Raw genomic sequence first — 138,540 nt, forward strand, 5'->3', positions numbered from 1 at the left:
ATTAAAAATATCTACTTAATAATGTTAAGCGAAATCTTACTGATTGATAATATTGTAATGGTAATTAAGCTAATGATAAAGTAGGAAAATTACCTTTAATATCTCTATCTTTTCCATTATTGACAACTTATAGCAAATTCATGAAGTTGACGGACTTATATGCAGCGAATATCGTAATCTATAATTCACAACTTACTCGTAAACTTAATTTCTATTTATAAAATTAATACTTTTTTACAGGGCACTTGCACGCGATATCATTGGGTTTCAGTTCGAGGAATTTTTTGTCGTTTTCGGTTCACACCAAAAATAGCCAACGAAATATCATTTTACGCCCAGTTTTGAGCAACATCTGTTCCAATGTGCGTCCAGAGGCACACTAGTTGGCCTGTCCATCAACGGTCGAGTCATATCACGATGGTGCCTCCACCTTCCGTTTCCCCTCTCCCCTCTGCCGTCTCCCCTCTCCCGGCTCCATTTCCCTTCTCCAGTTCCATTTCCAATGCCAGCTCCAGCTAATCAGTCAGCGAGGCACTCAGCGAAGCGTGAAACGCAATTGTCGATATCAACACACATTCAATTAATAAAATCAACAGCAACAACTGTTCCCTGGTCACTGCCGATCAGGACATGGCACAATTTATTGAGGGGTCAGTCAATGCCTGGCCATGTCCAAGTTCGAGTTTAATCCCGCTGTTGGACGCATGGAATTCTGGTCGCGTCGTCTGCTGAGGTCGCTTTACCAGGCAGCTCGTTGGCTATCGTTGCTCTCGTGCAGATTGGATGTGGAACGGGGACAGATTCAGTTGAAGGCGCAGCGGCAGAGGTGCAACCGTCTGCTCACCGTTATGTGGCGCAGTCTTTTGGTCAACATCTACTGGGCCGTCATTCCAGATATTTTTCTGAAAGCCAAAAAAACCGAAAGCTATGCGGATTTCTTTGTCATGCTGCAGTCTGGGTCGGTGATCCTCTTTGCCGTCGCCTCCTTCACTGTCCAGGTGTGTTCAGAGTCCAGATCTATAGCCATTTTGAATCGTTATATCGCTCTCTATGGACGCATCTGTACATTGACCCACACCCAAGAGCTCTTTCCGCTGAAGTTTGTCGTGTTCTATGCCTTGAAGCTGGTGCTAACGGTTTGTGGCTGCCTCTATGAGTTGCCACAGCTGCTGCCGATGCAGCACATCCGGAATGGGAATATCGGTCGCATTATCAGCGGACTCATTGGCATTTACATGTGGATGGGCACACTCTATGTGCTGGATGCATGCTTTCTCGGATTCCTGGTATCCGGCGTACTCTACGAACAAATGGGTGCTCACATTGCAACAATGTTGGAGCAAATGCGTTCCATTGACATTGATTGTCAGGATTCGGATAAGGAATCGGAAGAGATGGCAGCTCCTCAACGTTTAAGTGATTACAAGCGCATGTGTTTGCTTTGCGATAGAGCCGATGAGCTGGAGGAATGTGGCCTCATCTACAGTGAACTGTACCAAGTCACGCTCTCCTTTCGCAGCATTTTCCAATTTCAAATATTCTTCTACATTTACTACAATTTTATTGTCCTGCTGCTTATGCTGTACGAGTATATCTGGAATTATTTGGAAGCTGCCCAGGGAGATCTAGTGCCTCTGATAATGGTCGGCATTAAAATGGGCAACATTGTGCTCCTGATCATGTGTGCCGATTATACGATCAGAAAATCACAACTACCACAGATTCTGCCATTAGACATTGTCTGCACCGACATTGATCAGCGTTGGGACAAAAGCGTAAGTTTATCACTTTATCACCTTATCAAATTGTCAAATCCCTTGTGAAGCGTTACTTCAACAGGTGGAGACATTTCTCAGTCAGTTGCAAGCACAGCAACTGGAGATCAAAGTGATGGGCATCCTGCAACTTAACAATGAATTCATACCAACCATTTTATCGGCTATTATAACATATCTCTTCATACTGATTCAGTTCAGTTTCACTGGTGGATTCGATGTTGTCGAAGAAATTGCCAAAAGGAACTTCACGGCGGTACACTAGAAATGTATCTGAGAATTAAGAATATTATTATAAAGTAGACCCTACTCTACACTGATAAACAAATTTTCTACAATCAAGACTTTGGTCGAGAGCATAAAATTATAAAAGTATAAAAGAAGACACATTTCAAATAAGAACAAGTTCTAAATACAAGACTAAATGTTCTTTAAGCTGTAGTCAATAAATAAAATCAATAAAAAAAATTTAAAATTTATAATTATCTTTTTGCTGTCTTACTTTGATATATGTTAATTTTTTTTATCTTAGTAAATTAATAAATATTACTTAACTGCTGTGTTATCCTTGTAAGAGATGAAACTCGAACCAAATTGAGTTTCATTAATTTTACTATTCATCTATAATATTCTGTGGTAAATTGTAGATATCTTCAGGGCCAGAAAAGTAGCAAACAATTTGCTTTCCATTTAATAAATCGTATGTATATTTATGATATATTATTAACAACAAGTTTGTCAGCAAATAAAAGTGTCTTAGAATTACTTAAAGTGATGCAACTCATATATAAAATCAATTAAATATACAGGGGTGCCACAGAAAGCAAAGCCCACCGAAAATCTCCCAATACTCCATACATTTTAGGGAGATTCTCTGTTGGTTTCGATTTCTGTGACACCCCTGATATTCGTGTATTTATCTATTTCAACAATTTGAATTTTATGTAAATAATAGACTATTATTTATAGACTCTAGAATCGACTACGTAACAAAATTCTTAATAAACAGCTGTGGCATGCAGTAACTCAAAAGTAATTTCCACCCCAGAGCTTTGCGTGTTCTGAAAGTTAATAAAAAATAAATAAGATACAAAAAATTTGGGTTAAGGTTACGATTTTATAATGGCGTGCTGCTACAAACACTTAAACATATGTCAAGATATTATAACACTTAGATTGAGGTTGAAGTAGTAATAAGGCATTTTATATACACTTCTCATTCAATTCAGGCCAATAGGTCATTAAAATAGATTTAAGAAGAAAAAATAAAATGCTCTGTAAAACGTTTTAAAAGGTCAGTGCTCTACATGTTCCGAACCATCTAATTAACAAAGGAAGTGGAAATGGTTGAAGACCAAAGAGAATATCAAATTTGGGCCGCCAATACATAGACGTAGAGATAAGAACGCTTTAGCTTCTAGGTACAATTTTATGGGGTATGACTAACAGGATGGAAGAAACGCTTTCTCAGCCCACGCAATCATTTGTAAATCTCAGAAATTTCTTGGACTTCTTTCACTTAAATTTGAAATCTGAAATTTGGAATTCATGGTGCCCATATTATCGTTCATTATATTGTGCCCCATTATACGTACTGATACAATTCGGAGAGATAGGTGGTGCTGAGAAGTCGGAGCTCGTTAAGCAGCTGACCAGAATTCGGAGCTAACACGGTGTAATTATCATAGCTTCGTTTGGCTTGTCAGTTCCTACTCCGCCCACTCCCCTGCCGCCCGCCCCCTCGCCCCACCCCCACATTATCTCAACATCGTCATCTACAAAAGCGTCTTTGTCTTTGATTATTTTTGGGCGCCAGCGGAGCGTAACGCGCTTGTCACGCCTATTATACTTACCTACATACAATGTACACTGTACATACTTGTACAATGTACATATGTTCAACGTCGAGGTTAGTCGGCAGTGTCGTCAGCTGAACCTGAACTCAGCACCGTTGCTGACCCCCGTCTGTCTGTCTGTCTGTCATTCTGTCTTTCTGTCTGACTGTCTGTATTCTGTCTGTGATCCGCTTGGCAAAATACTCGTGCACTGAACAAAAGCAAACAAAACGGCAAAAAAAAAGCACTAAACAAAATTAAAACAAGCAAATCGCGATTGCCGGTAGATTACCGCAGATTTAATGCCCTTTAATATTTAAAATCATAAATAAAACATTTATCTATTTATTTGTTTGTTTTTGAATTCTTTTAATTTGTTTATAAAAAAGTATATTTTTCTCTGCACGCACAACCCAAAGCCTATTTCTGCTATATCAGGAATTTTAACAAGTTTGGTAAATATCAGATTTATTTTTTACTTTGCAGGATTGAAAATAGAAATTGAAAATTCTATTCAAGTGTCAGGCCGTCGACTCTAACAATGGAGCCATGGAACTTTACATTTATTTGCAGTCAACACAAAGTATACATTTTATATTTTCCCTATTTTATTAAAAAACCATCAATAAAACATTTATTTGTTTTCCTTCAATTATTTTAATTTGTTTATTAAAAAGTATATTTTTGCTGCACGCACAACCCAAAGCATATTTGTGTCATCATATCTAAACTTTAAACAAGTCAGGTAAATATAACAAAGTAATTTTTGACCGTGCAGGATTCGAACCCAGCTATTCTTCAAACTGAATTTCCTTTTTTGTGACAGCTCGTCGACTCTAACAATGGAGCCATGGAACCCCACATTTTATTTAAGTCAAGAAGTAAATATATTTTATTTTTTTTGGGCTTAATAAAAATAATTAATATTTCTACTAAAATTTAAACCGATTAGAACATAAGTTTTTTTTGTTCAACCAAATCTCAGATAGATATTCATTTTTTTACTACTACTACTTTTGGATAGTCTAAAATAGTTCCCTTCCTTAAGCCTTGTCTTATTAATTTTCTTCCTATTGCTAATTGTGTTTATTGCAAATCTCCATGTCATGATTTAACCGTAATACCCTGCGAAAGAGTAATGGCAACAAAAATTCGAAACCTCACCTACGTTGCAACAGAATTAATTTTTGTTTTTGGTCGGCTGCACACACTGTTGGCTGGCCTGGGCTAAGTTGGGCTATGATGATGGCACCGTAGCTCCCAATTCTTCCTGACAGGGCGCATTCAAATTTGTGTTGTTTTTTTTTGTTTGTTTGTGTTTTTTTTTTTGCTCATTTGGAGCTGTTGGCCAAATGCTGCTGCTGACTGGACAAGCCATGCATATTTCCGGCCATTCTCAGTTCCAGGCCCTGCTGCCATTAGCCAGTTTCGATTTCCTGCCGCGTCCAGGCCATTTCAAGTATTTGCAATCTACTTAATTAGCCAAGTTCCCCACCAGCCGATGAATTTGAAAATTCTTGGTACAATGTGTGCTTAAGGGCTTGTAGCAGTAGCAAATAGAAGGGAGAGGATCGAGGAACGGAACAGCTTCAAACGCGCACTTACAGCATTGTTGTCCGCATGCCGCCGCTGCAGTTGAAAGATGCCGCACACGTCAAGCCCCCATACTGTATTAAGGGCCCAGTGCTCCCAGTTTCATATGTAACCATTACTGTGGTTGCTGTGGTTGCGGCAAGTACAAGTAGAAGTACGGGTTTGCGTAAGAGTCATATGTGTGTAACTAGCGGCACATTCAGAGCTAATTAAATACACATTCTACACAATTGGAGGCCTCACACTTGCTTATCACAGACTAAAGCGAGGAGCGCTTTGACCTTTGCTTCGACGGCAAGACGAGACTGCACCGCAAAGTTGAAAAGAAAGCCAACAAAAAAGAGAGAATTGTAAAAAAGAAAATACTTAAAGAAAACAGAATGCCTTCTCACCATCTTGCAACATCACATTGATGGGAAAGAACATTAACTTCGTCGTTTAATTAACTAATTAATTATTTCTAGAAAATAGAAACTGTAAAAGAAAAGTTAATTTTACACCTCATTTCACTACAGTCTGTGTACATCAGACCTACCTCAGACAGATTTATTGGCCATATTCTTAAAATTTAAAAGATACGGAAAAGTTTCAAGTATATTCTTTGATTTATTAGAATCATAAAGAGAATTTTGGTTTCTCATTCCAGAATTTGTAATGTAATTTGTAGTCCAGTGTCGATTGAATATCTAATAAACAATAATAAAAAGCAGCATCATATGATACTTTCACTTGCGAAAGGCCAGAAACAAAATAGAAAACAGAATCAGTCTGTAGCAAGTGCTGCCGTCTTTGACTCAAACTGGAACTTGGCCTGAAACTGGGACTGCTAGCGTGTGCTCGTAAACGTGACACAAACAAATAACATTGTTTGTCATCATCTCATATGTGTTTGCTCATACTACTCATACCCCCAGATTCAGGGAACGTGACTGCGGGGGCAGGAATGGAAGCACTCGATAAACAAGCGTGCCCAAATATAGTTTGAGCTCAATTTAGTAAATAAAAACTCGACATTACACCTAGACAAGCAAATGGAGACATATAGAAATAAATGGAAGTATGCATAACATTCTTACAAAAAAAACAAATATAATATGAAAAAGATACCTACAGTTAATTAAGAAAGTGCTTTAGCAAAATACAAATTCACATATTTGATTCTTTGAAAAATTTATACATTTTTTTTCTACTTTTTAACTAACTCCTTAAAAAACATATATTAAGCAAGAGATTTTTGATTTTGTTAAAACACTTTCTTGACTAACTGTATGTACTATACATATGAATGTGCAAAATGCATAGAATAACAAGTGGACAAAGAATACAAAAAAAAACAAGTCGAGTACGAAAACATTATAAGAGTACAGAGTATATTGAAAATGAGACACTCCCCTCCCTCGACTTCTTACACTTGAACAACAACAAGCAAGAACAGCAAATGCCAATACTCGTTTTGGCCTAAATACACAAGGCGTCAACAAGTGGCCATGCAAGCGTTCCGGTCTTTAACGAATCTTCGATGGCCTACATAAGAAATAGGTCGAAATAAAGAATTCAACTGTAAACACATTAACACTAGTTTAATACCAATTCTCAACTGGAAAATTAGTTACGATTGTGATTTAGATAAAAATTATTTGTAAACTAAAAAGTAAGCATGAAAAATGTGTCAAATTTAGTGAAAATTTGTTTAAATTAATCAAAGATTTGACGATTCTTTTGAAAATTAAAATAAAACCTTGTGAGAAAATAGTTTTGAACAATAAATCCCAAATATGTCAAAGAAGTTCTTTCGCAAAAAAAAGATAGATTATCGGTTTGTTGTTTTCAGTGAATAATCAAAATGAATAAATCAATAAAGGAATGTGTTTTATTATTTTGCACACTTTGTTGCAGTTGCATGAATCACTCGCATGCCGCGCACACAATTCGCAGCGCATTGAAAGGTACGCGACCCCAAACACAATCCAATGCGTCATTTTGTTTTGGGGGGAAGGTTGCCGCTGCCGATGGTGATGTCGATGCCTCTGTCTCTGCTTCTGTCTCTGCCACTGCCTCTGCTTCTGCCTCTGTCTAAGGCCGCCGATGCGCAGATGTGAGGCCTAATCGGGGACGGGCCGAGTCGAGCACGCACACTCAGCGTCGCGACGCTTTGTTATGTGTGTGTTCGATGAACCGAAATTGGTTCTGACCCACTTTCCATCAAATTAACGCACTTTATGGCAAATGGAATCCACAAAAACACACAGCGCACAACAATAATAGAAAGAGCGTAAGCCAAGAGAGCGAGAGCAAGCGCACGAGAGAGCAGCAAAGCAAACGCATGAGTGTGGGAGAGCGAGCACCAATTGGGGACGACGTCGCTGTCGACGCCAACGTCAACTTCAGCGTCAACGTTCACGACGATCGTAAAGCAAAATAATATCAATTTGTTGTAGTTGGTTTTTGTTTTTTTTTTTTTTTACAATACATGTACTACCATACGTATGTATATCTTTATGTGTATGTTTGTTGCTTGTAATTTACGCAACGCTCGCTCGTTTGTCGTTGTCTGTTTGGCTACTTGTCTTGTTGTTGCCCGGGCAGCGGCCGCAGCACGAGATCAACAACCAGCCATCTGCAGGCAGCCGCTGCCGCTGCCGCAGCGACTCTTCAGCTCAGCACAGTTGTTGAACTTTTTGCACAACAGCTCCAAAATCCGAAATCAAAACCTGTTCCAAACATGAAGCTTGCCACACGTCTCAGCCAAATCAAAAAAAAAGCTGGCTCAAAGCTTGACGTCAACGACGACGCGACGCTGCTGCTGCCTCTACCTCTGCTGCCTCTGCTGTCCCCGCTGTCTCTGCTGCTCTCCGGTCTTGGTGCTGCTGTTGTTGTTAATCTTTGTGACTGTACCTTTTTTGTTGTTTGAAACGCAAACTTGTTTGTTGTTGTCGCCCAGAGCAGTGAGTCGAAGCTTTGGCTGTGCTTTCGTGGGGTGTTGATTGAAATCGATCTGTGCAGATCTGAACTAAAGCAGCGTCCCCAAGGCGGCGAATTAGTTACTGCGCAGCTGCTGTTTTATTCTATATAATGACCTTGTGGCCCCAATCTCAGCAGATACAAATTTTCAGTGTATTGCATATGTAATTTAAGGGGACTTTAAGTGAGGCCTGTCCATGTAATTAATAGTGCAGCTGCCTGCGGGCAGCAGTCAGTGCCAAGTCCTTATACTCATACTCATACTGATTCTCATTCTCAGCCTGTACCACGCCTAGTACTTGTCGGTTTTGGAACGAGCGCATAAATGACGCTTTCCTGTGTACCTAAGGTGTCTAAACTTGACTACCGTGCAGAGTGCTGGACTCAACTCGACTCGACGCGACGCTACTCGATTCGATGCTGCTGCGTCCGTAACCTTGCCCAAGACACAACCCAACCGACCGACCGACCAACCGACCGACTGCTGCTGTCGATGGCCATTATTTTAGCCAGCACTCAGGCCCACAATGTGACTGGGCTCTAAAAACTTTGGCTAAGGTGGGGAGGACTCGACGATTGTTGGTCCGACCGGTGGCAGCTACTGTTGGGCTTTTTGTTTTTGCTGTACCCGCCAGACACAGACGCAGATGCAGCCACACTTTCAGTCCCAGACTCAGACTCTTAGGACTTGCGCACACTATAGCTGACAGCGCAGCATAGAGCGGAGCTTAAAACTGAGCTATCATCATTCCAAAATTCAAAGGACCTGTCGCTTGGAAGATCTTAGGCAACGCGCACACTATAGCTGAATAAATAGGAACTGAACGAAATCAAACATAAAGTATTTGGTAATTAACGTTATCTATTAGTATTAGCTATCCCACTGAATCGCATCAAGATCAGACAAGACGTACGGCAGTTATGGCGAACTAAAGTTTTCAGAGGAAAACAAGCATTTTATTTAGTTATTTTTTTTGTATTGAAGTAAGTAACGGGTATCCTATGATCGCGATCTCGACTATAGCCTTTCCGACCAGTTTTTTTGCTCAGATTAACACTCAGCTTTCAGCTTCGTTTTTAGCGAAAGTGTAAAGTTGCCTTCAAGCATATTTTATTGAAGCTCAGCTCTGCTCGATTGAACATTGTGATGTAAATTTGTGTCGAAACTTCGATGTCGACGTTCATCGATGTTTACAAAACGAATATTCGATGGTGTATAAAACATCGGTCAAAAACTTCGATGCATCGATGCTGTCCGATGTTCCGGTTTTCTTACCAAAATTCCATTAAAAAAAATGAATAAAAATTAAGCCTTGATATCGTATATCTATGTTATTGTTTGAATTTAATAAAATAATAAAAATTTGGTTTTCATACCATTAACAGTTTTTTATTGACAATGCTTAAAATAAATATTATCACAATAAATTCCTTTGATTCAATTCCGTTGATCCATATTTTTGATTAACAAGGTTTTATAATTATAACAATCAGTGCTTCCGTAGCAGTCATATTTATTGTATTTTATGCTTTCATAGCAGTCTTTATCGTTACGACCAATGTTCTTGTCAAACTTTGATGCATCGATGAACATTGGTATCTGCAAAAAACATCGCGAAACATCGTTAAATAAAATTCCATGTGCGATGCATCGATGTTTTTTTCCATCACTAACATGTTTGAATCGATCAGCAGCTGAGAGCGAATATTCAATATTGAGTCAGTGAGGGAACAGATCAACTTTCAGCTGAAATTTCAGTTGCTCTATCAGCTCCGCTTTCAGCTTTAGTGTGCGCGTAGCTCAAAAGGAGTCGCGGATAAAGCAAACGCAACGCGGAGCATGACAAACAGTTGCAGGCAAAGCAAATAATTAGTATACATCGATTATCTTGCGCCCAGGTTCAAACGTATGTCTCCTACATATCTACATGTGTATGCGTATGCGTATAAGTGTGTATTTGTGTTTGTGTATGTTTGTCTGTGTGTACCTGGCCCACTGGCTACTGTGCATTCGCTGACGCTGACGTTAACTTCAAACTGGTCCAGCTCCAGATGTTGGCACTCCGCACACGCGCTGCTGATGCCGATGTTGATGCTGATGTTGTTGCCGTCGCTGCTGCTGCTGATGTTGCAGCGCCTACGCGCGCGCGCGCCCATGCAACCCACAAAACAAGTTCCCCCGAAGCCAGTCGAGCATTCGCCATATGTGCAGTCATAAAATGCCGCGCCAGAACTGTACGTTGCGACAGACTCAGTCCAAGTCACAGCCATGTCCATGGAGCACAGGCAACAACAACAACAACGTCGACAGCGACAGCGACGTGTGCGCAGCTCGTGCCAATTCTTTGACTTTGAGTTTGAGGTTTCAACTTTAGCAGTTGCATGCGAGACGACAAAACGTTCGATGCTTGTGCATATAAATGGTTATGAAAGACAGACATACTTGCATATATAGACAGACAAACATACATACGTATATACATGTATATATGTTTATAAATACATTTGCAGTTGCACAAACACCTTAGAAGGTCAACTGCCTAGAGAAGGCGAAATCCATTTGCATTTAATCAAAGTGGTTTTTAATTAGTTCCATAAATACAAACCAAAAAGGTTTTGAGAGCCAAGAGAGTATATTTATATGTGTGTATTTTTGACAGCAAGTAGTTCTCTCTGTGAATCACTTTACCACAAAACAAAAGATTGGCAAACAGCTAATGAATAAATTAAATAAATTTGTTTGTTTGCACAAAATCGAATTCTAGTTAAACAAATAAATTACACATAAGCTTTGACTCCAAAAGTTGACGATTGTAAATTAATTATTTTATTCTTTTCTTTCTTGGATACATTTTTAAAAACAATTTTTTCCGTATTATTTTTAAAATTTTTTAATAAAATAAATAATTTTAGAATATACCATATGGTACATTTTTAGTAACAGGAATATTTTTTATAAATAAGAGTCTTAAATTTGCGCAGAAAATTAAATCTTGTGTGTATAAAGTTCTATATTATTAGGTCTGCTATGAAAATTACATATTTTAGTATAGATTTTGTTACTTATAAAAATAAAAAAGCACTTACTTTATAAAGCGAATTCAAAATTATCTTAAACCTGTTCACAACTCATTATAAAATGTCGAATTTGTAATCTGTTAATTTATTTTGGACAAATAAGACATTAAACAGTGTAATGATTAATGTTTTACATGAGTAAGTACAATGATGGAACATTTGATAGCAACTCATTTAGTTTAATGTGCTAAAATTACATTCGAGTAATTTTAACAATAGATTTGCGTGTGCATAAATAAAAAAAATTGGTTGAAGAACCTTCCGTTTTAGGCTTTGGGCTAATGAGTTATCATCGGATGTTGTTGGCCTCAAGGCTTGCAGCTTCAACAACCAATCTGTTTACTCTCATCATGGATTCCCTGGACTGCTACCGGCTAACAGCTACCAGCTACTGGTAACTGGCAACTGGCTATCGTACAAACATAATCTTGATTGACTTACGGCATTTAGCTGATAATGATGATATTTTCATCATCCGTTTGTTTTATCGGAATATTCTTGGCGCTGCTGTTGCTGCTGTCGGTTCAAGTAGCTGTACATTTGCCCAGATACGAGTACTGGGTAAACTTATGAAGAGTTAGAAAGAGCTACCTGCACTTGAGGCACAACTTCAACATGAGCCGTGTGCTTTTGTGTCTAGTGAAATGTTGAAAGCATCATTAATTTTTTTTTTTTATTTTTTTATATCTTTCGCCTTTAAGCCCAAACTTTAATATGCTAACACACACTTATGTGTGCACTGTATGTGTATATGATAATTGCAGACGGAAAGAAAAGAGAGAGCACAAGATACTACAACATACTCGTATAAATTCGTAAGTAGCAGAGCTGGGTGACCCATAATTACCGCTCAGCGGTCGTGGCCAACAGAACAATCATGGGAAAAATGAGTGTAACTCGACTGCGTTCTGTTCCTGCTGTCTTTTATAAACTACAATAATTTGAGCAATGCCATTGCTACGTTTTATGATTATCTTGCCGTTTACACGACACGCACAAAAAAATACCTAAATTTTGAATACCGAATAAATAATGCACTCTCTTAATATTCCTAAGACATATTTAGAGATAGGAAGATATACTATATAATATTATTGGTGTAGAGATTAATTATAATTATTATTATAATAATAATAAATTAATTGTTATAAATATAAATACAATAATAAATTTAAATATATAGTATGAATTTATAGTAATCGATAAAAATATATACATTAAGAACATATCAAATAAGAACAAGTTCTTATATCTTAAAATTTAAATCAAAAAATAAAAATTATTTTGTATATATATAATTTTTTTTTTAATTTTTATTTGTATAAATTTTATTCTGTCTTAGTAATTTTATAAATGTTAATTTAATTTGTTTCGAGTGGGATTCGATCCGCCGCCTACAGCTTTACAACTGAAGCGGTTTCTCTAACCAGAGCGCCATAGGTCCACCAATTGCTTGATACGAAATAGTACATATTTATACTTTCCTAACAATTTAAGACTTTTATTCTTGCATTAAGATTTTAAGATTTTTTAGATTAATAATCTTAGTTTTAGTAATTTGGTCTTAAAAAAATCTTATTTTAAGAACAAAATATTTAAGATGAATGTTCTTGACCTTAGAAGTTGGTCTTTTTTTGAGTTTATAGATACAAAAACATGTATTATATCATTGCGTTACATCTTGTATGAAACAAAAATAATACCCTCGGCAAGGGTATAAGAAGCACACAGTTGGAGCAGCACCTGGTCGCATCGGGCCCCCAATAGCAATCTCAGTTGCAGTATCCAGAGTCCAGCCCTACTCTCAATCCCTGGCCCCTATTATTCTCAGTCTCAGTCACAGTTCTCTTTCTGTCAATGCCGAGATAATGCTCTTCGTCACCTGACAATTTGTTTTTAGTTTTTGTTTTCCTCCTTTTTTTTATCATCTTTAGAGCTGACGCAGCCTTTTTGAACCCTGGAACAAGTGCAGGGAGCAAGTGCAGCCTTATCTTGGGTCTTACCTTTACCTTGACGTTTACTTCTACGTTTACCTTTACCTTTAGCTCTACCTATGCTAATTAGAGCGACGTCCTCGGCCTTGTTTTTATGCGCTTTTAGCGTGAACTGTCCAACTCCGTCGCTTGGTAAGTTCAGTTGCATAAATTTTCTGCTCTGTGGCAAAGTAATTTATGCGGCAACTTTCATGGGAAAAGTGAGACAGAAAAACGTTAAGCGGAAATTAAAGTTGGTCCTGACAACGGATTTTACATGCAACCGCAGGACAGGTGTGTGTTAAGCGTACTCGTACCTTACCCTAACTTAAACAGGGGGTTGATCATAAGAACCCACAGCGTGACGGGGATTCAAAATTGGTTCGACTGCATTCCATACTGTATGATATAGGTGAGATAGGTGACCAGGGCGGAGAGAAATACCAATATCAGCTCATTTGACACATCGAATAGGCCCAAAGGCCTTACACGAAACTCGCGATAGTTCAAACGACTGAAGAACATCTCCAACTGAAATCAGTGAAAGAATGAAGAAATAAAATAATATTAATTATTATTTAGTTTACCTTGGTGTGCCAATCGCTGCGCTCAGTAACGTAATAGTTCTCCAGACTGAGTCTGCGAACGACCCTCGAACTGTTGCTCGCTCCTTGAATTGACAAAGTGAGCAGCATCACATCTGTTAGCAACTTGACCTCGAAGAGCCACATGCCAATATTTCGATATAGGTGCAACAGAATGTAGAAGGCGACCATCGCCATGGTGACGAATCCGAAGATAAGAACAAAACAAAGTGGAACATCAAATAGACGTTGGAACTCGCTGCTGACCCGCTGAATCTCGTCGTATATGGCCAAACACTCGTCCAGCCGGTGTCCAGCTGCCTTCAGCTGCCTTCGACTTGCCGTGGGCTTGAGATCCGTTAGCTGCTTGCGTAATTCGTCTCGTACATATTGGTTGACCTGGTCATAAAGGGCGCCCACGCTGAGGTAGGCCACGAAACAAACGTGGCATATCATGCCAGCACAGACACTACTATATGTCTCGCAGAAAAAGGAGACTCTCAAGTTGGTGTCAGAAGCTTTAAAAACGGCTGGGATCAGATAACAACATTGGTAAGCCTGGCAGAGGACTCCGAAGAACAGCAGGATTAGCTCGCGCTGGCCTCCATAGCACATATTATGACATCCTGGTAGCGAATTAACCCTCCGAAATAGCCTCAGAAAACTATTGACCACTAAAATCACTTGGTCCCCATACCAAAGTTGCATCACCAGAATGACGACGACGCATGTAAAGTTGCAGAACATCCATACGTAAACCAGTGTCTTCAAATGTGAAATGTTCAAGAGTTCGAGAAATTCAGAATGTGTTTGCCAGTATAAGTAGAATATTATAATCCGAAACACTATAGAGATCCATTTAAACAAATTACATTTCTGGGCCACAAGACGCCCATCATATCGATTACACTTGACGCGAAAGGTGACGACCCCCAGAATCGTGGCAAAGTTGCAAGCATAGCGTAGGATCCTTGCCGCAAGCGAGGAGGCACTTAGCTGGACACGAACTCCAAGCATGACTAACCCAGCGATTATGGGGAGCACCAATGCTAACCTATACTGATAAGCATATTAAAAGTATTAATTGATTATCCCTTTAGATACTTACCTGAAGGATTCATTAGGCTAATTGAAAAGTTGCTAAAATTTATACTATTTAGACCCGGTACTTAAAAAGTACAGGGGTCTATTGGGTTTGTTTTAACGAATATGTGCGTAACAGGCAGAAGGAGGCGTGGCAGACCCTATAAAGTATCAATAGCCGAGTCGATATAACAATGTCCGTCTGTCTGTCTGTCCGTCCGTCTGTATGAAAACCTAGATCTCAGAGACTATAAGGTCTAGACATACCAAACTTGGTATGTAGGTTCCTCTATATTGCAAGCAGATCAAGTTTGTTTCAGAATTTGGCCACGCCCCCTTTACCGCCTAAAAATCGACATAGAAAATTTCATATCCAAATTATAGGAACAATTTAAAAGCTAGTGACACCCAGTTTGGTATGTAGATTCCTCTATATTGCAGACAGATCAAGCTTGTTTCTTTTTTCGATCGGACCACTATATCGTATAGCGCCCATAGAAACAATTGGTCGAAAATCAAGTATTAGTATGAAAAACTTTTTTGTTTTACGAGATATCATAACCAAACTTATTGAATATGCATAAAACTTGGCTTTATATAGCCTGTTCAAAGCTGGTTCAAATCGGACAACTATAAAATATAGCTGTCATAGGACCGATCGGGCGATAATTAAGTATTAGTATGAAAAACTTTTTTGTTTAATGAGTTATCGTTATCAAACTGATTAAATATGCATAAAACTTGATTTTATATACCCTGTCCAAAGATGGTTCAAATCGGTAAGCTATATCATATAGCTGTCATAGGACTGATCGAGCGAAAATCAAGTCTTAGTATGAAAAACTTTTTATTACGAGATATCGTAACCAAACTTATAGAATATACATAAAACTTAGCTTAATATTTCCTTTCCATAGTTGGTTCAAATCGGAGCACTATATCATATAGCTGTCATAGGACTGATCGGGCGAAAATTAAGTCTTAGTATGAAAAACTTTTTTGTTTAATGAGCTATCGTTACCAAACTGATTAAATATGCATAAAACTTGGTTTTATATAGCCTGTCCAAGGTTGGTTCAAATCGGATCACTATATCATATAGCTGTCATAGGACCGATCGGGCGAAGATCAAGTCTTAGTATGAAAATCTTTTTTCCATTATTATTATTTTTTTGTACGGGGTCTCCGACATTCGAGAATGCTCGACTGTAGCACCGGCCCACTAGAGCGCCTTAATCTCAGAGACTGTAAAAGATAGAGATACCAAATTTGACACACAGAGGTCTATAGACCCCACGCAGATCAAGTCTGTTTCAAATTTAAGCCACGCCCCTTTCCGCCCCAACAAATCGCGAAAAACCACCACACCTACAGTTTTTAAGATAATAAAGCTTTTATGGTAAATAACTTTATCTATTTATATTATCTATAATGTCACTCAACCGCAGCAAGATCGGACATGTACAGCGGGAGTAATAGCTAACCAAAGTTATTAATAAAGTTATTATTTCAATACAATCACCTAAAAGTATGCAGTAGTTTTTGAAATAGTTTTTTTTTGTCGCACATATCGATTAACCTGGGCATAGAGAGCTCCCACGAATTGCCATAATATTGTGATAAGCGATGTTTGCTCTCTTCTTCTTTCTCTTGTTTTTTTTTTGTTATTGCTGTTGGTATTTTTGTTTGCAGTTCCTAAAAGGTTCTTAAAAGCCATGTCTTAAGTCGATTGATTTTTTTTTCAATGACATTTTTTTCTTGACATTTCGAGCCGGCTAAATAAGTTCCAGTACAAGAATGACACAAAATTGGTTTGGGTAACAATTTACTGATTCTATAAATATACTTCTCTTAAAATGTAACTCTTATAGGTTACATATAAGAGCTAAAGAGACCCAATTAAGTACACATGACACATAGTATCTTGTATCTTTTTAATTTTTACATGTCATGATACGATAACATTTTAAATGTTATTCCCCTATTTTAAATTTTAAATTTCAAGACGATCGAAATCTGTGGCAAAGTAATTAATGCGGCAACTTTCATGTGAAAAGTGAGACAGAAAAACGTTAAGCGGAAATTAAAGTTGGTCCTGACAACGGATTTACATGCAACCGCACGACAGGTGTGTGCTAAGCGTACTCGTACCTTACTCTAACTTAAATAGGGGGTTGATCATAAGAACCCACAGCGTGACGGGGATTCAAAATTGGTTCGACTGCATTCCATACTGTATGATATAGGTGAGATAGGTGACCAAGGCGGAGAGAAATACCAATATCAACTCATTTGACACATCGAATAGGCCCAAAGGCCGTACGCGAAACTCGCGATAGTTCAAACGACTGAAGAACATCTCCAACTGAAATCAGTGAAAGAATGAAGAAATAAATTAATATTAATTTTTATTTAGTTTACCTTGGTGTGCCAATCGCTGCGCTCAGTAACGTAATAGTTCTCCAGACTGAGTCTGCGAACGACCCTCGAACTGTTGCTCGCTCCTTGAATTGACACTGTGAGCAGCATCAGATCTGTTAGCAACTTGACCTCGAAGAGCCACATGCCAAGACTCCGATATAGGTGCAACAGAATGTAGAAGGCGACCAGCGCCATTGTGACGAAGCCGAAGATAAGAACAAAACAAAGTGGAACATCAAATAGACGTTGGAATTCGCTGCTGACCCGCTGAATCTCGTCGTATATGGCCAAACACTCGTCCAGCCGGTGTCCAGCTGCCTTCAGCTGCCTTCGACTTGCCGTGGGCTTGAGATCCGTTAGCTGCTTGCGTAATTCGTCTCGGACATATTGGTTGACCTGGTCATAAAGGGCGCCCACGCTGAGGTAGGCCACGAAACAAACGTGACATATCATGGCAGCACAGACACTACTATATGTCTCGCAGAAGAGGGTGACACTTAAGCTGATATCAGAAGCTTCAAAAACGGCTGGGATCAGATAACAACATTGGTAAGCCTGGCAGAGGACTCCAAAGAACAGCAGGATAAGCTCGCGCTTGCCTCCATAGCACATATTATGACATCCTGGTAGCGAATTAACCCTCCGAAATAGCCTCAGAAAACTATTGACCACTAAAATGACTTGGTCCCCATACCAAAGTTGCATCACCAGAATGACGACGACGCATATAAAGCTGCACAGCATCCTTACGCAAGCAAGTATCTTCAAATGGGAAATGTTCAAGACTTCGATAAATTGTGCAAGTGTTTGCCAATAGAAGTAGAATATTAGTATCCGAAACACTATAGAGATCCATTTAAACAAATTGCATTTCTGGGCCACAAGACGCCCATCATATCGATTACACTTGACGCGAAAGGTGACGACCCCCAGAATCGTGGCAAAGTTGCAAGCATAGCGTAGGATCCTTGCCGCAAGCGAGGAGGCACTTAGCTGGACACGAACTCCAAACATGACTAACCTAGCGATTATGGGGAGCACCAATGCTAACCTATACTCTTAAGCATATTAAAAGTATTAATTGATTATCCCTTTAGATACTTACCTGAAGGATTCATTAGGCTAATTGAAAAGTTGCTAAAATTTATACTATTTTTCACATCAATATGTTTGCTTTATTTATCGAGATTATAATTAAAATAGTAAAAATAACAAGATAGAAAACAAAGAATACTGTTCGTTGAGAATGGTGTACAAGTAATTAGATACAGAAAAACCATTCAGGATAGGTCCTTAGAAGTAATAATTTCTCTCGTAATATCATCTTCAAATTTGGTTCGACTGTATGCCGTATTGTAGTATGTAGGTAAGATATGTGACCAGGCCTGAGAGAAATACCAATATCAGCTCATTGGATATTTCGAAAAGTCCCAAAGGATTAACTCGAAACTCGTAGAAATTCAAGCGATTCAAAAAGATTTCCAGCTGCGAAACAGAAAATTAGATATAGTTAATTTACAAAATTTAAGGGTCATTACAAAAAATGGAAAATCATTCTAAAGTTCAAGTTATAAATTCCTGATTTTTATACCTGTTACTTAAAAAATAAATAAAAGGGTATATTGTGTCCGCTGGAATGTATGTAACAGGGCGAAGGAGGCATCTCCGACCCAATAAAGTATATATATTCTTGTTCAACATCAACAGCCGAGTCGATATAGCCATGTTTGTCTGTCCGTCCATGTGAGCGCCTAGATCTCAGAGACTATAAGAGATAGAGATACCAAATTTGACATACAGAGGTCTATAGACCCCACGCAGATCAAGTTTGTTTCAAATTTAAGCCACGCTCCTTTCCGCCCCAACAAATCGCGAAAAGCCACCACACCTACAGTTTTTAAGATAATAAAGTTTTTATGGTAAATAACGTTATCTATTAATATTATCTATAATGTCACTTAACCGCAGCAAGATCGGACAAGTAGAACGGGAGTTATAGCTAACCAAAGTTATTAATAAAGTTATTATTTCAATACAATCACCTAAAAGTATGCAGTAGTTTTTGAAATACTAAATAAGTAAAGGATATCCTATGGTCGGGATCTCGACTATAGCCTTTCCCGCTTGTTTATGCATATATTTGAGATTAGCCTGAATGATTAAGACTTTCAGCGATTCATTTACCTTTTCAATTGGAAGACTATAGATCAAAGATCATTATTAACTCACCCTCATGTGCCAATCGTTGCGTTCGGTAACATAACAATTCTCCAGACTAAGTCTTCGGATGACTCTCGAGCTGCTGCCCGCTCCATGGATGGCCAATGTGAGTAGGACGACGTCCATGAACAATTTAATCGCAAGTAGCCACATGCTCAGATCACGAAATCCATTGAGCATGACAAAGTAGGAGACCATAGTCATGTTCAGAAAGATGAACAGTAGAATAAGGGAAAGGGGTAGCTCGATGAGTTGCTGAAAGGCGCTGCTGACTCGCTGGATCTCATCGTAGATGGCCAGACACTCGTTCAGACGGTAGCCGGCGGCTTTCAGCTCCCGTCGACTAGCTTGAGCTCCATTGGGTTGCTCCAGGCCACGCAGCTGGCGGCGTAACTCGTGTCGCACATATCGATTAACCTGGGCATAGAGAGCTCCCACGCTCAGGTATCCAACGAAGCAAGCGTGACAGATCATGAATCCATTAATGGTTATGTACATATCACAAAGGATGTATGCGTTGTAAGCGATATCAAATTTAGAAAATAATACCGGTATCTCGCAATTGAACTCGTATATCAAGCAGAACATTTTAAAGATGAGAAGTCCAAGCTCCCGTCTACCACCAAATTGCATGACTGAACAACCTGGTAAAGCCTTCACTCTTCGGAATAGTCGTAGAAAACTGTTGACCACACGCAGTACACGTTTTCCATACCAAAACTGGATCACAAAAATAACAAAGGAGCAGATGAGACAAGAGACGAGACGAATCCACGATTGAATTATCAAATGCGAATTGCCCAACTCATTGATAAATCCTATGCCCATATAGCCATAATAGCTAGCCAACAATATACGAGATAACTGACAGAAGCACTTGTACCAGTAGCGATTCTGTGCCACCAGGGAGCCATCGTTATGATTGCCCTTAATGTCAAACCAGATGAATCCCAGAAATGTGGCATAGCTGCAAGCGTGACGCAACAAGCACGCAGACACCGAGGTTGCACTCAGCTGGCGACGACTTCCGAACATGACTAAGCGCGGGATCTTATGGAATGTTGTGACTTGGTAATATTTATAAGCAAATGTCATATAAACATATGAATACGAGTATACACGTACTCACCTGTATTAGCTGATTGCTTGATTGCTTGGTCAAGGTCAGCGCTGCAGAGCCTCACTGATGCTTATCTGGAAGGTTCATTAAGCTAATGACGAGTTGCCATAATATTGTGATAAGCGCTGTTTGCTCTCTTTTTCTTTCTCTTGTTATTTTTTTTTTTGTTATTGCTGTTGTCATTTTTGTTTGCAGTTCCTAAAAGGTTCTTAAAGGCCATGTCTTAAGTCGATTGATATTTTTTATCAATATTTTTCTTGACATTTCGAGTCGGCTTAATAAGTTCCAGTACAAGAATGCCACAAAATTGATTTGGGTAACTATTTACTGATTCTATAAATATACTTCTCTTAAAATGTAACTCTTATAGGTTACATATAAGAGCTAAAGAGACCCAATGAAGTACATATGACACATAGTATCTTGTATCATTTTTTAATTTTTAAATTTCATGACACGATAACATTTTAAACAAGGCTGCAAACCGGCTCTGAACCCAACCTCGTAGAACCGATTCGGTTCGGGTTCTTAAACAGCCTGAACCGGATCATGAACCGAACCCTTGAAATAATTTGCTTTGCGAACCCGAACCTAAACCGAACCGCTTTCTAAAATAAAAGGTTCGGCTCGAAAAAAATTATTATATAAATTTTATGGTTCTTTAATATAATGCAATTATTTGAGACTTCGGATTACAAAAAGTCATATTTATATCTTCAAATAAATTTAAATTATAATCAAAAATTGATTTCTTTATTAAAAAAAATTTAATTTATTTAAAATGTAGAAATGTATAACAATACAAACATTTATTTGAATAAAATTGAACCAAGGTTCGAGCCCAAACCTTGGGTTCAGGGGGTATATAAACCAAATCGCAAGCCAAACCGATGTCTTTCTCTATGGTTCGAACCGCCGAACCGAACCTTTATCAAAATTTTAGGGATTTGCAACCTTGACTTTTAATGTTATTTTCTTATTTTAGAAATTTTAAGACGATCGAAATTTCAAGACGAACTGATCTCTTACAGGATAGCTTAAGAGTAATAGATCCTCTCGTTAAGTGCATCTTTATTAACCGGTCTCAATCCCAGTGCATGCCTGCTCATCCATTAGGGTCTTTTGATTCACACGCTCACGATCCTGAGCGATGTTATTGTTGTTGTTATTGTTGTTTTGATCCGTTGTTGGCCTCACGCTCTAAGCTCCCCCATGTAAATGACGCCCCCATTTCAAGCGGTACGTGTACGTGATCTTCTGGCATATCTCTTATGCTACATCTCCTCAACTTCTACTCCTACTACTACTACTATTCCTACTCCTACTGCTGCTTCGACTCTGTCTCTGACTCCTCCTAAATATGTGTGTCTGTGCACGATTACAGCGAGATCTGAGAGATCTTTCAAGTCTGTCAGTTACGTACTTTATCCAATGCCTACCTCTGCTTTTGTGTGCCATTTGAAAAGAATTTTCACGTTGTAGTTTTTTTTTTCACATATTTTTCTGTTGTTTTTTTTATATTTTTTTTTTTAGGTAATTACAGTAACAACAACAATAATAATAACAAAAGTACAATGCGAGGCCAGGGGACAACGAACGAGCACGTACATTTTCCAGCATTGTACGAAAATTGTGGGAACAATCAACGAAATGAGAACTGAAAACGAAAAGTGCTTTGCATGCCCCATGCTACGACTTGATGTGGATGTGGATGTTGATGTTGATTTGCCGCAAATTGGCATGACTCGACTTGGATGGGCTCTGAAATTGCGAAACGAAGGCCCAGAGAGTTGGCCAAGCCAAGTAAAGCCAACTAAAGGAAATCATGCGAAGCGGCTGGCCACAACTTGGTCAGCAGATTAGAGCAAATCGGGGAACTTTGGCTTCCAGTTTCTCAGCGTGACCTCACGTACATACATTTGTATGTATGTACCTACTTTACCAGGCAGACACGCAGCCTCAAGAAGTTCCACTAAGACAGAAAGAATTCCCTGAATACTTATGGTTAGCTAAGGGTGATGGTGAAGGGGTAGCTGAAGTGCAAGGGCTAAACTTGCTGTAGGGTTGATTGATTCCAATTGCATTAAGCCTGTGGCCTTGGCTTGCTTTTCACGCTTTTCCAGCCGATGCACTCTCTGAACGATCTTCTGACATTAATGATGATTAATGTAAAAACGCAACGCTATTTTTAATAGCCTTCTTTACTCTGCCATTATTTATTGCGATTTCTTTTTCGCAGATTCCGTTTTCATTCCACAGTTGCAAAAAAAAATGTGAAAGCCAAAGAAATAGAAAAACGACAACAAAGCGTACAAAAGTCTCTCTCTCTCTCTATCTGTCTCCCTCTATCATTCGCTGCACAATTTTTTATGGCACCAGAGCTTGACTTTACCGTTACAGCAAGAAGTAGAAAAAAAAATGGCAACAAATCAACGAAGTCAACGCCATAAATTGTTGTTGTTACTGTTGCTAGGGGCTTTGAATTTATTGCGGTTCCAATGAAGGAAAAAAAATGAAAAACAAAATAAATTTCAAAACGCAGGCGAAAATGCGGCCAATGCGACTGAGTGTAATGCAAATACCCCTCTCTCACTCTCTCACACGCAATCTCGAACGCTATGGATGTTTGCATGAGTGCGTGTGTGTGTGTTAGTGTGCGTGTGTGTGACTGCATTACGAGTGCCGACATTAAAAATCTTCAAATTGCATGCTAATAACCATACCAGGCCAGGCCTATTAAGTGGGCAAATATGTTGGACATGCTTGTTACAAAATGCATAGCATGTAATTTATTTTACTTTTGCGAAATGCCATTATTGCACACACACATACTCACAATCACATCTTTGTGTGTGTGTATCTCAATAGATACGTACATTAGGGTGCATCGATTTGTATGGGACCAAAAATAAATCAAAAATGTTAATCCAATTCTAGTGATGTAAAAATATATCGAAATATCGACAACTCGATTTGCGCGAAAGCGATTATCGAGTACTACAATTCGATAATTTTTGACGGTCTATCGAGTTAATTTCATCGATTTACATGAAAAATCGAAAACTCACTGAGGCTTGTTCATCGTAGTTAATTTGCAGAAGTAAGTTTATTCGTTCAATTTTTGATAAGCGTCCGTAGTAAATAACCTAAGAAATGTCAAAGTTTGAAAACGATGCAAGAAAAATAAGATTTCTAATAAAACTACACGTGTATTTTATGATTTCAATTGCTTTTTTTTGAAGAAACTCGATATTTGCAACTCGATCTACTTTTTTTTTCGATATATCGACAACTCGATACTTATTTTTGGCGATTTTCTACTTCGATATAAAACTCGATCTAAAGTTTGGATCTACATCACTAGTCGATTCTATGAAATCATAGTTAAAAATTTGAAAAATGTATTTTTTTTTAATTTTTATCCTGACAAGATTGGTATCAAGACTGTGGTTAGGACCAGGACAAAAAATTTCAATGAATAATCTTAGATCTTAGACCGTAGTTTACGAATTTGGGTTAGAATTTATTGTGAAAAATATCGATGCACCCTAACATGCATACAGTTAGTCAAGAAAGTTGTTGACAGAATACAAATTCGAATATTTCTTTTTCTTAATTAAAAAATAATAATGAAGTTCGATGGTTAATTATTTGCCAGAGAAATTTTGGTTATTTTTTATTTTGTCAAAACACTTTCCTAACTCACTGTATATAAGTCCAAGTTTATAGATATATTTTATACTATTAGCTAATACTTTGTGGTCGTTCAACAAAAGACGAAAGCAAATAAAGCAATTTTATATGTGAAAGTCTCACACTTACAGCAATTCAATGCAAGAAAAAAAGAATACCTAATACGGTTTAAAAACCGCATACTAGACTAATAAGATAAGAAATAAAAAATAAATCTATAAAAAATTTATATTTTTTGTCAAAGCACTTTCCCGACTAACTGTAAATATTATATATGCACAATTTCGTTCAGAACTTTGTGCTAAAATTACGTGTACTCGCATTTGAATAAAACTATTTAAAATTGATTTTCCATTCAATATATTTTATTTTTAATTGATCATACAAAGTATAATAAATATTTCAATTGAATGAACGCTTAAAATTACCATTCCAGTCAAAGTACAATTTGAATCGTATTTTTTTATGAGTTTACTTACATACACATGTTGATGCATGATATGTAGATACAAATATGTATCTAGGAATAGGGTGCATGTGTGGCAGTGGCTGCCAGCTGAGTGGCTTCGACGGAGGCAGCATCAATCATCATCAAGCCGACGCCAAAGCCGACGACGACGCCAACGCCGATGCCGACATCGTCGTTTGCCTAAGGCCTGCCGGAAGTGACAGCCAATCTAATGTTAAGTGCCCACTCCACAAGCTACACATTACAACTGGAAAGCATTTTCTCAAATGTCTGCGGGCAACAATGTGTGGCAACAGTTTTTGTTTGTTTGTGTAACTACAGTAAAGCTTCAGTAATGAAAACTCAGCTAGTTGAGTTATGTTATATTTAACGAATTCGATCGATAAAACACAGAAGCAATTTAAAATCCACCAAACTGATTATAGCATCTATTTCTATTTGCAATTATTTCTATTTGTAATTAGATAAACAACATCCGAATATAAAAAAAATTATAGTATTTAAGTAGTCTTGATCTTTAGATGTTAACAAATAAAATTTTTGGTAAATCTCTCTAAGAGACTGAGCTATTTCTGGGTTACATTCCAAACCTTGCTTTTCTTCGATTAAACTAGAAAAAGATTTTTTCTAATGCCGATTGAAGAAATATCGAAGAATATCTTAACAGGATTTGTAGTAATTATCCAGTTAAATACCTAAATTAATCAGCTGTTGCTGCTAGTGGTATTTTACTGTATCGCATTGTTTGCCCTTGTCTAGGATTGCTTCATTTGTAGTTTCGATTTCGATTTCCGCTGACTCATTGCTTTTCCTTCTCCGGCGCCTCGAGTTTTCTTTACGCTTCAAGCAAATCACGCCATCAAGTGCCCCTCCCACTCACTTCCCGCCCTCTTGGGCAAATAAAAAGCTTTTAAATTTTAACTTTGCATTTGTATTTTTGTTTCTTTTTTTTTTAATTTTATCATTTTTGCTAAAAATTACAGTAAAAAGTTTTTTTGTTTTTGTTTTCATAATTTCATTTTGTATTGTGTAAGCTTTACAATTTATAGTTTCATTTAAGGAAATATGCACAGTTTGTGTTTTTGTTTATCTACTTCTTCCAACATACACATTTGAAGAATAGTTGAAGATTTTGTTTAAAGTAATTCGAATTTTTACAATATAGAATGGAAAAATTTACAATAAATACAAGATCAAAATCGTTGTACTGTTAAACTGTGTGTGTGTGTGTGTATATATGATTTTGAGTGAGTGTGTGTGTGTGTGTTTGTGTAAGAGAGTGTGTAGAATTTAAAATACAATAATTTCAATTAAATTACATTTAGGCAAAATAATAATTTAATAAATTGTTGTTTTAATTGAGATCATGTCAAATTGTAAATACTTTCGGCACACGCGTGCATCAAAAGCCAGAAACACGCTGAGAACGCTTTGAAATTGGTATTGGGGGTGGGGCTATCATGAGTATCTATGTATCTAATAGATGCACAGTTTGTCGAGCTAATTAATAATTCTTAATTTATATTTACTAATTACAACTGTGGCTAAATGTCAAAGTAATTATAGTATTAAGTAATGTCATTACATTTTACGTATTGCCAATATAACTAATAATAATACAAATAAAAATAATCAAAAATTACGTTTGGCTCTGCACGCGTGGCACATTTTTTTTGTTTTTTGTTTTTTTTGTTTTGTGTGCGTGTGTATTTGTATGTGTGTGTGTGTGTGTGTGCTTTGCAACAAAAGCTTAAGCAATAATTTGGACTGTTAAGTCTTGGTTTTGTTTAAACAAAAATATACACATATAAAAAAAACATAAATTATTTAAATAATAAAAGTTTGTATAATAAATATTAATTATTGCCGTTATTTTTCGTCTTCTTCTTCTTCGTCTTCGTCTTTGCGTTGTTGTTGTTTTTGTTGTTCCTTTTGCTGCTGCACATACTTCTCCTTTTGCCCATTTGTCCCCATTTCGCTACTTATATTATCACGTATACGTTTTGGCACATTCGAAATTGCAGTGTTGGCTTTGCGTACCTGGTAAGTACCTGCAAATGGCAGAAAAGAAAGAGGGAAAAAAGCAATTAGAAACAATTGTGAAAAGTAAATACAGCAAAAGTGCAAACGTCGTTTGACCTTCAAAAAGAGATGTGCTAAAGGGAAAGGGAAAGCGACGACAAAACGCAACTGCAAACGCAGCAAACAAAGCTGCATTCAATGTGTGTGTGTGTGTGTTTCTAAGTATCGATATAATGCAAACACACACACACACACAAACACACACAAGTAGAGAGCTTCTCTTATCATCTTATTGTAAATATATTGAATATGCATGCAAACGAACACAGATATGAATGCATATTTGTATGTAAACATACATATGTATACATATATATGCACCTGGTCTGTGATAAGTGCCATAAGAGTGGACAGCAAAAACAACAACAACAACTGTTAACTGCACTCGAATATTTGTTATCTTTTCAGCGCTTTTCTTTAATTCATAACACATCAAATGAGCACAGCAAAAATAAAATTGCTATTGCTGTTTTACTTATTGTTGTAGATACTCTTAGCCTCAATCGGTTAGTCATTGCTTCAGCTGACATCTCAGAAGAAGATGTCAACACAAATAAAAGCTTCAACACATTGACCCAAAAGCTGTAAGCGAGCGATAGAGATGGACAATGGTCGTGACTGTTCTCACTCTTTCATCTTTAATATGCATACAGCTGAATCTGAATCTAAGCTGAATCTAGTCGAATACTATCGATATATAAAGATGAAGTCACTACAGAGACTGTATATAATAATTTTGATTTTTTTGTAATCGTGAAAGTTATTTATGGAAATCGTGGTGAAAATCTGTAGGTAAACCCCTTTTAAAGTTACGATATGCATTTTTATTAATTTATAAAAAAAAAGATAAATTTTGGGTTATACTTTAAAACTTAAGCAATATTTTTGACCAAATGAATACAACACAAATAATAATTCGATTATTTCTTAAGTTTAATTTTTCCTCATCAAATATTGATTATTTTTTAAATTTAATTTTTACTTCAGAAAACTCAAATTGCAAATTTCAATTTAATGATTACAATTTGATTTGTAAAGTATAACTCAAAATGAATCATTATATTCGTGTGTGTCACAGCAACATCACTTTCAAACCTCTAGTTAAATATGCCGGCACAAAGAAAAAGTACGGAATTAATATTTCAGTTAAATAACTAGGAAAGAGCAAAGGAGTGTGTAGTTTTTTAACCAAATTCGATAATGTGAGAACTGAAATTAATTTAGTTTTGATTGTAAGAGATTTCTGTGACACCCCCGATTGTAAATAAATCAATATAAATAACAGAAAATCATTATATTTTCATTTTCATAAAAAAACACATAATGATTACAGTGACAGTTAAATTAAATGTTACAGAAACTGAATTTGCTCATCTCTAAAAAGTGATGCATGGGCAGAAAAAGAAGAAGACAATAGTCGCTAACGCCGTTGTAAGGCATTTTACAGTTATGGGAAATTATAAACCAGCGACAACAAAACTTCAAAGCGGTCACAAGAACGCGGTGGCATGTACAATGTACATTTTGTGGCTAACTGTGCTTGTTGTTGTTTCACTGAGCGGGTGGCAACTGTAATGGGCGGTGTTGGGAGCGGGGGGGTGAGGTGTTCCACTGTCATTCCGAGCATTGTAATTTACAGTTATGAGCACGCAGCTGTGTCGCTGGCTGCCAAAGCTTTCCAATTCATTATGCGCTTACACCGCTTTCTACAACAATACAAACGAAACACACAACAACCACAACAACAACAACAGCAACAAACAGAAGAAGGAAAGAAAGCAAGAGAGAACTTATGAAATCCGCGTCAGATAGGACGGTGAGACGACAACAAAACGCGTTTTGTTTACGAAATGTGTGTGTAGCGTGGCGACGATGAAAACAGGAATGACGACAACGACAATGAGAACGACGACGCCAACAAAGCACATAACATAAATATATTTATGCACATACACACGCACATATATATGTATGTATACATTTATGTGTGTGTGAGTGTATCCATGAGTATTTATGAGGCCGTGAGAGTTGCTGCATACATAATTATAAGCTTTAGCTGCCACTGCCAATAATTCAGGCCGGGGGCGTGGCACAAAACTCCAAAGCAAAACAAAAAGCGCAAGCAACAACAAAAAAAGCAAAACAAATGCCTCTCTAACTGTTAAGTACAGTGGTGGTCAAAACATGCCAAATGTCTTTCACAATGTGTGCGACCGCGAAAACTATAAACTATAACGATAAGAAAACTTTCCAAATGTACATGAGATACACACACACGCACACACATACACACACACAGAAAATAAATAGAGCAAAACTTTTAACAGATATGTAGTTGTAATTATAATTGTAATTGTAATTGTATAAAGTTACTTAATCAAGTTCTAATTTCTGGGAAAGTAATTACATACAATGTATCTATAAACATATGAATAGAATCTTCCAGCAAATAAGAAGGTAAAGATACATTTATGCATACAGATAAAATGGATTTTTGATACTATTAACGGTGAACATATATTTAATCTTGATACATTGTGGTATCCATGATAAACTTTTTTAATTTACAAAACAATTAAATGCTCTGAATATATATTTAAATATAAATAAGTTGTATGTTTGTAATTGTAAATATGCAAATTATTGAGGCTAGAGCAATGCAACTGTACATAAATAAACAAATTTATCAATGATCATGTTTAAATAAATCATTTCTAAACGTCAGAACCTTATTCGATAAAAAAAAGTGAAAAAATCTTCTAAAATTGTTATTATAATTAATAGAACATTACAATATTATAAATGTTCGAATCCCCAAATTTTCACGCATCAAAAACTGACGCAACAATTTGTTGGACCTGCCACAAGTCGCAGACACAGACACAGATACAAACACCGCCACCGACACCGACGCTGCTGTACTTACGCGTAACGAGTGCGTGACCTTCACGACGAGTTTTGAAAAACAACATTATACGCAGCCCACATACACACATACGCACCACACACAGATGCCCAAATACACACGCATACATACATATAAACATGCTTATCAGTGGAGACAAACTAAAAATAAAAATCACAAATTCGCGCCAAAACTCAAAGAAAACAACATTCTATAAACCCGCGTGTGCCAATGGAAATGGAAACAAACAACAGCAGCAAAGAACAACGTTTACGTTCTCTCATTCTCTTGCTCTCTCTGCAGCTCGCTCTCTTTGCAAAGCAAATTACGATCAGACTATGGCCTGCCCGATTGTCTGCCACTGTAGCTGTGCGAATATGTTATGTGTGTGTTTGCGTGCATGTGAGAGCGTGTGAGTGGGCTGACAAGGCGTGTATAAGAGAGTCGACGTCGATGTTTTTGATTGTCGTCGTCGTTGTCGTTGTGGGTGCGGCTGCCAAGCAGCAGCAACAACAAGAACAACAACATCAACGTACAGTCGCTCGCAGGCGTGTGCCAAGTTTTAATTTTCTCTTTGATTCGGATTTTTTGTTTTCATGCACATGTATACGTACATGTGTATCTGGATTTATATGTATATGTTGTTATGCATATTCATGCAACAACAACACAAAGCGTTGACAGTGATTTCCATTTTAATTGAGGCCTCTCGATTAATTGCCTGCCAACTGCAGCTGCAGCTGCGTTTCACTGACGCAATCAGTTGTACATTTCTTTCATTTCAGTGTTATTTTTATGCACAAACTAAATCATTAGATATTTTCGCATCTACAAGATATTTTTTTTGGCGGGAAAAATATATTCTGTCAATTGAGCTACGCAGCCAGCGCCAACGTCGACGTCAACGTCGCGACGTCAAAGTTGTTATTCAATCGTTTTTCTGTTTTTGTGATTTTTTTATGTTTATGCTCAGTACTTTGTTGTTGGATTTCTTATATCTGGTTTTTTGGAGACAAACAACAAATACATTAACTGCAAATACTTTGCATTATTTCAGATACTACGAAAAGTAGTGCGAAGCAGAGAGAACGAAATCGAAGTCGTTGATCAATTAAACTTTGAGTGAATAAATAAAAGAGAGACAAGCAGAGAGAGAGAGAGAGTGTGTGTGTTTGCACGTATCACAAAAATGGTTAAGAAACGACGCAAAAAAAAACAAACGACTATCAAAACAAAACTACAAAAACACGAGACTCAAATCAAATTATGATTTTTTGCCGCGCAAATTAACAAAGCCTAACAATAACCACAGCCCAGTGTAAACACAGTGGTGCAAATATTGCAATAGGGTAATAAATATAAAGCGAAAGGTTATTGAATTTTGGATATCTGGCATTTTAAGGGGCACTGCACCTGAGCGATAAGTAAAGAGGAGAATATGAGTAAGCAATGCAAATGCGTAAAATGAGAGAAACGGCAAAACAAAACAAAAACAAAACAAATGTGACGTCAACGGGGGTTGTTTTGCTAAAGATACAAGATACACATTGTTGGCGGATTGACGGGGGTTGGTTAGAACACACAACCCCCGATGGACAGAAATCAGGTGACTACAACTACAACTCCTGATTGGGATATATGATTTTAGTTGTTCATTTACAATTTAAAATTGTGTTCAGAAAACTCAAGAGCTTTTTAAAATAACCATTTGAAATATAGGTTTTCCTTAAATGTCTAAGATTTAAATTTTTCAAAGTCAAAAAAATTGTTTAACTGAATTCAATTTCATTTTTAACAAAATTATTTAATTTAACAAATTTACTAAATATTTATTTTATGCATTTATATTTAATATAGAAAATAGTAAAATTCAATTCAGTAAATATAAAATCTAACACAAATTTTTTAGACATTTGAAAGCTATGGTTGCTTATTTTCAGGGTTGCTTTAGCGCTATTACCGATTTGTAGAACATGCCTATAAATATATTAATTGATAAATGAAATAAACTTACGTTTAATGCCTTGCAGACGCGCATATGGCATTGAAGCTCCAAAATGTTTCTTTGCACTGTCACATTTGTTCACAGCTGAGATCGAGATCTGTTGATTGCAGTTTTCCTCTAAGACTAAATCAATGTTATAACGATTTTTAACATAGTCGATTTGTTTCTCCTGTTGCGAGTTTAACATTGCATCAACTTCACCATCGCCAGGACTGCCAAAGAGATTGCGACGAATGCCTCGGATGGCGGGCGAGGACATTACGGGGCGGACAGGCGGGGGTGGGGGATGCAGCGAGAGTACCGTTGCAACCGGTGCCACCTTTGTGAACCACATACTTTCATGTATCTTTCTTTCACTTGGATTGAGTTGATATCTAGTGCCCATTGTTTTTGTTTTTTTCTCTTCAAGTTATAATTTATTTTCTTTTATTTTTTGGTGTTGAGCTTTCACTTGAACTTTTCTTTGTACAATTTCTTGGTTGCCAAACACAAACAAACACACACACACGAGTGCTCAAAATCAGGTAGCGGCAAAGTCACGTACCTTTTGAGAGAGCATTGCAAATTGCATATGTGTAGCTGCAAATTGCAATCTGTTGCGAGTGAAATGCACTGATTTGTTCAATTTGCTATTAGCACTGTTTTTGTATTCAATTGTATGTATTTTTTATTGCTTCAGGTTGTACGAGCGCAAACGCAAACATACAAAAAAAAACACGACACCCGTGCGGAAAGTCCGTACGATTCAAACGTTCAAACAAGATTAATGTAAACAACAGAATTTACTTTATAGGCAAGCTGCGTCTGTTAACGCACAGAATGTGAAGCGAATAACAGCGAACTCTCTTTAACCGAGCGTAGAGAGCTCTGTAAAGGTAACTCAGAACTAGTGTTACCAGCTGTTAAAAATAAAGCTGACTTCACCACCGTCTGGAAGCTAAATTGTCTAACAAAAAGAAACCAATTTATCAATATAGAAAATCCTCTAGAAGTTTATCTTGATAAAATGGAGTCGAAATAATTTTTATGGAGCCCAGACATTTTATTTTAATAGAAAGGCCAGGCATTAAATTTTCAGAAATTAGGAATAGTGGAAAAAGCAACAGACTTTTTGAAAGAGTCAGAAATACCGCTGCACGCTTTTATTAATTTTGCCTCACAAATTGGTCTTAAAAAAGCCAAATTTGTTTAAAAAGTCGCCGCTTTGTCAACACTGCTGTGAGCATATAACAGACAAAGAGAGCAGCATGCGTGCTCTAAGAGAGTCATGGCTAAATAACATTAATGAAGCGGAGAGTGTAGCCAGAGCTCGCATCAGCTTCTGTAAACGGATTAAATGTATGTTGTACATCTGTTATGTAACAGAACCTTAACATTAAATTTAAAATGAACGTAATGCAAATTGCAAAGTGCAAGAACATTGCAATAAATTAATAATTTGATGCAAATTCAAAATTCGAAATTAGATAAAATAAACGTGAAAATTTCAATGAATTATTTTAGGTTTGTCATCCCTTTGGATCTACAAAACTAACAGAAAATCAAGAAAATTTTAACAAAAGTTCAGAAACAATTTACAAAATGCTATCTTTAAAATAAGGAAATATTAAAAAAAAGGTATAATTTTTTGTTTACCTTTTTTAACTTTTTACCTAATATGCGAATGCTTACCGGATCGGAAGCTTTTCTCTGGGCCGGGTTTGTAATGGGAAAAAAACAATTTTAACAACTTTGATTTCTATGAAAATGCTTGAAAACGTACAAAGTTTCTTTCTAAATTTTGTAAGTATTACATTAGGGTTGTTGGTTGATGTTTTGATGATGTTCAAGCCGTAGTTCAAGGTCAAAACTAGTTTCATGCAGCATTAAACGGACTAATTGTTGAGACGTGTCTACAAAAACATACGACAAAAAAAAACAAAACAAAAACACTTTCGCGCTCTAGGCGCTTATTCAAGCGTTGCCCAAAAACGAAAGTGAAAACAGTTTGAAAGCGACATAGAAAATACGTACGATGAATACGATTGTAAATTTGTATGTATGTATTTTTATATGTATGTGTGTGTATCACATTTGCGATGTTGCTGAGTCAGCTTGAAACAGCTGGTTTTTTGGACCACGGTCAGAGGCAGAGAAAGGCCAGGTTCAGGGCCAGGGATTAGTCACTTAAGTGCCTGAACTCAGACAAAGGCGACGCCTATTGGCAAAAGGATTTCAATTTTTGCCCAACTGGGAAACCTACCTGCAACTGTCACTGCAACTGCAACAATAAGGGTTGAGATTTGGGGTTGGGCACAGGTCGAAATCGGAATCATTATTTCTCTATGCAAAAATCAACCCTCGCGCCAAAAAAAAAATACAAATAGAAAGTATCCCTCTTGAAAATGTGTGAAAATTGGAATGGCAGTCGTAAAACGGATGCGTCATTTTTCATGAAAATGCGTTTCAATTTGTTGTCGAAGTTCGCTGCAACGCAGCGCTAGATTTGTGGACTATGGACAAGCAAGTATCTACGAATATGTATCTTTATCTGCTCAGTTGGCGGTGGTGGCTACGTGATCGGCCTGCTGTTGGGCTACTTTTGTGGCCAACTTCCGCTAAAAACAGCTTGCGTTGCAGCAAATCACATGCTGTGTGTCTCATCGGAACTTGTGTCTAAATAAATGAGTGCATAGATAGGCCACGTACCACATGAGGCAACATTATCGCTGAAATTGTGGCACGCGAGTCGGAGAAAAAAAAAGACAAAGTCAAATGTCAGAGGGTTTGTATTGTTCTCTTGCTGTCCCACTCGATTTATGGCTGTCTCTTTCGCTTGTATCTGTGTCCCGTTGCTGTGCGCTGACGTCATGTTCGCCTAATTAATAAATGAGCTCATTAAATGAACTTAAATGAGTTCGGGTTGCATTACAACATGCACGTGGCAAGCGAGCATACAGAATGTTCATGTGCATAACATGCAGATACATACATAAAATGTATCTAGCAGATACATTAGGGCCGTCGTCAGTCTATTTATAGTGCGTGGGGCGGCATCTGGGCGCTGCAATCGCAATTATGAGGAAAGTGCAGTCAACAGTCCCCTCATCTCCTGTCAGAGACATGCCAAGATCATAAATTTTGCGCACAGCTGAGATATCCAGCTCACATCTCTCTCCTGTTTTTTTTTTTGCATTTTTTTTTTCGAGGCATCTGTATATTTTGCGCCAATTTGTGCGGCTGCTGATCTCCGAGAGAAACACACATGCACACACACTCACAAACAGAATACCTGCTGCAAATGTTGAGCAAATTTTTGCGCCAAAAGCAAAACCTGAATCAGGCACAGCCGGAGCACACTTACCGCTCTCCGCTTCCCTCTTCCCGCTTCCGCACCTTTAACATTTTATTGAGCCGCAGCTCAAGCTGAACAAGTGCTTTGCTTTTTTTTCCTCTTATTTTCCCTTGTTTTTTGCGTGTTTTGTTTTTGTTTTGCTTTGAGCTGCAGCCGGGCTCAAAGAGAACGCAATTCTTGTTTTTAATGGGGGTTTATGGTGGGGTAAGAAGATGCCAAAAAATAACATCTGCTCCCGAAAACCATAGACCGGAATTGTCGATGTCGCCGTCGTTCTTGTTGTGGTTATCGTTGTCTCAACAAAAGGGTAAACTGACTCCACTGGGAAAGAAGTCTGAGCTTTGGGTCTTATCAAATTAACTGGCAGACAGGGAAATAAATATAAAACTGTTTAAAATAAACTAATCTATTTTAAATAACTGCCAATTATACAGTTATTTTATTTAATTTATCGTAATAAAATACACATTTATTATGTTTAAAAAAAAATCAAATTTATTTTTGTCAAATTTCTTAACAATTTTTTATTATTAATTAGCATCATTCGTAATATTTAGATATTTACGACTATGGTATTGTCTTTCAAATTGAAGGTAAACATTATAAGTTTTATTTTAAAAAAATTCATGTAATCATTACTTCATGATTTATCTTCAATGACAATGATTATTTTTGAGTAAAAAAAATAAAAATCACATCAAAATCAATTAATTTAAATCATAGCGAAAATGCAAATATTTTATTTAAACGATCATTATGGAGTTTTTCTTTTTCTTGTATCTTTCTTCCTTGTTGTTAATTTTTTGAATTTAAAAAAAATCGAAAATAATCATTATTTGTGATCTCTGCTTTCAATACATTTTAAATATTTTTTTGTTCGGAAATTTTTATGATAATCACTAAATTACTCATTGCAAATTAAATGTCTCGTAATAAATTAACAATTATTTTATTTAAAAAAAAACCATGAACTTTATTTTTGAGAATTTTTGATTATAAATTAGTACCATTCGTTATATTTAGATATATTTGACAATAGTATTATCTTTCAATACATTTTAAATATTTTATTTCTTGTGATATATTTATGATAATTACTAAATTACTCATTAAATGTCTCGTAATAAAATGCCCATTATTTGTTAAGAAAAAAAACATTAACTTGATTTTTGATAAGGTTCTAAATAATTTTTGATTCATTATAAGTAATGTTTAAAAACATTCCACAACAGTATATTCCTTTAAATACATTTTAAATATTTTATTTTTCTATTTAAAATATATATGGTAAACAAACTTCACTGAATTTCAATCATTTAATTGAAAGCTTACTATTTATTGGTAGACAACAAATATGCCTTTAACTTATTAATAAATTTTATAACGCTATGTTGATCTTCTATATATAAAATAATCTGTTATATAATCTAATCTGTTATATAAATTCAATATATATCTTATTTGTAGGACAAGTATGATAATGTTAGGTCAACTTATGGAGCACCTGAACCGTCTGAGAAACCATACAACACTTTATAAATCCGGGACTGTTCCGGTTCATACAAGATCATCTTCCCTGCTTGTAATTATAGTTTTATTTTTTGTGTCCCGTTTTGTTGCTGTTGTTGCTGTGCTAATTTGCTGCATTTATCTTTATTTTCGAAGAGACACACATACGTAAATGAACATATATATGTATGTATGTGTAAGTCCCCTACGTGACTCTTTTTTTTTTGGTGCACGCTTAATTGCAATAGTTGAGTCTGAGTCTGAGTTCGGATTCGAGTCTGGGGGCTCATAAATCTCACGCGCCTCGGATTGCAGTGGATTCGTCTGAGGAGTGTCCAGTTCTAAGCGCATAGATAACAGAGAGCCAGGAGAGCAGACCAGCAGACCACCGCAATTAAGTAAAAAAAGGTGTTTTGGTTGCTCAGTTGACGTACCAGGAGCGGACCCACCAGCTGGCCCGTTTCAAATGACCAATGTCCAGCTCATAATTCACGGGGAGACGGGAGGAAAAAGGGTTGCGCCAGTCAAGGGAAAGTCTGTTGCTAGCCGAAAAGCGACAACAGCTTGAAGATGATATATGCATGTGAATATTGGAGTACTATATGTATGAGTCTGTCTGGGGCAGTTGCAGTGTGGGCAATGTTGCATAAATCAAAGTTGCGGCTTTACGAGCGCGTTGCATGCTCAGCCAGTTAGTGAGTGGGTCAGTTGCACGATCTCGATCTCAGTCGCTGTCCCTGTCCCCGGCAAGCGGCACGTTTAGCCTCTGAGCATTGCATGTGGCACGGCAAGTTGCCACCTATGCATGTATGTTACTTGCCACTCGTACTTGCGCTACAACTGACCCACTTGTGGAAATCTCAAAGCAGTCCGTTACTTTTCACACCCAAACTGGTTGAGAAAAACGCGAACTCGAATGCGAACTCGAATGCGAACGCGAACGCGAAAACTAGCGACAATTGTCACTCGACGAACGCGAAGGAAAAACCAGCCGAGTGGAAAATGCCAAACAATAGACCTAAAGAGACCTCAAGAGAACCAAAGAAACATTGCTGGAGACCAGCATAATTGATAGACATTTAAATCGTGGCGGCTTTTCCAACTGGTTTTTCATTTTATTTCAACATTTTTTTTGCCTTTTTATTGCCTCACTTTTATTGTCTTAGATTTTTCCTGCTTTTATTGTATTTTCTATTATATTTTTCTTCTTCTCATTTTGAATGCAACGCAAACAAAAGAGTTTATTTTTTGGTAGAGTTTTGAGTTTTGTACAGCGAGTTGCACTCCGCTTGACTTGGGTTCAAATGAGTTATGAGCCAGGGTGTGGTGACCTCTCCACAACTCTGACATCGCTTGGTGGTTGCTCTCCCTCCTCTCCGCTCCTCTCCTGTGGCTCTTTTAATTTAAAACCTTGTGTAAGACAAGCCTTGATCCGAGACACACAAATGGACTCTATTAACGTAATGTGATACGCAGTTCAGGGAAAATCAAATGAGTTGCATGCTTCCCTTCCTGCTTACCTCTCAGATGCTTGATGTTGATGTTGATGTATCTGTGTATCTTTCTCTGACAGCATATGGTTAGTTACGTTGGTCAGGCGATCGCTTGATCGTCTGTTCAATCAACTATATTTTTTTGGCATATTACATTACATTTCAGCTGCCCAAATATTTTGGTGCGTGCTGTCAACATTTTTGTGCAAGTTTTTCAGCTGCCTTTGTCGCTGATAAACTTTGAAGTAGATGGAAACACGCATGCTGCGCCCAGATACCAATTTCCACATCCATATACACATCCACACCCGTATTTACATTCATATGCAATCCCTAGTGTGGTTCTGCCCTTTGTCTGTCATCAGCGTGTGCGCGTTTTGTTTATTTTTAACTTCTGCTATTTTAGTTATGCGCCGCTTCGGTTTTTCATTTTTCATTTAGTTGTTTTTATTGTTTTGTCACACGCCCTGCGCCTGCCTGTTTGCATTTTCCCTGTCCGATCTTCAGGCTTCCACTCGGCTTCCTCTTGCATCTTTCTCTCTCGAGGCGGCTGCGGCTGACTTCCTGTCTAAATAATTGCGCATTTAACGCAAACACATGCAAAGTAAACGCTATTCAACTGAAAAGCCAGAAAGATAACTCCTCCATACTCCACATACCGACTAATATATACACTTGCAGGTTATATCTACGCCAGGCTACATACCAAATTTCAGATAATTTCAGTTTATCATCAAACTAGACATATATAAGATATTTGCTCGGATGTGTATCAAGTTGCTTGCAGTCTTCATATGGAAGTTGCAGTAGGAAAAACTTTATCAACTTACACTTCCTGTGCAGGAAGAAATAGAAGAAGTTAAGATGTAGTATTATATTCTAATAGTGACTGCAAAAATTTTTTTTAAAAATCTCTTTACTTATATTTTTTATGATTTTTTGTATGGGATGATCTCAGAGAACTTTTGTGTTTAAAGGAGGAAAATGTGCAACAAAAGGTAATTTTTAGCAAGTTCCAAAAAATCATAAAAAATACAAACACAGAGATGTTTTTTACATCAAAACATTTTTTGTTTAAGCCCTATGAAAAAAGGGAAAAAAGTAGAATTTTACATAAATTTAAAATTATCAATCGGAACTTAATGGGTTAAGAAATTTTTTTATCATTCAATCGGAATTTAAATGACCTTTCCATTAATGCCAAAATGTACATAAAGTAACTTCAAATTATGAGTAAATTTTTCTCATATATTTGTCAAAATACTTATGCCTACAAGTGTATGGCTTCATATTTGACATTAATTATTCATAAACCTTTTAATAAAAAAACAGATTCCTAAACTTGATACTAGTTCATAAGTAAAATATTTGAGAAAATAAGATTGGAAAAAATATATTAGTATCGAAGAAAATTAATTCTTATATGAAAATGAAAAGAACAAAGACTGACGGGGCTCCAAATGCACACAAGACTATATAGTATAAATATATACATTCGTCAGACAAAGTATTTACTACCTAACGCAGCACGACTGTAAAATACCCTGATTCAGCCGGAAGATACACATAGAGAAAACAAGTTATGCAAGATTTTAAATAAACTTAATTTTCATAAGGTATGTTACACAGGAATGTTAATATCCATTAATAGTATTATTTATTGGGCGGTGTATATTGACAACAGTAATAAATTTGTAATTTACACAAATCTTCATACCCTTTCACTTTTAAGTGCAGGGTATAAAAATTGGCAGCAATACGAAGTTTATTATTTGCACAATTTTGGCGCAACGATTCGCTTGCATTTACTACGTGTACAGATACATACACAGATACAGATACTTATGTATATGTATAAACCTAAATTTAGTATGTACTTATAGATGACTGTGGGCACGGCGAAAGCTTATCGTCAAATGTTTGAAAATTGAATGCAAAAAAATAAATAAATCTACACCCATTATCGTATAATGATCGAAGGTATCTTCTGTAGGAATGCTTCTTTGTTCGATTTTAATAATTGTTTACGCTTTGGCATAGAAATCTGAAAATTAAATTGCCAACGCCAGCAACCGTAGACAGACGTTATATAGATTCATAGATTGTACTGGAAATCTGAAGCTCTATTGCATCTAAAGTGTCAACAAATAGTCATCATACATATCCAATTACAATATTCACATTTTTTAAATTGAAATTATTTGTTATTTTTAAAACATTAATAAAAAGCTATTTTCATATATATAAGTTTAGTCTGGGGTTGCAAGGGACTGTACCAAAAAAAATTTTCTTCTTTAATTATTTGTATTTCTATTTATGCATATTTATTTCGATACATATTTCAATCAACAAAATGATCAGAAAACAACGCGTTGTACAATTCATTCAACTTTGTAGCTGTATCCGAATCTGATTCTGAATTTGTTGCTGTATTTGAATTTGAATTTGTGTCTGACACATTGCTTGCCCTAATTATTACACATACATATATCCACTTGGGTCTCGGCTCGGTCGTTGCTTTGGCCAAGTTAGAAACGTGTGAGTTGCGCAACTACCGGGCATCAAATAATTATGTGTCGAGAAACCAAATGCCTTACTCTGTTCTGGATCTCGTTTAGTGGTCAGTGGTCTGGTCTCTAGCTAATTGACTGATTTCTACCGTTAAGTGGTGTTAAGTGCTACCACAAAAACAAAAAGTACAACAAAAAAAAAACATAGAATATGAAAAACTGATTGGGTAATTAATGAGCTTGGTTGCGCTCTCTCTGCTCATAACTCGTAGCACTCGTACAATCGGTCAAATTCTTGCAGGGACTCACAAAGCGCCCGCTGCATTGACATTTTAATGACGCTTACAATCAACGCATTATAATTTTGCTGGCATCATAAAGAGAACACCGAAAATTACATTAAATATCATCACAACATGAGCAGCTGATGAGTACATTAGAGCATTCACAGATTCGGTCATGCGGGTCTGTAACTTTTCGTCACATTACAAGCTTGAAAACCAAATTTGATTGATCTATGAGGGTGTTTTCAGATAAGCGAGTCCATCGCCGTCTAATTATAAGACAACCCTTATGAAAAACACACATTAAAACCAGATTAAACCTCTTATGAAAAGCCCATAAAATGTAATGATTACAATATTGTCTTTCACTTGAAGACAATATTTATGTATACTCGTATCATAAAATGTTTGACTCATTGAATGAGACATTAACGATTGAAAATAACAAATAAGTATTTTATAGCCATATTGGCCGGTCTATCTGATAAGAACTTTTCATTATAATTCAAGAACTTTCATCGCATTTATTTCCATTGAATTTTCCAAATTATTTTTTGTAAATATTTGTCAGCTAAAGCCTTACGCTCATACCGTGAAATCCAATCAATATCAATTATCAGTGAAGTTGTATATTTTAAAGGCCACAACCAAGTTCTGGTTATTTTCAAAGTCCGGGCGGGAAAAATGTAAACCTAGATATTACCATATCGCTTAACGCATTAGAGTGCTGCCAGACAGTCGTATTACAAAAAGTGGCAGCACATAAAAAAATACCAGACATTTTCGATAGCAGCCCATCGTATTGTGATCGATAACATCAAATTGCTAATCAGCTGTTTTTGTTATCGAACAGTGCTGCATAATGCATTTGTTGTTGTTTTATAATCGCTGATTTTAGTTAAATTATATTTCGAATTGTTTTAAATAAAAATGATACGAAAATTGCACTGCATACTGCGATTGCAAGGCGCCGTTAGCCAAACACTCTACAGGCAAAGAACGCCAACGATCTTCTCGAGAAACTATGCAACGAACGAAGACAATGCCAATTCAGACAGCAAAAGCAGCAGCAGCAATAACAACAATGCGAGACGAGCTGGCGCTGCCGGCAGTTCGAAAAGTCTGCCCGCCATACGTAATCCGTTTGCAGCAGCGCAGGAGAAGACCAAGAACACCTATCTGACAATGGTGGAAATCTTTGAGGAGCGTGATGTGCACCGGCGGAATCATGTGGAGTTCATCTATGCTGCGCTCAAGCATATGCCTGACTTTGGAGTGGAACATGACTTGGAGGTGTACAAGGCGTTGATAAATGTGATGCCAAAGGGCAAGTTCATACCAACCAATGTATTCCAGTCCGAGTTCATGCATTTTCCCAAGCAGCAGCAGTGCATCATTGATTTGCTGGAACAAATGGAGGACTATGGCGTTATGCCCGACTACGAAATGGAGGCCATGCTCCTAAATGTGTTCGGCAAGAAGGGACATCCGCTGCGCAAGTATTGGCGTATGATGTACTGGATGCCCAAGTTCAAGAACCTATCGCCATGGCCACTACCCGACCAGGTGCCCGACGATACGCTGGAAATCGCCAAGCTCGCAGTGGAACGCATGTGCACAGTGGATCTGCGCTCCAAAGTAAATGTGTTCGAGACCAAGGAGTTGAAAGATTCACTGGACGACACGTGGATAGTGAGCGGCATGAGTCCGGAACAGTCAAAGCTACTGAAAGAGCACTCCCCACAGAAAGCACTCTACATTGAGGGTCCATTTCACATATGGATACGAAATCGACGCATCAATTACTTTACGTTGCGTGCCGATGCTGATGCCGAGTTCCTATCACAACTGGACGAGCGTCAGCTGGACGAGGATGATGTGTCCAAGATTGGCGTACCTTTCTTCGGACGTCCACCGCCACGGAGACACAATCAGTTGGGAAAGGTGCGCTCAGTACACCAGCAGGATGACGGCACCATCTTTGCCATTTGTGCTACAGGCACCTCCACCAAAGACTCATTGCTGTCGTGGATACGTCTTTTGGAACTGCACGGATTTGCGACGCTGGGCGAAATACCCGTACTCTTTAGGTTCACATCCACTGTGCCCGCAAAGGCGGAAGAAATCGCAGGTCCATCCAATGTCCCAGCCCGCACCAGTGATACCAATAGCAATAAGGAACACTCAGATATCAATTCTTAGTGAGTTATTACCAATAAATTAATTGTTGAGCAAATTCCATTTGGATTTTATTATGTTTTTATCGTCTAGTTGATTTATTAATAAGTATGCGCGGGCAAAATCAAAATTCATACATGTTATTCAATTTGAAATTGTGTAATCTACAGATTCAGTTTCCTGTAACTGTTATTATATATATATTTATATATATGTATCTTTATATTTATGTAAATATACTGGAGTTGAGCTTAAACGAAAAATCACAGAACTCAAACTAAAAGTAAAGAAGATCTGCTACAAATTCAGCGCATATACTTATTAAGTATATGCTAATTAAAGTCACTAAACTCTAGTTGTAAGTATTATGTACATTGCTATATACTTGGTTGCTATCCAAATTGAGATATATGTGTATTGATAATCTATAATAAGTATTAAGCTGTAACCTTATCAATTGTCCATCGATAATCGCCAATGCAGAAGAACAAGAAATGCTAGGTACTCTAACGGTGATCTTGTTTATGCGTAGCTTCTTTATAAATTCCGATTGGTATCTACTTCGCTCGTGTCTTGTTCACAGGGAATACCTGGGTGACCACGCCTATGCCCTTGCTGGACATGCCCTCGCGGAACAAGATGCGCATTCCGGGCCTCACATATTCCGGGTGTCCAACGAACTCAAACATGACCGAGGCGGAGTCATTGGTGCCCAGCTTTTCGCCACCCATAATTCCACGTATAACTGCCGTCTGCCGTATACTGCCAATATGCACTGTGGTCTGAAAGCCAACATATATGGCTGTGGCATGGAACAGTACAGATACCTTGGCCTAAAATAGAAAATGTGAGCAGTTATATTTGTGTATATTGTAAGCTACCTCATTGGAACTCCACAATTTTTTTAATGAATTACAACAAAAAAAGAAAAAGAAAACAAAGAATAAAATTTTAGGAATTTTAGAAATTAGGAAGAAAAAACTAGAAACATAAATTAGGAATTTAAACTAAGAAAAGCATTCAGAGTCAAAAATTAGAAAAACCGAAAATAGGAAAACAAAAATTAGGAAAATTAATTCGTTCGCCGTGTGCAATCAACCCGTAATATTCGCCCGACTTTTAATAAAATATGTTTATTTTGGCTTTTCCTAGTTTTTGTCATGCCAGATTTTTATACCCGTTACTTAAAAAATAAGTAAAAGGGTATATTGTGTTCGTTGGAATGGATGTAACAGGGAGAAGGCATCTTCGACCCTATAAAGTATATATACTCTTGATCAGCATCAACAGCCGAGTCGATAAAGCCATGAGTGGCTGTCTGTCCGTGTGAGCGCCTAGATCTCAGAGAAAAACCACCACACCCACAGTTTGAAAGATAATAAGTTTTTTTTTGTTAATTAACGTTATCTATTGTTATTATGTATTATCCCACTGAGTCGCATCAAGATCGGACAAATAGAACGGCAGTTATGGCGAATTAAAAATTTCAGAGCAAGCAAGTAATTTCTTTAGAGTACTTTTTTGTATTGAAATAAGTAACGGGTATCCTATGGTCGGGATCTCGACTATAGCCTTTCCCACTTTTTTTTCCTAATTATTTCTTCAGAGTAATATTTATCGACATATGTATAGGGAATCATAATGTACAGGATCTATGAACTCACCTGAAAGAAGTATGTGCCGTAGGGCTCGTCAATGTTACCAGAGTCACTTAATAGCACCATGCCACTTCGCAGCGATGGCAGCTCCTGGGCTGGAGTAAATGATAAGGAGGCGCTTTGGCCAGCTCGCACCACTCGGCACGGAGCCTTATTGCGATGTATGGTGTGCACGGTGACAGCATGGAAGCTGCCATCGGGCAATGGTCCAATTTTCATGGGCATGTTCTCAGTGAGCACACCCTGTACCAATAGGCCGCCCACAACTGGGCCGACATCGGTAACTCGAAAGATTTCATCAATTTGAAATTCGCAAGGCTCCAATTCGAGGCGATCCTTTTCAGCATTGCTTATGCCCGGCGAGAGGACATAAAGAAACTTGGTGACTAGATTCAGACCCGTGCCCGTCACATTTGAGACACAAAATATGGGTACAATGTTCTCCGAGACCTGATTGGAGCCAGCTGAAATGGCCTCATCCGTATTGGTGACCACAAATGGCACCTTGCGGCATCCAATATTTGTGAGCAGTGTGCGCAACTCCTGCACTGTCGCATCCGGCGATGTAATATCGGTTTTGGTTATCAATATAAAGAAGGGCATATCAAGTGCCCGCACAATGGCCAGATGCTCCTCGGTTGTGTCGTTGCAACCGCTGCCAGCAGACACCACAAGCATTGCATAATGCGGCGAGTAACCACTGAGCGCCTGGACTGTGGTCCTCATATAGCGACGATGACCTGCCAAATCCATGAAGGTAACAAGCTTGGTTGATCTATCGCTGATCTCCTCGGCTGTCATCATTTCATTGTATTTGTAGTTGACCACATTGCCCAATGCATCGAATCCTAGAGTTTCATGCGAGATGCAAGAGGTGCGACCTAAATGGGAACGGGATTTAGAGAATGTCACCAAAGTTTAGTTTTTATGTATTTCTTACCCGACTGAATCTCGTGCATGTGCCTAAACATGTTGAGACGCGCCCGTCCGTGTCCATTGTCCAGTTCGTCTTGGGTGAGCACACCCAGCAATGTGGATTTGCCCGCATCGGCACCGCCCAGCACCGCAACGCGCACCTCAATGTTGTGCTGGTCATCTGGGATCTTTCTGACCAGCACTTCGGCCACGGATCGCCGCACGGCAATGGTCTTTCGCCGGAGCACGGAAGTGCTGGCTCCCAAGTGATGTGCCATTTGCTTGAGTGTGGTCAATGAAGCATTCATGTCCTTGTCGCTAAGACCCTGCAGATGACCGGCATCGGAGACACCAATCTCGTAGATAGCTTCACCATGTCCCTCACGCAGTCGCCATTTCATTTGCGTCACCAAATGCTCGAATCGCTGCTTTGAGGGATTCACCAACTTAAGCTTGTACTCCACATTGCCCAGCTGCGGCTCTGGCGGAAGAGCGCCTTGTTCAAAGTCAAAGATTAGATTGTTCTTAGTGTTGTTGTTGTTGTTATTGTTGTTTATGTTGTTGCTGTTATTGCTTCGATTGGCATTGGCATCCACTTCAAACTCGCTGCTGCCGCTGCTGGTGCCATTCAACTCTTGCTCCTCATCGAAGCCATCATCCGGCTGATTCGGATCGAACAAACTTAAGAACGACTCCATATTCACTGCTGAAAGTCCAAAAATCGCAATCAATTTTACTCACAATTTTCAGCAAATGCGCCATTTAAACGTATACGTTATATTTTTGGCTCGGACTCTTTGGCTTGCAACGACCTTGAAACGCTTGTTTATCTTTGCTACGCTTGTTCTTTGTCTTTGCACATAGTTTATATTAATAACAAAGGCGCATAGATTGTATTAAAATAATAATTATCCTTACCTTAGTTACCACAGTTACAAAACGAGCAAAGTAAACCTTATAGTAAATCTCAATATTATCCGTTATCCGTTGAACCGTTGTTGTGCTCTGTGCGCCTATTGTGTCACTGGCACGAACGAAAAAAAAAATCGATTTTGGGGACGCTGGCGCTTTGGCCCAGTCTTCACATACACATGTACATACATACATATGTACTTGTATGTGTAGTTACATACACATGAATGTAGTTTATTTAGCCAACTTGCTTTTGGCCCCACTTCGCATCTTATATGTTACACACATACAAACATTTGCATGCACATACTTTGTTGTGCTTTTGCTTTCAGCTGCCTTTCGAATTTGTTTATAACTTGTTCTGCTTTGTGGCATAATACAGACACAAGCGCGATAGCTCACAAGTATTTTTGAAGAGCTTTCTGTTTCATGTTCTCTACAGTTCGGCATACATTTTAATTTCATCACCTACATAATGTTAAATTTTAAAGTTTTCATCTGTATTGACTTTTTTGCAACTTTATTGCTAGATATGGTACTTTTTTTAAATGCTAGAATTGATAAGCTACAATTCTAACAATTTAAAATAATGATTGCACTACTCACATTTTAATTATAATAAAATTATTGCTAGATATAGAAACTTTATAAATGCAATAGCTGGAAAATTTTATAAGATGCTATGAGAAAATCCATTTCCAATACAGACACCGCTAAATATTGGACAGAGTTCCAGTTCTCAGATATTTCAACCTCATCACCTTAAGCAGAGGTTAAAACCCGTTTTCAGTTAAGACCACCTCGTTAAAACAATATAAGATACAAATAAATTAAAAAACATTTGATAATATTGTAGCCGTTAGATATAATCTTAAAATCCCAATATATGACTTTACAATTTGTAAAAAATAATTAATTGTTTCAATTACACAATTGCGAAAAGAAAATTAATTTAAAAAATGATGGCAGAATCTCAAAAATAAAAAAAATTAATAAAAAAAACCGCTGAAATATCATTGTTGCTGTAATAAAATAGGTTGAAATCACTTTGTTTGAATAACGTAATAAATCCTTAATATGTTCTTTTTTTGGCAAATTCAGCAATTAAGCTAATAATATTCTGGCAACACTTGTTTTCAAATCTTCGTATCGCGCAGCGCATACAAAATTCTTGTTGGCACACTTTGCTCATTATTGACCCATGTTTTCTGTTTGTCTTTCGCATTTTGACGTTGTTGGCACTGTTTCTTCGTTTTCTATACAAAACGTAAGCTAAGCGTGTATGCGTGCTTGTATGTATTTGTTTTGATCAGCTGCGACGCTGATGAATGAAGAATCAGATAATAACTTTGCTCTTTTGGCACATTTATTATCGTTCTTTTTCTTTTCCTTTTGTATACACGGATTAAGCTTTCGATGTGGAGAATTTACGTGTATAAATACGAAGCCCAACTCATGTACGTGTCAATTTCATATTAATAAATTATTGATAATATTACTACTAACACATATATATGTCTGTATGTGCAAACAGATCGCTTATATGTATACACGTACATACATATGTTGCTTCTTCAACTCCCACATAAACATACATATGCAATGAATCCAAGCGTATTTCATCATACTTACATTTCACAACAAATAGAAATCGAGTTGGGCAAAACCCGTTTTAAAGATTGCAATGCGTGCGATTTATATGCAATTTATGTTGAGTAATAATGGCAGCGGATTGCGTGAGACACTTTTCTTTTTGATTCTCCGAAGAGTACTTTAGGACAGCAAGACTTAATTACGCCATTGAACACAATAAACTAATTTTATACTATAATTTAGAAATTAGGCGCCATAATAAGCCCACAAAGAATCGAATTTAGTTACTTTCACATTGTTGTTTGTAAATAAACTGGTGTGTCCGTGTGTGTTTGTGGTTGTACTTATTGTCTTTTGAAACACCTTGCCACCTGACAGAAAAAATTACAGTTCATTTGAACGTCTGGCAACTTGGAAACTGATCTGAATCATTTTTCATTTCAGGGTCTTTTTTAAAATTGATCTTTTTGGTTTTTTTTTTAATTTTGAAGCTAGAATTTTGAAAACTTCTTCGGTTTAAGACGACGTGCGAAATTGCACGCTGGAATCTCACATACTTTGTGCTTGAATTTGTGTAGAATAAAAGCTCTACTTTACTCCATAAAAGTCTTTAAGCTTTAAAGTAATTTTCTTTATTTTTGAATATAATGATATTGGGACTTTAAAATATGAATTACATTTAACAGAATACATTTAGAATGAAATAATACATTAAAATAACATAAAATAATTGAAAATAAAACATGTAAAAAATAAATTAGTTGAGTTACTTTACTGCCCGTCCCTTGCGTTTCTGTTTGCCAGAAGCCAGCGGTGTTGACGAATCGGCTGCCTCCATATCTGTGTATTCAGCAGTTTCGGTTTCATCATTAAATTGATCGATGCTTTTTGCTGCGACCAGCTTTTTAATCGATTTGGCTGCCACCTTCTGCTTGCCTTTAGGCTGTGTCAGCGTGCCAATCGATTTGCGAGCCGGCTTTGCCTTAGAATTGGTTGCCTTTTTTACTGGATCTTTGGTCGGTTTCTTTGGCTTCGCGCTTTGCGGGGACTCTTGAGGCTCATCGAGTGCAGCCTGAGCTTCGGCAGCTGCTGTCGCCTTGGCATTTCCCGCGACTGTAGCCAGCTTTGGATCGCCTTTTGTGGCCTTTTTGCTGGGCTGTAAAGGATTCATGATCAGAATTCGATTGGAAAGAATCGATTAGCTACAAACCTTAGTTTTTCGCTCCGACGGCTTTGTCTTCACAGTCTTCACCTTTGCTGTTGCCTTTGGCTTTATCGCTGCCTTCTTTAGTTTCTCTTTTTCCACTTCTTTTTCACGCTTCTTTTCCATTTTCGCCTTCATTTTTTCTAATGCCTTCGACTTGTTCTTCGCAGCCTCCGAAAGCTTAAAGGAACGCTTCACCTGTGTAAGGTCGCCCTTGATCACAGCCGCCTTGAGAGCTTTAAGCACGAGCTTGGAAAAGCGTCGTTCATCGGTCACTTCGTAATCGGTAGATTTAATGTATTTAACTATAGCTTGTACTGAGGAGCCGGAGCGATCGGACAACGCTTCAATGGCAGACATAGCTATGGAAATTGTGCTCTTCTTTATTGCTTTGACTTGCTCAGTTGCCATCACTTTTTTTGTCGACGCCATTTTTGTTTTTGGTTGTTTTTCCTTCTTCGCCTTTACATTTTCAATGTGGATCTTTTTAACTCCATTTCCCAACGACATATTGGCAATCGCATCTGGTGGCGGTGTCGGATATGGATGTCCAGATCCCGCTGGAATTTCCTCCTCGTCTGCCGTTTCCGAATTGTCGGTGTCCATTTCCACCGGCTCCGCTTTTTCTTCCTCCTCTACCTCCTCCTCCTCTTCCACCTCTTCCTCACCCTCATCGGCAGAATGCTCAGATTCTTCCGAATTCACCGCAGGCTTTGTAGACATTTCTGCATCGCTGCCTTCATCTTCCGAGCTGTATTTATTAAATAATTTCATATTGAATATAATAACACAGTAAATCACGTGCACACAGGGAGACAAGGAAACTTTAACTAAAGAGACTCAAAAGGAGTCAAGACAGAAGCACATGAAGAGAGAATCGAAAACTCAGATTCAACGGTAATCGTTCTATGCGGCTTCCACTTGCATTCCAGGGCTACACAAATTTCAGTTGCTACAAACGTTTGTTTTCTAAAATCAAAATTGGCGCGCATTTTCTTTGGAGCTGCGACAATTTTAAGAAGATTTAACAAGATCTCTAAATGATTTATTATTCATCGTTTTTTAAATACATAGGTGCTGAAAGTGTATTAATTGTGTTGTTGTTGTTATAGTTGAAAATATAAATTAACTTTGCTGACAAAAACATACATATGAAATTAAATTCAATTAAAATTAATTCAACCGCCGACAATCAGTAGTTTGCCATTCACAACGACAGCATTTTTCCAATCACTTGAAATGTTGAAGCTTTCTGTAATCAATTTAAATACTTGTTTAACAAGTGCTTCATCATTTCGTTTTGGATCGTCGTGGGACTGAAAGCACGTTGATAAGCAATCATGCCTACCGTATACCGTGGAACAATTGTGCATACCAAATCTTTCAATGAATTTGAATCCTTTGAGCATGGCTTTGTTGCTGTTCAGGATGGAAAGGTAGGAATCGACACTGATCTTCTCTATGATTGTTAACCAAGTGTTGAATCTATTTTAGATAATTGGCGTGGGCAATGATTATGAGAACTGGTTGTCTACCCAGAGCTTCGATCCCAAGTCATTGAAAGAAGTGCGCCTCTCGGAATTCCAGTTTCTGTGCCCGGGTTTCTGTGATGGACACATTCATGCTCCACAATACGCCCAGATTGGCTTGGGAATGAGTGTTCCACTGCTTGATTGGCTCAATACGTATACATTTCCAACTGAGGCCAAATATGTGGACCAAGAGTTCGCTCTGCGGATCTACAGGGGTGTCGTGGTAAATATACTTGATGAACTAGATTTATTGTTAGTTTACCTTATCAGTTATATGCTATCACATTACTTACACGCACACACACAAACAAATTACCGATAATGTGCTCTCCGATCTACTCAATGCTCTTTAGGAAGCAACACTTCGATGCGGCACCACTTTGGCCTCCTATTTCGCCACCAATGACTTGGCATCCACACTGATCTTGGCCCGGGAAGCCATGCGTCAAGGTCAGCGCGCTCTGATTGGCAAAGTCTGCTCCAATTGCAACAGTCCCGATTACTATGTGTAAGTGTGGAGCATGAAAAACATTTTATCAATTAAAAAAATCAATTTCTTCACAGTGAAACGACGGAGGAGGCAGTAAAGGGAACCGAGATTTTTGTTGCGGAACTGCAGAAGCTTAAGAGTCCCCTGGTGCTGCCCACAATAACGCCACGATTTGCGCTGAGTTGCAGCAAGGAACTACTGAAGCAGCTGGGGGATATTGCCAAAAAGTATGATCTTCATGTTCAGAGCCACATCAGCGAGAATCTGCAAGAGATTCAGGTGGTGAATGACATATTCAAGACTAGTTATGCCGGGGCCTATGACGAAGCGGGACTACTCACCAAAAAGGTTGGATTCCTTTATTAATTACTCATTCAAAGTCATCAATAAGTCTTATTCCTCTCTTTTTGATAGACTGTTATGGCACATGGCGTACATCTGGAGGATGATGAGATTGCTCTGCTTAGGGAGCGTGGCACATCCATTATTCATTGTCCTGCTTCCAATACAAATCTGAACTCGGGTCTTTGCGATGTCCAGCGTTTAATGAAGGCTGGAGTAAATGTCGGCCTAGGAACAGATGTTGCTGGTGGCAATTCTGTCTCTATATTGCATGCCTTGGCACGCGCCTTAGATGTATCCAAGCATATTGAGGTATTCAATAGTCAGGATATTCGTGGCACGGGACCAGCCAAGAGTCCGCAAGAGAACTATCAGCAGTTGTCCTACAAGCAGGCTTTCTATCTGGCTACTCTGGGTGGTGCCAAGGCATTGTCCCTGGATCACGTTACGGGCAACTTTGCCGTGGGCAAAGAATTTGATGCCCTGCTGGTGGATGTGAGCGTTTTGGAGAAACCTCATCGTTCGCTAACAGTGGATGAGCTTCTAGAGAAATTCATCTACACTGGCGATGATCGCAACATTAAATCCGTTTTTGTGGCTGGCAGAATCGTCAAAGGATCACAATGTCAACCCGAATAAATAAATAATTGATTTACTAACAGTTTCCACTTGGCAGGGAAACGCATAGAGAATTTATTACATTTATCTGAGTATGTGTGGATCGATTTTAAATGCTGAAATTAAAGGAATTTTAAAGTAATAGTAAATGAAGCGTTTTTATGGATTGGTCTACCACACACATCTTGAAACTATACTTCATACATCCTCTTTTACAAATATTTCTAGATTATGTGTACTCATATATATATATATATTTTATTTAGATAAACTTATGAAGTTTCCATTTTATGCATAGGCGTGTATCATAATCACATATTGGGTTGGGACCAGGTCATATTTGTATCTAACGCCGATTTTAATTGATCTGTCTGTTTTCTATTGAATAATAACAAACAGTTTTATAAACAAAGCATAGAGCACACTTGAAATAGATTGAATATGGTTTTCCAAAGAATTTTTAAATATTGTCGACAGTTTTCAGTTTGGATACTCTTAATGAATAGTTTGAATACCCGTTTTATTCACTTCTCTTATTTTCATGCTCCGAAAACAGTGATGTTTTTGTGCATTTATGGGAATGTGGGCGGCTGGGTTTTAATTACAAAAATTAAGTAAATTGTCCATAAATATTTTAGAATTTCAACTCGGGTTCATTTTGCGCTAACTAAAATGTGTACGCCTTATGCGGCATACACAAATACTTTCACTTTACAAATTAAAGCTTACACTCTTATATGGATTTACACTAGTTTCAGCTAATAGAAGGAAAGTTACAATATATATGTATATATATCTCTATATATATAATAGGTATATACATAGTTATAGCTTTAAGCATTGAACATATTTTGCTGCGTGGCATCGTTCTCGAAATCCGTCCACGCGTTATTTAGTTCCATAAATATAAGCTTGGCGATTTCCTCATGTTCTGTTCCATTATGCTGTAAAAGATTGAATCAATTAGAATACGGAAAATCATTTAATTTCAAACACCTTAAAGACAGACCTTATCCGGATGAACGGCCAGGCAGGCACGTCGATAGGCCTTCTTAACCTCAGCCGGGGTAACCATGGTTGACATTTCACATTTCTGCCATTTGGCATTCTCCCAGAGCACCGTATGCATGGAGGAAAGCAGGGCTCGTATGTTGTTCTTCTTGCCATCCGTCTGCCAGATTTAAGAGATGATTGTCATTCGGTAATTAATCAGTTTTGGTTTAGGTTATTAGTTCTTACCCATTCCATAATGAGCAGTTTCTTGGGATCCATGTCCTTGACCAGCTCCTCCTTGCGCATTTCATTGATGGAACGGGGCCCGTGTTGCATTTTACTGCCAAAGGAGTATCCCTGCTGTCCAAGAATATCCGCAAATATATCTGAGCTCTTGGTACCTCCAGCAGCCGACTGCTGTCCTGACTTGGGCGTGTCGAAATGGGTGCGGCTGTAGTCCGGACGTGATTGAGCAGCCTGCGGTTGTGGCTGTGTTGGTGTCTTGGCAAACGACGGCTGTGGCTGTGGCTGCTGCTGTGTTTGCGGTTTGGGCTGTGCCTGTGGTTGGGATGGACTTGGCACTGATTTGTGCGTGGGGCTGGAAAACTGCGTCGGCTGCGGACTGTGCCCTACGGGAGTTGTGCTCGCCGATTTGGCTCCAAGCGTGTTGCGATTGAAGTTAATGTTTAGATCCGAAGCCAGGTTGGCAATGTCAGCAAACGGATCTAATGGCTTTTGTGGTTGAGTTGGCGATGGTTCCTTTCTGGTGGTGTGAGCTGGTGGTGTAACAAAGGTTGGCACAGACCCCATGAAGGGCGGCAGGTTTGTGCTGGTGGTCGGCTTAAGATTTGGAGTGCCGATGCCGCTGTTCTGATCAATTGAGCCAAATATGTCAAAGAGATCGGTATTGATTTTGGGCTGTTGTGCAGCCTGTGGCGGGGGCAACACGTCTGGAATTGGTGCAGATCCAATGCCCGTAGAATCATCATCCCCAAAGGCGCCCAACAGATCAAAGCTGGCGTCCGAACTGGGCATGGCGCTTGCCATAGGATCAGCGGCGGCAGAAGCGGCGCCTGCACTCGGCTGTTGATTTAAATTGAGCAAATCGATGGGTGGCGAAGGCTCGGGCATTGCAACTGGGGCATCATGAGCAATTTCAGTAACATCAGGTAAAACCAGCGGTGAACCAGAACGTTCCGGCTTTCTAACAGACGGCGGCGGTGAGGAACGTGTATTGGGTTTGGTTACTACAAAATCAACATAACAATTGGTATTGTGAACAGTCAACAATGAAATATAATACAAATGTGCTCTTACCGAAATTATCGAGCATCTCCACATACTCCAAATCGGAGCTGAACAAATTTTGAGCAGCGCGCTTTGCCTTGGCAGGTAGCCATGGTGGCTTATGGCTGGGTGGAGTCTCTGTTTCAGTAACGCTCAACGATAACGACACGCAGAAGTTGGGATGAACCTGCTCTGGATCGGGCAGATCATCAAGATCGTGAGCGTTAAAGGTAATTAGTGTTTCAGGTTCTGGCACAAAACCAGTGTTGATTTGGAACTGACAAATCTTGAGGCCCTGTGGACGCACCATGCCTTTCAGTGCATTGCGCGCATGGTACAATACAACAGTCAGATCGCCGCAGACGGTTAAATTAATGGGCAACACGATTTTGCCAGGACCCGCTAAGTGCAGTCTGAAAAAGAGATTTTGAGAATATGAATATTAAGATATAATGAATATCTTGAATATCACAACAACGCACCGCATTTTCTCGTAGTCCTGTAGTGTGCTGAGCATAAGCTTCTCATTGCAGAAGACTTCCATGTAAATGCGACAGCCATCGCGAGCCTTGGTCATGCGAGGCACAGGCTGGCAACTGAGCGAAACCAGATTGAAATTCTTGTAATGCGGCAGCAATGGAATCGGACGCAGAATGTCCCCAAAGTAATAGAGATAACGAAACTCCGAGGGGCGCAGGTTGATTGTGTGACGTTTGACAGCAAACACCTGGACCGCATCTTCCGGCTCATGCAGCAATCCCGAGTACATAAGAAGGGCGCAAATTACAGTGGCTGCTGTGCAACCACCGGAGTCGCCTGTTTGCACAATGACCACGGATTTGGGATCCGCATTAAGGAAGTTGTACATATCCGCTGACACAGTAAAAAGTCCCTGCATTAGGAAATCGGTTATAGGAGATATTAAAGCATTTGTTAACCATCACATTCACCTGCAGATTGGGTGCATGGGCCTGTGGGCAACCGTATACGGAACCCGCTTCCACGGTGCGCACTGGCGGCGGCAGACGTGGCACAGTACGTGCTCCAAAATTATAAATGCTTATCTTTTGCGGTGCAAAGCGACTCTCCAGGGACAGACGCACATCCTCAATATTGTTCGTTTTGTAGGTGGACTCAAAGCCATCCGAGGGACAGGGCATAACCAGAATGCGCGATGTGATGTGACTTATGTCCAAGTCGTTGCGTGCGATTGATTGCTGCATAGTTTGCATTACCTTGGTCGAGGTGTCCTTCAGGTTCTTGAACAGTGTCCCGGCACCGCCACGCAGCGAGGATAACAAGCTGGCATTGCCGTGGCTGGGAGCAGCACTGGCACTGGTTTGAGGCGTACTAGTTGATGGCGTGGGCGTGGCAGCTGCATGCTCGGTATAGAACTCGGATCGGCTCGTTTCTGGCGTACATCTCGATGGGCTCTCAGACGGCGAAGTTCCAATGGGTATGCCGCGCAAATCCAAAGGGCCCTTGAGAGACCAGTTGTGTGTCTCTGCAATCGCTGCCAATCGCTCCAGCACCATGGAGATGTCGAAACGTTCCGCTGGATTCACTTTAAAACAGCCTTTGATAATTTCACGGAAGCAATGATAACGCTGCTCTGGCGGCAGAATATAATTGGCATTGATGATACGCAGCTTGCCGCCATCCTCATAGGGGTGCTTTTGATAGCAAAGGAAATACAAAATGCATCCCAATGCCCAAACATCAGCCTTGGGACCAATCGGATAGTTGGACCAAGTGTCCAGCATTTCAGGAGCGCGATACATGGGCGTGGTCACTGTATTTAGCTGATCCTCGAGCATGTTACGCTGTTGGGCGCTCCACTCAAACGTGGGTGAAAGCAGCTCCTTGCTGGCTGAACCAAAGTCACAGAGTTTGATTTGCTTGTCATTGCCAATGAGAAAGTTTTCAATCTGAGGATGACATGATATTAAATTTATTGCTCCATTTGAACTACCAGTTGATTAACTACCTTGATGTCACGATGTGCTATGGGAGGCGTTTGTGTGTGCATGTGGGCAACGGCGCGTGCCATTTGGTAGAAGATGCGCAGGATGACGGGCGGATCGAGCGGTGAATTGTCCATTCGAAAACAGTCTATCAGCGAGCCGCCTATAAACCAACAAATATGAGATAAGTAGAGTTTAATGTGGAGCAGATAACAGCATTCCATGACTTACCCCTGCACAGTTCCGTCAGCAGCAAAAATTGTGCACCCTGTTGTGCAGTCGGAGCAATGCAGTTGGAGCCAACGAATGTGACAATGTTGCCATGACCCGATAGTTGTCTGTGGACCATAATCTCGTTGTTGATGGCCTGGCAGGCCTGCTGATCGGCACCGATCAAGCGCTTGAGGGCGTATTCTGTGCCAGTTTTTACATCTTGTGCAACGTACACAAACGCATAGCCGCCTGTAAGGCAAGGGTAGAATGAATGATAACAAGCACTGATAAGCGGGGGCGTTCATTTCAGTTTTAGTAATGACTGAAGCTCATTTGTATAATTATGTGTATAGTATATGGAATCAAATATGTATGCATTTATGTAAGACAATATTCAACTTGGAAATTCTGAGTAGTAGTATCTGTATGTGTGTGTGTATCTGTGTTTCAGTGCAAAAGCATGATGACTCATGGGTCAAAGAGAATGGAAAAAGAACGTCTGAACTTTAACACCAATACAAATGCAAAGTGAACATGACTGTTAGCGAGCATCTCTCACACTTATTAACAAAGCAACAAGTTTTCCCCTTTTTCTGCTTCTGCTTCAATGCGAAAATCAGAAAGCGTAAACAAAGAGACCGTAAATGACGGTGAGGTGTCACCGTCACCATCTTCTGCTTTTTAGATGCAACACATATCTCACACTTCTTTTTTTTTGTATTTATGCAATGCACCTGCTATTTGTTGCACAGATGACAGCCATGTTTTTGTCTGCACTTCCTATTGATTTTTATGCACTTGTAAGGATGAGGCAATATTCATGTATTTTGTTTATATTTTATACCTTCTGCTATCACACAGTTTGCTCGCAGCTTTTGTCCACCAATTTCAACGAATTGGCCAACGTAATCATTGTCCAAACTGCCACTATTGACTGTGGAACCACTGACACCTCCTCCTCCGCCACCACCACTCCCGTTAAGAACATCATCACCAACGTTGCTGGATGTGGTGTTGTTAAAATAGTTAAAGTTAAGCGACTTGAAGAAATCGCCCATAATTATTATGACTAACGATGGTGTATGTTGTGTCGAATAATTTTATTTCAAGAATCGCGTACTAATTGTACTGTTTATGTATAATTTAACCGAGCTTAAACATTTTCGCAGTGGGGACACAACAAAATTTGCTGCGTTGGTTCTGTTCTGTGGACCCCTGACCAGTGTTGCCAGTTTCGTAGAGCAAGAAAAAGCTGTTTCTGGCTGTGATAAAAAATAGCTAAAAAAAAAATTACATCTTTTTAAACATCCTTTATTTTTATCAATTAATTTATTCAAAATCAATTATTCTAATTCGATAAAATTCTCATTGACATCGGTATGGTATTTTTGCGTGAAGTTTTAAAAATAGTTTAAAGAATAATATACTAATAATAAATAGCAAACAATATATAGCATCAAATTTTCAAAATTTCTCGTAGCAATCCAACTCTGAAAATAGCCCGAGGTATAAAACAGCTAATTTGGCAGCTGTGTCTCTAACAGAAGCGTTTTGCAACGTACGGCAACCTTGGCCCAAAAATCTGTGTGGCAGCCTTGGTTCCCAAAAAAAATATCTATACCCATTTAAGATCAAATGAATTTCCTTTTTTTTGTCATTTCTCATATTCAAAAGCAAAAAAAGTAAATAATTTTCTCAGATTTCTTATAAGAATTTTGTCGAGCTTCGGATTTTTAAGCTAAAATATATTTAACCAAATTTACCTCCGAAAAGTGACGAACTCCCTACATTCATAAAAACTATCGCCTGCATTTTATCTTATTTCGAATTAAAATTGTGTTATTAATTATAGTCTTTTTTTAAATTTAGCTATTCTTAAAAATATTTAAATCTTTATTTTAATTGCGCGCCAGGACCATTTTTAGCTCCAAAAGGTCGATAAGCAGATGGGACTCAATAAAACAATCGATTGCGCGTCATTTTATAACAGTCAGCTTTGGATAGTGGTCACAAACAAAACGTTATTTTTCGAATTGTCTTTTTTGTCAAAAAATATAAATTAAAAATTAAAATAGAGATAATCAATAATTCAATTCAACAAGAAGTCAGTTTATCTTTAGCACGCCACAGATTTGATACCCTTACAGAGAAGAATTATAAAACTATTACTAAGTTTCTATGAATAGAGTGCATAATTACTGTGGGTTTTCTTATGTGGGAGGTACTTGACCTACGATAGCTATGACCTTCAGTTTGGAGTTGTCCCGCATATTTATTATCAATGCATATAATGTATGTATAAGTAAAATAATAAATTTTCCAACCATAGAGGTTTTGAACTAATACAAGGTCGTCTGTTGCCGAGCTGTTTGTCAATTAAAGATATACAAACATAAGAAACAGCTGAAATAGTTCGATTTCCGCGGGAGCTTACAAAAGTTTTGAAATAAAAATCAACAAATCATTTTGGAAAAATACAGACTCTTTTTTCTATTACACTTGTTATTGTTGCTGCTGTCGAAAGAAAGACCAAATATGGTTTTAAAAGCCTTTTACTGCACAATATTGTCAGTGTCTTTTTGAAAGCATTGTCCGTTACGGATTGCGATGTCCGATGACAATATATTTTTGATGTTTGCTGTGTTGTTGTAGTTGTTTTTGGTGTTATGGTTGGTGTTGTTGTTGTTGTTGTAGTTACTTACCTAGGTAAGTTTGCGCAAATCGCATCGCAAGTAATTTTGACACATTTTAGAGTGTGAAGTGTGCAATTTAGTTACATTTGCATTTCCAGCAGACGTAACGACTGACTGACAATCGTTAAAATGTAAAATAGTCGTCTTATCGGGCCAGAGGTAACAGCTTCGAACTGCTCATTATTTAGACGAGTAAGTAATCATTCACGGGAATCTAGCATTGACATATTTTAAGCCAGTTTTATGTATGGTATGCAAAACAGTCTAAAGCATCACTAATTGAAGTTAATAAACATTTTCCACACCATTTACTAGACGGGCCTGAAGCGTCTAGAACGCAACAAATGTAATGAAATGGGGCCAAATAACGAAATGCACACTCTGTTTGAACAATTGTAGGGGAAAACACGCACTCGCGGACTACGGAAAATCCCACTGCATCGAGTCAGCCTCCAGACGGACAACAGCATACGCCAAGTGGAGCACAGCTTAGTAAATAGTCAACAACATGGATCACCTTGGACCGCTTTGCCTTATGATAATTTTAATGCTGCATTGCGTATACGCAGAGTATTACTCGAGGACAGCTCCGCCGATAGTGCTCTTTAATCCTTTTAATGGCCAGGAAATGGACCCAAGACTCTTTGGAGCTGTACACTTGCGTTCTTCGAGAGAGACAAATTCGCCAAGTGTGAATGACAATATGGTTCAGTTGCCCAGCATGGGATCGCCGTGCTCTTGCGAGGATTATGTTTGCAAGTGCTGTATGGGATTAGGATTGGGTGTTGTAAATCAGACCACATGTGTCAAGATCCAGTACGATTGGAGGGTGTTTGGTGTGACGGTTTTCATCGAGTCTAATGATCATTTGCTGACAAGTTTCGGCCTTTCGGCACGTAATATGCCGGATTTCTGTGCACCACTGCTTTTGCCTATTCCGTTGTTCACCTGCCTGCGTTTCTCAAACATAGAGGTTGTGGATATGGACAACAATATCCACCTATGCACTTCATTAGTGTTCAAAATAATTTTCAGTGAGATCTATGAGTATAAATTCAGTTGCTTTCAATTGGGCCCGAAAGGCGTTTCCATTGTGCAGGATATGAATCCTTCAGAGAAGCAAGCAGATCAACCGTTGTCTCAGCCCGAATAGTCTAATGCATAAGTACTTGTATTAAATGTTATCTAAGTGCTTTGTAATGTACATCCATCCATCCGCCGCTCATTCTATATTATATTAAATCTAACAAAAAAGTGAAATTTTTGTTAATTAAAAAAAAAGCTATTATTCAAAAGCGGCACCAACACATAAACAAAAAAAAGTGCTATGAAAATTGCGAAAATTGCTAATAAAAAGTTAAGCTAAGTGTCTGGCGTGTGTTTATATGTGACGCGACTGCCTTGGATTTGTATCTGTATCTCAGCATCTTAAACAAGGTACACAGCTCATTGGAACACACCTACTTCTGGCCACTTTCGTTAACCACCGCGGCACATGGCAATTATTTTTCTGTGCGCTATCAGTCGGCATGCATCTGAAGCCGACGAACCGTGCCACACTCGGCAATTGGGCGGAAGACGAGAGCTATTCGTAGGCCGGAAGGCGGTTGGGCGGTTAGGAGGTTGGGTTGTCGCGACGCATTGACGACTCTTTAGCATCTATGGCTGTCAAATGATGATTTGTCAAACTCACTAAGCTAATCATCTTCTCATCTTGGCCAAGTTAAGTTACCCAGCTGTTAGCCTATTAGTAAAACCGAAAGGAAACCCGTATTTGCCGCATCGATAGCTATTAATTATGTTGTACAGTTCGATTTAATGGCCAATTCTTATCAAATATTTATCCCTCCAAATACGTAATATCCGAGATAAGCAGTTAAAATTCCCATCATATGAGTTTTTCTATTAAATTAAACATTTTCCCATGTAAAGAAAGTTCATACAACTTATTTGATAACTTTTACAAAATTAACTTAACTCACACTAAACTCAAATATTTTTTTTCTTGTCAAGTTTTTAAAGGTGCTAGCAAAAAATAAAAATTTATGATCTGTTGAACTGTCGGGTGGTATGAAAGCAAAAGTTAATTTCTGTGCTTAGTTTAGTATTTAACTAGAGATTTGTTTGGTTTAGTCGAATGCTTAACGATATTTAATAATATTATTAAATTAAGTCTAAAGTGTATAAGCATGATCTATTCTAGGTTTTAAGCGTATTATTTGAAAGTTATCAATTAAATTCCTTATAACATATTTAATTATAATTTGAATTAGATTAATTTATAATCGTTTTTTTTTAATACTAGTTAAATCAGTTCAATGCATAATCTAAGTGCTTCGAAAGTGATTCTAAAAACTTAAATACTATTTGCGTAAGTAGCTCTACTTTCTAAGAAAAATATATTATTTTTAAAGAAAATTAACTAGCATTTAAAGGAAATAATTTGCTTAACTGCATCAATACATAAATGTTCTTTCTTAATTACTTCCCAAAATTTCTGTCAATTGGCAACAAAAAATACTAAGCTTATAATATGCAATTTATTTACAATATACTTAGTAAATTGGTGATCCGTTGAATGTACACAATATTCTGTATATATAATTATTATAATTAATAAGTAATAGTGCAAATAGTACTTTGATAGAAAATACACTGGGATTGGACAGATATGACTATTAACTCGTCGCGTTTATAAATATGTTAACTATAATTATGACATCTTATTCCCATTTGATAGATATTATAAATGCGTATTAGTCACGATAATAAGTCGCGGATAAAAATCACAGTGAGCAAATCTCCTCAATCTTTTGCATTCGGTGATGCGAGACAAACATCATGGACTGGCGATTGCCAACAACTAAAAGAAATGCTATAAAATCTCGACTCTGAATTTGCTCTTGTTGTTAGCAATCTTATTGTTGTTGTTGTTGCTGTCGCAATTGCGCAATTGTTCGCTCATTTTGGACGCGTATTTTACTTTTGTTTTTTTTTGGCATGCTTTGGCTTGGCGTTTAGTCTCTGCCCCCGCACCGCTTGCACCTCGTCTGTGTTCCACATTTCCATTGCTCTTTTGGCCATTTGTGTGTGTTTTAGCCCGTCCCAAACACAAGCTCCAAGCTCCAACTCGAGTCTCTCAGTCTCTTTGGCCAGCTGTTGCCTCTGCCGACGTCGCTGCCAGCGGTGTCTGTGTGCGTGTTGTTGTTTTGTTACCGTTGAATTTGTTGCTGCTGTCGGCCTCCAAACACACATACTTAGATACAAATGCACACATGTCTGTCTGTGTGTAAGTATGTATGCATAATAATTTTAACTTTTTTTTTTCTGCCGCTGTTTTCCAGCTCGATGCTTTTTTACTTGCTAGCAAAAGTTTTTCATTTGCGTTCAGTTGTATTTCGGTTCGCGTTGCGATCTGTCGCACATTTCGTTTGTTCGGTTGCAGAAACAAGATACAAAAATACAAAATATACGCCGCTTGTTGTTTGTAACGGACCGAAGGAACAGCCAGCTTATAAAATTGGACTAGTTAGCATCAGCAATAGCATTTCGAGCGTCTAAATTCAAATGTGAGTTATTGTTGCTTTTGGTTAAAGCGAATGATATTTTGTCTATCGATTTAATATAATGTGTGATTAGTTAACAACAAGTAAATCTAAAAGTTGGCTAAAAAACTGAGTTTCATGTCAATTGATTTCGTTTGCAACACTTTGAGTGCCCTTTTGGATTTTAAAGTGGCTTACAAATTGCCGCATTTATGCGTGGGCTTAGTATAAAAGTTGTCAGATAGTTTTGGGTGTCAGGCAATATCCATAAAACCCACGAACCTTTGACTTGACGGATATTTAATGTGTCGGAAAGTAAAAAGAGTTTCACTTTCAGTTGCGACACTTGGGCGCAAAAAAACTCATGCCCAAAATTCAAACCCAAACTTAAACTGTAGACGGTGAATGGAAGGTGCTGGACGTTGGACACTGGACAGTAGAGGCTCCTCTTAAGACGAAAAGTGCCAGACAGTGATGAGTAACCAGCATGTGTAATTAAAGATGCTGGCAAAAAAGCAAAACAAAATAATAAAAAACAACAAGTAAGACGGAAAAAAAAAGCATTAAAATTTAAGAAACGAGCAGTCGAAAGAGGGCCTCAGCATCTTTAAACTTTACGATCTTTGAAATTTCACATTTCATTGCAGCGGCAACAACGAAAAGTACAAATATTTATAAGTGAAAAAAATTAAAAAAAATCATGTAAAGTTTCTCACTTTTGGGTGGGAATTGTTAATCATAAAAAGTAAAAGTGAAATTAATACAACCCCGGCAAGCAACAACAGAAAATTACATTAACCGCACATATACATTTGCATTTTGCACATGACAACAACTACAGCAGCAACAACAACAATACCAATAATAACCAACAACACGGACAGCAACCACATTAAAATTACAACAATCGCTGATAACAACAATAAGCTGCGAACAACGACCGTTGAATTGTTGGCCTAAACTGTTGGTTAGACTACCAATGACATTGGACAACAACTTTGATTTAGTTGCATTAAATGCAGCCCACAACACACAATACACAACACACAACGCATAATGCATAAAGAGAATAAGCTAAAGTTGAAGACTGGGGCGTATACGTAATATTAATGCATTCATTGATGCCAGACAAGGGCGTAGGTAGCTTTGGACAAAGGGGGGAGTCAAATTTTTTTTCAGAGTGTTTAACACACACGCCTACACATCTCTTGAGCTTTAATAAAAAATTGCTTTTAAGAACAGCGTTTTGAAATTTTCGTATTTCTTTAAACGTCATAGATTTCATTTTTCGGATCTATGTATTTCTGTCACAAAAGTCAACTGCCATAAAATAATTTCAAATTTCAACAAAATCAAATAAATAATAAATTCATAAAGAAATTATATAAATCAGTTTTTTTTAAATCAACAATCATTACTTTAAAAGTCAAAACTATGAAATAGCATTTAATTTACTTTTAAATAGAATAAAAAGGTTATAACACAAAAAAAAACATTTTTTTTTTACAAAAAATTTATATGATTAAAAACTCTGTTTAAATTTGAAATGAATTTATGCCAAACGATTCCTTGTATCTTTTATAAATAGTACCGCAGCTGGAAATCATTTTGAGCACCGTTCAAGCAATAAAAGGTTCAGAGTTTCAAATTTTGTTTGCTATTTGATGTGATATGATACAACTCTGAGTGGGTTGCTGAAGTTAAAAATGTGTTAGCCATAAGTTTAATTGAGGGGGAGGGGGCAATGCATACCCTTTGCCTGCCATGCCTACGCCCTTGATGCCAGATCAATTGAAAATGCGCACAGCGTTGCCAAACGGAGCTGGAAGTTGACTTTGCTGATTGACACGCTGACAAGGCACCGCTCCCTAGAAGCCATTTATGTCATAAAAGTGAGAGTTTTCTCTATGCCAGTCAGTCAGAAGCTGACACAAATTGAACCGATCTCAAGTAAATTGAACTGAACTGAAGTGAAGTGAACTAAAGTCAATGAACAGGTCAGTGATTGGTATCACAGTTGGCCGCAATTACAATGCTCAATTACTGCAATGCGACTGACTGGCAAATGCTATTAACGTAATACCCAATTAATGGTAACTGACACGCCTTTGATGAGAAAGCCCATCATTATATGTGCGCTGGCTGTCAAGTAAATGCGTCTATGTAAATGCCAGCTCAAATATCATGTTAGTTGGCCAAAAAGATATAACAGTTAAGATTTAAAACAAATTGCACATGCATACATAATAATAATTGCAGTTTGCCTTGCAACATATTTAAGTACTTAACAACAAACAACAATCCAGCAGCGCATTTTGTATCATCTTGGCCAAGACTTTGTGTCTGACTCCGACTTTGACACGGCGCAAATGAATGCTTCACTCGCATTTCCTGTCCCGCTTCACTCCAAACTTGAAATGATGTAATTTTCATTGAACAAAAGTGACCAAAAAAAGCAACAAAAAAAACACACACACACACAAAATGACGCTTTGAAGACGCAACGCTGATGCCTCAAAAACTTAAACACCAGGTGACGAAGACGACGACGGCGACGTTGACTGCGACGTTGACTGCAACTGCGACTGTGCCGTGACATTGAAGTCGCGTGAAACGCTGACTGCGCTGCTGACGCTGCTGCTGCTGCTGTTGATGTTGGTGTTGTTACCGGCCAGCGGCCTAAAAACGCTGGCCAACACGAAAGGCTGAAAAGAAAAAGAGACCAAGCGCTCAATATCAAGCGTTGACTTCTTTTTGTTGTTGTGCAAAAAGTAAAACTTGTTTTTGTTGTTACAGTGCGCGATGATTGCGACGATTTCATAACAACAACAACAACAGCAACAACAATAACAATAACAACTGACAACTGACAGCGGCAGCGAGGCGAGTTCATTTGGGAGCGCAGACGCGCTCAGCCGCGTCGCCGTTGAGCGTTGAGTCGAAAGTGAAAGTCCCCGAAGTTCCCAGTTTCAGTTTGGTGGTTACCCAGATTGCCAGAGTCGTCGAGTCGTCGAGTCTTCGAGTCTTCGAGTCGTCGTGTCGTGGTCGTGCCGTGAACTTTGCCGTGCGCATTTATTGAAATTGCAATTCACAATTTACAATCCACAATTCGCTTAATTGTTTTTCTCATTTTGTTTAGTCAATTTTCACTCATTAGTGGCACGTTGGTAGCGGTACACGGCTTACACGGCGTACACGGCGTACACCGCGGCGTATGCGTAATATCCAAGTTCATTCAGCCCAATTATGCAGCCAATCAATAGGCAAAACTTAAATTGATCGCACACAAATTGCGATAAATGGAACTTCAACTTCAACTCCAATTCGAACCTCAACTTGACCATCAATCGTTGTGCCAACACTTACATCATTACGATTGACAGGTGAGGCTATACGCCCTGTAGGCATCATCATCATTACATCTCAGGTATAGGTTCAGATGCAATAAGCCGGTTGTCAGGTTGAGAGTGTAAAGTGTGAGATAATCTTTCGGTTGATCGATTGAGAGTTGATAATATAACTTTTTAATTTATAGCTTTCAAAAGTGCATACAAATTAATGAAAGCTATCAAACATTTTTATTTATGATCCAATTTGTGATTAGATTACTTCAAAGTATGTCAATGAATGCCTATAAGAAGTTACAGTTTACAATTTTTATAATAATGTGCAGCAGAACTTTTGGTGGAAATAGGTAGGTGGAAATAAATAGGTTTGTTAATTTGGAATATCTTTGAACTTTAATCTGAATTAAATTTCTTAATATATCGCATAATTATAATACATTTATGATTAACATTCTTTCTGGGCATTAAAAAAAATTTTAATTTAACGGGAAATAATATTTATCTGTATAGTATGAATAGTAGGGTGCTTCAATTTTTATGGGCCCAACAAATTGAAAAATGGTAACCCAAACTCATAATTCAAGGTCAGTTTTCAGATTTTTTTTACCAAGAAACTATAGTTTTAAAATCAATTCCTAGTCCCCGCTTTTTGAGTTGAAAAAATATATTTTTTTTTAATTTTTAGCATATTATTATTGGCATATCTTTAGTGTTTTTAGTCTGATGCTGATAAGATTGGTTTCAAATCTTTTGTATGGACCAGAACTTTCAAATATCATAGAGTCAAATAATCAATTGAAAAACTAAAAATGCACAATTATTCAACTCAAAAAGCGGGGACTAGAAATTTATTTTAGAACTTTGGTTTTTTGGTGGAAACATCTTAGAATTGATTGAAGATTACAAATTTGGGTTCCAGTTTTTTGTGAATAAAAGAACGACGCACCCTAATAAATAGAGTTTTTAATACTTGCCTTCAATTCATGCACTCGAGTGCACTCTTAACTTTCTTAGTGTTTTTGTTTATACAAATAATCAACAGTCTCAGACAAGACATTGACTTTGTGGCAGTGTCAACAAAAATGCTTGATAAGTAGTTTTAAGTCGGCACAACGCTTGACAGCCATAAAAAGGGCGTGGCTAATGCAATTTATTGCGGCAACTGTCAGGAATTGTCGCCGTGCTGTGTCGCTGTGACTGGGAAAACGCTGTTTGCCGGCAACCGACAATTTCCTCATGCCACAGCAGCAGCAATATTAACAACAATAACAACAACAACAGCGGCAAACGAAAGTTAAGCATTGCAGTTTTTAATCGCTGTTTCGCTTTCTGAGCCCAGCACATGGACACGGACACGCAGATGCAATAAAATCAACAAAAACCGGCGTCAGCCAAAGATGCAGTCAGTCAGGCGGACGGGTTGCTTGACTGACTGTCAATAATTAAATTAAGACTAGCACAGCCGGCAATGGTGATGAGCAAATATCCAACGAGGTGTTGAATGCCACAAAGCGAATGCGAATCGTCGAGGCTAATTAACCGGCGTGAAAACACTAACAAATCGCAGCTGAAGATTCGCATTCAATTATCTGTATATAAATCTTACGAGCACTTAACATTACTCAAACATTTCACAATTTTATGACTTGTATTTTTAATTTATTACAACAAGTTTTCCTATCTTAGTGAATGTAATTTAAACATTTAACTAAAGTTCAAATGAGTCTAAAATTAGGATGCAGTAATATTATTTATATTTGCAACTTTTATTAGTTTTTTCAATTCATGCAAAAAAAGTTGTAAGCAAATGTATAAGCTTTTCAATTAATTTTCAATTTTACATTTAAAATATATATATTGTAATAAATCATGAAGTCCAGCGACCGTTACTTTTATAAGTTAAAACTTGCACTGTAACTATTGCTTTCAAATTTTTATTTTAAAAGTTACAAAGTAACATATATTTTAAAATTTTTCAATAAAAATATTAGAATGAGAAATAACACTATAATTATTTAATTTTTTTAATAAAAATATTTATTCCCTTCCAAAACTAGCTAATATATAACTAATAATATATGGCTAATATTTATTATTCAAAAGCTGAACTATTTAAAAATACTTCAACTTTCTTATATACTGGAGAGGCAAGTGAGAATGACTTTTTCCACTGAGGTGCTAACAAAACGAGAGCTGGTTTAACCTAGCAAAACTGCAGAAGTTTGTTAACAATGAAATGAAAAATTATAAATACATGCTAAGATTTATGCACAATTAACTCTCACTAATTTGGTACAATTTTACATCAATTTCACAGCGCACGAACTCTAAGAGATGGCAACGACATCAAAAACGACAGCGGCAACAGGGCGTATGAGTGTTTTAGCATTAATTTCATTTGTGCTTCTCTGCCTGGGCGTGGCAGACGCCAGTAATGAGCATGGCAGCGGCAGCATCAGCAGCGTCACTGGAAAGCCTTCACTGCTGCGAACTGAACTGCGTTTTGGACGCAATCTGGATCCGTCCAAGGTGCGTGTGGTGAGTGTCAAGGGCAGCCAAGGCGATGATGTGGAGATTCTGGTGGGCAAAAACAGTCGCAAGGCACGCGCCGAGGAGGCAGCTGGTTCATTCTTTGTGCGCAGCTCGGATGTGAAGCGACCAGTGATCCAGGCCAAGAGCACCGGGCGGCAGCTGAGCTTTGAGCATACGCCGGCGCTGCTGAAGCAAATCGAGCTGGCCCAGCAGCAGCAGGATTATCGCCAACGCAGGGCAGAGGCAGAGCAACGTCAGGCCAAGTTCATACAGCTGCAGTTGGCCAAGGCACAGAGCAAGGTGTTGGAGCAGCAGGCATTGGACATCGGCTCACGACGTGGACGACAGCTGGGGGAAGGAGCTGCCTGGCAGCCAGTCTATTTCCCCGGCCAGTCAACAGCACGGAACAACAACAACAACAACAACAACTTCTCCTTTGCCATGGATCGCCAGTGGCAACCCTACTCCTACGCTAGCTCCGTGGAATCACAGCCTCGTGTACTGCGTCAGGCGCAGACTAATCCAATTGGTTACCCCGGTGACATGCAGTATGCTGCCTCCGAGCCGATGGAGTACTTCAACCGAGATACACGTGCCTATCCGCGCAATGGTGCTGGAAACAGATCCCGTCCGCCCCAGAATCTGATCACCAAACACAACTACAACTCTCTGCCACAGAAGTCGAAATTTGTGACATACATGCCACACTCTGTGGTGGTGACTGCCAGTGCTGGAGTTGTCACACCCTCGGCCACGCCCACACGTCGCCCAGTTCAGGCCAATCCACATCGCAATCCCATTGGCCAGAGCACGCACAGCGTTGTCGACGGTCCAGCGGTGACTCTGATCGAGGGAGTTCGTGTGCCCGACAATGCCGAGGACAAGGTGAAGACCTGGCGCAATGCGAGGGTGCTCAACAATCAGCTGGTGCCATATCCCGACGGTTACACGCCGCCCCGTGTCCAGATGCCCAGCTTCGACAGATAGACGAGATTGAACTCTATCCATTCCACGCATACTTATACTATATCTATATCTACTATATTTATTGTTTTGTTTAATTGTTAAGTTATTTATACCTATGTAAATGTTGCACTAAAACTTTACGTCATGAACTCGTTGACCGTCCAGATATTAAAGTAGGATTTGCGCCAGAGGCGAATACATGAACTGGTCTCCACCACCGCATGGATGACATGTACGGGCGTCGTCTGCATATACCCGTTCTCGGACAGCTTATAGCGATAGGGTAGCTGCAGTTCCACATAGACAAAGACCGCGGGATGTTTTACTTCGATCGTTAAGCTGACGCTATTCCGTGTTCCAATGTTGGTCTGGTGGCAGGTTTTCGACGTAATCTCAAACTATATAGGAAAGAGACTTAAGTTATTGGTTTAAGTATATGAGATTGGGTTAACCCACCTCCAGCTGCGGATCTGTGATGCCCACAGCAGCTGCAATGTTGCTGGGGAAGAAGTAGGTGCGTGAAATTAATTCCTCTTTGCGTCGCAGCTGATACTCCACGTAGGCATTTCGCTCATTGAACTCGCCTTTGAGCAAATCCTTCAATTGAATCACCTTGTCATACTGCACCCCATTGGGTCGCAGGGTAGAAGCCCAGGTGCGAGACTCTCGAGGCAACAATTGCGACCACAGATGAATGTGTTCAACGACATTTAGATCATCAGTGTTGATGTTTGGCTCATCGCAAATCAAGGAAATATTTAGCGATCCCGTGGGCTTATCATAAAGAGCTACAATTACAGTGGGAGCCAGAAAGTCACGTGCCCAGTAATGCAAGAGCTTAAATAGAAAACGAGTTCAATTTTGAGAAAGGATTAAGCAATTGCTGAGCTACCTTCCAGTTGCCATAGACATCAATGCCGGACCAGGAGGGTGCCACCCAAACATCGTTGAGTTGCCAGTAGAGAGCACCCATGGTATTATGATTCGTATCCCGGAGACTGCGATACAGTTCTGTCTCCACCTTGGTGGCCATGGCCTGGGATATCTGACTAAAGTAGATGAGGGCCTCTTCGTAATCCTCGTTCTCGGGCAACGGCAGCGGCAAATGACGATGCACCTGGGTGGTAATGGGTAACATGGCAAGCGGATGATGCTGTCGATGGGAAATTAGTTCTGACAGCTTGTCGTCTTCGTTCAAAACACGATCCCAAGCCTTTGAGCCCGGCAGGGATTGAAAGCCGTACTCGCTGGTAAATCGTGGACGTGGATAAATTCCTGGATCCCAAGCGTCCTTCATGTAATCATAGAAATGTACTAAAAGCAACAAAGAATCTGAGTTCGAAGTATTGTTAAGGGTATTCTTAGTATTACCATCGCCATTGTGATTATCCTGTGGATTCTCTGATATGTAGTTATCCTTCTCGCTAGCCTTGCCATTTGAAGGCGAAGAAACCAACGGTGAAGGTCTCGAACTGTGCGACACAATCTTCAGCTCGTGCAGAATGCTGCCCAGGTAAAGTTCCCGGTACTCTTCCTTGAACCGATCCAGCTGGGTGATTGTCTGATACCAGTCCTGTACCAGCGCAACTTCGTTCTCATTGTTGCCCACAAAAATGGCTACACTTGGATGATGAGACAATCGCTTGGCATTCTGTCGCACTTCCTCGCGGACTGAGGATAGAAAGTCCGGGGTCACTGGGTACATGGCGCAGGCGAACATCATGTCCTGCCAAATGAGTATCCCTAGTCTATCAGCCAGATCGTAAAAGTAATCCGACTCATATACTCCGCCACCCCAAACACGCAGCATATTCATATGCGCTTCCTTAGCTGATTCCAGGAGATAGGCAACTGCAAAAAGATATTCATATAATAGATTAATGGGATGTTCTAACATAATTGGCATAAAATAATTTGCAAAGACTTCTTAAAACAATAGCTTTCTGGTTTTTTTTAAATAATTTAAATTAAATATTTGGGACAACAATAAAATATTGCTATCATATCTAATCATATAATATGATCTAAACTAAATCAATATTCTTGAAACATTTATATTGAACAGAAAATCGAGAAAGTCGAGCAAATCTTTAAAGTGTAACTTTTAAAACGGTTAATTTATGTATTAAATCAGTATTATCGTGTTTTGAGCAATTGGTCACACTTAATAACTACTATGAAAAAAAGGTATTCAGTAGTAGCAAAGATAAGAAATATAAATATTTTGCAAGTGCAGCAAACCGGAAAAACCGGATCATATCTAATATATTGATACAATAAAGGGTAAACAATATGAATTAAAAATTAAATTGAGTGATTGATTGATCTTTATAATTGATTCAATATTAAGAGTTTACTTAACATATGTATATAAAATTTGTAAGTTGTACTTACTTTGATTTGAAGTCTGATTCTCTGGAAGTATATTGGATGGTATATAGTTGCTGCCCTTCATAAATATCTCAATTCCGTTGACTCGAAATAGAAAAGTGTTCCCCTGTCCATCCGGAGCGGGACGCTCAATAAGCTCCAGAGTACGAAAGCCGACGCGTATAGACTTCTGTGATTTGGTTTTGGAACGCACCTTGGGTCCATCGTTGCCCAGCCAGGCGTTTAGTGTAAAATGCAGTGGATAGAGCTTCTGATCGCCATAGCCATTGGGCCACCAGGGTACGACATCCGCCTACGAATCAAGGAGTTGCACTTGACACAGTTGCTGAGCAATGAGCTCAATTGCCACAAGCGGACAATTAGCGGGCGGTACTCACAATTGGCACAGCCTGATCGAACACAATTACCGGCGACAAGTAGCTAATGGGCTGTGTGCTGTATGTGTCTATAACCACCGGCTGCTCCAGTAGCTCGCTGCAGTCAATCAATGATCAAATAGAGCTTAATAAAGTGCAACAAGTCAAGGTCTACTCACACGGCATAGAAGATCAGTTGAGCGTAAAAGCTCTCTTTGCCCGCCACATCCAAGTAGCAAGTGATGTGCATGTTCCAGTGCGTCTCGTTCCGACTAACATCGACATCCACGTCCCGCAGCAAAGCCACCTCGTACATTTCCAGCTGTACGCTCTTCCAGATACCCATCGATGGAGCTGCCGGTCCCCAGTCCCAGGCAAAGCTAGCCTGCATCTTTCGCAACATATTCATATGGCACTCGCCATGATAACGTGCTGGAGGACATGCTGGTGGCACACTGACGCTTTGATTTCTCAAAACCTCAGCCTTGGCCAATGCCGACCACACTGGTGATGTTATCTCCACCTCCAGCAAATTCTCGTCCTGCAGAATTTTGGTCACATCGTACGAGTAGCGCACAAACATATTGTCCGTCCGTCCCAGCAGCTGATGATTCAATCGAATCTCAGCTATTGTGTCGATGCCATGGAAGGTCAGCGTAAAGCTTCGCACTTGCTTAAAATGATCCACATCGACTGCTCCAGAGATGTGTGAGATATTTTTAGACTTACAGATATTTAAAATAAATTCAACTTACACGGAAAACTATTGGTGTATGTCCAATTGTCGTAGGCCAACCAACGGAGATTCACATCATTGTAGGATTCCAGCAGCTGGCCGGGATAGAAGGCACTGTAAATGCCCGAGGGCAGTGTCTGTTTGGCAACGGTCAAGGCTGCAAATTATTTTAGTTTCGGTTAGCAAATATTATCAATTAAAGACAAATTACGACGCGATAAGCGCAATTCGCTTAAGAATCATTAACTACTGATTATGATCAGTAATGGACAATTGAACTCTTTATTTACGATCGATTTTTGTGATGGATTAGACAACTGTTGGCGACAAATCGCCTTCTAATTATTAGTACTTAACACTTACAGCCATTCTGATTAGATATACTCCAGTTGCTGCCCAGTTCGATGACTTCGACGGCGTCACCTTTGACCCCCGACATGACAAATACGCACATCACTATTATAAGTCGAAGGCAGGTGCAGTTGACGCCTCTTACTCCATTAACTTTACGACTCATTATTTTAGCAAACTGTTTTTCAAATGTCATAAATTATTGCAAACTTCTTGAAGCTTGAAGCTGCCGCAGGTATTTGATAAACAATAGCACAAAACACTTATGTATATGTATGTGAATATGATCTATACGCATAAACAGTTCCCGTCGCGTTCATCAACTCGTATAAGAGCGCGGCATTTTATGCCGTTGGCTCCCAAATTGCGAATGAATCTAAATGCGACTGACGCCGGGAATAGCAGCTTGTGTACTGACGACGAGAGCTAAACGTTCGACAATTGTCGGCTATCAACGAGAGTGAAAATACTAAAGAAAGAGAGCTACAGAGTGAGAGAGAGAATGATTGTTATCAGCGAGCGCGCTCTTGAAAACATCAGCTGTTCCACTGAGAATCAACGCTATCTATAGCCAGAGGCGTGCATTGAAAAGTTGAGCAACTTTAATGGGTAAATTAAGAAATCTGATTTCTAATCATATAAATACATATATATGCATATATATGCATGTATATGTATATTTATTAACTTAATGAGGTTAACTTATAAATATACTGTGATCTATTTTCATGCAAATTTATTTAATTATAATGATTAAATTTATAAGTGTTATGACATAAATACTTTTGATTTTATTTAAATATTTAGAAAAGCAATACAACGGTATTTTAAATGGATATACTTGAATAGAGAGAAAAGAAAATTATATTTATTAAGAACTGGCGGATATTTCTGAACATAAAAAGATGGTTCATTTAAATTTTAAAATTGCAATGTGAAGGAAGGTTTGTTAGGAAAATTCAGGAATCAGCATATCCTATCATTCATTATACTAGACATTCTTTATAATACTTATACCATATACTGATTCATGGTCTTCACAACAATATGCTCAGGTTTAAGCTCTATGCATTCTGAATCAGTGTCAATCTCCAAGTGCACATTCTGCCGCGGCATCGTCTGTGTGAATCCATTCATTGAGAATGTGTGCCGAAATTCCGAATAGTTCTGATGAGCCAGCTCCAAGTAAACAAATAAAGCCGGATATTTAACAGTTATACGCAAGCTGAAGCTATTAATATAAGGCTTGGCAGTACCACAATTACTTCTCTGCACCTCAAGCTATGAAGAAAGAGATCAAATTTATTAGCCAGTTAATTTTAAAATTTATTTAAGGAACTTACCTGTAGTTCAGGATTTTTAATGCCAACAATATTCTTAATGGGAACAGGATAAAAATAATTTTGTGCCACAATCCGTTCTTGCTTATCCTTCAGTAGTATTTCCAAGAAGATTTCCGACCTGGTAGCCTTTTCGTACAACACCGATTCCAGAGGTATGTTCAGCTTATCAATTGCATTTGAGCCCTATGAATAATAGTATGTAGTATAAAATATCACAAAAAAACTGTATTTTATATTGAAAGTCTTACCAGGCCTATAGCTCTAGCGATGGCCGTTTTGGGATATATATCATTCCAGAGGAATGTGTTGATGAAAAGATTGTACTGTGTATCACGATCCTCCATATAGTCCTCTCTCGTTATGGTTATATTAATGTGATTACTGATCTCATGATATGTCGCTATGATACTGAGAGATGCTAGAAATTCCTTTGCCCACAAATAGACCAGTTTGTAGTTGCCATAAAAATCAATGCAGGACCATGTTGGCGCTATCCAGACGTCATTCAACTGCCAGATGAGGGCACCCATAGTCGAGTAATTATCACGTCTGCTGCGAAACAATTCAACTGCCTTTTTGGTGGACATGGCTTGGGACACCTGACTGAAGTAGATGAATTCATCAATGTTATCCTCCCAGTTCTGCAGTTTAAACGGCAGATCGTAGGCAATTTGCCGTAACAGGGGAATAAATCCTTTTGGATGATGTTGACGTTGTCGAATAAGAGCTGCCAGGCTTTCCTCACTGGCATTGTGGCCAAGCACTCTCAGCCAGGACGATCGTATGGGCAGACTGATAAATCCAATTTCTGACACAAAACGAGCCTCTGGATATGTAGTCTGTGTGGGGCTGTCATCCTCATAGAAATGGACTAAAAAGAAAAATTATTGTTTATCAATTTTAATTATATCATTTATTTAACTGAGCTTACCATCGCCACAATGCGGACTCTGGGGATCCTTGGCTAGCTCCTTGCCAGACTCTGCAATGCCCATTGAGGGCGTGGAAATCATAGGTCCAGGGCGGGGCTTAAAATCATTTCGCGATATAATGTTCAGTTCCGGAGACAGAATACCCATAAAGAGCAGTTTATATTCATCTTCTAGACGTTTCGCTTCGCTGCCAAAATCCGAACGATTCTTGACCAAATACAATTCAATCTCATTGTTGGTCACAATCATGGCCAAGCTGGCATGATGGGAGATTCGTTGGGCATTCTGTGCCGCCTCTACACGCATGGAGACGATTAGGTCGTCGGTAACGGGATAAGTGGCCTTGGTAAAGGCCATGTCCTGCCAGACCAATAGGCCATAGCTGTCGGCTAGGCTGTAAAAAGTATCCGACTCATAAAGGCCACCGCCCCAGACGCGAATCATGTTCATATTGGCCTCCTGAGCCGACTTCAACAAATGCTGCACTATTCATGAGAAGATTTAATGGTTAAAATTAAATTAAAAAACGATTGGTTAGTTACTAACACGTTTCCGAATCCGCTGACAGCTCTGGTAAGGTGTGAGCCGGCACATAGTTGACACCCTTCATAAATATGGGATGACCGTTGACTCGAAAATAAAAGGTGCGACCACGTTCTGGAATCCAACAAAAGATAAGATATATCATCGACAGTTCATTCATTTCTTACCATCCTCATCCTCGACCAACTCAATGGTGCGAAAGCCAATATTCAAAAGCTTTTGTGAATCTGTGCGTGAACTCAAACTGGGTCCATCTTCGCTGCGATAAGTCTTCAGATTAAAAGACACGGGATATAGCTTCTGTGCTCCATAGCCATTGGGCCACCAGAGTTTGACTTTCTCCTAAACACATTCAATGATCAGCAAAGTATATTAATCGAAATTAAGCTACCTACTTTGGGTATGTGGATTTGGAATTCCAAATTGGACGATGCATAACTCAGCTTTTGTTGCTTCAAGATAAACGGTTCCTCAAATAAGTCGCTAAAAAAATAGTAAGATTTAGTAAGAAAGAGCTGATCAACTAACTTCCCAGCTAACCTGGAATAAACCACAAGCTGTACATAGAAGCTTTCCGAGTCAGGAGTGCTGATGAAGGCACGACAATCCATTGTCCAGTGGGTATCATTTCGCTTAAGAGCCACATCCACTTCCCGCAGAAATGCAACCGTATAATACTCGATAGTGACGGGTTTCCATAAGCCGGAGGAGAGTGCTGCAGGATTCCAATCACCACCAAAGCTCATCTGCATCTTGCGCAACATATTGCCATGACATTCGACATCTCCACGCGATTGGGGACAACTTGGCGGAGCACCATTGCCCTTCTCCTCCAGCTGCTTTGCTCGTGCATTGGCCTCCATCAGCGGGGAGAATATTTCGACCTCTAGTTGATTGTGCTTGGGACTCACCTGCAGCAGATGACCCACAACATAGGAGTAGCGAACGAACATGTTTTCCGTCTCCCCCAGAAGATTTCCATTCAACCAAATCTTGGCTACTGTATCAATGCCATGAAACGTCAGGTTCACCAGACTATCGTGACCCAATTCATCGGCTGAAAAGGATTAACAGGATAAGTAGGAGTTTAAAATGTTGGCTAACATTTGTGCTGACCCATATCGAAGCTTGTGCTATAGATCCAGGTCTTGTTTGCAATCCAGCGAAGGTCGACATCATTGCCCGGACCGAGAAGATCTCCACAGATCTTTTTGGATGCAAGTGCCGTGTATACTCCAGAGGGAATCTTTGCCACGTCAATTGGCTTTTCTGTAATGACTTAGAATCTACTATGTTAACACTTTCAAATCACAGGCGTTGCAGTTAACGGCATTTACAACCAATTAATTGCTACAAATACCGATAACCGTGGATCGAAGTCGACGTCAGTTTTGTTATCTTATCACAAAATACTCTATAAATGTCTGGGGAGGTCGGGGAAACTGTGCAAAACTTGATTATTTGGCAATGAATCAAATTAATCTCATATTATGTGTATTCGTCATGCTCATCAGACTCTGGAATTTACTTACGAGAGTCACTGTCCCGCAAGGACCATTTGGTCAATTCAATCACCTGGACTTTTTTTGCTTGCAAAAGTTGTACAGTGATTAAAAATATAACAGAAAAATTAATAATTTTTAACATTTTTCCCTTTGTTTGCAGCCAATTGACATTTTTATTAGATACGATACGAGTGCGTTTTGTTTTGTTATTGTTAAAATCTTATCATTTGTTTCGTTCCTAACTCGTTTTTATTTTCAGCAATTATTTTCACACACGTTTTGGGTTCGGAACCACATTAATAACTGAACGATTGACGCTTTCTACCAACTGTCCGACCCACTTATGAACTTATCAGCCCCAATTGGCTGTGGTGAAATAATCTCATAGTGAATAACTGTGCTATAACACTATACAACAATTTAACCAAGTCGTTGACTACGGAAATATAAGAAAATGTGGTGAATATTATTCACTCTCAAGATGATCATGTATTTCATCTTATCTTATAAATGAAGAATATGAAAGCAATCATTTTTCTAGTACATATTAATGATAGTTAATCCACAGTCAAATGATTTATCCTTTTTTTAACCTTATCTAAACGAAATTAGAACTCGTTAAGTTTAACCACCTGTTACCTTAACATGAAGATGAGAAAATCAATAAATATAAATTGTTCGTTTAATCACATTTAGAAAATTATACAGCGAATATTTCTTACATAGACGTAGCTCGTATTAATATAAAAAGTTTAACAGATATTTTGTCGCACAGTTATTTGTAAGTTAATTATATGTTTTTTTTTTTTACAATTGAATTACATAAGTATTGGTTTAAGCAGTTTATGAATTAGTCCGGGTCAAACAATTCTGGCACTTAAATAAATTTTAACCGTTAATATTGGCATTTTATTTGTTAGTCCCAGGATCTCTTTTCAATTTGCATTGCTAACTAAAACTACATAATCACACAGGCAATTCCACACCGGTCATACACCCACCCACTCTATCACACACACACATACATAAACACATACAAATACATATACAGACTTAAGTATTTAGATCGATTCTAAAGCTGCCACATGGGATGAATAAATATTGCCAAGATCATTAGACCCAGTGCGAACAGTGGTAAATGGCTGTGGGCGTGGCATCCACCGCCCATTGCTGCACGGTATTCATCCTCTGGCAGATATTCACGAATATGTCGTGTTTTATTCATCATCCAATAGAAGGCCTTCATATTGCCAAGTTTCTTGAGTTCATCACCAACTTCTTTCCGTATCTTGGCATTGTATTTATTAAGCATACGCTTCTCATCGGAACTCAGCATGGAGCCATCGATGAGCTTGGGTTCATAGGGCACCAAGGTGACAGCTTGGAATGCCAGAAAGTGTTCTCCACTCGTTGTTGTTCGACCGCTGTCCAACACTTCCAGCACATTTTTGATGCGCACTCCAAAATCATCTCGTTTATAGAAACCGGATTCTGAAATAAAAATAAATTCATGTATCTAAAAAATAAATCCTATTTTATTCACTCACCGCTAGAAAAGAAGTAGCCTTGTTTAAAGTGATAGGTGCTGTTCTGGCCGTAGGACACTGAGATTGGAGCTGTTAATAGAAACATAAATTATTGTGAATTAAATGAAATGCTTTTTATCACTTTAAGCAAGGCTGCAAACCGGTTCTGAACCGAACCTCGCTGAACCGGTTCGGTTCGGGCTTTTAAGCAATCCGAGCCGGATCATGAGTCGAACATTTGATGTTGCATACTCCGTGAACCCAAACCTGAAACAAACCCATTTCTTAAATAAAAGGTTCGGTTCGAAAAAAAAAAATAATTACATTCGTTTTATTAGTGATGTAAGCATACATCGAAATATCAACAACTCGATTTTCGTGAAAGCGACGATATTTCGAGTTGATTGAATCGATTTCCATGTAAACATCGACAACTCACTGGAGTTTGTTCATTGTAGCTCATTTGCAGAACTAAATGATTTTCATGCGAAACTTTTCTTGGAATTTAGTACTTATCGAGAAGTGAAGTGAATTCAATAGCGCGGAAACAAAACAAGTTCACCTAAATTGTATTATATCATAAAAAATCATAAAAATAATTGGTCATCTTAAGACTAATTTAGACTATTATATTTTATTTTTTTTTAAGTGTACTTCGATATAAAAATCAAGAAAAATTATACAAAACAAATTATTTTTTTTTGCACATAGGTTCGAACCCAAACCTTGGGCTTAGGAGGTATATAAACCGTTTTGTGAACCCAACCTAAGTCTTGCTGAAGGTTTTGAACCATCGAACCGAACCTTAACCAAAATTTTGGTGGTTTGCAGCCTTGATTTTAAGTACTTACGCTCCTCAACAGATCCGTAGGCACCAATGCCATGGCCAGTTTCCTGTGGATAATCGGTCATCTCATGCCAAACTTTGGCCCTCACCACGCTGTCCACACCGGAGGGCTTCACGGATGCGGGAAATATTAGATTGGAAATATGTAGGATACCTGCCAGTACCGCCGTATAAGCCCGCTTCATATCGCGTGTAGGTTCGCCAAAGATATAAGTGCGTGACACATCTGTGGTGCCTTCCAAATACTGTCCACCAGACTCGATGACCAGCAGACTCTGATCGGAGACCTCAATGTTGGTCACATTACTGGATATGTAGTAGGGCAGGGCGGAGTGTTCCCCATAGGCCACAACTGTACGCAGGGACAAGCCCTTGGAGTTGCTCTGCGACAGTCTCATTAGCTCGACCTCGTACTTAATCTTCTCCTCCGTCCATTGCTCAGTAAAGAATCTCGTCTCTAGATTGCACATGGCTTCACAAATAGCAGCTCCATCTCGTACATGTGCCTTTCGCATGCCCTCCTGCTCATAGGAGTTCTTCTGGGCACGCATAAAGATGATGGGCGAGATGTGCTCTACAAGGACATTGGGCGGCACAGCCGTATAAATGGCCTCCGAGGCACCCGGCTCTTGGACACAAGGCGCCGGTACAAGTACACGCTTCCATATTTGCAAATTAGTTCTTATATCACTCCAGATTTCGTGATACTTTCTAATCCTGCAGTGATTAAAGATTGAGATCGTGTGTTAATTAGCCTGCAAATCTTCAAGGAAAAGAAGGTTCTATTCGATCGGCTCGATCAAATAAATACAGTTTATTACAAGCAAAAACTAGACGGAAAGGCAATAGTCGAGATCCCGAATACATACTTTTAGGAGCTTGAATTGCTTTATAAATTTAATCAGCTATTTCTGCCGTTCTGTTTTGCCGATCATGCTGCGATTAACTAGGATGATAGACAATAGTAATAGATAACGATTAACGGGGCCGCAAGTGGGCGTGGCAGAAATTTGAAACCAACTTGATCTGCATGGGGTTCATAAAAGTCTGTGTGCCAAATTTGGTTGCTCTATCTCTTATAGTCTCTGAGATCCCTATGTTCATACAGACGGACAGACGGACAGACAGACGTTGAAAAAGAATATATATATTATTATTTTTTAAGTAACCGGTATAAAAATATTATTATTTAATTGCTTGCCATTTATCTTTGATTAATTTAAGTTGCAAAATGCTTACTTGACACAGTTTTCATGGAAGCAATCCGTGCGCAGATGCATATCAATGTTGGTGGTCATTTTGGCCTCATCCACGTAGAAAGAGACGTTTACGTGGCTGACAATCACAAAGGACTACAAAGTAAACCAAGAAAACAGAGTTATTCATGCTTAATGCAGTTTCCACTTGCACTTACCTTTACTACAGGCGTATAGGGAATGTCTGTGCCGCGAATGTTCAGCAGGTAGGCAATCTCTGTTAGAGAGGTAACCACCATGGCATCGCATCCCAAATGGTTAAGTCGACCACGCAGCTCCCGCACTTTGTCCTCCCATTTTTCGCCAGCAAATTCAGTATGTTGTACTTCAATGACATGATGTTTGGGCGGTTCTGGACGATCTGGATCCCAAATCATATCGACCAGATTGCTATTGACTCTGACCAGCGTTAGAAACTTGGCAGCCAGTTCACGTTCCCAAGTAAGCCAGAGATGATGAGGAACCAGTTGTGGATCTACTCCAACACGTTTTTTCATATGCAGTTGACTTCCCAGCCAGTCTGCAATGCTCACATTGCCATCGGTTAGAAAGATCTCCCAGTCACAGTCCAATTCCCCATCCGCCTGTCGGGCAAATCTATTATCTAGCCAAATGGCGGCGCCCTTCTGTGTGATGGCGGCAAATGCCCGATTGCCCGAATAGCCGCTGAGATAATGCAGACGCTGATCGCGTGCCGCCACCTCCTGATTCAGATGCTCATCGGTGGAGGGCAGTATGTAGCCAAAGATTTGTGGCCCCTCCACTGTGGCGCGAATCAACATCTGTTCACGTATTGCCAGCAAGCGATTTCGATATTCGCTTGTGGGTTGCATCTGCAAAATATAAAATACAAGAATTCATTAAAAAAAAAAAAAAAAGGGAAAAATGAATTCCTTAGATGGAACTCAGTTGGTGGACTATACGCACCGGTTTGCCCTTGCGGTATTGGCAAATCTCGCGATGATAACCACTGGGCGTCTCTGCGGCGACCAAGCACGAAACTACAAAGAAAAAAACACATACAAAATTGTGTTAAATTCATAAAATATGTGTGTTGATAAATAAGTTCATAATTGTTGTCATTTGTTTGAAATTATTTTGCATATATCTTAATGGGCCGACGAGATGAACTATTAATATTTTATATTTAATAATATTAAAAATAGCAACAAGTGCGTCACGATATTCATAAATAGTACAAACATAATTTCCACGATCGCTAAACGGCAGTGTGACTCCTTGTGGAATTATTTTTGGCCAAAAAGAAATGTCAAGCCAGCCGCAGTGCGTTTAATGTGGCATAAAATATCATTTGGGTCCACCTGCTTCACATTTGAATCACATTTGCGGCAGCCACACACTGCGTATGCGTAATGTACACAGTAAGATACACAGTGTGTGGGCTAAAGCAACAGTTGACCAGCCTACAACTGAGACTGAGACTGAGATTTCCGTTGTGACAAGTGAATGACGGCCATTTCATTGCCAAATTGTTGGCCAAATGCTGACGCGCGATTTGTCAAATGAAATAAGAATTCTCAGCGAATTTTGTGTACTTGTATGCAAAGCATACTTATGTGTCGCATCTATAATGGATTGATTTATAGCCATGTAGCGTAGACATGCTGGACCTCATTTGCTATTATTAAACTCGGGCCAGGAGGCATAACAACTTGGCCATAAACTTTGCTATTCGCATTAACACATTGCGGAATACTGTTGAAAACGGTTTACGTGTATTCACTTCCACATTTCTCTTGAATTTTTGCAACTTTGAAATTTGACAAGTGTGTGAATGTCTCGTTGTTAGCCAGAATTTGTTATATTTTGATTTAATTTTCTTGTTAATAGGCACATACTCATATGCTCCAAATTAGTTTGTTGCGATTGAAAAGAAATATGTGAAAAAATATAAATAAAATGATCATGAAACTGTCTTGGTCATGTTCTGCGTTTCGACTTGTATAAATAGAAATTATGCTCAAATCCTCGGCTGTCTATTTTGACTGACGCACTCTTTGTAAAACATGGAATGTTTGGTCAAAATTGAAGGTCGTTGCTGTTGAATGAAGTCGTTACATTCAAGTTTACCGCTGGCCATGTGCAAAAAACTATTTACCTTCAACAAAGGGTCATAGTTCTGAACTAAACGATACCCTGTATATGGCAAATTAGATGTTATTTTGAGCAATACGGTGCTTATAGAAGAGCATGTCAAATGGAGGCGAATTTTGATGATTAATATATTATGCCAGAACTGTGTACCTGGCAAGAGTCTAGTACACAGATTACTGGCATAATATATATTCCATATGATCGAAAACGCCACCATTTGAATTATATATTAACACTGATCGGACTGTCGTAGTGAATTTTCCATTCTTCCTGTATATATTGCTAGTCTCCTTTCGCTCCCTTCATGCTGCGTTCGTCACTAGCGCGGACTTCCGTCCGCAGTTATATGAAAGTATAACAGGAGGACAGGGAAATAAAATATATATATTCTAAAGGCTTGAACATAACTTCGCTCTGAATGAAAACACCTATTTTAGTCACTCTCTTAATTTGTGCAGGGTATTGGAAATGGTCAGCAATAAAATACCGAAAATCGACGCAAAAGGCAATAAAATAAACTTAGTATATCTTTAGATATAGGATGAATACTCACCCAGTAAGATGCTTAGTGCCAGGCGGCAGATCCAAATCCAAATCCATTTGGATGTCGTCATTGTTGTTGTGGTTGTGGTTGTTGTTGTTGCTGTTGCTGTGGTTGTTTGTGCTTGCACTTAAAATTCCCAAATGCGAACACCATAAAACTAGTTGGGCACGTTGGAAAAATGTTTGTTCTGGGCTTTCCTGTGTTGCGAATTTGTTGTCGTAAACAAATCAAATGCAATTGCAATTAATGAACATGAACAAGTATGAGTACAAGTACTGTTAGCAAAATGTGCATGGGATCTTGACTGGATCTTTAATGGCAATTTGTCTATGAGATGCACTTTTTCCGGTTAATGACCGGAAAGTGTTATTGTTTTTGTGTTTTCGCTTTTATTTAAGTGCGAGTACTTAGTTCTTGTTGTAAATATTGTTGTTGTTGCTCTTGTGTTGCACCTAGTTGTGGGCGTGGCTATGTGGCAGACTGGTATACCATTCAATTAGTTGGGTGTTGGCCCTGTCGCTTTCTACTAATTGATATGCCAGTCGTTGAATTACCATAGCTACTTCTATTCCCTGAACGACAGGGCAGCCATAACTCATCCGTATATATGTATATATTGTACATGTGTATCTATATCTGCACAAATAATGCGTATGTCCGTGTGAAGAAATAACTATGATATCAGACAATTTTGGAATTTATAACTTCCGTTGTTTGGCGGTTTGTTCGTCTGCTTGCCATTTTAGAACGTTTCAATTTGTATTTTGGCAAATAGTTTTGGTATTTTTTTTTTGGTAGTTTTACGAAATATTTAATTGTTTTCTTAATTGATCATGCGTAAAGGCAGCCAACGTCCCAAAAAAAAACACGCTATTCATGCTGGAAATGAGCCAAGCTCTATGATTGCATATCAATTCGAATGTAGTGTAGTGTGGGTGTGAGTGTGAGTGTTAGTATGAGTGTATGGGTGTGGGTTTGTCTAGCTATTCATTCATTTGGAACTGAAATGGGCTTGCGTAAGTTCCATTTGCCATATAAAGCAGCTCAAAGGGAAGCGACGCGATCTGCCAATCAGAAATTGGCAAGCAAGTTGATTGATACTGACTGACGCTGATTGATGTTTATCAATTGCCACATCACATACATGTACGAGTACTGATCGTTTTAATGTCCATTGCGTGCTTGGCATTTGGTGATTAAATTGTTATAAATAATTAAAATTCTCAACCAATTTGATAGATTGTTAATTTGACAATTTTATAGGATTTATGGAAAAATTAGAAATAATAATATGTGTGTGTTTGGCATGCAAATTTCAAATGAAATGAAAGCAATTGAAATGAATTGAAAACAAGCAATTAAAATATTTTTAAATAGTTGATCTTATTGTTGTTTTATAATTGACATATCTTATACGCCTCCCAGCAACAACAACATCAATTGCTGTCCATAAAACAACAAATCCAGCAATTGCATTGAAGGCGAAATGCCAATGCTAAAATGCTATTAATTATAAATAAAACAAATGCAATATTTTGTGGGCGCATGCCACATACTCATAAGTATGAGTACTCACACTGACAATGTGAAAGGCAACTTTATAATTTATATATGGAGACGCCTCCGCTTGGCAATTATGAGCTTGACTTTGGCAACAAACCAAGACCTAAACAAGCTATCATGCCAGCACTTAGATGACATATATATATATATATATATATATATGTATACAAACGAGTAAATAGTACAGATATATGTATGTATAATTATGTGGCATGAGTTATTGCTCAAGTAAATGCTAAACAGTTGCCAACAGTTAACAACAATATACAAATTGCTATGATAAATGCGCTCATATTGCAACTCGAAACTCGACTGCCAACTCGGCTGGCCGTCTGCCCTTAAGTACACGAGTACGCTTCAAATATGCATTGCGGTTAGTTGGGTAAATATACAACAAGAATCAAAAGCCAAAACAACAACAATAACAACAACAACGACCGCAACACACCTGCACTACAAATAGGCCAAAAACAAGGGGAACAACAATTTATGGGCGGGCCTTTGTTTATGCAGACCAGGAAGAATCAAGAATTGTGGGGGGAGCAGAAGAAAGGAGGCTGCAAATGCGCTTGCTTGTTTGGCTCATTGTTTATCAAATGCATTTTGTTTCAAATCGTTTCAATTAAATTTCACTGCCGCGGCCGAGACCAAGAACACATACGTGACTCACTTAGTCAACACTGTGCCAAAAATTAAGCATATATCTATATATATATATATTTATTTAATTTTATACATTTCTTTAGCAGCAGGTTTGTAAATATAATTGAGAGTTTATCAACATAAATAAGCTATACCCTGTATATTTTGGGCTTTTATTAAAGATTTAACCTTTATTATTTGATTTTTAAAATTTTAAAACATTATAATATATTATATATTATATATTTTGAGCAGCATCTATTAAATGACTTGACAAAGATTAAATCAAATGATCTGACAAGTTAAATGCCGACAGGGTAATTTCAAGTCGATCACTTGATATATTAGATATTATACAGTTGTTATGCTTTATTTAATGCTTGTTTGTTATGCATAGAAACTGCCAAAATATATATTATATAGTGATCCAGCCATATTATATATCGTAAATAATTCAAGTATTATTATTAATTATTTGATTTATGATTTCTTTTGAAAAAGTCTTAAAATTCAAAAAGCACTGAAACAAATTCGTTTTTGCATTTGCTTCATTTATCTTTTGGCACTTTTTAATATTTTCATTTTCAGCTTTAATATTTATACGAGTTTTTCAATAAATTGTAATTTCTTTTCAAATGCATCTTTAAGCACAAACAGATTTCATGCAAGAACGACAAAATAATTAAAAAAATCTTAATGTCGCGTTGCACATTGCATTAACGAGCGCGACGTTGATGCTTAACTACTCTATATTTTGTGTGGCATATTACGTATACGACGCGTATGTCACACAGCTGTTTAAAATAGCAGCAACAATTCAACAGAATTCCGAATATTCTACCTTTTGTGGCTATTATAGAATATACACTCGCACGGAAGAGAAAGAGAGCTCTTAAGCAAATGCGAACCGTACGCGTGGAAAGCAACAAGCAAACTGAACATGCTTCATGTTCGCTATTTTCTGTGCTTCCAAATGTGAAAGATGAAAAAGCGCGCACACACACATACAGACAGACAGACAGAGACACACACACACATGCACACACACGCACGCATGCTTGCATACACTATTTAATTCGTTTCAAATAGAATTTATTTTGAACGCACTAAGCAGTGGGAGAGTAACAACAACAACAACAACACTGAGCGTGCGGCGCGTGAGCGGGAGCTTTGGCAAGCGGCAGACGCGCGTTAGACGAGCAAATGACAACGCCTCTGGCGTCGACGCTGCCGGGAAATGGGTTAAGAAATGAAATGTGAATGAAAAAGTAAAGGAAAAAAAATATAATACTCTCTTAAATGCAGCACAGTGGTTGCATTTTCCAGCTCAGCCCTTTTGTTGGTGCAACTTAATCTTGTCTATTATTATTATTTATACTTTATAAGTATGTAAGTTTTCTGTATGCGGTTTACATTTCACATTTTGCCCCAGACCACAATGTCGCGTCGTCTTTACTGCGTTACCAACTATTTTTTGAACAATTTTGCAATTGAAATCGACGGACTGAAACTGTGAAAATTATGCTGTCAATTGGTATTTTATTGCTTTTAAATTGATGATGATGTGGCATAGTACAGAAATCGAAAATGGATTTAAAAGCGATTTTATTAAATTTTGCTTTTTCTATTTTATTTGCTATTTCATTAATTTGTCCACTATGCGGGCGATTGCATAAGATCGCATAAACAAAAATCTAACAACAAGAAAAAAGACCAATCGAAAAAAAAATACAAAGCTGTTAATCTCAAAATGAGTTTGTTTATTTCATTTTGGTCACGATGCTGCTTGCCTTTTCATTTTGCTCATTAAGCTCATTTAGAAAAGAAGAACAACGCCAACAACAACAACGCCAACAATATCGACAACATCTTCAACTCAATCAAAGAGCAACATTGCCGCTCCTCTCATTGTGGTCTATACTTATTGAGGGAGGGAAAGTTCAATATGCGCCTATTTATTATGTTGCAAGTTAAGAACATAAAGTTGTTGCTCTTTAGCTTTCTCTCTCGCTCGGCCTCTCTTTTCTCTCTCTCGCTCTCAACGATCGTGCTCCCGTCATAATGAACTAATTTAAATACGCCTTTGATATGCCGCCTCGTCAAGCTTTTAATCCAATGCAATTAGTCGCACTAATGCCACAAGTTGCGTTGGTTGCCTATTGAAAGTGTCGGGAGCATTAAATCACTTCTGGTTGACCTTTGTGAGTTTTCGATTAGGCAGAAGTTGATTTTTTCTATGCACTCGTACAAATGCGACTTACTGCACCAAGTATTTTCAATTAAGTTATCTCTTGATAAATCGTACCACATTAAAAATTATCTTTGCAAACTGACAGGATCTCTTTAAGGATTAACTTAAAAAAGATTAGTTAATTTGAAAGTGACTTATCTATGACGTATGTTCCTGACTTATGACATTCAAATATTAACAACTAAACAACACATATTTATTATATATTGTAGTCCTTAAACCTTGAGCGGATTCAGCTTGTTGATTCAGTAAAATATAGTATTGGCATTGGTATTTGAAGAAGCCCTCCAGTAGGTAATGTCCGGTAAATCCTAAAATTAGTCAAAAAGTTTTTAAAATTACGAATACATATATAGTCTATTTTGATTTACACGGTCTGAATACAACTAAACTACAAAGCAACCAAAAACCAAACAAAATTCCATACGATTTTGGTTGGTTTTCGGTTGATTTACATTTCTGAAACACACCTGAATGATATCAATTTTTAAAAAATTAAATGATAAATGTAGTTCACTGGCAGTATAAGTTTGTGTAAAAGAAATTAAAAGTGTTGCATACTTTTAGGCTGTTGATGAAAATGGCTGCCATCTTGCAATATTTTTAGTTAAGTTTCCTCTATGTGAGGGGTGCTCCTATAACGGAGGGGATTTTGGTTGTCATTTCTGTATAAGTAAAATTTGGCTATATATTCATTACTTCTATATCACTTAATTATTACCGACTTTAATCTATTAGTTGAACTTCCAATATTTTTTGTTCCCCCAAATTTGGTAGTTATTTTCTTTTGTTAAAATAATATATTTTTAATAAAAATAAATGTCAATTAGTTTTTTCAATCGAAAATATTTATTCTGAGTTTTCATCAGATACGCAATAAATGTGTGCTTAAATCTAAATAAAATTCCTAAAGATAAATACATAATTTTTGTGTTTTCTTGAACAAAGATAGAAACTTATAGTATATAGTGCAGCTATAATTGAACAATATGGCAAATGGTTTTTTCTTGTATTTCTCTTTTTGTTTTGTCTTATATTTTCGCAGCTTTTTGTAGCTATGATGGGTCAGTCAGATATTTGGAGCCGGAAAATGTAACAACCAGTTGGAGGAGCTAGCTGAAGTCTTCGTTTGCTGCTTCACTTTAATAAATTCAATCTCAAAGTTAATAAATATTTACAGTGTACCAAAAGCAGTCAGATTGTGCGGTTTAGAGACATTCATCGGTTTCCTCGTTTCCCATGGCGATAATCACGGGTGTCGATAGATCCACGTCAAGCAGCTTCATTTGTGCATCCTCCTCGTCTAAATTATCCTTGCCCAGACGTTGTTCTTGCATTTCAATATCCAGAGTACCGTGCTGGCGTTGGAACGATAATACGAAAATAACCAATGAGGTGACAATGAATATAACCGCAGTTCCGGAGCACAGGGCAATGATCAGCGTGGAGCGGCCAGATGATGCCAATGATAGGTAGGCACTACGCTCGTCGGCCAGGTTACTGTCAAAGGTTTGGCCAGCATTGTGTGGTGGATACGAGACAAGGGGCGTGGCGGTACTATCCTCTGCCTTGGCCTTCGGCTCATCCCCGGTAAGCTCATCCGATTCCTCAGAGGAGTCTTTTTCCACTGACTCACTATCCGGTTGTTTCGTCTGTTGCTCAGATTCGTCGCTGTCCGAATCAGACTTGTCCACAACTTCAGGTTCTGCTGGAGCAGCAGTTGAGCTGGACTCTGAAATGTTTACCTCGCCTTCTACTGCAGTTGATTCCTCACTCACAGGCTTCGATTCAACTTCACCTTCAGCTTCAATTTCAGTTTCAGTTTTTTCTGGATCTGCATTCTGAGCAATGCTGGCTTCTGTGGGCGTCAGAGATTCGACAGGAGTTTCGGACGAGGCGGCAATAACAGGTTCATTCGACTCCACAGCCGCTTCCTCCACTGGGGCAACAACACCTACAGATGCCTCCGTTGGTTCTACATGCTCTGGTTCGGCACTGCTTGAAGCTATTGGTTGTACTTCCTTATCGATGGCATCGCTTTCAATGATGTTCTCCTCGATTTCATTGAGATGCGTTGATGGTTCCGTTGTACCTTTTGGTGTAATTTCAGTTTCTTTAAGCTGTGTTGCTGGGAAACTCTCTGGTTCTGTTCCTGTAACTGGCTTTGGTGCCTCCTCTTTATCTGCAACCTCTTCCACCACTTCAAGAGGAAGCAAATCTTCTACACCTTGTTTCTTCGTCACTTGATGTTTGGTTACTTCAAATGCGGGTTTTGGTAATTCCTCAGTCAAATGAACGTTTTCATGTTCGTGCTCTAAAGCAAGTCGATTCGTATTCGTTATTGGTTGCTCGGTAATCGCACGGTTCTCATCAAAAATAACTGAAGCCAGATCGCTGGTTAGACTTGGCAAGGGTGGATTGGGACTCTCTTGGTCCACTTGCTCGTTGAGAGTGGGCGACTTGTCAGTAGCTGTTTTTATATTAGAGTCATCCACGTGCACAACTGTGTCCGTTGGCTTCTCAGACTCCTTCTCCTTTTCTGGTTCTGTCTCCTTAGTTGATTTATCGTTGTTTACGTCTGCTTCAATTGGCTGCTCCGTCTTCTCTTCCGCCTCTGCCCCTTCTTCTGCCTCCACAGACAATTTATCGTTTTCTACAACTGCGTGGGTTGGTTTCACATCCTCCTCCTCGATCGCTGCCTCTGCATCCAGAGCTTTGGGCTCACGTACACCTTGAGCTGCATCGATAGAATTGACACTTGATTTAGCATTTATTCAGTTTAGCTTATGGCCAATGGAAACCTACCTGTATGCTCATCATGGCTGTTTGTTATTTTCTGTTCATGGTCAACCAACGATCCAGACGAGTCTGCCTCAATATCCAGTTCAACTATACTTTTCACCTCATTTCGTATACCCTGCTCAAGACCCTCTCCGGCCAGCGATGTAAAACTTGTGTCAATAAATTCATCCGCTATTTCGGCAGCGTCAGTTTTGACTGGTTCGATCTCCACAAGTGACGTGTTGACAGGCGCGACGGTTGATGGTGATGTTTTTGGTGAGTTGACTTCAATCGCTGGCTGCTGTGGTGGAATTTCTGTGGTGGCTTCCTCAAATGGCAGAATGGTTGTTGAATCGGCTAAATAACAATAGAAAAGCAAACAAATTATAAAAATCAAATGGTTTATAAATAGAAATTATTTTTGTTGAAAATAATAATAAATATTAAAAATAAAAGTTATATTATGATTATTATAAATTTAAATTCAAATTTAATTAGTATTTCATATTTTATTTTTATTACAAAATAATAATTATTTTTCTTCGTTTTTTATATAAAAATAAACATATACAGGCCTGTTCCGGTTTTCACTTTCGGCAAGATTTGTCGGAAGTGAAAATCTTTAACCTGTTTTTATATCAATCTAGAAATATTTTGAGTATTGAAATCGCTTTGAGTTGGTGAATTTTAGTCCAATAAAGTGATAAAATGTAAGTCTAAAATGCTTAGCCCAGATGTAACGTGAAAAATTACATTTTTTGAAATCCAATCAAATAGGAAATGAAAACCGGAACAGGCCTGATTATTTTTCTTTTAAAAACTTTAACCGTTCGGCTTAAATAACAATAAAAAAGCAAACAAATTATAAATATTAAATGGTTTTTAAATATAAGTTATGTTTGTTTAAAATAATAATAAATATTAAAAATAAGAGGTTTATTATGATTTTTATAAATGAAAATTTAATTATTATTTCATTTTATTAAATTTAAAATTAAGAGTTATTTATTTTTCTTTGCTTTTTTTATAAAAATCAACATATAATTTTAATTTTAAGAATTGTAACCGTTCGTGTCTCTGATTTCATCTTCATTCAGGGAAGCATTAAGAACATCAATCCATAAATTCAACTTTCTCTCTTGTCGTGATTGTGTATTCATTAGCAAATAATAATATACACGAAATGAAAAACCATTTAATACTTAGTATTAATAGCCGAGCAACTATATAGATAAACTGTCAATTTAAAGAAATAATTAACTAATATAACTGCCATCGCATACTCATCGAATGTTATTTTATGGCCACAACGACAGCCAAACCCATTCAGACGAACTTACATACATACTGTCATACATGTAGATATGTATCCGTATAGCCACTATCACCGTCATCATCAGCATACATTTTCTCACACATTCCCATTCACAAACTGTTTGGCTGACGCTCCCCCTTCCGTTCCCGATTGTGATCATAGATGAGACATGTCCATGTCGACGTCACGACCACAGCAACCCAAATTCTCGTCCAGAAAACCACCTCCGCCTCATAATTCAAAATGCGTCCAAGTGGTCGATGCAGTGATTAAAATTCCAAGCACACACATATGACAACAACAGCAACAACAACCACAAAGACAGCACATCGAGGAATCCCAAATTAGTAACACAATAAACAAACCAACGAGACCAGGCAGTCATCCAAAGTAGCTGCCTTATTTATGAGTCGATGGTTCCTTCCCTTTCTATAGATGCAACTGCATTCGTGGAACTTGAAAATTAGTTATCTTCTACCCCTCGAAAAGATATGCATCGGAGGTGGGCCCCATGACCATTTCTATGCCACATCTACTCAATCCCTTTGGGAATGCTTGCAACAAAAATAACAACAACAACAGAGGCAACAGCAGCAGCGACCAAGTGTCTAAATGTCTTAAAATGGGACAAAGCATGCGGCACAAACAAAAACAAAGACAAATCCAAATGAAATAGCATTTACAGAAAATAAAAGAAATCGATTTTCCTCTCAGTTTCGGGGCTGCTGCACCGCCCGCTGTTGTTCTTGTTGTTGTTGTTGTTGTTGCAGCGACTGCGGCCAAACCGGAGCAGTGTCATCTGCCAGTTCCAGTCTAGTCTCTATATATTTATACATCGAAGTATCTGTCTTGCTGTCTGTGCGAGTGTATGTGTTAGAAAATTATCTTTTTGGACGTATTGAAATGGCCTCATGTTGTGTGGCATGTTTTAAGGTGGTAAAACATTCGTACATACATATGTTTTCATCTTTGAATGTTTGAAATGTGAAATATAAAATGTTGCATGTTTCCCTTTGGCATCTTTCGCTATCTTTCATTATCTCTAGAGAATACTAAGGAAAAATGTATTCATGTCAAAAGTAGAAACTCTATTTCGCTTGAAGGAAATTAAATACTCATAAATACAGATTATTTGACATTTAAGAGATATTACTTTTTTTTTTGCTATTTTCATTCTTCAACATTAAATTGAATAGAATACAATAGACTTATTTATTAGTACTATTTTTAGTAGATGCGAAGTTAAATTTTCGTATTAAAAATTGACAATCTCTTACTACAAAGTATCTTTAATCTATAAAAACTTCGATGAACACACTTTAAATGCAAATTCATGTTAAAATTGCTTAAATTCTTATCAAATTATTTTCAATGAAAACTATTCACATGATTCTAGTGAAAATTGTAGCTATAAAAATGGGGAAACTCAAATGTGAATGAATTTCCAATGAAGAACTGCATATCAGCAAAGACTGAATGAATATACGAATACTCAATATCAGCATTTGCATATATGGTTTCCGCTTAGTTTGACATTTTCTTCTTCATTGATTAGCAGCGTGTCTTCCGGAAAGTTCCAAGAAACCCAGTCAAATTGAATGACAAACTGACGACAATGGGGCAATGGACGGGACCAACCCCAATTGACCGAACCGCTCCTGTTATCTGTCGTTTTATCTGAACAACTTGAACTCTGTGAGACCCCTCAATTGCGATGTTACTAAACATTATTGAACTTTCGCACGCTGCTTTGGCAGCGTATGGATTGCGGTTGCCAAGGGGCATTTATATGACACCCATGTGGATGGAGGTGGAGGATAAAAGATGGAAGATGGAAGATGGGTGTTGTTGCGGCTTTGGCGGCGCCTCTTCCGTAGCATAATTATGCCAACTGAGGGCAGTGTCTATTTTGAATTATGCCAACAAAGAGCCGAGGAAAATGCAATGCTGCAATGCTGCAATAGCAACAGCAACAGCAACAATAACAGCCACGATCACAGCAGCAACAGCAGCAACAGAGACAACAACAGCTTTGTAAGTGCAACAAGTTTATTACGACAACAATAATGATGACAACGAAGATGTAGTAGCTGCATCTTTCGATGTGGCATGCATGTTGGCGTGTCTACGTGATATGAGCAGTACTTACAAGGCAGTGCCAAGCACGAAGGCAACATCAGCAGCAACATCGCTGCCAGCAACAGCAGCGACGCATGCGCTGATCCCAAAGTCAGAGGCGATTGCGGCCTTCTCATGTTGTTCCTGTTGGACGAGTAGCATCTGCTGCTGGCGGCTGGAACAACTTTGCAGCTGCCCCATGCTGCATGTATCTCAGAAATTGCCATATTGAATGAGTGATTGATTGGCTTGGATGCTTCTTGTTTTTGCCGTTCGATAAAACTGGCCCGAAACCCGGCTAAAACGCACACAAACAAATTCACAGTCGCAGTCGCAGTCACAGTAAGCGGGAAAGAGATAGAGATTCACTTGCTGCTTGTGTTCTTTTCCACTTTCAGCTGTCACTTTTTCGTTTTCTTTCAATTTTAATTCGAACTTAACACTTTGATTCTGGCCACGACGCAGCGAAGCGAACGCGTTGGCAACTTGCAAAGAACTAAAGTTGAGAACGCGTGCGCTCTGGAATTTTGTTGTGCCTCTGCCGCTGCCGCTGCTGCTGCCTGCTGCGTGCTGCGTGCTGCTTGCTGCCGCTGCCTGTGGCAGGCAATGTACATACAAAGAAGAGTCGCACATTGATGACGATGTGACGTCGCGTCGCTGTCGTTTAGGCCTCTGCCTCTGCCTCTGTCTCTGTCTCTTTCGCTGCCTGTTGCCCCTATACCATCTGCCTGCCAGATCTATCAACATGCGACCGTTTGGGCTGCCGCTGCCCTTGCCCTTACCCTTACCCCTGCCACGGCCACTGCCCCTGACTCTACCAATGCCTCTACCATGCGTTTATTTGCTTTGGGATAATAATAGGGCATTGGCTGGTATACGGCTACTGCTGCTCCTGAGTGGGCCTTTCTATGTTTGTGTTGGTCTGATAAGTGCCTAGCGCCATAGAAATCGCCCCTTTGGCAAAACTTCAGCGTGGGGTGTTCTCTTTGTACTAACATTTTCGCTTGGCTTTAATCAGGCTATCAAACGAATATAAATATCGGCTTAAGTTTGGGTTTCTGTTATGTTTGTTTTTTAGTTTTCGGTTATCGGCTACGTAAAATCATTGTAAATCGGTTTAGTAACGGTAAACGGGTTTTTTTAGGTTTAAAAAATAACATTTATTATATTTTATTATATTTATTATTATAATCTGTGAACAAAAAAATCTTTAATTTAAAAACATAAGATCAATTAATTGAGAAATAATATTTAAAATCAATTCTTACACCTTTACAACATTTTAACCGATATTAACCGTTATGCATGAATCGGTTAAACAATAAATAATTTCGGTTTTTCGGTTTTGTTGTAATAATAAAGTCTTGTTTCGGTTAGGGTTTCAGTTACGTTTACAAATTTCAATCGATTAATGCGGTTAAAGGTTGCAGTTTCGAATACGGTTTTAATCCCTGGTTTCAACTGATGAAAATCAAATCGCCATCGCCATCATCATCATCATGAAGGCCTTCTCAGCCTCGTAGGTAGTCAATTCGCCGGCACGCACTTCTCGCTGGACTCTTAGGTCGTCGGACAACCTCTGTCTCTGCCGCTGTCGACGCCTCTGCCGCCGCCTCTGCTGCTGCGACTGCGACTGCCTCTGCTTCAGCTTATGCGCTGTACTTGTTTATTGTTTATTGGACACAATACAAAATTCCTGACACAAAAGAGAGCAGGAACAATGACAAGAAATATGGAGCTACAGGCAGGCACCATATTCAACATCAGCTGTAGCATAAAAAACTATTGAAATATGGAAAACGCAATAAGCAACTGCGCATGAACAACTGCGTTTACACGACAAACAATGTTAAAACAACGAAAAACACAATTTCATTAACATATTACATCAGCAAATTTAGTGTCCATTTCGTATGGTTTGTCATAAAAATGATTTGAATTAAATACTTAATTAAATTTCATCAAACACAAGGGTCAAAACGTGTTTGTACAAATCGTGATATAACATTACAATACGTATAAACATGGTAAGTTGAGGAATGAAGTGGTATCTCGCATAGTATCAATGATTTTCATTTACATTTTCCCATCTCAAAAGTCACAAATCATGAATACATCATGACGCGATGTTAAGATTGAGTTTCATCTCACAGCGTATAAATGATCTGATTTGGAGAGTCAGCTCAGGCAGAGCAACGGTTGTTCAAGTGCGCTTACCTCGGCTCCAGACTGTGGACCGACGACTGCGGACTGCGGACTGCGGGGGTCTTTCACTGCAAACTGATTGAAAGGCCGGTCCATTGACTGACAGAATGCCCAAACAAAACTTCTCGCAGATCTGTCGACAACGACGACAACGGCAACGACGACGACAAAGACGATGAAGCATTTGAATTTTTACATACATATGTATGTACGTATTGATATAAAGTATGTATATACAGTGGCTCACAGCTTATTTTGACCCACAAACTTTTTAACTACACATTTTTTTCATTTATTAATTCCTATATGATATATAAAAAGTGTAAAGTGAAACTATTTTGATTACATTTAAATATTAATTAAAAATTATGCCCTTAAATTTAATTTCCATCTTCTTCCCATTAAAAGATAAATTCTTTTAAAAATTGTGATAATTATGTATGAATAGTGGTTCGAATAAGCTGAGAGCCACTGTACCTATGTATGCATCAAACAATTTCACAATTTCCCCCACAAAAATAATAAGTTTTTTATATTCTTAATTTATTATTCTTGGCTATAGCTTTTTTTTAGAACAAATTTAAATCCAAAGTATAATTTTTATTGAACCTTACAATTTGAAGAATAAAATTATTATATGTAATTTCTTGCCTAACTGTGAATATACAGGTACTTAAGAAATTGTTTTGACAAAATTAAACATTTTCACTATTTCTTCTACAAAAATTATACATTTATTGTAAGCATTTTTATTTTATTTCCTAAATTAATATTCTTATCTATGGTTCCCAAAACAAGTAAAAAATAAAAAGAATTTTCAACGGACTTAAACAAATATATGAATTAATTTTATTTTACTATTTATTTATTATGTCAAATCACTATCTTGAATAGCTCTATGTTACTTTATGGTAAATGTTATTATTTGTCTAGGTTTTTTTTTGTACAAATTTCCATTACGTGATGGGCTGCAAGTCGGACTCAAATTGAGGCTTGACGACTTGTTTGCCCACTGTTTATGTTTTATTGATAATGCCAGCAGGTAACCACAGTCGTGCCGAGAAAATTTGACTAATGTGAGCTCGCCTTCAGATTCAATTTAGTCGTTAAATATTTAGATTTTGTTTGTGGCTCTTGTCCAAGCAACAGGAAGGAATCAATTGGTTTCCCTTTGAGTAACAACGCTTAGTCATGATGGAGATGGAGACGTTGCCTCAAACCGTTGGCTACTTCCTCCTAAGACCTTACAGTGTTCCTTTTGTTTATCGTCAGACGGCAGAGGCAGAGGCAGGGGCAGAGGCAGACGGCATCGTCGGCAAGTCGAAGCAAAGTCGATGGCGAGGGCGGTTGCAAGTTGTTTTTGATGTTGTTGTTGTTGCTGTTGTTATTGTTTATTTTTGGCTTGCCGCACAGCATTTTATGATCGGCAATTGCCATGTTTTCATGCTAGACAGGGGAACTGTAAAATTGCCATGGCTTATGAGTCAGAGAGACGCGAGCAGACCTCAAGCCATATAATTAAAACGACGAGACTTAACAGGTAAATGATTCTTGGCAAATGATTGGTTACCTGCTATTGTTGTTACCTTTTCTATTGACTTAGGATCATAAACACATTAAGAAACAATTAGCGACAGATTAGCGCAGTGTAAACCATTTTGCCGATTATTTTCCCCGACCCAACAACTGATTTTCAAACTCATAACTTTCCCAAGGGACATCAGGCCCTTTCATTTTATGACCCGCCACCAACAACGCTGCTTCTGTAACTGATAAGCCTCTGTAAATGTTAGTGTATGTGCATCGTGGTAGCGATAAACAGAAAGGGCTGACGTTGAACGGAAATGCAATGCGTAGAGCCAAACTTGATTATCGCATAAGTATATCTTGGAAAAAAAAAAATGACCAAAACACACAAAATACACAAGTTTATCGGACAACAAGAGCACTTAAAGTGAAAAGTGAAATGTCAACTCATTGTGCCCAGGGAAAAGTTGAACAAGCCTTTGATTTGCAGCCGACATTTTGTATACGTCTTCAAATTATGCAGATGTTCAGTATTTCCGATTTCAAGTTCAAAGCAAAGTTTATAAAATGCAGTTAATATCATCCGAAACCGAACACCAAAATCAATTCCATATACACACGATTCTATACCCTTTCTATGACCTGATATAGTTTAATATACAATTTTTATCATTTAAATTTCAATGTTGTAGCTAATTTCTTAATCCAAGTATAAAAAGCGGAAAGTTCTCTTTATAGAAAAAACTATTGTTCTTTTAATAATTGTTTTTTATTTGGTCCTTATTTTTTTTAAGCAAATAAAATTATGTAATAAAAAATATCAAACTAGTAAAAATCTTCCTACATTATTTTTTACTATTTAAGCATCAAACTGAAATACAGATGAGCGAATTGTTAAATTTCTGCCTTATAGGGATCATTATTTTTGTAAAGCTCGGCGGTATAAGTCAAAACGCTTTTCTTCAATTAATAGCACAGTTAAATTTTGAGGTTGTTATATTGCAAACTATACATATGTAATGTCTATAAAATCTTAAATACCCATTTATAATATTTAACGTACTTTTAATGTTTTACGCAGCGTATCCAACTTTATGACCTAGTCGTAATACCCCGTCTGACAATGTGAAGAGGTTCGAACAAACCCAATTACATCACATAATGATCACATTTATGAGTAAATATGTGTGTGTAGAGATGGTCCAAAGTAAACAAACAAGCAAACAAATTTGGCAAGAGAGCAAAGCTAAGAGCTTATTGCATAGAATCCATTAGTTAAAAGCGAAAGAAAGTAAAAAATAAAAAAATAAAGTGTGAGTAACTAGAAGGTAAATGTCCAATTGTCTCGAACTGAATGCCCGTGGCCCCAATCCCTTTTAATTACTGACACTCGTAGGTTTAATTGTCAAAACTTGTCAACTGTTTGCCGAAGTTGCAGCTTGTTTCAGCGTTGGCAGAGCCGGAGACACAGAGCACGCGTCAAAACCGGCGGATGTGTCACAATACAAATTAGCGTAAACTGTTTTAACGCCAAAAAAATAAAAAAAATAAATACCCCGAGACCGGCACCGCCCCTGGACTAGTCCAATATAATGTAATGCTGGGGCACTCTAAACAATTCATACCCGTACGTGAGCATATGAGTACACTCATACGAATACGAATTCCCATGAGTATGCCGACTCGAATCTGGCGGGTCAACAGCGTGAGTAGGCCAACGGATCGCGGGGGGGTTTGGGGTCGGTAACTTTGACCGGGCCCATTGACGAAATTGAGTTGGACTTGCTGTCGAATGTTTGCACACTCGAACGAGAGTGTGTGCACAGCATTTTACAACTCCTTGCCAACTTGTTGACGCGTTATTAAAAAGCCATATAGACAAACAAGCTGCCAGCAATGAAAGCTCCTCAGACTAACTGACTGTCTGCCCAGACGTGACGTGAGTGTCGTCGCACGTGGGTGGTGGGTGCTGGAGGCGGGCAACTAGACGATTGTTTTCGAGTATTTAACTATCCACACACACAGACACACACACACACACACAAACACATGCACACAATGGAGTGTACATACAATTATACAAAAAAAGATCCTAAATAAATAAGCAAGCAGACAACGCTACGTCACATCGCAGCTGGAACTCTGCCACTGCGAATAGCACTCAGAGCACTCACATACACGTACACTCACAGCACTCACATTAGGCAACAGGTTATTGCAATTCAGCGAAAACAACGGAGACGGTCGACAATGCGACGACGACGACGGCGACGATGAAGCCAAGCCAAAAAATGTGTAAGTAGCTCCCAAAAATTAATACACTGTGCCAAATTCTTGCGTGCACTCAAAACTATCCAAAGTTACGTATGAATGGAATTACAAACATATATGAATAACACTGCATACCCAATGAAACGAAGTTCCATTGTCTTCCTACTTGAATTCAAGATTGCTTGAATAGCATTGCTTAAACTGAAATTCAATTAAACCTTTTAAACTTGAAATTTTAATATTATTTGAGTTTTTATTATTCATAAATAAAATTAATAAAATTGATAGAAATATATTACTTTGTAAAGCAATTAATAAATATATCTATTTACTAATAAACTTGGTACACGACATATAAATTAGTTTCTATTGTTATATTTCGTTATAATTTACTACACTTTTGTAAACCTAATAATAAATTATATGATCAGCAATTCTTTAAATTTTAATAGTATTATAAAAAATATTTTAATATTACAATAATACAATACTTGAAAAGAAAAACATTTTTATTTAAGGAGTTATTTAGTTAAAGAGTCTTATCTTACCTACATAAATTAAAAAAAGTCGTGAATCTCTTTCAGAAATAATGTAATTCATGACATGCTTAGTAGATTTTAAAATTAATAAATTCGAGTATTGTATTTCACTCTCATTTTCGTTGCAGTGTGGATGTCAGTACTCAATTAAATGCTGCTTTCTTTTGCCCACTGTAACTGTCGATGACACTTTTTGAGCTAGGGCTCTCATTTAATTGGTTTTGTTATAATTAAAAAATTGCTGTGGCATTTTGCCAAGTCATTGATAGAAGCGCTACATTGTCAGTGGGAAGTAATAAACAAGAGTGAGAGAGGGAGTGAAGGTGAGCAAGAGAGAAAGGTGAGGGGGGTGTTTAAATTGGATACAAGTATTAAGCGCAGTGTAGGAAAGTCGCCGCTCAGTTTTTGGAGGTAGCAGCGTCCGGATGCGCCGCAGTTTTGGGCGCGAAGAGGTACGAGTAAGGCACACGACATGCAGGTGGTTGGTTGCCTGGCTAGCTGGCTGACTGGCTGCTCAATGGCTCAATAGCTCAGTGGCTCAGCTGTGCTGCTTTGGGCTGACTGCGGGAGCGTCGAGTGGCGTCGCGTCGCGTCGCGTCGCGTCGTGAGTGAGTAAGTAAGAAACAAGCCCTGCGACGACTTGACGCTTTTGTGCTCGATGCGGCCAAAAGCCGCAACCGCGTGCACAGTCGATAAAGCACATTCGAATCGAACGTTAGCAGCGCTTGCTGGCCACGATCACGACCACAACGACGACGACGACGACGTTGACGGCACTTTTGATTGCAATTTTCATTGATATCCATTCATGTGAACATACACACATATCGCGTCTGCCTCGGCCGCTTTTTGAAAGCTCCGGCGGCACTTTCTTTCTGTCATTTCGCGCTCGATCCTCGCAGCTTTCATTTTCGATACGATCTCGATACGAGCCGCGAACCGGTTCAGCCTTAGCGGTTACGTACGCTTACTTAATCCCAGGCAGCTTTCATGTAATCGCCATCCTGTCAGCATGAGATTGGGCCTGGATTTCGTCATGCTGGCATTGCTGCTTCGTCAGGTGTTGGCCACCATACGACACTCTCGTGAAATCATTATAACAGATGCGGTAGGTGCACAGAAACAAAAAATTCATTCTAAAATTCTGTATTCAGGATATTAATATTAAACGCCCAAATGGAGTAAACCAGAAATTTCCGACGGCAGAAAGTTTTCAGAAATTTACCAGTACGTTTTCTGGTCTACTTGATAACGGGCCTTCAATTAGTAAAATTTAAGTTTACATTAAAAAAGTGGAATCAAAATAATTGCTGAGAGTCGAATAAAAAATTCGTGCTTGAATCAAGTATTGTTTACTTGGCTTAAGAAAATCCGGAATTAACGCACTTCTGACATTGCTTTGGATTGATTTTAATTCGGAATCCCAAATTTTTTCTCTGTGTGCTTCCCCTATTTCCTCATCTGCCCTTCCGACTGCAACTGGGGGTGGCCCAAAGCTCGGTTTTGTGTGTGCGCACGTCTCTGGAATTCCTAATTACTTGAATGACACAACGCACGCGTCGCTTGGCCTCCAAATGTCAAGCGATAAATGTGCCAAACATGTCTTCGAGATGTGACAGTGTGTGTGTGTGTCTCTGTGTGTCTCTGTGTGTGTGTTTATGGTTGTGTTTGCCAAGTTAATAACTCGAAGCCTGACTGGCTGCGTATTGTTGCAGGTGCGTCGCATTCAGCACGATGGCTACAACGTGGAGCAGCACACGGTGATAACTAAGGATGGCTATGTGCTCACCCTGCATCGCATTCCCCAAGTACAGCTGCATGAGAATGGAACTCTGGGCACTGTGCTGCGACGACCTGTTGTCTTTCTACTTTCCGGTCTCTATGCCTCATCGGATGTGTAAGTTTTGTGCACTGTTTCCGCTTGACCTTGCCACTGATTGCCACTTGTTGCACTATTGTTTTAGCTGGCTGCTTAATGGACGGGAGGATTCGCTGGCCTATCTGTTGTGGCGGGCGGGGTATGATGTGTGGCTGGGCAACAATCGGGGCAACATCTACTGTCGCCACAATCTCTGGCTAAATACCACGGAGCGGGAGTTCTGGAACTTTAGCTGGCATGAGATGAGCGTTTATGATATGCCTGCCCAGATTGATTATGTGCTGAGGACGAGCGGCGTGGCGCGAATGCATTTTGTGGGCATCTCTCAGGGCGGCACCGTCTTCCTGGTGCTCAACTCGATGCTGCCACAGTACAATGCGGTCTTTAAGACCGCCACCTTGTTGGCGCCAGTTGCCTATGTGAGCAACACCCAAAGTGGATTGGCCAAAATCATTGGACCCGTTTTGGGCACACGCAACTATGTGTCCAAGATGCTGGAGGGCATTGAGATGTTTTCCACCAACAAGTTCTTCAAGAAGTTTCTGTCGATGACCTGCCTGGACAACGAGAAGCCCTTGGTCTGCATTACCCGCCTCTGGCCAGCTGTGGGCTATGATACACGTTTCCTCAACAAAACACTGCTTCCGGATCTGATGGCCAACTTTCCGGCAGGTGGTTCCGTCAAGCAGCTGATGCACTACTTCCAGGGTTACGTCTCCACTAAGTTCCGGCAGTACGACTACGGCCCGGAACGCAACTGGCTGCACTATCAGCAATTGGAGCCGCCGGAGTATGCTCTCGAAAATGTGAGCACTCCCATTACGATATTCTTTGCGGAGAACGATTACATTGTCGCTCCCGCGGATATCTGGCGACTGGTGAGTCGATTACGCAACGTGGAAGCCGTCTACAAGGTTCCATGGAAGCGTTGGAATCACTTTGACTTCATTTGCGGCTTAGGCGTACGTGAATATATCTTCGATAACATTGTACTCTCAATGAATCGATATGAACAGAGGCGTCGACGCTGACGGGGGATTACAATAATGCCAGGGAGCTAGAATTCACAACTTCTACTAGTGCCAAAAACTTAGTTATACCATTATATCATAATGAGTCCAAGGTTGGTCGACTTTGGACTTACGTACTGATTAATAAATATTTATTTATAGTTTCGATTGGATTTTGGAAGGCTTTTCATTTCATTAATTGGTATCAGTAAAAGGTCCAGTCCTAACAAAGGAATAACCTGCAGATCGTATGTTTATATCATAATTATAACATAGTTGGTATTCATCAAAATTATATAAACCCTTTAAAAGTATACAATCTAAAATAATCTCGCATTGATTTATGTTTCTGTATTACCAAAATTTTGTATCCGATATAAAAAAATTCAAAAATGATTGTCACTAGAATTCTACAATTAAAATGTCTTTAATGCGGAATATAAAATAGATTCTGATATCTTTTAAAGAGTACAAGTAATTTCGATATACATACATACAAAAGATCCTACTGTTGAATTATCAGCTTTGTATAAATATATGTATATATATATATGTATATATATATATGTATATATATATATGTATATATATCCATGTAATTCAATCTGAACCTATTTACCGTCAACTAATGCAAGAAGACAAGTTACTGATGAAATTTGTGTAATTTAATGAATGGGAAACAACATAATAACAATTAGTGATCTTCATAAAGTGAAGCTTTATCAGAAGATATTCACCGTGTACAGTTCCTAGAATCCTTAAAGACATATCTTCTCTCGACAAAAAGTTGATGTAAATTTATCTCATTTTTTTCTGTATTTAAATAATACAGGGGTAAATAAATTTGTTAAAAATTGTACAGATAAAAAGTTTACAATTTTGGAAAAAGGGGGTGAAAGGCAATGAAAATGTTTTTAGTCCTTGCTAAAAATCAATGAACTTCCGTAAAAAAACTGCGGGGTTTAAAAGGAATTAAAGTTAGGTAGCGTAACGGAACGAATGCATTAGTATCAGATTATCATAAATGTTAACAAATACCCATCGTAATTTGAAAATGCAAGTATTAAATGAACCATTATTAACTGATGTCTGTCAGTGGTTTATCTATATTTACAATCCGTATTATTTTCCATTTTGATTCCGTCTATGATATTTACACAATTTGTTGTCTAATTGAGTACACTAGCTGCGTTCATTTTTAGTTCGACGTAACGATGCAGGATCAATGCCTTACTGCTCACAATCGGATGGCTTAACGTGGCCAATAGATTTTTGGCCGCCTGAAAATCGTTCTGTAAGGCCAAGGCAACGGCCAAATTGTATCGAACTACGTTCTGGGCAGCGTCCAGCGATTTTAGTTGCCAATCACGTGTCTCCAGATCCAGAGCGTTCAACGTGCTCACAAACGTCGGCTCCAGATACTCCCGTGCCTCGGTGGCCTTATCCATCATTATGAGCGCCTCACCCGCGTACATGTGTCCCAGCAGTCTGTAATTTATCAATAGTTAATTGCAAAAGTAACAAAATCCAGTGTATTGAGATTAATTGCACATGCTACGTATTAAAAAAAATCAATACATTTCAAAGTCTTTAATTAATATTAAAATAAGGGAATTAGATAAAATGTGCAATTATTGATAGTATAATCCAGGGTATCAGACCGTAATGAATATAGGTTTAATGAATTTTTGTCAATCTGTGTCAGATCTGGACAATTATCTATGATGTGCAATTATTAATAATAAGTGGATTTTTACATACTTGTGTGCATCAGAGAGACGTTCGCTTTGGAGCAGCTGTTTGGCCATTTCCAATGCGGTTACATGGTCGCCCAGGCGTAAGGAGACAAAACTGTGCGCCGCATAAATGGCGGCCAACATATTCTCAAGCGATTCTAAGCTAATCGGTTTCGATGGGTTGCAAAAGTTATTGTCCTGCTGCTGACTCCACAGCTGCGGCGCCGCATCCTTCTGTTCTAATGTCTCCTCCGGCGAGGCAGCCATATGGAACGTAGCCCTGTATTGGAGTGCCAGGGTGAGAGCACTGCGTAGACACAACGCGGCAAATTCAAGCGTTGGCTCCGGCACTGCGGACGATTGTGCTCTGTGAGAGAATAGTGATAAAGGTGAGCACAGTTAAGTGATAATAGGAAAAGATACATACGCATACGGCTTGGGAAGGGAAGAGTTCATGGCACCCTCGAAGGACTGACGCTCCTCTCCACGCAGTTTCTAAAAGAAGTTAAAAAGAGTAAATTGAGATTGAGCTCTCAGTTAATAAGATCGTCTAATCGCCTACCGATTCGTGCTCCATTATGCAAGCCTCTGCCATGCGGAACCACAGCCGAGGATTGCTGTGATACTGCTTGATGGGCACCAGAAAGCACTGGAATGCCTCCTTGGGACGGCGCAGATGCAGCATGGCAATGCCCAGATTGTACATGATCTCGCAGGAGCGTGCCGAGCTCATGGTTTGCAGCGAGCTCTGTCGCAGATTCTCAGCCAGCTGTTGGTCAAAGCGCAGCGCATTCTGAAAGAACTTGGCCGCAATCGCATAATGGCGCACACGCAAATGGATGACGCCCATGTTGTTGGCAATGCACGTGTTCAGCTGAGGAGTGACGGTGCTAAAAGATACAAAGATAGATAGATACATTCATCTCTATCTCGTAGAGTGGTGGAATGGCAACTTACCCCGCCTGGGTGCAGTCGTTATTGATGCGCATCAGCTGCTTGGCGGACATCTGAAAGTCCTTCATGATGTAGTACTGCAGCGCTCTCAGTTCCGCGGACTGCGGTGTTCCATCCTCAATAATGACTACCGGCTTGCGGTTCAGCACGAGCGTCAACAGTTGCAACAGCTGCAAGGTGCCACCGCTTTCGCCTGCCACGCGTGCCACAGTCGTCTCCAGCATGGGTGTTGCAGCTGCCGCCAGCGTCGATGTGGCAGCAGCAGCAGCGGCGGCGGCAGCAGCAACCGCAGCAGCGGCGGCGCCAGTTGCCGCCTCTTCGGCACTGCCAGTTGGATTGGGATTCGGATTGGGATTGGGACTGGGCGCACTTGCCACCAGATTAAGCTTATACTGCAAATAATCGAGAAATGCCTCGGCGCGATTCAGCTGATTTGTGGCAAGCAGCAACTGCAGCTGCAACGTGGCGACCAGCGCAGCCATGTGCTTCTCCAGTGCCTCCAATCTGGCCACAAGCGGAGCCAGTCTCTCCAGTGCCGTGCCATACATATGCCGATGGTAATAGATAACCGCCTTATTGTACCTGGCCACGGTTATCGCACTGCCGCCCGCATGCTTCAGCTTTAGCGAGAGACCCACAACTGGACCACCGCCTGGCGCCGACTTGGCATCCGACAGCTGCTCCAGCTCCTGCAGCAGCGTCTGGTGCTGCATGCAGCCACCTTTATAGTACTTGACCACGGCCCGATTGTGGCGCAGAATTAAACCGCTGCTCTCCCCTTTCGTCTCCAGCTGCTGTAACAGCTCCAGGCAGCGGTCGTACTCGCAACTGCAACGGAGACAGAAACAAAGGAAAACCATTAAATTTACATGGGTCTGCAATTGAGATTCATGCGCATCGCTTACTTGTTGAACTGTTGGTGGGCCTGGCACAGCAAATTGTAATTTTCATCATCGCTAGGTTGCGTTTTTGTCGGAGAATCCGCCGTGTCCATGCCAAAAATAAAAAAACAAAAAATAACTTATACATGACAACCCTACACACACACATATATATCTGTTTGCTTATCGGCTTGTCTCGCTCACACATCTAGAATCGTTTTGCAGCCCTGCGCAAAATGAGCGCGCCAAAGCAACGCTCGTGAGCACTCACGCACGCACGTCTGCAATGGGTGCGGCATTTATCGCAATTTAAAGATAGATTACAAAAAATAACACATATTTAATTCGGTTTTTTTTTTAAATTAGCACAAATTGGAATTAACAAATATAATAGTCTTGTGTAACTCTGATTTAAATATTTTCGATTTTGCACGCGTAAAATGACCAAGTACAATTATTAACAATAAAAATACTAAAGTCCTGAAGTTTTATAGAAAAAGTAAGCCATTTAATTTTTAGAAAAATTTTGCAACTTTACTTACCCTAACAGTTTGCGGAACATTAATATTTAGTTTTATATAAAATATAACTTTTTCTGTTTTTTTTTTTTATATTTTTGATAAAATGGAATTGAAAATGTTTGTGTGTTTTCTCTGTACCTGTTTTAAGTGTCAAAAGCCATTGGATTCTACAATAAATAAATCTGTTTACAACTCAGACTTTCAACAAAACACATAAAGAAACACCAACACACGACAAAATTTAGTAAAATACATGTATTATTATTGAAATTATTTTTAGGTTTGATTCGAAGTACAATACACATACTGTTGACTAAAATGATTCAAAAATATTCTATAATTTATCCAAAAAAAATCAATTACAACTCATTATTCATATAATATACCATGGAGATGGAGGGTAACTTTTTATTTTGCTATTGCAATTTCAAACTCAATATTATTTCAATTTTATACAACGACTTAAAGTGAGGGAGGAGAAAATGGAGAGGGATGTGCTCTCAGGATTCGAAAACTAGGATAGAAATTTTCATTTCTGAGCGATTGTCCAATGGCCAATAATTCTTCAAATTGGCCATTGGGACACTTACAATGAGACGACAATAATCCCATTGGGGATAGTTTTGTTTTTATGTATTATGTACACTATTAGGTAAATATGTATATGTATTGTATAATAATATATATGTATATATATTGTATTGTATTGTATGTATACCATTGCATATAAACAATTGAATTTTGCAATAAAAATTTCCAATACTTCAACTAGAGCCGCTCAACAATAACTTCCGCTCGTTTTTTGCTGGAAAAGCAGTTGCCGTATAATTTCATTAAACATCTATTACTTTTTGTTATTACTCGTAACTTGCTAAGCACACACATACACACGGATTGATTTTGCCTAATGGATTTCGTAATCTTTTCTCTTCAGTTTTTATCTTCTTTCATTTTAAGTTTGCATTTTGTTCGTTCGAGTTGTTGCTTTATTGCAGTTGCGGATGCGGATTCAGATTTAGATTCAGCGTCTTATGTGTTGCGAATTTTGCCGGGCACATAATTCTTGTCAATAACGCTTTCCTGCAGAAACATGTGCAGACAGCGCTCGTTCTGCGCCAGCGGATGTCCGGCTATCTTGTTGATAAACGCCTCCAATCCCTTCCTCCGCTCCTCGATGAAGTTCTCGTCAAATAATCCCTCGTCGCCGCGGAATGGCATTTGTCGTTTCCAGGCTTTTCCCGGCAGCGGCGGCACCACAATCTGTCAGATAGTGAATATGTTTATATAGTGATTCTATAGACGGATCGGATCTTGACTGGACTTACCTTACTGTCCCGTTCCAGCTCATTTCTCAGCCATTCAAAGTCGCTGTAGCGACGTCGCACACTCGACTCCTTCACCTTGAACACCGGCAAGTTTGTCTATCGGTGAAAAAAAAAAGAAAATATCTCATTTAATTCAATATTACATTGTTAATAATGTGCAATTGTACTGATTGTCATTGCTGGGACCCGCACCCGCATATCATATATCGTATATCATATTTCCCTATCAGCGCATGACTCAATGAATTAAAGTTAATGCTACCCAAAAATACAGTGGATAACACAGTGCAACACAAAAACGCCTTTTGTTGTGACTAATTGTTATCGTTGAGCTTTACAGGCGTATCATTTACACTCACACTCAACCAGATGAATACGCATACGTACAGTGGTTATCAGCCTATGTGACCCACATTTTAAATTATTTTTATATTTTTAAATTATTTAATAATAGCAACAAAGGTAACTTAAGTTTTCTAAGCTACTCCAACTCTAATAAATAATTAAATGTGTAACAAATAAAATGCAAATATTTTTAATATTTATATTTCATTCCCCTTAAAATATAAGATTTGTAACTGAAGTGACTGAAATAAGCTGACAGCCACTGTATATCGACTTATACAAAGGCAATTATCAACAAATTTTTTGGTATTTTTGCATGTCCAGCTCTGTTACCGCCCCCTGTTACTTCCCCATCTTTGATTCACTCACCCTCATGCGAACTTCGTAGTCCGTGTAACGCTTCTTGCCCGCCGCCATGGTGGTCAGCGGATTGACCACGTCGATTTCAAGGAAGTTTGCGGGAACTGCGTACGCATCATCGAGCGTTTGTTTCTTCACGTTGAGACGGCGGGTGGCGTCGGCGGTTCCGTCGGACTCAACCATCATAATGCTGCAAACTGCTTACAGTCCGTTGTTTGATGGTGACACGCCCCTTTTGTAATCGCCCTCTGCCACGAAATGCCGCAGCGTCCGCTTTGGCTGCAATGCAAATATAGGAAAACACGCACACACACACAAGAAACGAGTTTTTGTATTGGTTGCGGTGATGTATAGTTGTTTTTGTAGTTGTCGCTATCTCTTTGTGTGCTGTTGTTGCACTTCTGCTTTTCTTCGCTTTGTACGCGAGATTGTTTAGAAATTGTTCAAGATATTTCAATAACTATGACCGGCGCACTTTGGGCTCAAAAACTGCCGCATTTGGTCGTTTTACCAATTGTTAACTATTATAATTTAATTAATTTGAACATAAAAAATACACTTTCTACTCTTAATCCAATAATGTGAAAATGTGCCTAAAAATGCCAGCACAGAGTTGTTCTTACAATGCAGGGTTGCACAACGTGAACAACCAGTGTAGCACAACACTTGCGATATATGGTCACACGTAAAGTCATGTGACGGCACGTGACGTCACAACAAATTTACACTGACGGGTCGGTATCAAAGTGATTTTTCTTCGTACTTGCAACGACGTCGCAGGCCAAAATTTTGCGTGTGTGTCGCTCAGTATTAATTAAAACGGAAAAATTGTATGTTGAAACGCCAACGATAATGGCAAATATCTCAAATACATGAAATCGAATCAATACAACTAATTAAAATTGTTTCGTCTTTGTTGCAGCTCGAAATTTGCTGTGCATTTTTCTAGGTAGAGGCAAGCGCGTATAGAAAAAAAATTCATTCCGCAAAATGAACGCCCAACAAGCAAAACGGGAGCAGGTCCTTGCTGTTACTCGGGATTTTATCTCCCAGCCACGTTTGAGTGAGTATCTAATTATAATACGCAATTATGTGTTGTTGCGAAAAGTGCATTTAAATATTGTATTTTGGCTGTGGCAAAAGCAAGGGCAATCGGCCGCCATGACAGTTTATACGGATCGTGTGAGAAAGCAGAACACGAAACAAAAAATCAATATAGTGTTTTTAGTGCCAACGTTCCAGCTCCCCCACACGATTATATACATTCAATAAATCGTAAATTGTGTCGCAAATCCAATAGGACTCAATAAACCCCAATTAGATTCACTAATTCAGCCCTATTGAAAATTTTCACTGTCACATGACTTGATCGCTGAGCTCAGCTGTTTGCTATTGCCATTCAAAGCGCACAACCAGAGAGCACCTGACTTGCGAATGGTGGGTGGCAAAGGCGCAAAATGGGAGAGCAGTGCTTTTAAGTTTCGAATTTTCAAAATAAAAGCAACTTACAATTATGAGAATGAATAAATATTGTGAAAATTGCTAATTCAACAGCTGTACTGTAGCAAAAGCATGGTTGATATTGGAATTGTATTTTATGTAACACAAACTTTGCATTGCATTTTACACTGTCTTTTATTATCTCTCGTTTCTCTTCGCTTTCAACGTTTTCGATGTGCAAGCACGAGCTGCTTTTATCCAAGCAACTGCTTAAATATGATTTGTCAGTCAGCTGACTTTTCCCCCCTTAACACTCACTACGATTTTTTGACGTTTGCTTTCTTATCAGATTCTTATTAGCAACCACTTGTGTTTCGCGTTCGTTTCTTGCGTTCATGTGAGCAGCGCTGCTTGCTGTTGTAACCTTAAATGACAGTTAATTAATTAATTAATTTTTAAATTGTTTTATGTGACAGCCTACAAGACGGTATCTGGTGTGAACGGTCCTTTGGTCATTCTCGATGAGGTCAAGTTTCCCAAATTCGCTGAGATCGTTCAGCTGCGTCTGGCCGATGGAACCGTGCGTTCCGGTCAAGTTCTGGAGGTGAGCGGCTCCAAGGCCGTCGTCCAGGTGTTTGAGGGCACCTCTGGCATTGATGCGAAGAACACGCTCTGCGAGTTCACCGGTGATATTCTGCGCACACCTGTGTCCGAGGATATGTTGGGCCGTGTGTTCAACGGCTCTGGCAAGCCCATCGATAAGGGACCTCCAATTTTGGCTGAGGACTACTTGGACATTCAGGGTCAGCCCATTAATCCTTGGTCGCGTATCTATCCCGAGGAAATGATCCAAACTGGTATCTCTGCCATTGATGTGATGAACTCGATTGCTCGTGGCCAGAAGATTCCCATCTTTTCGGCTGCTGGTCTGCCACACAACGAAATTGCTGCCCAGATCTGTCGTCAAGCCGGTCTAGTCAAGCTGCCTGGCAAATCTGTCCTGGATGATCATACCGATAACTTTGCCATTGTGTTCGCTGCTATGGGTGTGAATATGGAGACTGCACGTTTCTTCAAGCAAGATTTCGAGGAGAACGGTTCCATGGAGAACGTGTGCCTGTTCTTGAACTTGGCCAACGATCCAACCATTGAGCGTATCATTACCCCACGTTTGGCCCTGACCGCTGCCGAGTTTTTGGCCTACCAATGTGAGAAGCACGTCCTGGTCATCTTGACAGACATGTCCTCCTATGCTGAGGCCTTGCGTGAGGTGTCCGCTGCCCGTGAGGAGGTGCCCGGCCGTCGTGGTTTCCCCGGTTACATGTACACCGATTTGGCCACCATTTATGAGCGTGCTGGTCGTGTTGAGGGCCGCAATGGATCAATTACTCAGATTCCTATTCTGACTATGCCTAACGATGATATTACCCATCCAATTCCCGATTTGACTGGTTATATTACTGAGGGCCAGATCTACGTCGATCGTCAGCTGCATAACAGACAGATCTATCCACCAGTCAACGTGCTGCCTTCTCTGTCACGTCTGATGAAGTCTGCCATCGGTGAGGGCATGACACGCAAGGATCACTCTGATGTGTCCAATCAGTTGTACGCTTGCTACGCCATCGGCAAGGATGTCCAGGCCATGAAGGCTGTGGTCGGTGAGGAAGCTTTGACACCCGATGATTTGCTGTACTTGGAATTCTTGACCAAGTTCGAGAAGAACTTCATCTCGCAGGTGAGTTCAATTGCATGAATGTACACAATTATCGAAAACCTAATTTGTTATTATCTTAACACAGGGCAACTACGAGAACCGCACTGTCTTCGAATCCTTGGACATTGGCTGGCAGCTGCTGCGTATCTTCCCCAAGGAGATGCTTAAGCGTATTCCAGCCTCCATTTTGGCTGAATTCTATCCTAGGGACTCGCGCCATTAGATTCTGTTTAAAATTGTTTTGTTTTTGATTTATGTCCAAAATTTTGTTTCATTCATAATTTAAGCTGGTGGCGCAGCGTGCGGCGCGCCTCCTTCTGCAATAATCCGCTGTGTATGCGTCTATATATACACGCAGATAATATATATATACACACATAAACTACAATACATACCCACAAAGGAGATATTAATAATATCTATGTTTAAAGTATAATTATTTGATTTGATTTGTGTATACATAGAGAGCCGAAGCGCAGCCTAAACAATAACTAGTTAAATATTATCTAATCACTATCTTAATGTGTGTGTTTTTAGTAAACAAAATTATCAACTATGCTAAAATGTACATAAATTCAATTAATTGTCCCCAACACACAAAACAAAACGAACCCAAGCATTATCCTTTCAATTTTATTGCCGAACCGTCAATCACTTGTTAAAGTTATAATTTTTTGTTAGGTTTTAAGTGTGTGTGCTTCGTAATTGTATTGTTTATTATTTCTCGGTTCCAATATACAAACATTTCTTTTCGCATACAGAATCATAGCATTCCAAACCCAAATTAAAAAAAATTCACAATTATTGTGTTATTTCAGCTATTTCTTTTGCTTGTTTTGTTCAATATTAGACGTTAGATCAGTTCGCACAAGTATTAAACACGTTCTCTTTTCTGTACCCGACCTTGTCCCGTCCCCCCTCTACGACCATGTTCCTACCCCTCTCCCAATCTCTATACCCTATTGTTGTGTGTTCCCTGCACCGAACTATGTGAACAATTTGTACAGCAATTTAACTCAAAATAAAATGAAAAATATTCTTAACAATGAAATCTTAAGTGCAAAAACTGCTTTAAATGCAACCAAAACAAAATGTTTTTAAAAGAAAATTTACATAATATTACGAGTACATATAAAATTATATTGATTATTTGTTTGTTTATTGTCCTAAAGTAAATAGAATGTTATTTAAAGTTGAAAATATACAGAGATATTTTGTTTGTTCGTTGTCTGTGAGGGGAAACAGTTGATAATTGTTGTTGCCAAATCATTTTAGCAGCCACAACAACACAACCAATAAATGTTCAACGCATATACTTAAATAAATATAAAAAACAACATTTTATTATGTATGTATAAAATATATTAAAAACAACAATGATTAAAAAATCGCATTGAAGTCATGTTAAATATTCAAATACAACTGAAAAGGCGTGCTTGGTTCGACTTTAACAGATACGTAACTTAATTTGGTAAATTTAAGATATCTAAATATTCTGGAGCCCTGGAACGAAAGTGATACCGATTACCGTTGAATTTGAGCTTTCGTTTCTATCTTCATTTGTTTCTGCTTTGACTTTTTTCAGTGCGTTTAGTCAGCGATTGAAAGTCTATTCGTGTTTATGTGTAGTACATTATGCGTACTATTGTTCATTAAACATTGGCCTATATAACGAATACTTCACGGTAAATTAATAAGTCGGAAAAGTCAGAGCAGTCTGCTAGTGAGGAAGAAGTAGAGGAAAACGAGAAGGTAGAGGAAATGGAGACCGACTACTCAGAATCAGCAGCCGAAGAGGAGACTCCAGCGGGCTCTGGACAGCCACATTCGTCGCCAAAGAAAAGAATTCCATTAAAGAAGCTGAAATCGGTCAAGAAGAAGAGCATCATTTCCTTAGGCATGACCGCTATCGAAGCGTTGTCCAATCGCTCCGGCTCCTCAGTACGGGCCATCGTCAAGTACATTAAGTCCACCGATTACGAAGTGACAGATGAAAAACGCTTTTCCAAGCATTTGTTTAAAGCGCTAAAGGCGGCTGTGATCAAGGGCGACCTTAAACAGGTGAAGTTTTCGTTTAAGCTTTCAGAGACATTCAAGAAAACTAGGGCCAAAATGAAAAAAAAGCTGGAAAAAGAGAAAAAAAAGAAGGCAATGGCAACTGCAAGGAGGACGGCTGAAAAGGCGAAGCAGTCAAAAAAGAAGGCATCGAAACGGAAGTCTGAGGTTTGTAGATTGGAATGTAAGCCCAAACTTTTAGTCCAGTTTTATATAAATAAGAAAAAAAATAATACACGATTTGATATATATACGTTGAACATTTATTATAAATTTTAATTTAATTAATGCTTATTTATTGTAACAACTCTTTTCAAGACATGTAAAATGTTGTATTTATTAGAACTACTCTTTTTTGAATGCTAAATGCAACTCTGAGAGCTTGTCCTTAATATTGTTCGTACTTAAAGCAATTGACTTTAATCATATTTTTTGATTAATCCTTAGGTTTTTTAGATCGGAAATAATGATCTGATTGGAACTATCTGAAAGGTACAACTTACGGAAAAAGCTAAAAATTAAAAAAGCATATAATTAAAATTAAAAAACAATGTAAGTAAATAATAAATTTCTAAAATATTTTTTGTTTATCGAATTTTTTAACTTTTTACAGATTATGACATTTTCTGGTATTTTTGATTTGATTATTTTTGAACTATGTGCAAGTCATCCTGAAATTTGTAATGAGAGCAAACTGGAAAAGACTGAGCATCGGTTGTCTTTCTTATTCATAAAAACGTATTTTCAATTTATTTCTGTTATTTAAATGTATAGTATTTCATATTTTGTCACTTACACTATTTACTTGTACATTACATTCACATACAAATAAAAGAGCTTTTAAGCTTAATAACGTGTAACATTTGGTAAGCTTTTATGTTACGAAAGCTCTTGGCTGTTAGTCTTGCTTTTTTAACACAGCTTCAAGAGCTGCTGACGGACATATTCTCATTTACCTGTTATCTCTGTCTCTCGCACATGTACATATGTATGTATGTATGCACACGCAAAGTAAATTCTGTAAATGTTGAAAATTTAAGAACATGAAAGAGAGAGACTGTGTATATGCTGATCCTGCAGTAGCTTCTGTCCACAATTTCCGCGGAACAGAAATCGTCTGGCGAGTTAAGCCGATTTGCATATGAAATCATTTGATTGGGAATTGGATTTTAATTAAAATTCTGAATATTGTTAAGTACTTAAAGTAAGATTTAAATATATAATTTTTTTTTTTTGTAAATAGCCTTAAGTACTCGCAGTTAAGTGATTATCAAATGCCGCAGTCCTTCGGCTTGCATAGTGTTGTTTAGCTAGAGTTTTCCCATTGACTTTGCAAATTTATGCAATTATGCAAAAGTTTTTAATGAGTTTGAAATGAAGTTAAAAATTTCGTCGACGACAGTGGTTAGGTTTGTGTAAACTACACCAGGCGACCAAATGAAACTTTTGTCGCATCAACAAAGGCGCCAACATCAAACTTTGTTCCGCAATTGTTGGCTTCTTCAAGTCCCGAGTCCTGAACTTTGCGCATCGGTAATCAAAGCAATGACCAGGCGTAGCCAAAAATTACAAATTACAAATTGCTTAACTTACACTGCAGTCACTTAAAGCCGCTTAAATATATACAGCCACGCCCATTCAACTAGCGGCAGTTACTACGCCCCCATTGCGGCATTGCGCTAAGATTCGCATCTAGGCTGATGCTGGAGATGATGGGCAATGTCAAGTGCTCAAGTACCCATATATAGTATATGTATATGTATTTATGTATGTGTGTGTCCTCATTTTGAGACGTTTGTCTGGCAGTGCCTTCATTATATTATATAATCCAGCTAGTCAGTCAGTCAGTCAGTCAGGTTTAGGGGCTATGCACAAATAAAGTTCATGGCCATGGTCAATGTAAATGCGGTACACTTGTCAGTAGGCAGCACTCGGTACTCAGTACTTGGTACTCGGTACTCGTTACTCGCCTCTTATTATTCTTTTGCATTTGTTTCCGCTCGATTTATGCGACGGCCTGTTTGTGTGGTCCTTAAAACTTTATTAAAGCACTCACACAGCTAACACCTGCTCATCTTGTCATGTCGCACAGTGGGGCTTTTTGTCATTTTGCCTTGCAAAAATCATATCTTTCCAACCTGTGCTTCAAACATTGATTTAAAGTTCAATAATAGTTTCTGTGCATATTTTGAGAGTATAATCATAATGCTATACGGGTATGATTGATAGACCTATTTTCGGTTTTTTTTTTTGTTTTTTGAATACAAACTGTCAATTTGTCTGGAGTATTAGTTATTGAGTAAAGTTGACAATATTGTTTTTATAGTAGGCAATACATACGCGACAATCGTTCGAAGCATACCAAATGGCTTTCGTAGGATCGATCGGGTAAAAATCAACCATTAGTATGAAAATATAGTTAAAAAGTTGGTATTTTTTGTGCAAATTCGCACACTTTAAGAGTCTGTACAATCCACAGTTTTTAGCTGATTAAAAAAAAAAAATTCGAAGTCTTTAAAGAATTTTCTATCGGTTGTACATACTTACTTTTGCATATACAAACATATGTAAGTACATTCATTTTCACAAACACTTTAAAAAAAAATTATTTTTGCCACGCGTTTTGGCCTGCGGCTCCAGAGTGCGTCGCGTTGCCGTTTCCATTCTCAGATCCGTACCCCTGGGGAGAGACACAGGTTGCGTGCGACCACAAAATCCGTGCGATTAAAGGACTCGCGTAAAAGGTTTGTTAATTTGTATTTGCAAAATGTTGAATGCGAATTTTAATGAGCGACAACAAGAGAGGGAGACACAAGTAGATGGCGGACAGGTGCAACTGGGCGTGGCGACCATAAAAGCCGCAATCAGCATTCAACGTCTTGCTTGTATTGTCTATCCATGTGTGTGTAAATATTTATAATGTCGTGCAATTTATAGGCATTGCAAATGGATGATCATTGCTCAGCAGAGAGTTTACTGCTTTTGGTGAATGATTAATGGGCTTGTGGCTGCTGAAAAAGCGGCAACTAAATCAACTAATTAACTCATTTGCCGTAAAATTAAATGCGACTCACGGCTCAACTTCTTGTTCTTGTTCTTTTTCATCTTGGGTGTCCTGCCGGATAAATGGTTGAAATACATACATATAAATGTCTGTGCTTATTTCTTATTTTGTAACACTTTTGGCAAAGGTTTGTGTCGTCATCCTGCCAGTTGACCCGCATGTGTCAAGCGCCTGTCACCTAGATATAGGCCCAAAGGATCCTGTGCCGTCGTCTGGGCTGCTCGCTCGTGCGTCTCATTCAATACCGGCTAAACGGACAGCTGTGATACATGGCGTGCCATCTTCGTGCCAAATGAAGTTTGAAGTGTCCAGCGGATGCCGGATGTGGGATTAAAGATATACGAAAGATATACAAATATATAGAAAGTGTATATGTATAGTTTGCTGTAGTTGATTAGCTGCGTGGATGGATCGCCAGTGGTCAGGCCAGGAACCGTCGTCTTACACACTAGCGCCCATAATTTGTGTGCGGGATTTCTTGCATTGCTTGGCTTTGGGACAGCTTAGCTAAATAAATCACAAAAAGGCCAACAAAGAGGGCCGACAAACTGTGCTACGGGCCAGAACGTCTGGCTTAGTCGTGGCGATATGTTTGTATGCATATACATACATATATAGACGAGTATTTTATATAAATTTGTGCCCTCGTATTAAACATTCAACAAATCGACAAAGACTGCCGCTGGCCGTTTGATTGAGCCTCTGGCTGTTTAGTCTGCTGTTAGTTAAGCTGCAAATACATTGCTAGTCCTGAACATAAATAGATAATTTGATACGTTCCCCCAAGCAAACAAAAGAATTTCTTCAGCTCTCGGACGGATTGTGGATCAACTTATATTGCTGCATAAGCATGGAAAGAAATAGACAATACGTCTCACTCTCACTCTCTCTCTCTCTCCCACTCTCTCTCTCTATAAGTGTGTGTGTGTGTGGTTTGGGCCTGTTGTTTAATAGCCCCCAGAGGTTGCCATGAACAACTGGGCCAACGACTGGGAGTCTGTTTCTAATTGTAGTTTGATTTTCATGCGTATCGAATGAGAAAGTCGAAGCCCCTCTAAATCCGACCAGAACAATGCGTGTCACAAAACTATGCCAGCTTTTGCTCTTGCTTTTTGCTGTCCTTGCCTTCCTATGAAACTTAATAGTGGATTCCGAACGTGCTTCAATACCAAAGAGCTTTGTTGCTCAATGTTAACAACAAGTATAGACTTCTACTAATTGCGACCCTTTTGCTTATCAAATCTCATAAAAAAAGCTTCTCAAGCTTAAGCTTCGTTTCAAAGGATTTGCGCCTATTTTCATACTCTGCAGGCCTAAAGAGCCGAAATCAGCAGTCAATGCTAATCGAGAGATTGAATACGCAAAAACTGAAAGCAAAATACGACAAAATTATCAGCAGTAAGTGCAGTTGATTTAATATGTTATATTTTTACTTGTTAAAAATTTTAATTAAAAATGCAATTTCCGAATCAATTCTTCATAAATACATACGTGTATATATAAAAAACTTTTCAGACTAGCTGTAAAAAGTAAATATTTTTTGATTACTTATAACTTTACATTTGTTTTATTATATTCAACATTTTTTTTTTTAACTAATTAGAGTATTTAGTAGTCTGTCAGGCTTGCAAAATATGTAGCTATTTGTTTTTACTGACGTTAGTGTGTGCTGGACTTTTAAACTTAATTTATAAGCTTTTTTTTTTGACTCTTCGGGCTTAACATTTGCTCTGCGTATTTGTGGGCGGGTTAATTCAATTACCACGTTCCGATGAAAGGGGCGTGGCTGGACGTGCCGTGGCAGGCATCAGTGCAAACACAATTTTTTGTTTGCGAAAGGGTGCCAACAATAATACGGGTCAGCATAACATGAATATTTATTTTAAACTTTAATTTCATTCATTTTTTCATCTGTTGGCTTCTGTATGTTGTATTTGTTGAATTTGCAATGTGGCTTGTTGTTTTTGCCAATATGGCCTGGACTCCCTCATGTCAATCATTATTGTGCCACTGTCCCCGCTGTTTGCCGCTGATGGTGGTATAAATTCACAATATACAATTTGCATCTGCAACAGCAAACCATTGTTTGTTATTGGATGCTGCTGCACTGTAAATATTCTTCAAAAATGTATATACTGGTGCCACTGACAATAGCCAGACAATATTAACGTCAACGCAATGAACAAACATAAACTGGCATACTGATGGCGGTATCTTCTATCCTTTAAAGAAATTTAATATATTTAAAAAAAAAAAATAGGGAATTCCTGTTTCTAGTAATTGTCAGATTATATAAATATATTTAATATTACATGCAAAAACTAAAATACAGGTACGTTTTGTGCTTATTTCTTCAAATAAATGTATAAATACGGAAAAAATCAATTAAAATAAGTTATTAAAGCATTTAATATTTATTTATGATTATGGATTATTCAAATAATTTACAATATATTTGAATTTTAATATTCTGTATTTAAATTTATAAGTCAGGTAATTTCTGTTGTTCTTTATGCTATAGTTTTCTTTAAATTAATGTTTAAATACGTAAAAAATACATTAAATAAAATATGTTTTTAGACCACTTAACATATAAAATATTTATTATTATTGGTTTAATAATTATTAAATTGTATTTATTAAAATACATTTTTATTTTCATATTGTATTATTAAATTTAAAGTTCTGTTAATTTGTATTGTCTTTTTCCTATAGTTTGCTTTAAATTAATGAACAAATGGGGATAAATTATCTTTTTTATTTTTGATTGTAGTTAAGTTAAGTTAATTTTATAATAGACATTATGTACTCTCTTTATAAATTATTTCAGTTAAATTTTAAGCTGGTCTGGTTTTAAATTTTCAAAGTTAATGTAACAGAGAAGTGGACAGGAGATGGGGGTGTGGGGAAAGTAAGTGATTACTTGTGTGGCCAAGTAATGCAAATAAAAAGCAGATTACGTGACTTGCAATATAATTCCGATTACAACTCAAAATATGAGCTTACGTTTCACATATGCAACAGGATACGATGGCAACTATTTTGATATATACTCGCACACACTCATATGCTTGTCTGCACTCATATGCATATGGCTTTGTGTGTGTGTGTGCTCATATTCATCTTAACTACATATATTATGCTTCAGCTAGGGCTGATGCATTGACTGTGTGCTGCTTTATATGCCAGATTGCACAGGATTGTAAATTGTATAAATAAATAAAAGATCGAGAAATCGATGAGCTCCGCCCACATCCTGCAACATGTAATATGTGGCAAGTGCACTGCCATCAAATTATTTCCACGGCAAGAAGAAGAAACGAAAGTTGCCACAGGCAGCAGAAATTCTTTCCTGCTTCTGCCGTTGCCGCTCAATAATACTTCAATAGCTTAATATAAATTGCAAATTACATTAAACAGATTATGGATCACGGCTGGCAGTCCTTTAGTTGGCAAGTCCTTAAGGCTCCTTTCAGGCTTTTCCGCCCTTACGCCTGTGGTGTTGACACAAGTGCTGTTAATTATTTGTCACTTAAGGGCTCGACACATGCAGCAGCAACAACAACAACAACAAAAATACCATAGCATTTATAATAATGTATTTACATTAATTAAACGTTAAATTCGTTAACTATGTATAAAATTATTTACAAATGAAAACCAAGAAAACCTTCACATGCTTTATTTCTTTTAAAGGAGTTGTTTTATTTAAGGTTTCGCACATTTACATTAAGTATATTTAACGCTCCACTGTAACTAAGTATGTACTTAACTCAAGACCTTTTAATTTGATTCATTCAATTCAACTTTGCTCATACTTATTTGAAGAATTTAACAATTACCTGTAAGTAAGGATGTGCGTACTTCAAGCCTACAAGACTTCAAGCCCTCTCGACTGTAAGTTTTTTTTTTCAGTGCATGCACATAAATAAATAAATGAAAGCAACGAAAAGTTATGTACGTATAATAATCTCGGAAAAAAGAACCAGCTTTAATGACATCTATTGGCATCTATTTATGCTCAAATTTTATTTATTGTTTTTATTATTTTTCCTTTTTTTTACAGCCTTGAAGAAGCTTCCTTCCATTGTCATAAGAGATTATTCTTTCTCGGGCATATAAATGTCCCAGTTAGTCAAATAAACCCGTCGAGTGGCTCCAGGGCAACCCTTTTTTTCCTCCATTTTATTGGTTTATTTACGGATGTGTCTGTGTGTATGAGTGTGTCTGATTGTGTAAACTCCCAATATGTCGCCACTTAGCTGGACCTTTTCGGTTTTGCCTTCTTTTTGATGACGTGAATGTCGCTCAGATTTCGTTATCCATTTTATACCCTATGCTCTGGAAGAATGTAAAAGGGGTAGACTTATTTATGTAGATACATCATATATTTACTATATTCTCTTAATTATTGAACTAACTTAAATTGGGTTCAACTACTATCAACTGTATACCACTTTCTGATAGTTCCAAGCTATAAATGTATGTGAGGTTAATTTTAGCACAAAGCGTATTTTTAAGTTGATCACTTGAGTATTTTTACTTAAACCATTTTGCTGGGATCATTGGTATATTTATTACAAAACATGGAAATATTGTCACTTGCAGTCTGATAACAAAAGTAGTGATTAACTGTGAATCGAGTTTGTCAAAATGTTTAACTTTATATAACTCAAAATTTTTCTCTCATTGTCACGTTTTATTTCGTGAAACTGTAAATATAGTTTTAATTTAAGTCTTTTGTCAATATTTTATAAGTTGCTTGTCAGCAATAGTTTGTTATGATGGCAATTTAGTTAATTGTGATTGAAGTTAAGTGTGATTTTTTATACTTATTTGTTGTTTTTTTAGTTTTATGTATGAATCTATTCGCTTTGTTCTTTTTTTTTATTTGGTGTCCAATTCACAGTTCTTTGCATTATTTTTTTGCTTTTAGTTGATTTCTGTTCAGGTGGCCACTTGAATTCATTTGGAATCGAGTTTTCAATGGCATCCGCTTTGGTCCCTTGACAACTCTCTGGTAAAATGTTGTGTAAAAATCTGTTTATTTATTTATATTGCCTGAAAAAGGACGAAAGCGAAGCAGAAAAAGCCTTTTGGGTTTGCTATGAACATTGTTTTAATGTGAAGTACTCAGTAACTTAACTCTTTCGATGCTGTTTTCCGTGTTTCAAACAGGCCAAAAATTAAGATAAATAACTCACGAAGTGCTTAATTTATTTCGTTGAAATTTCGAAAAAAATCTCAAACTTTTTGCTTGACTTCAACTTGGCTCATTATGGCCAAAGGAAAGGGGCCATCTGTCTCTGATCTGTCTCAGGGCACGTGCTGCCGAACTAATGCAATTAGCTCAATTGTCATTTGGACAGCCGGATATATAAGTATCTATATAGGGAGTGTCTTTTCGAAATGTTGTTGCAATTTCATTAAGTTGTAATCGCGTCCAACTTTTGCTACAAAACTTTCTTAGCCAAGTGCCAACAGGCAGGCAAAAGTGTGGCCAAAGTAATTTTGGAAAATAATGAGCAAACCAGAAAAAAATGTTGATTGACAATTCACAATTTATATTGATTGAGCAGCTGCTCCATACATAATTTAAAAATAATATCAAATGAATATACTTATAGAGCAATAACCAATCTGCTTTGGTCGGTTTAATCTGCATATTTTATTGAATATTGAATTTTGTCACAAATACACAATTAATGAAAATGTCTCTGAATTGAAAGTCTAACCGACTTATCTCGAATATAATCGTATTAACTTCACATTTGCTAACGAACTTCAATGATGCTTAATACAAATTATAATTTAATTTTATTCCATTTTGCATTTACAGCATTCCTTAGAATTGGTAACGAATTTTGTCAGACGACATAAATTTCTATTAACGCAAAAGTTTTCGTTCAGTTAACAAGGACTTTAATTTGATGATTTATTTGCCTGTGAATAACCAGCTTTTAAGCATTTGTATTTCAAAGTTCGAGTTGTTTCTCTATTTACAAATTTAATCGTGTTGAAACTTGTCGCTTCTCGAGAAAAGTGCTGACAATGTTTGAAAAGTTTTGAAGAACATATTTTTAATAAGCGAGTGTTCCCTGAGCCTTTTATTATAGCTTAAAGTAAAAGAATTTGTAGTTTTGACTATTTAAATTGTTATAGTTAGTATTTTTAACTTATTAAATAACTAATTTTATTGGTCTTTCCCAATTTAATAAATCCCACTGTGTCAGCACTACCAATCTTTTTATCCTTTTTTGTTGGTTTTTTATCAATAGTGTGTTGTTTTTCGTCACTAGTAGACCATCTCTTTCATAACTATCGTGTCTACTCTTCCATCATTTTCCCTTTTAAGAGCTTATGCATAGAGTTAAAATTCACTTCCTTAAGATAAGAGGTAACTGAAACGCCGGAAACGCTTTCAAAAGAAGAAACGAAATTATGTAGCTAAAAATAATGTGAGTTAAGTTTGATACAATATATGTAGAAACATTTGTAAGTATTTGAAATGTAAAAAAAATATGTACTGTAAGCAAATAGTTCCGACAGCAGCAGTCGAGTAAACTGCCCGAAGTTGCGAATATTTTGTGCATTTCTCATAAATTTCAAGTATATATTCGAGCGTAACATATGCACAATGTGCACCATATACTCTATCTTACCAACTCACACACACACAAACAGATTGGCTGTGCTCGTTCCACGCTCGGAGACCATTTATCAAACGTTCTTCCTGACATTGCGCACATCCTGCGGAAAATTAAGACAGTGCCTGGCACGCTTTCTAAGCAATTCAAGTGTCCATTTTTATACCCGTTACCTACAAAATAAGTAAAAGGGTATATTGTGTTCGTTGGAATGTATGTAACAGGGAGAAGGAAGCATCTCCGACCCCTTAAAGTATCAAGAATATGATCAGCATCAACAGCCGAGTCGATATAGCCATGTGTGTCTGTCCGTCTGTATGAACAAAAGAATCTTAGAGACTATCAGGTGAGTTTCAGACATCTCAGGAGATTTTAAAGAGATATGTTTTTGAAAACAACCGTTCGAAATGTTGGTGTTCCTAAAATGTTAATATTTTCAACCACATTTTTTAGTTTCCATTTTTTTTTTAATTTATAGATATTTTAATTTAATTTAATAAATATTAAATTTTTTCAGATCTCTTAAGAATTTGTTGTACCTTTGAAAGCATCGGTTTCTTTTTTTAAGGAACACCAACAATTGCTTTTGGGTTGCTTTAGCGCTGTTAGAGATTTGTAAAACACACCTGTATAAGAGATAGAGTACTCAAATTTGACACACAGACTACTATAGACTCCACGCAGATCAAGTTTGTTTCAAATTTAAGCCACGCCAATATTATGTATTATTCTATTTAATTGCAGCAAGATCGGACAAACAGAACAGCAGTAAAAGCTAACCAAAGCTCTTAAGGCAATAATAGCTCCTGAAAGTATGCAGACGATTTTCTATTTTTGGACCTTACAAAAATCCATAAAACCATACTTTTTATTATGTGATTATTCGATAGTTATTTCTTTAAAGTACTTTTATATATATTTAAATAAGTAATGGGTATCCTATAGTCGGTATTTGGACTATAGCCTTTCCGACTAGTTTTTACATTTTTTTCGGGCACGCACAAGATGCACCATATGCATGTGAGTATGCACACACTTTTGAAATTTCAACAGCTTATGCTCGTATTTCATGTGAAATACAGCGAAATAAGAGCATAAGTCAGAGTTGTGAATGAAGTCTGTCCAGTTAGTTGCATGTTGCAACGATCTGACCATTGCATCTGGCAATTCACGTGTCCCAATGTCATGTTGGTTGTCCTGGCAACTGGCTAAATTGGGGTAACTGGCAATAGGTGCTAATTAAAGCGACTTGTGTGGGGAACAATACCACAAGTGTAAGCTGGAGTGTTCCAACTCAAGCATTTACTGTTGCTGTAGTTGTTGCAATTGTTGTTGTTGTTGTTGGCAGTGGAGTTGCTGGGTTGTGGTAATGAGTTGCAGCTCTTGTCGTGCTCTCTATTGTGTTCCATTTCCCTCGTTGTCCAGTCGTCCGTTCGTTCATTTGTTCACTTGTGCGCTGCGCCCAAATGCATTTCAATTACAACATATTTAAGGTGCTTCAAGGGACACTGCAAAGGACTCTGGCAACTGGTTGAGCACAGTGGGCCCATTCGTCAGGTGTCGTCGTTGCGGGTTATTGCGGCTTGGGGATGTGGCAGAGGTACAACGGGGCAGCCATTATGGGCCATCGATAATCCCGTAGCATGTCCTCATTGTTAATCAATAGCCGCAGCTGCAGTTAAGCCCGCTCAACTCAATGGGACAACGGTGCGTATGAAAAACAAGCATTTCGACATGCTGGCGATATCGGCATGTCAATGGCGTTCGCTGGTCTGTCCACTCCGTGTTGTTATCGAGATGAGATTCTTATGTGCATATGGTCATCCGGACAAGAGCCCTTCTATCCAGAGTGTCCTTAAGTCTGACCTCGCCTCTTTGATCACTTTACCACGCGATGCTTTCAAGGAGAAAATCTCTCTTTTTGGGTTCAGCGTACTATATTCCTGTGCATATTACCACTGACCACCACGGGATCTTTACTTCCCGTCAACTGGCAACTGGCTGCCGTACGCCTTTGTACGCGCATCCTTTTGGGCGACTGTGCATAATTTAAATTCCATTGCAGGTTCGCTTCCGTCGCGTTGGGTTCGACATTTTGCGTTTAAATTACTTTGCGCTCTTAAGGCGCTTACAAAACACAAGCCGACAAACCGGCAAACCAAAAAACCAACCTGCCCACAGGCTTTAGACAAAAACATAAACAGGATAGAAAAAGTAAATATGCCAGGGTCAAACAGTTTGACTATTTAATACTCTTTATCTGCGGCGTCAAAAGCTTTTTCACAAATACTATTAACAAAGTTTTACTTTAAAAATTTATATTTAAACTTTTCGCTCTCACTATTTGGTAGAAGAATTTTCCGTTTTTTGTTTAGTTAAAGTTGTGTAAGTTTTAGGTGTTGTTTTTGCAGTTGTTTGCAAAAATTGAGTTCATAACATAAGAATTTCAGCTTTGAATAAGTATTAACTTGAAATTGAAAAATATTTTTTTTTTAAGTCTTATCCGAAATGTTATTGGATTGAAAGCAAAACAATTTATTTCTTAGCTTTTACAATTATGAAATATATGAGAAAAAATGACCGAATAATGAAAACTTGTCTTCTGAGCAGGAAAACGGTTTTTTCCGTAAACGCTTATTTTGTGAAAATTCGATTTTGAAGTTATGTATGTAAATAATAAATAAATGTTAATACAATATTAAATTAATATATACATTGTCAGGTATCTTCTGCTTGCAGTAAGCAAAGTTAAAGTATTTAGTTTAAGTGTGAGATTGAGTTTAAATTTTTGCGCCTAAAAGTCGGCAATGGAATACTAAGAAGAGGTGCAGTTAAAGGACCAGCTGCTGCAACAGATTGCTGCGAAGTGACATGGGAAAAGGCAAACGAGCGTAAACAGGAACACTTTGGGCAGCAGGTGGACGGATGCGAAGTAATGTTAGTGAATGGGTGGGAGGTATGGTCGATTGGTGAGCTAAGGATTGGAAAAGGTTACATTGCCATGCAATGCTCGTGTTAGTGTTGAAATTTAATTTACACCTTTGCACGTACACAAACAGCACTTAATACAAATATACACACTCACATACAAATGTACCCTCACACACACACACACCGCCACACACACATGTTGATGATGGGCCTGGGCAATCACCAGCTGCCTCTTCCCTCCCTTCTACCCTCGTGCTGTAGCAACAACAGTGGTCGCTCGGTACAAAAAGTTTTCTTTTGCAATTTAGCTTGTTGCTGCCAGCTTGGTTTCCATTTCTGTTGCTGCTGCTGCTGTTGCTGCTGCTGTTTTTGTTGGTGTAATTGGCGTTGCTGTACATGCGTCGGACGTGGCTGGGTTATCGGTTAGTGTGGTTATATTTGACTTTTGCTCAACTCGCTTTTGCGGTGGCGCTAATGCATGTCGATGCCAATAACAGCGCCTCGACAAACCGCACAACTCATGTCTCTCCTTCTCCTTTTCCGCCTTTCCTCCCTACCAGATAGCACCCCCCTGGTTACTGTTTATCTTGCTTTTCACACCTGCAAAACTTGTCTGAACATAAGTTTTTGTCTGTTTTATATGGGAGTTTGTGATGTGTCTCTGCCCTTTCTCGTTCCCGCTTTCGCCATAACTCTCGACTCCGTGCTCCTTTTCGCGACCGTCATCAGGCGCGATGCCTTTACAAATTCGTGTAAATTGAATTTATTGAGGCGTGCGTATGCGCAGTTGATGACTTTGGTTGCCAAATTGCCTTCGAGGTATTTTCATTTACACGGGAATAAGCAATTTTTGACAGCCAACTGCCAGCTACCAAATGATACCGTTATACCATCTGACCCCTCCCATTTTCCCATTTCCATTCGCATTTCCATGGCATATCGGATAATTATTGGGCCACAGTTGCAGCTGTTTTTCGTTTGCTGCATTAGTTTAATTTGCTGGCCACCTGATGTTGGCTGAGTTGCCCAGTAAAAATGCTTTTTGCTAATATAGGACAACTTGTTACACGCGCGCACAAAGTTATGCTAAGAAATTTTTATAAAATGTTGCCTGCTGTTGGAGCAGGACAAAAGAAATGAATGTTGCCAGCAGATTGCATTGAATTTGGCGCGATATAAATACAGGCAGGCTGTCCGGGCAGACACGGGGCAGGACGGGAAGGAAGTCATCTTTTCTAGTGCCAGCTTAGAGTTTTGGGTTTTGCTTTCCTTTTTGTGCAGCAGCGAGGACTTTGCAAAAGTTCAGGTCTTTGGAAAGCAGCGACAACAGCCTTGTGACTTTTTGCACAGTTCTGTGCACAGCAACTTGTTAAAGTGCAGGATTCTGATTAACATAATCCCTTGGAGCGGGGCGTGCGACAGCTGCAGATGCAGCTTAGAGTTGCCAAAGGTTAGTTAAGCATTTTAACAAGAGCCAAATGAATTGTAAGCACTTGTCTACCAAATTCCCTCCATTCTTCCATCCCATCAGCACTTAACAAAAGTTTCCGTGTGTTTACACGGCACAAAATTTAATTTCCTGCACACACAAAACAAAATAAATTCACCAACAAAATACCAAAAAAAAAAAAAAAACAAAAATAAATATTAAGGAAGAAGCGACAAATAACGATTGCTGTAAACCAAGAGAATATAATGAAGTTTTTCGCTCAATCAACTTTAATAAGAATTATGCCCGCGGCAACATTCACAACTGGCAAGGACAACCGCAGCCAAGAAGCGTCAAGGAGCATGTTAACAACGTGTCACCAAATGACGCCCAAAAGTACCCCAATTCGACGGGGCCAAAGATACAGATACATATACCTCCCAGATTCGTGGTGGCAGTTGGGCACGTAAGTATTTCCGCATTCAAAAATGATGGTCGGAAATGAGAGAAGCTCTTGACCGCAAAAACAAGTATAAGAATGCGAGTGGATTATAATTGGTAACTGAGGCGAATGCACCAAAAAAAACATTACATTTTATTAAAAAATTGCAGACAAAAACGGGAGAATTTAAAGAACGTATAAGATCACTGTCAAATTTAAATTTAAATTTAATTACACTTGTTTATTTTGTAAATTTATCAAACTTATTAAAAAATCCAGCAGCCTTTTTATAAGAAATTTAATTATAAAGGACAAATATATAAAAATTAATAATTAATTTGAACGTATTTGAAGCTCACTTTGTTGTGCTTAAAGTATAATTTTTTTTATTAGTTACTTATTTGAATAAATTAATTATTGAATAATTTATAAGCTTAATTAATTGTTCTATTGAATAAAGTTATGTTAACTGTGATAAAGCTGGATAACAGTATGCAAGCTCTGTTAACACTTTTAGCTCAACATCAACATCGGCTCAATAACAACTCAACTCGACTGTAAAGCACTCAAAGCAACAGCCAACAAGAATTGGGTGAGCTGCAATCTGGCGCTCACTGAGCCAAATTCAAGGTCATTCCGTGACACATTTCTAGCTACGGAGTTTACATTGGCTGCTGCTGAGCGTAAATTTGTGCTGGGATTGCCGTAAGAGCGAAACAAAGTTCCGGATGTGGGTGCGGTTGAGTGAGTTTTAAAATTTGAGTGTGAATTTATTTGTTTTCACTTGGTTGAGCCTTTTGGCAGCTGCACTCATTTCTCATCAAGTGAGATACATTTTAGTGCTGCTTAGTGTTACTGTTGTTGTATCATTGTTATTGTATTTCCTTTTGTTTTTGCTTTCGTTATGCTGCCTGCTGCTTCGTAAGTCGCTGGCTGCTGCTCTTTTTACTCAGTACTCAAAGGGTAAAACAGTATACTAGTTTTTTGCCAATGTAGGTAACAAACTGTTTAACATGAACTAGAGTATTGGAATATTTGTATTTGTTTTACTACCTTTTTTTTGTATAATGGTAATGGGTAATGAGTGTGTCACGGTCGTGTTCGCTCGACTGTAACATTCTTAAATATTTTTGCATAGGCCTATGTCACTTTTGGCCTAGTCATGAATATACCCAAACCTATACCTACACAATGACACTACACACGCACACTCAAATATACACAAATATATACTACACTCACTAAGGATTCACAGTGAATGGCAGCGCGCATAAAAAACATTTTTCATCAACATGAATTTCCTGTCAGACATTTCCTTTGTTCTTTCTTTATTTTTTGCCGACATTTTTGGAAACTTTTGGCAGTCTTTATTATACTTATTATCGTTTCATACTTGGGCCGACGTTTAAATTGGGCAATGTTTTCGTTTTCTTCTTTCTTTTTTCACTCTCCTTTGAGATGATGCTTTGTTTATTTTCTCACACAGCAACAGCCAAACTTTAGTGAACACTTGACTAAAATGATGGCAATCGATTAGATTAGATTCTCACCTGTTTAGCTTATTAATAACGCAGCTGTTCGGTTTCTCTTGCCCGCTTTAATTTAATGTGTCATAAGTTATGAATGGATGGCTTAATTTTTCCTTTCTTTCATCTCCATCACTTAAATTTGGCCAATAGGGAATATATAGTTTACAAAGACGGATAAGTCGAGGCGGTCTCAGATTATTTTACAAGGACATTTTGCACTACAATATGCATCCTTTGCTTATTAAACTTAAAATAGTAAAAATATGCGAGATATGTTAAAAATATTTAATATGTTGCAGAGTATCCAAATTTAGATACTGAACCAATTTAAAATCAAATCAAATATTTTAGTTATCAAAATGATCTTTTTTAATTTTAAATATGGTTAGACATATATTTAAATTGAATGTCTGTAAATTTTTTCGTTAAGTCAATTATTATGCTTATGATAGATTGAGTTTCCTTAAAGTTTTTGATTACTATTTACAATGTCTATTAAAAGTTGTTCATTTACTCTGACGCATTTTCACTTATTTATTTTATTTATTTACGAAGGCAAATCAGAGCTTGACAGGAGTTGTTAGATAAAACTTTGTAAATTTGCTTTAGAGACTTTGAGCGCCAGGAAAAAAGGTGTGTGCTCTGGAATCTCTACTTATTCTTAAAATCTGCAAAAGGAGATAGCAAAAAAATAACCCTATAAAACAGTATATTTAACCTGAACTCCGAATAAGTAGGATAATTTCTTCTCAAAGTTGCCTGCAGTGATTTATTCAAAGTTGGATAATATCCGTTAACAAAACTAAAGTTTGAAAAGTTCGCATAGCATTCCTCATTAAAGCTGTCCCTTGTTTCTTTTGTAAGACTGAAACTTTGAGTTGCGGTAGATTTTGTTTGATTTTGTTAAACAAACGTTGGCTTCTTTTGTTTATCTCTAATTGCTGCCTAATTGATACTTTGGTATTCATGGCAACAAGTAACTAAACACAATATTTGGCCATTTGAAGTCTTCTTGGCATTTCGGCATTTGCAACACTTGCAACATGCAGCACAAGTTGATGAGAACTTTTGTTGGTACAAAATTAAACTAGCTTAGTTGAAATTGAACGATGAAGGGTCATGGAAAAATGTCCTGTATGGCAAAATTCGAAGGAATTGTAGTCAAAGTTTGGTACACGTTCTTGGCCAAATACGAACTAGCCATATAACTATGAGTGTAGAAGCAGCATTTGTCCTTGGGAATATACTATAATCGTTATTGTATTATTTTAATTTAGAAAACTAACTTTGCTGCCTCTTCTAAGAGCAAGAAAGGGTGAACAACGCTGCAAGGCAGGTCAGAAAGGTAACCCAGCAGGATGCTTTTACCAAAGCAAAGTTGAATGGAGCTTCCTCCAGCGACTCATTGCTCTTCCGAGATTGTAGTTTGTATTCAATCAAAAGTTTCAATTTTGTTGTACCGTCCATAAAATGTTGGCCTCCCACCTCCCTTCATTCCCCACCCCACTTTTCCCTCAACTACTTTCCTCCTGGCTATTTCTCAAACTATGCGTAGCATTACTTTAATCACGTTGCCTCCTACTCGGAGTTCGCTCCCTGTTAAGCCAACCGGTATTTTCGGTTGGGTCTTACTTTAATTTGGAAACTATGCGAACGTGCAACAACTTTAGATTCATTTTTTTTTGCTCTTTTATTTATCTTGTCTACTTCTCAGTGATTGTGTGTGTGTGTGTGGATGGGAAACGAAACAAAGAATTTAATTTGTTTTGAATGTTGACTGGCCACCTGAGCAAATGTACAAGCTGTGTTTTTTGCACTTGACTTGCGGAATGAAAAAATAAAATAATGTAAAATACTTAAGCGAGTTGCGCTTCATTGCGGAAAATTAAAATTAAATTCGAATTAAGTAAACCGTTACGGACAATAAACTGAGCGTATTCCACTTGTCGAGAGCATAAAATCAATTCAATTAAATGAAAAAACGAAACAAGCAAGAATACTCTAAACAATTGACAGCGAATATCGACATGAACATACAAATGAAGAGGGTAAATAATACATAAATTACTTGCTTAATCAACGGTCAGTTTATAAAGCCAAATTGGCAGTCGTTAATAATTATTGGTATTTGAAACAATTTAAAATTAAGTGAGTACCTTAAATATGATGACAGTTGCGGCTTAAGTTTCAATTGCATTTAAACTACTGATGAAAATGTCATACTTAAAAATAATCCGTTTATTCATATTCTCATTTGCCCAAGCGTTAACTGAGCGGATTTTCTGATTATCAACTTACTTGTGATATGACTTTATTTTAATATTTCCGCAGAGGGTATTTTAATTTTGTCCTGAAATGTGTAAAGCAATATTACTGATAATTGACTTATCTTTAAAGATTAAATTTATCATATATTTTTTATTCAAACATTTAATGAGTTCATCAAAAATGTCTTCTGTGCGGTTTACTTTCTGGTCTAAACAATAGTATTAGGTTAACTTTATTGGTCTTGCCAATTTGGAATGCTTCTAATTAACTAGGCAAACAATGGAAATTGCAAATGGCAAGATGAAATTGCATTTTGTTGCCTGTGGGTGACGTTCAAAACTGGTTGCAAACAGAGAAATATGACCTTTGGCAACTGCTGCTTGCAGACTGCAAAACGCTTTCAAATTGGCATTCATTCTTAATGAGCGGGCATGAGCTCTTGTGCACGAACAGAAACAGCAACATTAGCTGGCATTATAAACATATACTTCTATAAATGAGTGTGTGTGTGTGTGTGTGTGTGTTAAATAAAGCTTGTGTGTGCAACAGCGGCAACAACAGTCATGGTAACTGTAAACGGCAGCAGCCACCTGTCGTGCCCCAAAATTTAGCACAGCAAAAGGTTTATTCCGGTTGTATTCGATGTACCACGGGGCGTATGAACGATGTGCAGAACAATTGAGAAGCTGCCACCCTTTAAGTAGCTGTTAAACAACTCGTGCAACATCCCAAGCTGCTTTTGCTGCTTAGCGACAATTGCAGCAGCTATTAAACTTAATTGCAGCTAAGCACGTTTGCCCCCTTCCTTCCCCCCTCCTCCCAAATCACTTACACTATCCTTCTGTCTGCTGTCTGCTGGAGCGAGCTCATTAAATTTAATGTGCATACTTCAAGTGCAATTAATTTTGCCGCAGCCCCAAAAATATGCAATAAAAATAGTTACTAGCGCGAGTATAAATAGCTCGTCTGTTACTCAGTCAGTCGCCGAGTAAGTCCGGTAGTTCGTAGGGCAGAGCTGTCTGTTCCAGCTCGACTATTGCTGTTTATGCTGCCAACTTTAAGAGCACTCCTTCTGCCATGTCAGCTGCTAAGTACAGGACTTGCTCCCACTGTTCATGCATATTTATTGCTTCCTCTATACCCTAACCATGGGTGTAAATTGCGTATTTTGGGATAAATCCTGAGAAATAAATTATGTGGCATCGTTGAGGGTTACTTCAGCTTTAAATTACGCCACTTGTTTTGTCATCAGTTTCAAGGATTCCTTCACAATTCTTTTGATTATAAATTAATTTTCACTGTTTATATATTCTTTATTCAGTACGACTAATGGTATTCTTGGATTCATAAAGCCAAAATATTTAATGATCCCTATGTCAGGATGTTATAATAAATTGTGCATAATCAAGATCAAATTCACAGACTTTTTAACTTTTCTTATCCAAAAATATTCATTCAGTCGTCAATTTCAACTAATATTTTTTGATTCTAAGGTACAAGGTGTCAAAGCAACCCAAAGGCAATTGTTGGTGTTCCTGAAAACAAGCAACTATTGCTTTCAAATGGAATTAAATAATTTTTTAAATTGAATAAAATACATTTTTAATGATTTTGATAATTATATAAGATATTTCTAAGCCTGAAAATTGTTTTGAAACTGGAAGTGAACTAAATTTCTGACATTTAAGGAACACCAAAAATTTCGAACGGTTGTTTTCTAAAACAGTTCTCTCCAAAAACTCTAGGGATTTTTGAAACACAACTGCATTTGTAATTTTCAGTATGTGTTTTATTTAAATATTATTATTATTATTATTTATTTAATTATTATACATAAGTTCCTTAAAATATAATAACTAAAGACTAGAGTACTAGCTACTGGGCCATCGACTCGTTTATTTAAATACTTAATTTAAATTACTTAATAATAACTTTTTTAAAATTTAAATAAATCTAGTCTTAAAATTGATTTTGAAGAACTTTAAACGTCATATACTCTAAATATATATTATGAATGTCCAGTATGTCAACTGATACGTTGCTTTGGTAATCGTCTCATGTCAATACTATTAACATCTGCTAGCTTGACTTATAGTTTGTCATGTACTTGGATTACGGTGTGTTTGGATTGTGGTCTGTTTTTCTTACTTTCTTTCCTGTTTTATGTCTAGCAGTTTCCGTTGGTTGCCCGCCAGCTGCTTATTGAAAATAACTTTGCTTGGCACAACTTTTTTGCCTGTAGCAGCCGCAGGGCAAACGTAAAAAAAATACAAGAGCTTGGCCAACGCGTCGCTCGCATGGGGCATGTGAGTAACCAGTTGGGGATAAACAAGGCAGCAAACCAGAGAGTGGCAGCAGCAGCAGCTACAACAACATCAGCAACATTAGCAACGGCCCCAAGTGCAGTAATTTCGTGCACAAATGCGCATTTTATTACCTGGCCCTTAGGTGGAAGGCTTTTCTGGTCCTGCCTGCTGAGCGCCTTCTGGCTGCCCTCGTCCGACAATGTGTCAGCCTTTCGGGCTGTCAGGGTTTCCTTTGCTGCCAGCTAAGTATTTGTTTATTTACACTTAGCTGCCGCAAAGCTTCTGTTGACACAAACTAATACAGAGACACCAAGGACTCGTGCAGTCGCTGAAACTATTGTCGTTCAATGCGTACTTCTGTCTCTGTCTCTCTCTCTCTCTCTCTCTCTCTGTGTGTGTTTGTGTGTGTTTGCACAACGCTGAGTGGCAGCTACTTTACTGATAGCTGAATAAAATCAACTGATTGCGTGCTGCGGATTGTCACAGTAGCTGTAGATTGTTGCAAGCTGCCGCTCTGCGTCTGCAATTGAATGCCACAAACAATTGCAACAAATCAAAATGCAATCATGGACATTGCATTGGCGCTCAGCAAGTATAAGCGATAATTTGACATGAAAGCTGCTGATAATCCAATCTGAATCCACATCAATTCCATTAGATTCCCAACGATTCCAACAGAGAATAAGAATGCTCCTATAATTATTGAAATGCCAAGGGAATTCAGCTTTAAATACTACTAATTTGTACATTAACTAAAGTGTTCCTTGTGTATTTCATATTTTTTCTAAAGTTGCGCAAGCTATAAGTTTTGAATTGTCACTTGAAAATTGTCGGGGCCAACGCGTGAATACAAAAGTAGACCCGAAATCTTATTCCCAAATTGGCATAAAATATGACGAATACGCCGCGTTGTCCTTGAGTTTTTTTTAGTAGACGCTTGAGCTACCTTTTAACAGTGGGTGACCTTTTTAAAAATCCATTTCATTTTATTGTACACATTTCGACTGCCATTTTCGCAAATGGTTTGTTTGTTTTTTTGTTTGTTCGTTGGTTCGTTGGCTGGTTAGCTGGGAATATTTCTGCATTATTTGACAGGGATTCAAGCAGAAACTTGGCCTGCAAATAATAAGAGCACATAAATAAGCATGGTATTTGTGCTTCCAGAATATAAATTGCCTCTGCCAAAGTCAGGCGGATTTCCATGTACAGCCAATAATAACTTAAAGAATACTTTAAGACTGCAAATTGACAACGTTTCAGCCTGCCAGAAAGTACAAAAAATTCTCAATAAAAACAAAGAATCATTGTCAACAGGAAGTTGTGTTTAAATAACCAAACCCTTGACTCAAATCTCGACATAGTATTTTAATCGCAAACTAAGAACAAGATTGCCTAACTCTCAGCTGGAGTATTAGTAAAAGGAAAATGAGATATTTGTAGCAGCTGTGCTGCTCTGACTGATGCCACAAACTGGTTGCCACATGGACCACAGTTGGCCACATAGATCCAATGGGTGCTGCTGGCCGGAAGCGGAAGTGAAAACTAAATACGCCCAGCAACAAGGTCCCAATTGATTTAACACTCCAGTTGCAGTAGTATCTCGACTTTAACTGCAGCCACATAGACGATGAGCAATGGTGGGCGTGGCGGGTTGACTGTGCAACATGTGTGGCAGCTGAAAATATGCGCAAAAAATTGCAAACTGTCGCAGACATTGTGAAAAATGAATTAAGTTACAGCTGCAAGTAGTTAGTTGTGGCAAGGCTTTACTTTAAAGATGCTGTAAAAAGAGCCCGAATACAATACGAATTTCTGGAACTTAAGCTTAAAGTGAGCTCAAGAATTTAAAAAATTTAGAATTTACTTTGTAGGCTCGTCTTTAAATTGAGATACAAAATGCTATTACCGCAAAACCTGATCTGACAAAATACAAAATCTTAAGCCATTCAGCGTAAATGTAATCAAGACGAATGTTGCAATTTGTGTGGCAACTAAACGCGCCACGGCTGTCAAATCTAATTTAGCTATTTATCATTTGGTTAACTTTGTTGCTTTCGCAGTGGTTTTGTGCCTTTGGGCCAACTTAATTTTTAATGAGTCAATTTGAATTTGACAAGGCAAAAATGAGCTTGCCT

The 138,540-nt window shown here is 38.3% G+C and overlaps 19 protein-coding genes across 28 annotated transcripts; 8 read left to right on the plus strand and 11 right to left on the minus strand.

Moving 5' to 3' along the window:
* Positions 1 to 668: 668 nt before the first annotated feature.
* LOC117792395 (gustatory receptor for bitter taste 93a) lies at positions 669 to 2,040 on the plus strand. Its single transcript, XM_034632526.1, has 2 exons — positions 669 to 1,775; positions 1,840 to 2,040. Exons 1-2 carry the CDS (start codon positions 669 to 671, stop codon positions 2,038 to 2,040), a joined length of 1,308 nt encoding a protein of 435 aa, XP_034488417.1.
* Positions 2,041 to 18,601: 16,561 nt separating this feature from the next.
* LOC117792402 (putative gustatory receptor 93c) lies at positions 18,602 to 20,558 on the minus strand. Its single transcript, XM_034632534.1, has 2 exons — positions 19,533 to 20,558; positions 18,602 to 18,788 (listed from the first exon to the last, which is right to left on the minus strand). The coding sequence occupies exons 1-2, from the start codon at positions 20,556 to 20,558 to the stop codon at positions 18,630 to 18,632; spliced, it is 1,185 nt and encodes a 394-aa protein (XP_034488425.1). The 3' UTR covers positions 18,602 to 18,629.
* A 5,265-nt stretch (positions 20,559 to 25,823) lies between these two features.
* LOC117791216 lies at positions 25,824 to 32,582 on the minus strand. 2 transcript variants are annotated; one of them, XM_034630906.1, is made up of 2 exons: positions 31,807 to 32,582; positions 25,824 to 26,856 (listed from the first exon to the last, which is right to left on the minus strand). In XM_034630906.1, the coding sequence occupies exons 1-2, from the start codon at positions 32,180 to 32,182 to the stop codon at positions 26,675 to 26,677; spliced, it is 558 nt and encodes a 185-aa protein (XP_034486797.1). In that variant the 5' UTR covers positions 32,183 to 32,582; the 3' UTR covers positions 25,824 to 26,674. The 2 variants fall into 2 exon arrangements, with proteins under 2 accessions (XP_034486797.1, XP_034486798.1); XM_034630907.1 differs by lacking the exon at positions 31,807 to 32,582 and adding an exon at positions 29,814 to 29,874.
* A 9,204-nt stretch (positions 32,583 to 41,786) lies between these two features.
* LOC117790195 (evolutionarily conserved signaling intermediate in Toll pathway, mitochondrial) lies at positions 41,787 to 43,163 on the plus strand. Its single transcript, XM_034629526.1, has one exon. The coding sequence runs from the start codon at positions 41,858 to 41,860 to the stop codon at positions 43,127 to 43,129; it is 1,272 nt and encodes a 423-aa protein (XP_034485417.1). The 5' UTR covers positions 41,787 to 41,857; the 3' UTR covers positions 43,130 to 43,163.
* LOC117790193 (GTP-binding protein 2) lies at positions 43,151 to 48,618 on the minus strand. 5 transcript variants are annotated; one of them, XM_034629524.1, is made up of 4 exons: positions 48,224 to 48,618; positions 45,704 to 46,388; positions 44,770 to 45,644; positions 43,151 to 43,938 (listed from the first exon to the last, which is right to left on the minus strand). In XM_034629524.1, exons 2-4 carry the CDS (start codon positions 46,374 to 46,376, stop codon positions 43,663 to 43,665), a joined length of 1,824 nt encoding a protein of 607 aa, XP_034485415.1. In that variant the 5' UTR covers positions 46,377 to 46,388; positions 48,224 to 48,618; the 3' UTR covers positions 43,151 to 43,662. The 5 variants fall into 5 exon arrangements, with proteins under 5 accessions (XP_034485415.1, XP_034485413.1, XP_034485412.1 ...); XM_034629522.1 differs by having other exon boundaries at positions 45,704 to 46,381; positions 48,223 to 48,618; XM_034629521.1 differs by having other exon boundaries at positions 45,704 to 46,384; positions 48,223 to 48,618.
* Positions 48,619 to 48,792: 174 nt separating this feature from the next.
* Positions 48,793 to 65,547, minus strand: LOC117790097 (histone H1C). 2 transcript variants are annotated; one of them, XM_034629378.1, is made up of 3 exons: positions 65,538 to 65,547; positions 49,394 to 50,138; positions 48,793 to 49,339 (listed from the first exon to the last, which is right to left on the minus strand). In XM_034629378.1, exons 2-3 carry the CDS (start codon positions 50,108 to 50,110, stop codon positions 48,950 to 48,952), a joined length of 1,107 nt encoding a protein of 368 aa, XP_034485269.1. In that variant the 5' UTR covers positions 50,111 to 50,138; positions 65,538 to 65,547; the 3' UTR covers positions 48,793 to 48,949. The 2 variants fall into 2 exon arrangements, with proteins under 2 accessions (XP_034485269.1, XP_034485267.1); XM_034629376.1 differs by lacking the exon at positions 65,538 to 65,547 and having other exon boundaries at positions 49,394 to 50,261.
* On the plus strand, positions 50,664 to 52,518 carry LOC117790094 (guanine deaminase). The gene is made up of 5 exons (XM_034629373.1): positions 50,664 to 50,823; positions 50,882 to 51,142; positions 51,273 to 51,427; positions 51,484 to 51,757; positions 51,824 to 52,518. Exons 1-5 carry the CDS (start codon positions 50,728 to 50,730, stop codon positions 52,388 to 52,390), a joined length of 1,353 nt encoding a protein of 450 aa, XP_034485264.1. The 5' UTR covers positions 50,664 to 50,727; the 3' UTR covers positions 52,391 to 52,518.
* On the minus strand, positions 52,407 to 58,044 carry LOC117790089 (cyclin-G-associated kinase). The gene is made up of 9 exons (XM_034629366.1): positions 57,671 to 58,044; positions 56,845 to 57,075; positions 56,637 to 56,776; positions 55,600 to 56,577; positions 55,132 to 55,541; positions 54,680 to 55,062; positions 53,609 to 54,609; positions 53,379 to 53,540; positions 52,407 to 53,313 (listed from the first exon to the last, which is right to left on the minus strand). Exons 1-9 carry the CDS (start codon positions 57,882 to 57,884, stop codon positions 53,203 to 53,205), a joined length of 3,630 nt encoding a protein of 1,209 aa, XP_034485257.1. The 5' UTR covers positions 57,885 to 58,044; the 3' UTR covers positions 52,407 to 53,202.
* LOC117790098 lies at positions 59,904 to 60,779 on the plus strand. Its single transcript, XM_034629379.1, has one exon. It carries the CDS (start codon positions 60,028 to 60,030, stop codon positions 60,670 to 60,672), a length of 645 nt encoding a protein of 214 aa, XP_034485270.1. The 5' UTR covers positions 59,904 to 60,027; the 3' UTR covers positions 60,673 to 60,779.
* On the plus strand, positions 62,916 to 70,058 carry LOC117790096. 2 transcript variants are annotated; one of them, XM_034629374.1, is made up of 2 exons: positions 62,916 to 63,088; positions 68,729 to 70,058. In XM_034629374.1, exon 2 carries the CDS (start codon positions 68,746 to 68,748, stop codon positions 69,928 to 69,930), a length of 1,185 nt encoding a protein of 394 aa, XP_034485265.1. In that variant the 5' UTR covers positions 62,916 to 63,088; positions 68,729 to 68,745; the 3' UTR covers positions 69,931 to 70,058. The 2 variants fall into 2 exon arrangements, with proteins under 2 accessions (XP_034485265.1, XP_034485266.1); XM_034629375.1 differs by lacking the exon at positions 62,916 to 63,088 and adding an exon at positions 66,266 to 66,447.
* Positions 69,963 to 74,148, minus strand: LOC117790090 (beta-mannosidase). The gene is made up of 9 exons (XM_034629367.1): positions 73,756 to 74,148; positions 73,412 to 73,549; positions 72,836 to 73,349; positions 72,678 to 72,774; positions 72,304 to 72,592; positions 71,281 to 71,760; positions 70,802 to 71,223; positions 70,366 to 70,746; positions 69,963 to 70,307 (listed from the first exon to the last, which is right to left on the minus strand). The coding sequence occupies exons 1-9, from the start codon at positions 73,937 to 73,939 to the stop codon at positions 70,047 to 70,049; spliced, it is 2,766 nt and encodes a 921-aa protein (XP_034485258.1). The 5' UTR covers positions 73,940 to 74,148; the 3' UTR covers positions 69,963 to 70,046.
* Positions 74,149 to 74,661: 513 nt separating this feature from the next.
* Positions 74,662 to 78,378, minus strand: LOC117790091 (beta-mannosidase-like). Of its 2 annotated transcripts, none has more exons than XM_034629369.1 (10): positions 78,094 to 78,378; positions 77,678 to 77,830; positions 77,102 to 77,618; positions 76,957 to 77,044; positions 76,729 to 76,903; positions 76,565 to 76,675; positions 76,018 to 76,503; positions 75,335 to 75,957; positions 75,087 to 75,269; positions 74,662 to 75,024 (listed from the first exon to the last, which is right to left on the minus strand). In XM_034629369.1, exons 1-10 carry the CDS (start codon positions 78,206 to 78,208, stop codon positions 74,755 to 74,757), a joined length of 2,721 nt encoding a protein of 906 aa, XP_034485260.1. In that variant the 5' UTR covers positions 78,209 to 78,378; the 3' UTR covers positions 74,662 to 74,754. The 2 variants fall into 2 exon arrangements, with proteins under 2 accessions (XP_034485260.1, XP_034485259.1); XM_034629368.1 differs by having other exon boundaries at positions 77,678 to 77,839.
* Positions 78,379 to 78,730: 352 nt separating this feature from the next.
* Positions 78,731 to 87,494, minus strand: LOC117790092 (probable Xaa-Pro aminopeptidase P). Its single transcript, XM_034629370.1, has 8 exons — positions 87,401 to 87,494; positions 84,364 to 84,551; positions 82,623 to 82,696; positions 81,854 to 82,528; positions 81,679 to 81,791; positions 80,444 to 81,156; positions 79,614 to 79,682; positions 78,731 to 79,557 (listed from the first exon to the last, which is right to left on the minus strand). The coding sequence occupies exons 2-8, from the start codon at positions 84,422 to 84,424 to the stop codon at positions 79,139 to 79,141; spliced, it is 2,124 nt and encodes a 707-aa protein (XP_034485261.1). The 5' UTR covers positions 84,425 to 84,551; positions 87,401 to 87,494; the 3' UTR covers positions 78,731 to 79,138.
* A 2,142-nt stretch (positions 87,495 to 89,636) lies between these two features.
* On the minus strand, positions 89,637 to 95,452 carry LOC117790093 (histone-lysine N-methyltransferase SETDB1-A). Of its 2 annotated transcripts, none has more exons than XM_034629371.1 (3): positions 95,056 to 95,452; positions 91,617 to 91,948; positions 89,637 to 91,554 (listed from the first exon to the last, which is right to left on the minus strand). In XM_034629371.1, the coding sequence occupies exons 1-3, from the start codon at positions 95,249 to 95,251 to the stop codon at positions 90,019 to 90,021; spliced, it is 2,064 nt and encodes a 687-aa protein (XP_034485262.1). In that variant the 5' UTR covers positions 95,252 to 95,452; the 3' UTR covers positions 89,637 to 90,018. The 2 variants fall into 2 exon arrangements, with proteins under 2 accessions (XP_034485262.1, XP_034485263.1); XM_034629372.1 differs by having other exon boundaries at positions 89,637 to 91,547; positions 91,616 to 91,948.
* Positions 95,453 to 102,461: 7,009 nt separating this feature from the next.
* LOC117791085 (lipase 3) lies at positions 102,462 to 104,628 on the plus strand. The gene is made up of 3 exons (XM_034630737.1): positions 102,462 to 102,674; positions 103,282 to 103,463; positions 103,531 to 104,628. The coding sequence occupies exons 1-3, from the start codon at positions 102,579 to 102,581 to the stop codon at positions 104,474 to 104,476; spliced, it is 1,224 nt and encodes a 407-aa protein (XP_034486628.1). The 5' UTR covers positions 102,462 to 102,578; the 3' UTR covers positions 104,477 to 104,628.
* Positions 104,629 to 105,518: 890 nt separating this feature from the next.
* LOC117791736 (CCR4-NOT transcription complex subunit 10) lies at positions 105,519 to 108,170 on the minus strand. Its single transcript, XM_034631605.1, has 6 exons — positions 108,051 to 108,170; positions 107,149 to 107,973; positions 106,754 to 107,081; positions 106,619 to 106,686; positions 106,217 to 106,558; positions 105,519 to 105,943 (listed from the first exon to the last, which is right to left on the minus strand). Exons 1-6 carry the CDS (start codon positions 108,137 to 108,139, stop codon positions 105,625 to 105,627), a joined length of 1,971 nt encoding a protein of 656 aa, XP_034487496.1. The 5' UTR covers positions 108,140 to 108,170; the 3' UTR covers positions 105,519 to 105,624.
* A 1,311-nt stretch (positions 108,171 to 109,481) lies between these two features.
* LOC117791009 (sorting nexin-12) lies at positions 109,482 to 111,161 on the minus strand. Its single transcript, XM_034630637.1, has 3 exons — positions 110,587 to 111,161; positions 109,873 to 109,968; positions 109,482 to 109,807 (listed from the first exon to the last, which is right to left on the minus strand). Exons 1-3 carry the CDS (start codon positions 110,761 to 110,763, stop codon positions 109,577 to 109,579), a joined length of 504 nt encoding a protein of 167 aa, XP_034486528.1. The 5' UTR covers positions 110,764 to 111,161; the 3' UTR covers positions 109,482 to 109,576.
* A 94-nt stretch (positions 111,162 to 111,255) lies between these two features.
* LOC117793057 (V-type proton ATPase subunit B) lies at positions 111,256 to 114,791 on the plus strand. Its single transcript, XM_034633432.1, has 4 exons — positions 111,256 to 111,407; positions 111,500 to 111,640; positions 112,494 to 113,755; positions 113,820 to 114,791. The coding sequence occupies exons 2-4, from the start codon at positions 111,568 to 111,570 to the stop codon at positions 113,955 to 113,957; spliced, it is 1,473 nt and encodes a 490-aa protein (XP_034489323.1). The 5' UTR covers positions 111,256 to 111,407; positions 111,500 to 111,567; the 3' UTR covers positions 113,958 to 114,791.
* A 504-nt stretch (positions 114,792 to 115,295) lies between these two features.
* LOC117793058 (histone H1-like) lies at positions 115,296 to 116,649 on the plus strand. Its single transcript, XM_034633433.1, has 3 exons — positions 115,296 to 115,957; positions 116,237 to 116,341; positions 116,403 to 116,649. Exons 1-2 carry the CDS (start codon positions 115,496 to 115,498, stop codon positions 116,243 to 116,245), a joined length of 471 nt encoding a protein of 156 aa, XP_034489324.1. The 5' UTR covers positions 115,296 to 115,495; the 3' UTR covers positions 116,246 to 116,341; positions 116,403 to 116,649.
* Positions 116,650 to 138,540: the final 21,891 nt, after the last annotated feature.

The sequence above is a fragment of the Drosophila innubila genome (assembly GCF_004354385.1).
Source record: "Drosophila innubila isolate TH190305 chromosome 3R unlocalized genomic scaffold, UK_Dinn_1.0 2_E_3R, whole genome shotgun sequence".
Classification (NCBI taxonomy): Eukaryota; Metazoa; Arthropoda; class Insecta; order Diptera; family Drosophilidae; genus Drosophila; species Drosophila innubila.

What these genes read in the sequence shown, in the direction of transcription:
- LOC117790094 (XM_034629373.1), top strand. Translation starts at nt 50,728, where the DNA reads ATGCCTACCGTATACCGTGGAACAATTGTGCATACCAAATCTTTCAAT. An exon ending in GGATCTACAGGGGTGTCGTG is followed by an intron (nt 51,143 to 51,272) that starts GTAAATATACTT and finishes AATGCTCTTTAG; the next exon opens with GAAGCAACACTTCGATGCGG. An exon ending in CGGGACTACTCACCAAAAAG is followed by an intron (nt 51,758 to 51,823) that starts GTTGGATTCCTT and finishes TCTTTTTGATAG; the next exon opens with ACTGTTATGGCACATGGCGT.
- LOC117792402 (XM_034632534.1), bottom strand. Translation starts at nt 20,558, where the DNA reads ATGTTCGGAAGTCGTCGCCAGCTGAGTGCAACCTCGGTGTCTGCGTGC. An exon ending in GCAACGATTGGCACATGAGG is followed by an intron (nt 18,789 to 19,532) that starts GTGAGTTAATAA and finishes TCTGTTTCGCAG; the next exon opens with CTGGAAATCTTTTTGAATCG.
- LOC117790092 (XM_034629370.1), bottom strand. Translation starts at nt 84,424, where the DNA reads ATGACGACATCCAAATGGATTTGGATTTGGATCTGCCGCCTGGCACTA. An exon ending in TTCCATGAAAACTGTGTCAA is followed by an intron (nt 81,157 to 81,678) that starts GTAAGCATTTTG and finishes TAATCACTGCAG; the next exon opens with GATTAGAAAGTATCACGAAA. An exon ending in AGGCTACTTCTTTTCTAGCG is followed by an intron (nt 79,558 to 79,613) that starts GTGAGTGAATAA and finishes TTTTTATTTCAG; the next exon opens with AATCCGGTTTCTATAAACGA.
- LOC117790091 (XM_034629368.1), bottom strand. Translation starts at nt 78,208, where the DNA reads ATGTTAAAAATTATTAATTTTTCTGTTATATTTTTAATCACTGTACAA. An exon ending in CAGCTTGTGGTTTATTCCAG is followed by an intron (nt 77,045 to 77,101) that starts GTTAGCTGGGAA and finishes CTATTTTTTTAG; the next exon opens with CGACTTATTTGAGGAACCGT. An exon ending in GTTGGTCGAGGATGAGGATG is followed by an intron (nt 76,676 to 76,728) that starts GTAAGAAATGAA and finishes GTTGGATTCCAG; the next exon opens with AACGTGGTCGCACCTTTTAT.
- LOC117791216 (XM_034630906.1), bottom strand. Translation starts at nt 32,182, where the DNA reads ATGGGCACTAGATATCAACTCAATCCAAGTGAAAGAAAGATACATGAA. An exon ending in GCGTCTGCAAGGCATTAAAC is followed by an intron (nt 26,857 to 31,806) that starts GTAAGTTTATTT and finishes TGCCATTTGCAG; the next exon opens with GTACTTACCAGGTACGCAAA.
- LOC117790089 (XM_034629366.1), bottom strand. Translation starts at nt 57,884, where the DNA reads ATGGGCGATTTCTTCAAGTCGCTTAACTTTAACTATTTTAACAACACC. An exon ending in AAACTGTGTGATAGCAGAAG is followed by an intron (nt 57,076 to 57,670) that starts GTATAAAATATA and finishes CTTGCCTTACAG; the next exon opens with GCGGCTATGCGTTTGTGTAC. An exon ending in CCCATGCACCCAATCTGCAG is followed by an intron (nt 55,542 to 55,599) that starts GTGAATGTGATG and finishes TTCCTAATGCAG; the next exon opens with GGACTTTTTACTGTGTCAGC.
- LOC117790097 (XM_034629376.1), bottom strand. Translation starts at nt 50,161, where the DNA reads ATGAAATTATTTAATAAATACAGCTCGGAAGATGAAGGCAGCGATGCA. An exon ending in CGTCGGAGCGAAAAACTAAG is followed by an intron (nt 49,340 to 49,393) that starts GTTTGTAGCTAA and finishes AATCCTTTACAG; the next exon opens with CCCAGCAAAAAGGCCACAAA.
- LOC117790193 (XM_034629524.1), bottom strand. Translation starts at nt 46,376, where the DNA reads ATGGAGTCGTTCTTAAGTTTGTTCGATCCGAATCAGCCGGATGATGGC. An exon ending in CATGCACGAGATTCAGTCGG is followed by an intron (nt 45,645 to 45,703) that starts GTAAGAAATACA and finishes GTTCCCATTTAG; the next exon opens with GTCGCACCTCTTGCATCTCG. An exon ending in ACGGCACATACTTCTTTCAG is followed by an intron (nt 43,939 to 44,769) that starts GTGAGTTCATAG and finishes TTTCTATTTTAG; the next exon opens with GCCAAGGTATCTGTACTGTT.
- LOC117790090 (XM_034629367.1), bottom strand. Translation starts at nt 73,939, where the DNA reads ATGACATTTGAAAAACAGTTTGCTAAAATAATGAGTCGTAAAGTTAAT. An exon ending in GGATAATCACAATGGCGATG is followed by an intron (nt 71,224 to 71,280) that starts GTAATACTAAGA and finishes TGTTGCTTTTAG; the next exon opens with TACATTTCTATGATTACATG. An exon ending in ATGTCTATGGCAACTGGAAG is followed by an intron (nt 70,747 to 70,801) that starts GTAGCTCAGCAA and finishes TTTCTATTTAAG; the next exon opens with CTCTTGCATTACTGGGCACG.
- LOC117791736 (XM_034631605.1), bottom strand. Translation starts at nt 108,139, where the DNA reads ATGGACACGGCGGATTCTCCGACAAAAACGCAACCTAGCGATGATGAA. An exon ending in TCCCTTCCCAAGCCGTATGC is followed by an intron (nt 106,559 to 106,618) that starts GTATGTATCTTT and finishes ATTCTCTCACAG; the next exon opens with AGCACAATCGTCCGCAGTGC. An exon ending in CGTCTCTCTGATGCACACAA is followed by an intron (nt 105,944 to 106,216) that starts GTATGTAAAAAT and finishes GATAAATTACAG; the next exon opens with ACTGCTGGGACACATGTACG.
- LOC117790098 (XM_034629379.1), top strand. Translation starts at nt 60,028, where the DNA reads ATGGATCACCTTGGACCGCTTTGCCTTATGATAATTTTAATGCTGCAT.
- LOC117792395 (XM_034632526.1), top strand. Translation starts at nt 669, where the DNA reads ATGTCCAAGTTCGAGTTTAATCCCGCTGTTGGACGCATGGAATTCTGG. An exon ending in ATCAGCGTTGGGACAAAAGC is followed by an intron (nt 1,776 to 1,839) that starts GTAAGTTTATCA and finishes TTACTTCAACAG; the next exon opens with GTGGAGACATTTCTCAGTCA.
- LOC117790093 (XM_034629371.1), bottom strand. Translation starts at nt 95,251, where the DNA reads ATGGCAATTTCTGAGATACATGCAGCATGGGGCAGCTGCAAAGTTGTT. An exon ending in TTCGTGCTTGGCACTGCCTT is followed by an intron (nt 91,949 to 95,055) that starts GTAAGTACTGCT and finishes ATTGTTATTTAG; the next exon opens with CCGATTCAACAACCATTCTG. An exon ending in ACAGCCATGATGAGCATACA is followed by an intron (nt 91,555 to 91,616) that starts GGTAGGTTTCCA and finishes GTCAATTCTATC; the next exon opens with GATGCAGCTCAAGGTGTACG.
- LOC117790096 (XM_034629374.1), top strand. Translation starts at nt 68,746, where the DNA reads ATGGCAACGACATCAAAAACGACAGCGGCAACAGGGCGTATGAGTGTT.
- LOC117791009 (XM_034630637.1), bottom strand. Translation starts at nt 110,763, where the DNA reads ATGATGGTTGAGTCCGACGGAACCGCCGACGCCACCCGCCGTCTCAAC. An exon ending in ACTACGAAGTTCGCATGAGG is followed by an intron (nt 109,969 to 110,586) that starts GTGAGTGAATCA and finishes TTTCACCGATAG; the next exon opens with ACAAACTTGCCGGTGTTCAA. An exon ending in AGCTGGAACGGGACAGTAAG is followed by an intron (nt 109,808 to 109,872) that starts GTAAGTCCAGTC and finishes ACTATCTGACAG; the next exon opens with ATTGTGGTGCCGCCGCTGCC.
- LOC117793057 (XM_034633432.1), top strand. Translation starts at nt 111,568, where the DNA reads ATGAACGCCCAACAAGCAAAACGGGAGCAGGTCCTTGCTGTTACTCGG. An exon ending in TATCTCCCAGCCACGTTTGA is followed by an intron (nt 111,641 to 112,493) that starts GTGAGTATCTAA and finishes TTTATGTGACAG; the next exon opens with CCTACAAGACGGTATCTGGT. An exon ending in AGAAGAACTTCATCTCGCAG is followed by an intron (nt 113,756 to 113,819) that starts GTGAGTTCAATT and finishes ATCTTAACACAG; the next exon opens with GGCAACTACGAGAACCGCAC.
- LOC117791085 (XM_034630737.1), top strand. Translation starts at nt 102,579, where the DNA reads ATGAGATTGGGCCTGGATTTCGTCATGCTGGCATTGCTGCTTCGTCAG. An exon ending in AAATCATTATAACAGATGCG is followed by an intron (nt 102,675 to 103,281) that starts GTAGGTGCACAG and finishes GTATTGTTGCAG; the next exon opens with GTGCGTCGCATTCAGCACGA. An exon ending in CTCTATGCCTCATCGGATGT is followed by an intron (nt 103,464 to 103,530) that starts GTAAGTTTTGTG and finishes CTATTGTTTTAG; the next exon opens with CTGGCTGCTTAATGGACGGG.
- LOC117793058 (XM_034633433.1), top strand. Translation starts at nt 115,496, where the DNA reads ATGGAGACCGACTACTCAGAATCAGCAGCCGAAGAGGAGACTCCAGCG.
- LOC117790195 (XM_034629526.1), top strand. Translation starts at nt 41,858, where the DNA reads ATGATACGAAAATTGCACTGCATACTGCGATTGCAAGGCGCCGTTAGC.